The sequence below is a fragment of the Thermobia domestica genome, chromosome 16, assembly GCF_964235325.1.
Source record: "Thermobia domestica chromosome 16, izTheDome1.hap1.1, whole genome shotgun sequence".
In the NCBI taxonomy this organism is placed as follows: Eukaryota; Metazoa; Arthropoda; class Insecta; order Zygentoma; family Lepismatidae; genus Thermobia; species Thermobia domestica.
In genome coordinates this window covers 17,357,526-17,467,164 of record NC_137469.1, presented here as the reverse complement: position 1 = coordinate 17,467,164, position 109,639 = coordinate 17,357,526, and the positions used below count along the sequence as shown (strand labels likewise).

At 36.1% G+C, this 109,639-nt stretch overlaps 1 protein-coding gene across 1 annotated transcript; it reads left to right on the top strand.

The window, feature by feature from the left end:
- Window positions 1-26,639: 26,639 nt before the first annotated feature.
- LOC145672932 (very long chain fatty acid elongase AAEL008004-like) lies at window positions 26,640-100,969 on the top strand. The gene is made up of 7 exons (XM_081742154.1): window positions 26,640-26,721; window positions 35,826-36,016; window positions 38,380-38,460; window positions 40,836-40,892; window positions 56,760-56,865; window positions 81,541-81,677; window positions 100,754-100,969. Exons 1-7 carry the CDS (start codon window positions 26,661-26,663, stop codon window positions 100,928-100,930), a joined length of 810 nt encoding a protein of 269 aa, XP_081598280.1. The 5' UTR covers window positions 26,640-26,660; the 3' UTR covers window positions 100,931-100,969.
- Window positions 100,970-109,639: the final 8,670 nt, after the last annotated feature.

Genomic DNA, 109,639 nt, shown 5'->3' with positions numbered 1-109,639 from the left:
GTTAAGCGTAATGGTCATAACAGTATGTCAGCGGTGTGAGACACTCGTCACTTGCTACCAGAGAAACTTAATCTATAAGCACAGAAAAACGGATCAATGTTAATTCTAGTGAAGACTGAATACTTTTTGTCTTGCTTGTTTATTTCACGCATTGAAATTTTCGTACAGGTTTACTTTAACTTTGCCACAAGAAAATTATTACAAGTATGGTATTACATGGAACAAATTATTTAAGAAGTTGTATTTGATAAAGTGATCTTGCAGAAATGAGATTACTTTGCTTGAAAACCGCATGAAGATAGCTACTATGGATTTGGTATTTCTTAGAACAAACTCAATTTTTCACTTAGTTTAGCTTGGGTTACGTGAGTGAAGTTTACATTAGTTAATTAAAGCTTAGTTTAGCTCATATTTGGTAAATGTAACTTAGATTAGATCAGGCTTGGTTGCCTAAGAGCTGATCAGCTCTAAGCTCCGTTTATAAAGCTGAACCTAAGTTAGTTTCTGTTAAGTTTACCTCAAGTTGGCTTTGTTTTTGTAAGTGTTGAGTAAGTTAGGCTACTTTTTAACATTTCTCGACATCAAGAGAGACTAGTCTCCACGTTTGATGGTTGCAAGGTGACAATCTGAAATGTAGGCTTCATATGGTGTTCGAAACACGTATACCTGTCCCTCAGTGGGGAATAAAGTAAAGATAAATTTATCTCATAACTTGCCATGTTTTCATAGCTCACCTTCCCAATTTCTGTGGCCGTTGTACCAGCATAGTTTCATTCCTGAATTTATTGCTGTCACGAGAGGCTTTCTGAAACGAATACTCATTCTTAGAGTTTCCGCCATACTGTTTTCGTGAAAATAATTTTCTAAAGATAACAATTGAGTTCAGCGGCCTCTGCCCTGGAATTGTTCTTCTGGTGGCTATGACAATCCTCTTCTGTCTATTAAAGAAAATTTAAGCCCATATCCACTATCGTGTTATGCAGAAGAGGTTTTTCCGACTTTGTACTCGTATGACTTGTGACACACTAGCTCGCAATATCCTCAGGACACATACATATACTAGCAATCTACTCTTTTCGAAAGTCTATGAGGGTCATATATGATGATGCCCTAATACAATACCACCGGACTCAGGGTGAACTGATAACGAGGAACAGCAGAGCAGAGTACAAGAACTAAGAGAAATGAGACGATCACAAGCCGCTGCGTATAATGTACAATAATGATGGTGGTTTATTGTTGAGTTTTCACGGCTGTTCACGTTATTTTATTGACTTTTAATATAAATTAGTGATATCACATAAAATCTCACCTAACCGATACCCAGTTAACCAGCAATACCAAAAAATGGGATTTTTGCTTTTTTTGCGGATTCGCCGTGGGCAAACAATCTAGAACGAACACTTGTCACAATAGCTTACTCTAAGGAACTCATTGGCTAAGAGATACCAGTATGCCCGTACCAGGGAGTCTATGGGGGCCGCCCCCCTAAATTTTTGCTGGCCCTCTAAAATTGTGACGGTAGGCTTATAATATGGTTGGATCGCCCCCCCCCCCGTACATTTTTGGGCTGGCTACCGGCCTGGATACCAGGTAGATTATTTTATACGCTATGCGGCTGGAACTCGCGCCACCAAACTTCAATCGCAAATAGTTCACTGTATGCTACTATTCTGAGATTACATAAAGATATTTTAAAATATTTGTTTGCCTGTTCCCGGTATGACTACTCCCGCAAAATGCAAGAGAAATGTTCTCACACCTAAATTCAAACTTGAATTTCTGGAGGAAATAGAGAGCGTAGTTAACAAATCGAAATAGACTGTAGTATTTGTAATTCTGGATAAAAAATGTTTCGATATTGCAACACTGTGTAGCGTGAGACTGGGGATAACGGTCACTGGACTTAGAACCGTTAGTATATGCCAGAGGATGATGGAACGGTTGTCTCTGGAACAGGGAATGCAGTGGTCGACGTGGGTCTGTGGAGTGGCCAACTCGTTCTCCCGATTTATCACAATTCTTATGGGGTGTTTAAATGGACAAATTGTATCAACATCCCATACGCAATTTGGTCGAATTACGAGAAGCTATCAGAGAAGAGTTCCACAGGATACCAGTACGGGTCGGTCAAACTGCTTGAGACAGCGCTGTTCTTCGACTCCTGGCATGGTATCGATTTAGATAGTGCATTACTGAACCACGCCATGGAGAACAGAGATTAAAATTCTTGTGAGAAAAGATATAGGAGTAATGGGTTTATGTTCAATTTTATGTTCTTAGTTTCTTTAGCATAGTCTTTGAAACATCAAGTACATAATTACGGGCCACCCTGTATAAAGTGCGTATCCACAATACCGAAATATAAAGTCTAATACAAATATTTAGAAAAATATTATATCCATAAACGGACAAGTCCTATTGCTGCAAGTTACAAGAGATATTATTATACAGCATATGTAATATAAGGGGGTAAATTGAACCCCAACTTGAAAGTCTCTGCTTATAAGTAGTGTCATAACTAAGCATTTTTTTAATGGTAAGATTTGTACAGATTATTCAATTTAGATGCAATACAGAGTAATTCGGTTTCTTTCAAGCTACGCAATCATCCTCATTTGCATGAATTCGTTCAAGACCAACTTACAATAATATATTTGTAAAAGTATTCAATTTGCGTAAAATAGTGTGTGTGTTTTCTTTGAATTATAAGAATTAGGTGTCTGCTTTGGGTTGAAACTACTCAGAGCCGAAATGCAATGAATTTATTCCATTTTTTAAAAGGAAAAAAATAAAGTATGGGACATCAAACTAAATTTTCTCTCTCCAATTTCTTAAACAAAATCATGTTTTGTTGCAATTATTACAGAAACATTTATTTATGAAGTAGGAACAAAATTATAAGGCATTTTCGAAAAGCACTTGGTCAAAAAAAAAAACTCTCCCTCAAAAGTAAACTATCTCTAGTTATTTTTTCATGAGAAACGACTTAACGCCATAAATTAGGGCTATTATTAAAATATTTGTTTATTAAATACTAACAAAATCACATGAGTCGTATTTGGGTAAATTCAAGCCCAAAAAAAAAAAAAAAAAACTCACTCCCAATACTTTAATAAGAAGTGAACGACGCAGTATCAGGCTGGTAGCCAGCCGAAAAATGTAGGGGTGCCCAGCTGAAATTACGGGGGGGGGGCGATTCAACCATATTATAGTTCATCACCATATTATAGTTCATTTGCAAGCCTACCGTGAAAATTTTAGGGGGACAGAAAAAATTTAGTGGGGGCCCGGCCTCCTAGATTCCTCTGGAAAGGGGCTTGCGCAGTATTATAGGGTTGTTAATGAAATTGTTTTTTTATAAAATACTAGCAGAATGCCCGTCCTTCGCACGGGTAGAATATGTTTCATTTTGCACATAAAGGACGCCAAAACTGTTACCAATCAACTTAGGAACCCCAAAAACTTTGTATTCGACAGTAAAATCAGTCATCTTCAATTATTTTTATATGTCACTACCCCTTTAGGAGTACTAATGGGAACTGAATTTCGATTTTTAAACGGCATCGGAAGTGCCAGTGTTCATCTAAGCGATTCCGAAACTATGGATTCGACACTAATATCGGCCGTTTTCGATCATATTTATGTACGGTATCTCCTCCTCCCACCTCCCTTAAGTTGCACCATCAAAGTGAAATGATAACCACCATCTATGATGAAAATTTGATCGAGATTGGTCCGGTGGTTTAAGAGTTATTAAATCACAAACACACTCACTTTCATCTTTATTTATATAGATAGATAGAAGGACAAAATTCCACTAGTCGTTTTTTTGAAAATAATCGTCAGACAAGAAAAAATAAACTTATCTACAAGAGGAAACGATCTTTCGTATTTTTTTTTTTTAGAACAAATGAATAATGCCAAATTGTCAAGTTATTAACGGAATATTTGTTTATGAAAAATAAACAAAATCGTTTTTGAAAAAAAAAATGTTCGAAAAGAACTCTCCTCTAAGGATGAACTGCATCTTGTACATTTTTTTTTCAGTACAAATGAAGAGTTTATTTTGAAAAAAAGGGAATATTTACACAATTGCTAATTTTGCTATAGAAGAAAATAAAGTTTCATTTCGAAAGAGCTTTCGAAAATGTGTCGTTTTGAAAAAAAAAAAACAGAAATACGACATTCACTTTCCTATGTTCCCTTTCAAATTAAAAATTAACCGTAATGAGTAAACGAGGTAGACGTGCTAAAAACGAACAACTTTACATTATGATTTATTTATTTATTTATTTATTTATTTATTTATTTATTTATTTACCAAAAACGTTCCAATTTGCATATAAACCAGTTCGACAGAGGTAATTCCAAAGATTAAGACATCGTTGTTGAAAAGTGAATTGCAAGAAGTTTAGGAAAACTAAAGAAATGGATCAAAAGATTGCGATTTTGGCCAATAATTAGTTTTTGCATCAGGGGTTACAATATTTTTGAACGGCCCCTGATTCGAGTTTTCGTATTTTTTACAGAATAAGCACATCATACTGAGTTAAGTGATAGTTTGGGTTTGGCTGCACTATATGTAGTTCTCCAAATATAACGTGTATTTTTTTTTATTAAAATATATTGGATCTTGGATCAGGGGCCACAAAATTTTTGAACAGCCCCGAAATTAATTTTCCGTATTTTCTACGGGAATTAGCACATCATATTCAATTAACTGGTAGTTCTCCAGATATACTGTAACGTTTACAAGAAAATGTTTGATTGAAATTTTCAAAAATTGAAGTGGATGTTTCCTTTCTATCTGAGTTAGGCCATATTATCAGCTATTACTGAAACATTTATCTATATATGAAATACGTGTGTACAGGGTCGCGTGAGTCATTTCTTCAGAAAATCATCCGAAAACAAACAAACAATCAAACAAAAACTCACTCCCATGAGTAAAATATATACCCTTTCTTGATTTTTCTCAGTGAAATTACTTATACGAAAGTATAGGAGCCGTTTTAACGAAAATCGTGACTCTCCACTTCCACGCTTCCATAAACTACGTTTAATTTTGGGAATAGCCTCCTGACACCCCGAGTAGAGCCGCCTTTACAAAAAATTACGCCTCTACATTTGCACGTTCGTTCCTACGGACATCTCAAGCTTTGCTGAGTTGAAACCTTTTGTAGGGTAATTTCTACAGTTCAAATTTTGCTTCCGTCAGACGAACAATAGCAGAAGCGCCTTATGTTATGCAATTTGACACCAGTTAAATAAATTCCTTGTGCTTCATGTTGCGATTCCGTCTGGGCGTCAGGACGATAGGACGAAAATTCTAAAAATAAAAATTAGAGAATCGTATAAAAACCTTAATTTTAAAGTTTGCTGTATTTTAATAAATATTTGTAATAACCTCTGTAGGCTTGAATATCGAAGTAGCAATACAAAAATCACTGTATGTATTATCAAGAACTAAACTTTAGTTTTGTCACCAAATGTGTTTATCCATACAGTTAAATCTAATTTTGCTTAATTTAATCTCTAGGAAAGTTAAGAAAAAATAAAAGAAGAGATAATTTTTATCACACCCCCTCCCAAAGATTCGGATCTGTGATATTTATTGGGATTACCGCCTTTCTTATAAGTGATCCTGATGATATGTCTAGACTCAGCGTTGGTTACACATTCAAACATACACAGTTTGTATATACATAATACAGTATCAATTTTGAAATGTATTTGGTAGGTTTCTAAGCACACAAATGACTACGGCGAGTGTTTCGACTCAACTTGAATAAATTTATCTGTGGCTGTAACAGCCGTTAGCGCAGTAATCCGATGATGTGCTTGGGAACCATTTGAATGTATTCTGTTTATAAATATGTATAATGGATTTGATTGTTATAATGTAGTCATCTGGCAACCTTTAGCTTTGGAGTCGATTTTGAATAAATTTTCAGGATTATGATATAAAATAAATGAGCAAGAACAATTTCATGGCAAACAATGCCAAAATCGAGTCGTGGTAAAAAGCACCGTAACCACATGGACGTATATCTTCACTTGGAGAGTAAGCAACGTGAAATATTTTTCTTTGTATACATCTGGTTCACGAGTTATTGGTACACAAATTTGGGATTTATATTTATTAAAAAAAAAAAACTTGAGTTGAGTTGAGTTTGTTAAAAGGCAGGAGTGAAAGGAATTGTTAAAATATCAAAAATACCGAAAAATACGAATAAGCAAAGTTGAGTTGATTTTTGGTTTAACGTCCCTTTTAGCAGCGAGGCTATATGAAACGTGGATCTACTGATTAACCTGGAATCCGAACCACATGAGCCCTCCGGGAATCGAACTCGGATATCCCACACCAAAGGCTCGTACTCTAACCTCTTAGTCACGAAGGAGCTCTAAAAAAATGCTATTTAGAACAAAAATAGGGGAAGATATATGGAACAACCTTTTTAAATGTTAAATCGGTGTTAAAAGTTAAGTAAATTGAATGTTAACTTCTGATAAAAATTTACTAAAATTAATAGGACAGATTTCCGGATTCGGGAACCACATTCTTGGTAGCTTTTCCTCAAGCTTTCAAATATTGTTTTAATCTTCTGTTGAGATTCCGTAATGTAATCACAAAGATATACGTATATGATTTACAAATCATATTTTCCTAATCTTTTTAACTTCCTACAGAACCACCATCTTTCCTAAGCGCTGATTTTAAAACAGGAAGAGACGTGATAAATTCAAGGATAATACGTGATTTTATTTTACCATCGATTTTTCAATCATAACTTTATTGATTTGAGAAATATTTGCTCACGCATAGATTACATGCCAATAACAATAAACAAAAAGCAAAAGAAATCAATGACACTTTTCAAAAACAAGAAGCTAGTTAACCAGAATAAGTTTAGTTGAAGTGACGTCTTCGAGATGGGAACATACTTCATGGTTGGACAGACAAATACTTGATACAAATTAATCGATAGTTTCAGAATTTCGTTCGAAAGGATTTAAGGTTAAGGTAAGTGAACCAAAGATGTTAGTTATGATACTAGTTGAAAGAGTTAATGGGCCTTATGCAGAGTCGTTTTGATGTGTGATTAGCAGGGCCCGGATCTTGTTGACAAGTCAACTTTTTTCTGTTACGCATAGGACAAGGCAAGTTCAGATAAAAACATTATCCATCAACTCTTGGTTCTAAAAATGTATTTTTTTAGGGTCAACTTTTGGTCACTTTTTGCCGTTTTGAAGTTTCAGGTCAATTTTTAATATTTTAAGGTAACTTTTAGGTCACTTATGATCTTTTTATTTTTTTCTTCTACATAAGGAAATCTTAAAAAATGAAAACTGTTTACGGATATAAAAACACGAAGTTAAATGATGTTTTTTCCTGCTTCCTGATTGTTGTGGTGGAAAAACTGCATTCCTAACAAGTTAATGAACACTAAGTTGTAGCTGGATGATGAGGGCTGGGGATTCGTGAGAGGCCAAAGCAAATGGTTGTAAGTTGTTTACCACAAAGGATGTGACTACGTGAATACCTAAAAATAGATTATAAGACGTAGAAAGATTTTAAACAGAGATTTTTATCTATTATTCTGCTGTATACAATCTACACTTGCGAACTTTTATTCTTTAAGTGTGCTTCCTAGTTTCAACTTGAGAGTGAACTGATGTTTTCAGTATGTAGAATGCCGAGGCCTAAACTATCTACAACTTCTCATTTAAGACAAACTGTTTCTGAATTTGGTGTGGATGTTTTTAGTACTGACGGTACAATATTACTTTGCAAGGTATGTGAAGTAAAAGTGGCAGCAGAGAAAAGATACACTGTGCAAAAGCATATCAGAAGCGAAAAACATTTACGCGCAGTTATAAACAAATATAAAACCAAGTGTTCGCAGTTGTTACTTGTGGAGAGTGCTTCGAATAGTAAAGGCAAATCCTCAGTTTTCAAAAAGAGTTGTGTGAAGTTTTTGTGTCTTCAAATATTCCTCTTTGGAAACTCAATAATGTAAAATTGCGGGATTTCCTGGAGCGTCATACAGGTCGTTCCATTCCAGACGAAACGAATCTTAGGAAAAATTACATGCCAAAGTGTAACGAGGACACAATAAGAAAAATAAGAAAGGAACTTTGGACTCAGAAATTTTTTGTTTCTATAGACAGACTAGTGATGTGAAGGAACGCTATATAGTCAATATTATTGTTGGGACAATGAAAACCGACGAGCCTAGCAAAATATTTTTGCTAACTGGTGAAGTGTTGGAATCTGTCAACCATTTTACAATATGCAGACTTTTCGATAAATCGATATCCCTACTTTGGCCTAAATTTGTCCAGCATGACCATGTTTTTATATCAGATGCTGCTCCGTATATAATTAAGGCTGCTAATTCAATAAAATCGTAACAATGTTTACAGTTATCTACTGCAATGCTGAATAAAGTATGGGTTCAATTTTCTGACGATTACGAAGTTCCTGAGTTAGTTTGTTGTATCGCAGCTTATAAGTTTATATGTTGCTTAACTGGATATAGGCCTATATATCTGTAATTCAAATATGAAATGCTTAGCTATTTACTAAATTGGTCAAAGTTTAGTTTTAATATTATTGCTTTTTTTAAAAAAAAACCAAAGACAAATGATCAATTGACTGCAATTAACTGAAACAAAACTTTTGAAAATGAGTGAGAAATGGTAATTAAAATCCAATAGATATTTTTAAAAAATGTCAATGTTTTAATGAAATAAACGTTTTAAAAACTGCAAGTTTTAAGGTCAACTTTTGCGAATTTTAGGGTTATTTTACAGGAATTTTAGTGTCATTTTATAGGTCACTTTTTAGAAAATTTTAGGTCAACAAAATCCGGGCCCTGGTGATTAGTGTCATACTAAAGAGTTCGACTAACATATGTTTCTTGCAGTAGTCGGGCTTTTAGTATGATGCTAACGTCAAAACGACTCTGAATAAGGCGATATAAGTTTCGTCTACAGTTTTCAATGTCTCTTTTCCAAAATATTCTAAAAAATGGACTAATATTCGAAGACTCTTGCGGAATTCCCATGTTATGTATATCTTTCAGCAGTCTTATAGAACATCTGTGTTCGTCCGTTTATCTGTCGACAGATATCTGAGCTAAAGTGGTAAAGGTTATCATGAACCGATTTCTTGGGATCAATTAAGCACTTAAAGAATAAACTCAACCTCCTTCCTTGCATCTCTATCCATACCGGAAGTACTTGAAATAAACTATTTCCGGTTTCAACATTGATCACTACAGAACAAAAAAAAAAAAAAAAAAAACGGTAATAATATGTGTTGGGTTGACTCATCAGTTCTGGCTTATCTTTTTAACTGTTGAACCCTTTTCATAGAGTGAAGGTAACGCTTTATGTTGCTGTGGGAGTATTTCATTATCTCTGCCAATTCCGTCATCGTTTAGCGTGAATCTTCTTGAATAACCTGATTCATTCGATCCTCATCGAATTGAAAGGCGCGTCCGGTGTTATGCATGTATTTGAGGTCAAAATTGACATCTTTGAATCGCTTAAACCAATTTTGAGCCTGGAGCCGTGATAGCTTATCTAGTGGTAGAGCGTTCACCTCTGCTGCAAGTTGGTCCTTGGTTCGATCCCAGCGCGCGTCAAGTGAACTTTGTGGTAGACAAACATCGTATGTGTAGAGTTTCTCGGAGGTCTCCCGTTTCCTCCCACTTTCTTCATTCCACCATTTCATTCATCTCTCATCATCACCGTCTCTTTTAGCCTAGCCGGCATAACCGTCGGATGTAAAAGTTAAAAGACTTCATTTCTAATTTTGAGCTGTCCTTAGAGGCATCGCTTCTTCGCCATGCACTTCACAAATCTCTCGAGCAGCTTCTGTGGCTATGGCACCTCTCGATTAAAAGCAAAAAGCAGAAGATATCGAAAATGCTCCTTTTTGTCGACTTGACACTCCATTTTAATAACCTGAAAAGATCAAAAAGTAGGTATATCAGCGTAAAATAAACTAAACACACTATTCTGTAAGGCACATAATTCTCTATCGAATAACATAAAACGCATTGCAAAACTTTTTATTTTGCACGCAAAATTTTTACTTTAAAAAATGCCAGGACTTATGGGCCAACCTCATAGATTAAGAGAATGGCTTTCTGTAATTAATTCAGCGTTCCAAGAATGAATGTCGTTTAGTAAAACCGAAAGTAGTGAGAAATTCACTACCATTGCCGATTTAAATATTTATCTCCGTAGAGCAGAAATTATAAGAGATAAAGAGAAATGATTTTCTGATCTGGATTTAGTGTCCCAAGAAAAAAAGTTTCATGTCGATCTTGATCCCTCTATTCAAACAGAAAGAGGTGAAAAGATATGATTTTCGATTTCAACACTAACTACATTACAAATTTTCATGAAAATTCTTTTTGAGGAAGTAAATACAACAAATAAATGAGAACAAAATATCGTGACCTCCGTGTTATATTGTGTTTACGATATTGTATAAATTGTTTACAAATCATGTATATACAAATGAAAATAATATGTGAACAAATGCGCACAAATGATAAACAAACAAAAAAAAATCAGCATAGTTTGTTTGCGAAAATTTATTCAGCTACGTCAAATTGGCATAGTCCATTTTGTTGTTGATATAAATTGTTTACAAATAGTAAACAACCGATCTTTTATGTGAACAATCGTGAACAATCAATCTGCATGATTTATATTCGATTTCCGATTTTTTTTTTCAATTGCGTTCACACTGCCCATTTTACTTTGGGTACAAGTTGTTTACAAATCATAAGTAAATTAAACCTTTCTGCGAACCATTTTGAACAAACGATCTGCATGGTTTATTTTCTATTTCCAAAAATATTTCCGCTATGAAGTCGGCAGCACCCATTTTGTTCTTGTTATTAATTAAGGAGTTCTATGTAATAATGGTCCATAACGGGAAACGATGTTTTGAGAAAATTGCGTGTAAACATTTCAAACATAGATATATTTTTTATTTAACGTTTGTAGATGTGTACCCTACAAGAGAATAATGGATTTGTTCTTTTTCTTCTACAAAACACGAAGAAGCTAACAGTTTGTTTCACTACAACATAAATATGAATGTTTCTAAAAGGGCTTACATAGGCCCTTTTAAGGGAGAACGACTTTGCAAAGTAAGCAACACAGATAAAGTAAACAGAACAATATGTATGTAACAATCATGAGTGCCAGAAGGGGAGGTCAGGGAGAGGCCTGAGCCCTCCCCTAACCCACGAAAATGTATTAAATTTCTTAAGATTTTCTTAATACAAATAAAAATACCAAACGTAATATAGCAATCAGCGATTTGAGCCCCCCCCCTTCGCCTAGAAAATTTTCTTCTGGCGCTCATGGTAAGAATAATACATTCAAATAGTCCATGTTATCAAGTAGTCAAGTAGTTCAGAAACTGGACATGTAACAATCCTGGGCACTGGAAATAGTCTATGCACTATGTACAGCTGGTAAATTCTATTCGTGAAGATCATACTCTGTATCCCTGATGTCTGGCCTGATAGAACACTTCCTCCTACCAAAGAATAGCATCTTTATCCAGAAAGCGGACAAACTCCGTACGTCTCGTTCTTTAGCTGGGTTCCGCTGAGGTGGTTCACTTTCAAACATAGTATCTACAAGATTTACATCACAGTCCGATCGACTAAAGTACTTAATCGGCATGTACGCACCAGTATATGCATCAGCAGCTAGAATACCACCTGATTGTTGAGTTGAGTTTGAGTTTAACGTCTCTTTCAGCAACGAGGCTATATGAGACGTGGATCTACTGATTAACGTGGAATCCGAACCACATGAGCTCCCACCGGGAATCGAACCCGGGTCTCCCACACCAAAGGCGCGTACGCTAATCGCTTAGCCACGAAGGGGCTACTACTACCTGATGATTTGAAACAAAGTCCTACACAGAACTGAATCTTGAAAGGACGTGGAGTTGCTGATGGTTTACTTTTTATTATAGTTGTGAATCCATGGTTCCACTATTTTATAACAGGTACCCTATGTTTTACCATAAAAGGACGCGGATGTTTCCGAATTGCTTTCAGCACTCTAAGTACTTGCCAAGGATAAGAACGTTTTCTATTGACTATTGGCTATTTTCAAGAGGTACAAACACATAATTCCTATCACACTAGTTGAAAGAATGATTTCTGACAACAAATATATAGTAAGATTATTCATGGCTTTGGATTAATTGTTTTAACAAAAGAGACACTGACCAAAGCTTAAAACTTTATTTTAAATTATAATTTGTAACTGTTTCTGATATCTAGCATATCCTTCTTCAGACACGATCGAAATTAATGAAAATACAGACATATATATAAAAAAAATAGATAACAACATTTATATATATGTCTGTATTTTCATTAATTTCGATCGTGTCTGAAGAAGGATATGCTAGATATCCGAAACAGTTACAAATTATAATTTAAAATAAAGTTTTAAGCTTTGGTCAGTGTCTCTTTTGTTAAAACAAATATATGTTTCATTGTAACAGCAAATTTCATGGTAATCCAGGAGCAAAATGTTTCCATGAGCATATTTAACTGTCTCTTCTGTTTCTTGGAATTATATCGAATTCGTGCTAGCACATTGCGACATGTTCTAGGCTTTTCAAACAACAATTTCGCCAACATATCTGCAGGAGATACTCGCTTTCGTCCCACGACCGATCTCAATTCCTTTACTATAGCAATATCAAGACTTAGCACTTACCATATCGGAATGAAATCTTGCAGATTTATAGAATTAAAACCAAAGAATTTAAAAATGCAATCTCCCTAAAAAGGGCCTATGCTGGTATGCGCCCCTATTATTCCTCAATTGTTTACAAATGATTAACAAAGGAAAATATAATATGAACGAGTGTGTATAAATATTGAATAGGCGGTCTGCATGGTTCATTTTCGATTTCGAAAATTCATCAGCTTCATTAGATTCGTAGAGCTTATTTTTTAATGTAAATTATTTACGAATTACTATATTTATAAATTACTTACAATTATTTATGAACAAAGAACAAATTTCTATCAGCCATTGTGACTAAAGGATGAACAAAACGATCTGAATGGTTTATTTTCAATTTCCGGCAGCACGTGAAATCGGCAGCACTAATTTTGTTTTAGTACAAATTGTTTACAAATCGTCAACAAGCGAAAATAATATGCAAGACAACGTGAAAAAAGAGTGACCACACGATCTAAATGGGTTGTTTTCGATTTCCCAGCTCTTTTTAGCGATGTCAAGTGGGTTTTACCAGGTTTACTGACATATTGTATGGTACTATACTGTAAGAAGTAAAGGAGAATAAATTAAACATGAAAATTCGAAAAGGACAACAGTGTGGCCAGAAATTTGACAAATTAGGCTTATTACATGGAGATAATACTGCACGAAATAATTTAGTTTTTCTTTGTATTTTTTTAATCTTTCTATAATCAGTTGATTGCATTACCATTTGAATAATAATCTTTGTCAATCTACAGGTGATAAGATATTGATTTTCGAAACTGGAAAGCATTCTAAACTAATATAAATGTACTTCAATCCTTAATTATTAGTTTCAAGGATGTGGTTCTTACAACGAGTAACTTACAAAGAATTTCATTAAGGAGAGAAGGGGGCAATCTTCAAAGCTCATACTGTTTGAGTGTAGTTGTATACGTAACTTAATATACAGTGCCGGACGTAAACAATATGCCACTCCACACAATTACATAATTTATCCCACCCTCTTTTCTCCAGAAAGAACAAAACTTAAAGGCCACGATATTAAGTATGCTACCCCATCATGAACAATGGAGGGGTGGGAAAATGCACTCGCACTCAGAAAGGCCTAAACACTACAAATACAATCTCGTTGTGTCTGTTTATTTTTTTAAACAATAATCTATTATGTTAGTGAAAGATAAAGCAAACACACTTTTGAGTTTTACGTCCCACGGTTATGCCGGTTAGGCTAAAGGAGACGGTGATGATGAGTACTGAATGAAAATGGTGGAATGAAGAAAGTGGGAGGAAACGGGAGAACCCCGAGGAAACCCACGCACGCGGTGTTTGTCCACCACAAAGTTCACTTGGCGGGGGCTGGGATCGAACCCGGGACTCCAAGCACCAGAGGTGAACGCTCTACCACTGAGCCACCGCGGGCCCAAAGCAAACACACTTGTAAAGGAAAGATGATAATCTTTTTTATATATATATATAGAATTCAATATCGTGCTTCAATTTCAATATATCAGTTTGAAATTCCAGTGCAACTAGTTTCACTGTTATTTTTTTTTTTTTTAATGTTTCCGCTTTCAATGATAAGAAATTTGTTTTTGACAAAGGCTAATTTTTATATGAAAACTGTGATAACTAGCGTATGAAACAAAATCAAGCAAAAGAATAACAAATTAAATATTAAATTAGAAACTAAATATATTTTGTATATAAGAAAAAAGATACACCAAACGTTTTTGAGTGTAGTATTGTACTCTGTGAGACTGAAAGAGACACTACGCAAAAAGCGAAGGTAAATTATTAGAGGATTTCGACATGGATTATGGAGGAAGAATTATAAGAAAATAGTTGGGTCAGATAGAAACCAACGAGGAAGTGCTCAGTATACCAGGAGAAGAAAGAACAAAGCATTCAAAAGAGGATGAGCGAAGAAAAACTTCAGCAAAGGTAAGGTCTATGATGCCTACGTTTAGGGGTGCGCTCGAGTCGAGACATGTCTCGAATCTCGACTCGACTCGACTCGAATTCGAGTCGAGACACACTTTGTAAAATTCGAGACGAGTCGAGACAAACGTATTTCTCGACTCGAATTTTCGAGTCGAGACACGAGTCGAGTCGAGACGGGTCTTAAAAATCTCGACTCGACTCGAATGTCTCGAAAATCTTTCTATAATTTTTAATATTATTTTGAAGAAAGTATTCACTCAGAAACAGCCTTGAAACCAATTCCAGCTTTTATTCCTTTAGAAAGGTACAGAACGCATAAAATTAATAGTTAATCTTTAAAGATCAAGATTTAATTTTCAGCTCAATTCAGTTAATTAGAACTAATAGTTAATGTCGTTGTATTTGGTTGTACTGCAAATATAATGATAATAATAATAATAATTGATTATCTAGTTTGTATAAAACTATTATCTGTAGTCTAAATCTAGTTTGTATAAAACTATTGCGATAGAGTAAACTTCATAAATTCTCTGAATGAGCAGTTGGTAGTCTATAGTAATTTAGCATAGTTATAATTAGGGCCCGGATAATTATGTACTAAAAACAATGAAAATATGTACATATATATGCACATAAAATCTCAAAAATATGTAATAAAACTCTTCCAAAAGAACAAAATATGTAAAATGAAAATATCAGCATTTTCTATTACGTTTTCTACATTTAATGTGGTAAATACAATATTTATTCAATTACAATGTTTACTACCTGTTACTTTTCTAGCATGATCTCCACAACACTAAGAAACAGAATGAGTTTCAAATTTTCAGTCAGAAAACTTATCTTGTTATCGCGTATAAAGAGTTTCTATGCACTAAATGGTCGTTTCACTTCACACAAAGTCTTGCTGCATATTTATACTGTTAGAAATCATCCAAAGATCGTTAACTGTACATTACGGGAGAATTCTAGAACACTGGCCCGCCTACCTGTACAACGGATACTAACCTAACCTAACATAGCCTAACCTCTCTAATCTCTAATTAATCTTAATTAACCTTATTTAGGAAGGAATTTTTACGAAAACTTTGTTTATGCCATTGTACTTCTAACGGGCGTCCAGCGTTATAGAACCTTCCCGTACATTACACACTCAAAACATTTTAGTAAAAAATATCGTGAATTACAAAACATTCTCGATTAGTCTTTTCACTATTTCAACAGACGATTTCCGTAACAGTAAGGAACGAAAATGTGTTTCAAATTTTCAAACACAAAACCTCTCCTGTTATCACGCAACAGAGCTTTATATTGACTAAACGATCGTTCAACATCACACGAAGTAATTGGTGCACACTTAAAACTTGCACAAATCAGAAGGTGTGTATTCAATAGCCACGACACCGGATTTAGCTTAACACTCCACTAATAGCACAGATTGTCTTATAGCCTGGATTTTTCTCCAAAACGAAAGCTATCTTCTTATTTACTGCATCCCCAACCGATCCTTTCACACCTACCAGAGAAGCAACTGTTGAGCGAACAATTTCAAGATTGTCTGAAAAGCTAGATGATGATTTCTCCAAGGATTCAATAGTACTACTGAGACACGAAAAATTGCTCTCAATGTAAGCAATATCATGCTTCAACTTCCAGTCATCAAACATTTGTTTCGCTATCTATGGAAGATGCATCTTCAGAATCAAAATGTTGTAACACTTGTTTCACTGCATCAAAGTTCGTAGCATAGTAACACAGCATCAATCCAGCTTCCCCACCTCATTATTACCGGCTGAGGAGGAAAAGGTGGTTCAGGGAACAGTTCTTTAAATTTCTCAACTCTACTGGGAGCCTTCAAAAATACCTTCTTTGTATTTGAAATTAATACATCCACATGTGAAAATCTAGAACGAACAAATTCTGCAATACGATGAAATACGTGGGCAAGACTAGTTAGATGTTCAGCTTCGGATACAATACTTGCAAAGCTTCTGCAGCTTTGCACATGTACGATGCTCCATCATTCACTAGAAGGAAGACATTGCTATGCTTGATATCAGGCCACAAAAGTCCTATAGCTTCATTAAAGAGTTTTGTAATGACTTGGTGGTTACATCGCGGTAACAAGTCCCTAGTTAACGGGATAGGCTTGCTGACTTCATTATCTTTTAACAAACCTATTACAACATTACGAATATGTCGCCCCTCTACATCAGTTGTTTCGTCAATTGACACCCAAATAGGACCATCACCGATTTCGGCATGAATAGAGTTAATTCTTTCCACATATAAATCAGGCACGTAATGCTTTCTGATTGTAGATTCATCTGGAACTGTTTCGTGTGTATATTGTTGAAGAAATTCACGAAGTACTGTATTGTTTAGTTTCCAAATAGTGATATCAGCACATACCATAGCACGGCACAGATCACTTGAAAACTGAGACTTCCGTGGCCCTGGACTACTTTGAACTTGATATTCAGTTACTAGCAACCGCTTTTGTGGTTTAGGTTTTGAAGCTCGGGTCTGATTTCGTGATGTGGATATGTGTTGCACAACTTGGGAACGTTGAGCGCATGAGACACCCTTCTCACAAACCTGGCAATAAAGCACTTTTCAATCGGCGGAAAAAAGCTCAAATTCTTCCGTGAAATACTTAAGTCTTATTGACAACGGGGTTTTGTCCTTTGGCATCTTGGAAACAGGATTTGCTGACAGCACAGGAGATTAAATATTCGATAAAATAGCTCACACTTTCCCTACGTCATGCGTTGTGGCGGCAGGCGCTTCACTTTTGTCAATCAAGAGTTCAGTATTATCAATTGCGTGAATGCAAACTTCTCCATCTGATTTCATATTTTTCGCCGAAGGAAAATATTAGTGGGGTGAGTTTGCGACAACAACACGATAGGCAATCGTAAAACCGAGTCGCGATAGTAACTCGATTGAATTATTAATCTCACGTAAGAATGTGAGCGCTACTACCGCGACCGAAAGTGTACGATTGCTAATCAAATCAGGTTGTGTCTAACTCTCCCTACCAATCCGCCAAACGACGCTTCAATACTATTTTAAAAGGGTGTAACGCAGTGAAACAACAAATAAGTAAATAAATAAATACATAAATAAAAATTAAAAATAAAGCAAGCACTTTAGATTCAAAGAGAGCTGAGTGTTTTCTTCTTTTCAAAGTCTATTGTTGAACAGATTTTGTGTGAAAAATCCCTATAAAACATGAAAATATCAAGAAATATGTAAAATTATGTGCTCATGAGTAAAATATGTAATTATATGTACATAAGTATAAAATATGTAAATATATGTACTTTCAATTGGGTGTTTTTAGGCACTATGGGTCACAAATGACATTATTACACTGATTTGGTATAAAAATATAACCCCTACAAAAATATGTAATTAAGTAATTATCCGGGCCCTAGTTATAATTATTGTGTTTTCGTTCCCATGAACGCAATAGGGTTACGTAACTTCTGGATTATTCGCTTGCCCAACTATTCTGAGGCTTTAATATGTTGCAGCATATCACGAGCTACGGATAATATATAATGTAACATTTGTTGTACATCACATGACTATTTTACATAGTATATCTTATCTAATATAAATAAAATAAAGAGTTTGTTTGTGTGTTTGTCTGTCTGTCTGTGCGACCTGGGGACCAGACGAGTGGACCGAGAGTTCCCAAAATTTGGTCACGGGTACCTTAGTCCAGGTCCCAGATCAAGACGAAGCGTTTTTTTTAAATTTCGAACCAGGGGGGTCTCGGGGGGGGGGGCGTTTACTGGGACCGACCTGGAGACTAGACAAGTTGACCGAGAGTTACCAAATTTTGGTCACGGATACCTTGGTCCAGGTCCCAGTCTAAGGCGAAGCGTTTTTGTCAAAATTGGAACCAGGGGGTCTCAGGGGGGCGTTTAGCGAGACATGTAGTAAAAGTAATCCAAATTGATCGACATTAGTGTCAAATCCATAGTTTTCACGGTCGCTGAGATCAATGGTGACACTTCCATCAGCGATGACTTGCAAATTCAGCTACTACTGTATGCGGGCCGGGTGTCAGCGGGTGAGGAATACCGAGACATGTATAAATAGCCCATATTGATTGATACTAGTGTCAAATCCATAATTTTCGCGGTCACTGAAATGAATGGTGATACTTCCACAGGTGTTGACTTCCAAATACAGCCCCCATGCGAAGAATGGGTATATTAAGCTAGTATTACAATAAATGGACTGCTTGGATGCCAAGAACTAGTACAGATAAGTACCATCCACTTCTATGAATAGGTATTTTTTAAAAGGATTTTTGCAAACACTAAGTTATAAAACAATGAACTACATACAGTAGTTATGGTTTTGGTTCCAACATAAAAGAAATATGGATTGTCCATGAGATATTGAACTTCAACTTTCACTCCTGGAAAATTTCAATTTTGGAGTTAGGCCACTTGGCATCAAAGCAGTTCACTGTAAGATAAATACATTCCGCACATTAGTAACATAGTTGTTCAGGGGCCTTCGATTTCCATCCTCTCAAATGAAAGCTGAATGCTTGCTTGATACATGCTGACTATATAGGAGAAATAGTGTATTAAGTTTTCGAGCTTTGGTGCGTATCCGTATTTACACTCTGATATAACTTGAAGTTCACACTCAAATCGAGCTAATTGTTTAATGCATTTCGAAAACTTTTGTTTTTATGCAGCTCATTAAGGAAAATCTATTTCATAATCGTAACATTTATGTACTAAGAAACTATGAACGTAAAGTGGACTCGACCTAGCCCCGTGGCCGCTGTGACTCAGTGGCACAGCTCTCACCCTTGGTGTGTGAGGACTCTGATTCTGTGTGTGTGTGTGAACTCCGCGGCTAGTGTATGCGTACAGAGTCGGAAGCGGTATGTATTGTTTATACTACTTACAACGTTACCCCCCACATAAAATATAAATTCACCCTTTGCTGAAGAACGATGCTAAAAGAAAATTGAAACATCTGTGTCTAAACTTTCTTTGAAGCGCAGTCTTTTGTATTTGTAAGGTTTTGCGAGTGTTTTCGAGATAGCCAAATTTTTACCATGGACTCCTGCTGCGAACTGACCGTGAGTAAACACCCGATCTCGCTGTGCTCAATTTCTCTTGCACACGTGAAATGGGTTTGTTGTTTCCAAAACAAATAGGAAGTTACCTTGTGCTTTTGCATTTCTGCACGCACACAGGTACCATTGTTGTTTTAATGATCAGAAGAAATATCAAAACCATCCGATATATATGATACAAAACAGCTAACAGAGGGAGGCAAAGATAAAAGTAGGCCTATACCAAGTTTTCCGCGTGGTACCATTATGGAGAATAAATATTTGATAAAGTCGCGTAGATGCGCTTAAACCTATTCCATCTGTCCTTATATTTTTTCTGGTCTCATCAATTTCTCAGGAGAATACGTACAACATATGTCCAAAATCCATATATACTCTTTCTAAACTAATGAGTAAACTCATTAAGAACACCAACTGATATCAATAAACAGGAAAGAAAACAATACTTTATACTTCTATCATTTGGTACACATCTCTATGAAGCACAGCTTGTTTCTTTTTGAAATAGCTCCTTCGTGTCACAGCTGTAGTTAGTTTTGTTTTGTGTTAGGATGAAAGAGAGAAATGCAACATTTGCTTCGAGGTGAAGTTATATATATTATTAAGATGAGCGGTGATAAGCGAGGTTTAACAAAGAGTGCCTTTCGGATGCACAATTTAACGGGTAGTTGCAGTCCGTGTTGAAAATCGAACCAAAGCTATGTAAGACATGTTAATATTGAGCTCTTTTGTGGTAAAAGTGAACTTCAGAAACACACAAAAGACTTGAAACATCAAGCTAATGTAAAGCAATTGAAAAATAGCCTACCTATCGCTGCATCTTTTCTGTGGCTAGAAACATGCAGTGTGTAGCAACAAGAATCGTGTTAAGGACTTTTTTTTTCGAACATAACATTCCCTTCCACACCATAAAAGACAATATAATGTTTGTTAAAAGAAAGTGCACATAATATTTTTAAATTATGTTTGTGATCCTATCATGCATAATTATAAATAAGGCCTTTCATACTACGAGAATGAGTTCAACTATACGTCATGGCCCCTCTAAAGCGGGACCGCGGTGGCTCAGTGGTAGATCGTTCACCTCTGGTGCTTGGGGACCCTGGTTCGATCCCAGCTCGTACCAAGTGAACTTTGTGGTGGACAAACACCGTGTGCGTGGGTTTCCTCGGGATTCTTCCGTTCCTCCCACTTTCTTCATTCCACGATTTCACTAATTTCTCATCATCACCCCTCTCCTTTAGCCTAACCGGCATAACCGTGGGACGTAAAACTCAAAGATTTCACTTCATTTTTTTCCCTCGAAAGCGATATGTTTCAAAATTATTTATTGTTAGATATTGTAAATTTACGGTATCTATTTCAGTGGACGGGAAATTTTGCATCTAATCGGATAATTTCATGGCTTCTAACAGGAATTCGCAGTTACGAAATTTGCATCACTGTCTTTTGAAAAGATGCCTAGAAAAAATACTACTAGAAAATAACTGAAAACACAAAATGGATTTGATAGCCAAATTCACGTCATCTTGGTGCGTCATCATTTTTCTTTAAATATTTGTATTTAGTATTAGATTAGAGTTTAGTGTCCCTTTCAGCATCAAGGCTATATGAGACGTGAACTTACAAATTAACGTGGGTTCAGAACCACAGGAGTTCCCATCGGAAATCGAACCTAGGTCTCCCGCACCAAAGACGCGTACGCTAATCATATGGACAAGGGTGTTCGATATTTAGTAATGTGTACATAAAGTTGTGAAATTGCGCTTGTATAATGGAATGCAATTCCTTCTACTGACATAAACCTTCACAATACTTAGCTGGACAAAGTATCTTTAAAAAGAAAATGTCACTCTTTATGTTTCAGTTCCTGGTTCGACTGAAGGATGGAACAAATTGCAATAAGCGTTTTTGGATCCTACTTTGTGTAGTTGATTCATCATAAACTTGGTATTTGATACGGATATGAACTATTACACTTATTTGGTGTTTATTTTTAAATAATAAGTCCTAATACAATTTCATAAAGTTGTAATTCTTCTTTAGTTTGTATCACTTTACACAATGACAAATCCAAAAGGTGTGTTGTATCGGTGCAGTACCAGTTTTTCACGTTTTTCAAAATGTTCCAAAACCCAAAGAATAATCTTTAATTTCTGATATTTTAGTCGTCATAAATTACAATTTTATAATGTAGTCAATGTTTATAATTACTGGGCAGTTGGGCGTTTAAACTAATGACATCATAAAAAGTCAAAACCCTAATTTTGAGTTGAATTGATTCTGATTTTAACGTCCCGTTCAGCAGCGAGGCTATGTGAAACGTGGACCTACTGATTAACGTGGAATCCGAACCTCATGAACTCCCACCGGGAATCAAGCCCAGGTTTCCCACGCCAAAGGCAAGTATGCTAACCGTTAGCCACGAAGGAGCTCCACCATAATTTTAGTGGGCGATAAGAAATATCTCGCCAGTGCTTTTATAATAAATAAAATTTTATAAGTATTAAAGAATAGTGGTAAGAGATTTTATAATAGCTCTTTTATTTATGAGATATGAGTATTTTGAAAAAAAAAAAAACAACTAAAGAATAGGTTGGCGGAACCACAAAAGACTCGTAAAATAAACTTTCTTATAAATACATACGCACCTTACTCACCTTTTATAATTGCTATGCTTACGTTCTCCATAAAAACAGAAAATCTCTTTTAGTGATACTTTACACAAGATCACGAAGTGGGTTCAAATTTAATTAAAGGCAAAATACAATACAATAATCCACAAATATTGACTCAAGTGAGTTTAAAGATTTCTAAACACTAGTGCGAAACCGGGCTCTGCCGTTGCGATCGATTTACAGGTCTTGAGACGAAAGTAAGAAGGGTCTTACGCACACAGTAAGTAAAAACAATTAATATGCCGGTAACTTTCCCCCAAATGGGTGTATCTTAAAACTAACCTCACCATTATTTTTCTAATTAAATTCTAGCCCGAAATTATGTATCATATTACCCTATTCCCATTTTGAAAACTTGACCTTAATTCAAAATGGCGGATTTCAAGATGGCTGCCATCAAGGTCATATCTACCATACAACTTCCTCCCAGGACTTATATGTATCCACATGGTTTTTCTTCACTTTTCTTCATTAACGCTCCGTTTACAAAGGGTAGTAAGGGACTTCTGTGGTAATCTCTAATAACCATATCACAACTCTTAAAAGTTATTAAAAAAATAGAAAACATGCACCATGGCAAAAAATTGTCATCACAAGTAATGATGCATACATGCCTTCTATCAGCAAAAAAAGTTTCATTGAAATTGGAGCCGGACATTTGAGTGATGTCCCTTGTGGGATGTGATTGAACGTGACGTCAGAACACATCGCCCCCCTTCCCGGAATTTACGGGAATTAGGTGATCTGAGTGAGCACATGTGGTGCCAGCTCTCTCCAGCGACCTATCAAGGATCATTGCGTGTATGCCAAGACGTGTCGCCGTTTTTATCCATGCCAAAAGTCGACATACTGACAATTAGGTAGGTAGTCATGATGGTCTGGCTGATGTGTGCGTATATTTTAACTCGTACATTTTGTCTCGACTCGAATTTCGAGACGTCTAGACTCGAATTCGAGTCGAGTCGAGACAGAGACTGTCGAGTCGAGACACGAGTCGAGACAGAAACATATTTTCGAGTCGAGACACGAGTCGAGACAACATTTTCTCGAGACGAGTCGAGACAGGCTTAAATCTCGACTCGACTCGACTCGAATGCATCCCTACCTACGTTAATTATTGTCACAACTTGGTATTTTATGTCCATACTAAAGGAAACAACTTTAGAAACATCCCTTATATAGAGCCTAAATCGAACGATATTCATACCATAGGATGTGCATCTGCAGAGGACATACCGATCTTTAAAAGTCTCAGCACACCGGCGAGATTACATTGCAGGGTGATTGTAGTTGATGTAATATTAAAGGATATACGATTGTGACCGCAACGACTTGTCAAGGCTGGGCTCTATACGAATGTTAGAACAACTTTGCCTCACCTGTGATACATCGGAAGGATTCGGTACGATTCGTGGAGCTGCCTTCCAAAGCACACTTGAGGAATCGTAAAACATCAAAAGTGCACTAACAATGTTGCCAAACTTAGAACACGTGGCGAACAAGCGACGAAAGTACACTTAAAGAACTGTAACACGAACACTAACAATTATTCAAATTAAAAGATAACAATAATAATAGCAAAAATAAAAAACAAGAACAACAATAAAAACAAATGAAACTTAGTGGCAATCCGGCAACACTGCAGCTTAGAAAATATTCTCCGTATAGCGCAAGAGACGACACTGGCAGAATTTCATGGGTGAGGGTTGACGACCGGGACACACCTTTGGGTGGTGAAATTGATAAATATAGGTCAAGCTTCACGATTCCTTGTGGTTATTATAGTAATTTGAAGATCGTCGGAAAACACAAGTGTACTTGTGTGTATGAATCAGTTGTATGTGGATTACAATTTGTATGTCTGGAATGTCAGGACGACGGCAGCGAACGTATATTGTTCAATTAAATGACTTTATATATATATATATATATATATATATATATATATATATATATATATATATATATATATATATATATATATATATTAATGAAATGTAGCTGAATTTCGTGATAGCCTACAACCTACGAATGCTTTCTTTCCATGCTGGTATTCTGATGTGACTTAGTGATTTAACTTTAGCATTCCCCAACTCATGAGGCGAGAAATAAGTCTTTTCTCGTCAGGACTTGTAAAATTTGTAGAAATATTGTTTCGCCTTGCTTCTCGAAGAATTCTTTCTTGCTTCGATTATTGGAAAAGCTTTTGTTATTTCGTTTTGTAAAATTATGTAAAAAAGAAAAAAAGCATAGACCCTTATTCTGATTTTCCTCTTAGGTTCATTTAGAAGCTTCCAAAATCCTTCCGCGCCACGAGTGGTCCACATACGGTATGATTTTAATCATATTTTAATCATATTTAGTCATATTTTAATCATATTTAATCGTATTTTAATCATATTTAATCATATTTTAATCATATTTAATCACATTTTAATCATATTTTAATCGTATTTAATCATATTTTAATCATATTTAATCATATTTTAATCATATTTATTATTGCAGTATATTGTATACTAACTTGCGTATCTTTAAACGTTTATAAATGTTCTTCATTATGTTTGTACAATCTCTTTATCTATTTATAATTTTTATCTATGAATCATGTAACACTAAAATAGTGCTTGAGATCTAAGTCTAAAGTAAACTAGTGTTGTCCATGACATTCATGAAATTGTTTCGTCTCGTCTCGATTTTTTTGAGAACTATAATGTTTCTAGTCTAGCCTCGTATTAAATCTCGTCTCGTGAACAATATTATTTATTTAGAAGTTTCACCTTACATAACAAAGTGCAGTCTTGTAGATGGTATTTATACAAGGTAACCAAAAAATGTTATTGCCGTTTTTGACGTCCCTTTATTCATGGGCTCACAGAGAGGAAACGAAATGGCTGTCAATCGATCGAAAGTTAGTCTGACTATCGATTTTCAGTAATAAAGCAGATTCGTACACACAGCAATCATAGCTCGTCTAGTATGGAAGAGAAATGGAGGTATCGAAGCACCTTGTTCGCGTCTGTTTGTTGGATGAATTTTCAATGCGCCTTTCAGGTGCCGCATTAAGTGGCTGCATATGCCAGGCGTTTGGGAAGAATGCTGTGAACGAACACATCGCCAGGCATTGTTTCTAGAAACTCTGTTCGGGAGATGTGAGCCTCGCAGTGGACGACCACAGTTGTTGTATTAAGAGGCCGTGAAAGCAGCCATCGAGGAGGAGAGTGGCATAACGTGTGATTAACTTGCAGAACAATTCCATGTTTCCACTGAAACAGTCAGACTGCACCTGTATAGGATAGGGAAAGTCATACAAGTTAAGCAAGCAGTTACACATTGTCGGCAGCCAATAAGGAACAACAAGTGATTGGCTATTTGTCTTTTCTAACTCGGCACCTGAACAACCCATCATTCATCGTATGCTCTCTGACGATAAGATGTCGGTCCTCTATGACACTCCCAAGCATACCAGACATTGGTTGACGCCACGTGACCCTATTTCTCACTCCTCAAGACCATCACCTCACTCACCAAAGGTTATGCTCTGTGTATGATGAAATTGTCAGCAAGTGGTGTATTACGCGCTCCTTCCACTTGATCACATCATAACTGCTGACCTCTACTGTTAATTGTTATAAAGGGTCCAACGTGCATTGCGACAGAAGGAGCCAGCATTTGTGAATCACAAGAGTGTGCTGTTCCTGCACAGCGATGCCAAGCCACATGCGGCAAAGAGGACGCTGGGACCTTTCAGCAACTCGACTGGGAGACACTGTGCTATGCACCATGTTCACCAGATCTTGTGCCACCTGTTTCACTCCCTCTATAACCATCTCTGTGGATGATTCTTAGCAAATTAAGGAGATCTTCAGAACGCACTCACGGTCTTCTTTGCATCCACGACCGCCGAGTTTTATCACCAGGGCATTGTGCAGCTGCAAGAACGTTGGCAAAAGGTGTTGGATGCTAATGGAGACTACTTTGAAACCTAGAGATACGTACCTTCCACTGTATTGCTCTTTGTTTGTCACTACTCTAGAACGGTAAGACCTTTTTTGGTTGCCATGTATTTAAAATTCTGATTTCAATAAGGATATTTTTTATTTTGATTTAGGGGAAAATTTTAATTGGCTATGACGGAGCTTTTCACACATGCGGCAGAGTTTTACAACTGGCTATTCAATGAGTTAGCAGGTGAGTATATTATCTAACAATAATAATTATGTATATATATATTTTATTGTAGATGTTATTTTTATCTTTTACACCTTCATAGAAAGTTATCAATTTATTAAAATACAGAAGTATTTAGTATATTCACGAGATTGGACATTGTTTTAATATACTAGGTGAACAAGAATCATTGTTATTTATTAATCTATTGAATCTGATTGTGCACGTATTTTGCGTGTCACAAATAAAGCAAAATATCTTCACATTCTTCGTTTCTGGTGTGTTATTGCGGAGCGCCGTGTCCATAGTACGTGACCATTTGTAGAATACCTGTTCCTTTATCAGTGTTGGCGCTATCAGCCTTTTCCCGCTAAACTTGGCGGTAAAAAAAACTTTTGGTAGCAAGTTGTTGGAAAATCTAGAAATTTCACAAATTAAATCGCCATAAGAAGATATCAAATCTAAAGAAATAGTGCGTTTTATTGAAAGCAAGTCGTGTTAGTTGAATTAAAAACTAATGTTATTTTCGTTTCGTTTTGAACTGAACTTTAACAAAATAACGTTGCAGTTGGAAAACAATATTTCCAGAAGTTTCTTTTTTCTCTCTCTCTCTATCGTTTTGGTTTCGAATTGGTACTTGATGTTTCTCATTAATGGAATCCATGTTTTAAAGAATTTAGGAACATCGGATTTGGAACTTCTGTTTGCCTTATCTGACTACTAGTGACTCATATTAAAAATTTCAAATTGCATCGGCATATTATACATTCTGCTAAATTTCATAAATGTTAGTACTTCTTGAAAGTTTGTGTGGATTACTATTGTAAAATAATTCATTTTTAATATTAAATAATATTTTCTTAAAGTCTGGTAGATTACTATTTTTAAGAATTTTAATCAGTGATCAGTGTAGAGAATTTTCATCTGGTATCCTACTAGCGGTACTTGAAATCGAGAAAGTCTTATCTATATCTATATCCATCTATCTATCTGTCTGTCAGTCTGTCTGGGGCGCGGTGGCTCAGTGGTAGAGGGTTCACCTCCGGTGCTTGGGGTCCTGGTTCGATCCCAGCTCACGCCGTGTGGACTTTGTGGTGGACAAACACCGTGCACGTGGGCTTTCTCGGGGTTCTCCCGTTTCCTCTCACTTTCTTCATTTCACTCATCTCTCATCATCACCGTCTCCTTTCGCATAACCGTGGGACGTAAAACTTAAAGGTTTCATTTTCTCTCTCTCTCTTTCAATATATATATATATATATATATATATATATATATATATATATATATATATATATATATATATATATATATATATATATATATATATATATATATATATATATTATATACAAGGGTGGATCCAAGAGGCTATAGGGGCTACAGCCCCCCTTGACCTTCAGGTATAGACTGGATAAAATGGACATCAATCCTGTTTTACACTGGATAAAGCGGGCAAACTATGGTTTAGCCCCTTCTTTGATCATATCCTGGATCTGACACTGTATATGAGAGAGAGAGGGGGAGATGGTAGATATAACTCTCTTAGCAAACAAACCATGGAAGACAGACAAAAGCAGATTTTTCAATGGATACCACAAGTGACAGGTAGGAACCTACGCAGCATCCTAATACTCCTAATACAAGGTGGTGTAACGAAATCAGGTAACAATGCGAATATCTTGGAAACGAGTTATCCAACATAGATGGTTGTCAAAGAATATTGGAAAGACATTAATCCAGCGAATACGCGACAAAACGTACTAGCGACAAAACGTACCACCGACAAAACGTACCACTTACCCTGAGGGCTGCTTGTGAAGGGTTTTCTTAAAACACTTTAAATAATGACAAGCGACAAAACGTACCACTTGCCTGCAGGGCTACTTGCGAAGAGTCTTCCAATCAGCCATCAAATAATGTCAGGCGACAAAACGTACCACTTGATAGGACGGTATATAAGTATATATATATATCGGCCAAAATAAGGTTAAAAGTTGAACAGATTGGTGGTGAGAAAAGTACCGATGCAAGACCAAGACTAGGACTAAGGCTAAGACTAAGACCATGCCTGCAAGATTCTCGCAACACCAAGACCATGCCTGCAAGATTCTCGCCAGACCAAGACCAACAAGAATCTTGCATATGCAATATTTGAATATTTGCTGATTTTCATCACACTTTATCCAGGCTTTGGACCAGAGACGGATAGGCATTATTAGAGGGGCGCGGGCGCTTTCTCCCACAAGCACCATCTCAATGTCACAAATCAATTGCACAGTTTTCTTTCTACAGGAAGTCAATAGTATTGACAATTGACAATTAAAACCTGATATTCTTTGAACAGTATATTATTCTGAATTGTTCAAAATATTATATGAAGTTCAAGGAGAACGTATACTATATTACAAAATTTTTTTAGTGTACTAGTTTTTGATGCTACTGTATCTATCACTTTTGCATTCGAAATATTTTTTTAAATAAATCTTTTTCAATAGACATTAACAAAATGTTTTCAAATGTTCCTGAGACATGGTACTCGTTAGCCTATTTTTAATGTATTTCAGTTTATTTCAATTTTGAAAAATTTCTTTCACATGTTACCTGAGTTATGGGCAAAGTCAATAAAAATTTGTATGTTGGAAACCAGGATAAGTATTACTGCACAAATTACAATTCTTCAAAATTAAAAAGCAGCACATTGGACAATTTTGCAACACGTTTTGCATTCGCTTTCCTTGTAAACAAATGTATTTTCTCCTAATTCTGAATCATTTGCACCATCAGCACAGCCATTTTTCCTCGGTTGTGTTCGTCATCAAGACTGACTTTCAAGGATATCCACGTCCCTCAAAAGTCCAAGAAAATACATTTATAGTATCATTGGAAACTTCTTAACTGAAGGTTTTCAGAAAATATGTAAGTTTATCGAAAGGCACGTCTGGAAGTTCTGTTACTTGGTTCAAGTGGCTAGGGTCCAAATAATCCATAAAGTACATTGCTTCTTGAATCTTGAAGAAATACTCAAAACTACCATGTCCAATATTGTGTTGAATGCTTCGATGCAGTACCTGGTCATTGGATAGAAGCAGCTTCATCTTCATATTCACAGGAAAAAATCTTTGTCCATCTCTGAAGGCGAATTGTCGACAGGTCAATAGAAAAAAAAAATCACGTTCTAAGTCTTCAAATTTGTTATTGGCCCATTCTGCAAAGCTTAATGCTGCATTCTTAACGGATTCAAAATCATCTCTCTACTCTTTCAGTTTGAACAGAGTAGTCTGCACCATGCGATAGGGCTACACTAGCAGCGCCCTCTATTTGGAGATAGTTTGACAGAGAGGTAGTCACTTGAAATATCTTAAGGAACTTTTCTGCTGTCCGAATTGTTTTAAACTTGAGAAGATCTTTTATATATCCTTTCGCTTTACACCTAGCTTTTGGTTTGATATTTTCTGTAGAAGCAATTTTCCTAATTGTTATGTTCAACTCTATATACAAAGCACTTTTTGGGTTCGAAAAATGACCAAACTTTTTCTGAACAACAGTGTTTTCTACCATCTTGTCTCCGCAATAACTCTAAGACGCCTTTGTTAACATTTGATCTTCCAAATGTACATTCGCTGATAAGACTCACGCATAAATATCGCACAGTCATTCAGCAGAACAATGACACAGAATCAATGCAATTTTTTGTCAGGTCACATATGACATGATTGAGTATATGAGCGTAACACCACACGTGTAACTGAGTTTCTTAATAGTTAAGCAGTTAGCGTATGCGACTTTGTGGTGGGAGACCTGGGTTCGATTACCGGCGGGAGCTCATGTGCTTCGGATTTCCCGTAAATCAGTATGCCCCGTCTCATATGGCCTCGCTGCTAAAAGGGCCGTTAAACTCAAAATCAACTGAATCACACGTGTAACTGATCATAGGTGAATTGAAAAAATCCGAATATTGTCCTTGCATGTTACTTGAGCCATCGGTTGAATTTCAAATACACTTCTTAATATCAAGGTTCAACTTCTGCAGAATTTCCAGCAGTAAACCGCAAAGACACTGGTCTGTGGTAGATATGCATTTTACAATGACAACAATACTTTGTTTAACAACCATTTTAACAACATACCGTAAAACAACAGAGCACTGGCCTGAAACTACTATATCTTGAGTAGTGTCTAATAGAACAGAAAATATTGAAGCTTGAGAGACTTCTTTCGAAATATCTTCTCTGATAAGTGTGGTGATAGCATTCAAAACATAATTCACCGTGTTTAGTAGAAGTTATGCGACCACAATCCTGCTTACTTCCTCGTATATGACTCTTCTCGGTGACTTTATCTAAATTACTTTTAAGCAGAAGATCAAATTTGCTTAAGAGAGGAATAATATCCAAAAAGCTTCCATGATCTATAGCTGTGTCTTTCAGTTTATAGGCTGCTACATTTCCTCTGTAAATGAGCCCTCTTTTACCAATGAGTTTCTGCACTTTGACAACTCGATACATTACCTGTCTGTTCTTCTCAACCTTATACTGCCGTTGTTTTACCTGTTCATGGGGAAGTAGTTTCTTAACATGAAGTGGTACGTTTTGTCGCGGATTAAATATCCGAAATGTTTTAATTAGTCCATGACAGGTTGTAATTTATGTAAGTGGTACGTTTTGTCGTGGAATAAATATCAGAAATGCTTTAGTTAATCCATGTTAGGTTGTCATTTATGACAGGTCGTCAAAAGTGGTACGTTTTGTCGCGAAAATTCAAGTGGTACGTTTTGTCGCTGGTACGTTTTGTCGGGACACCAATCCAGCAATAGGTCGACAATTTTTGATAATGATATATATGGATTTCAAATATAAATAATCCTCACTACTACACTCATGTGATCCAATTTCTCATTCTTGATATCTGGGCATTTGAGATTAAGAAATAAACGCTTATACCTTGTTCTGAGAGATCATATGTTTAACCCTGTAACGGCATTGCACGAAACGGCTTTGCGAACTCGAAATATTCTATCAACCTGTTCTGGCGAACCGGTTGAATAGTACCACTGCTCTTAGGCATTCAAAATGAAAGTTAAATGGTTTTAAAGGCAAATTAAACTCTTGGGGGTAGCTGCTTTATGTATATGGTTAGACCACGAAGTAATGAATGCTGTGTTGTTTGGGTAGGGAGGGAAACTACAATCAGCTCTGCGTGACTACACTTGTATATTTGATATTACAGTGTGTTCATATGAAATAATAAGTGACCTGTAGGAGGGATGATCAGAAAGTAAGGTTACCAAGCCTACAGTGAAACGTGTATATATATCATTTCATACATCCAAAACAGCCAACAGACAGTACATACATTAGGTTATTTTTCGACATAATTTCCACATCGGTTGAGACATTTGTCGCATCGTGGGATGAGTTTGAAGATTCCCTCCTGGTAAAAGTCCTGCCTTGCGTGTTTAGCCACGTTGTCACGAAGTATTTCACCTCCTCGTCTGAAGCGAAGCGATGGCCTTCTAGGTGCTCCTTCAAGTGCGGGAATAGGTGAAAATCGCTTGGAGCGAGGCCTGGGCTGTAGGGAGAGTGGTCGATGATGTCCCAGCGAAACTGCATCGACAGCTTGGTAGTCTTCTGGACTGCGCTTATCATACGTGACGTTTTCTCTACCAGCCGCAAAACTTTCCGCGCCATTGTGCGACATGCTGACGAGATGTTACGATCTCTCCGTAAACCTCTACCAGCTGCCGGCGAATTTCAACCACGGTACATGTTTCGCCCACAGAAATTGAATAACTGAGTAGAATTCTTTGCGAGAAAAGTTTTCCAAAAGAGTTTCCATTTTTGTGTGCATATAACTAGCCGTAGATGGCGGCTGGCTGAAACTGCACAGTTACCAAGTCCATGTAGTAAAATTATCGCAGGGGCGCGGTGGCTAAGTGGTAGAGCGTTCACCTCCGATGTTTGGGGTCCTTGGTTCGATCCCAGGTCGCGCCGTGTGGACTTTGTGGTGGACAAACACCGTGCTCGTGGGTTTTCTCGGGGTTCTCCCGTTTTCTCCCACTTTATTCATTCCACCATTTCATTCATTTCTCCTCATCATCACCGTCTCCTTTAGCCTAACCGGCATAAACGTGGGACGTAAAACTAAAGATTTCATTTTTTTCTTGGGGGGCGCGGTGGCTCAGTGGTAGAGCGTTCACCTCTGGTGCTTGGGGTCCCGGGTTCGATCCCAGCCCCCGCCAAGTGAACTTTGTGGTGGACAAACACCGTGCTCGTGGGTTTTCTCGGGGTACTCCCGTTTCCTCCCACTTTCTTCATTCCACCATTTCACTCATCTCTCATTATCACCGTCTCCTTTAGCCTAACCGGCATAACCGTGGGACGTAAAACTCAAAGATTTCATTTCATTTTTTTCTTTTCAAAATTATCGCACACTGCTTATTCCTCTATAACAGACGAAACTCCAGAAATATCGGCCTTGTAACCTTAGTTTCTGAACCTAGTATATTAAACTATTATGTTGAAATACTTTGAGAGTATTCGATGTAATAGTGGGAACAATGAGATAAATATAATGAGGTCACTGAAAGAATGGCTATTGATTTAAGCCAAATAATATCTACTCATAAAGAAGTAGTTATTAGGTATTGTTTTAGCAAGAGTTACCCCAGTCTAGCATTCAAACAGAATATAACATGCACAGAGTAACCACAGAAAAGTACAACTTGGTTTGAAATAAGAAAATACTCTCTTCCCTATCCTACTTGGTTATCAGTTCCAAGAATTCCACAGATTCTATGTTATCTGTATTACGGTACATAATAGTAGTCAATAAAAAATGTCAATGTCATTCGGGATTATCCAATCTACGAGCTTTGATAATAGTTTTTTTTTTTTAAATATTAGTGAGAACTTTCGAAGTCTTACACGTGCTACCAAAACAATTTATTAAGATAAAACATGACAAATTTGGGGTGGTAAAAAAGAACAATGAAGGTGATAAATAGGTGAAGGCGATGAATGAAAAGGTGAAGGCAAATGAATAGGTCAGGAATTTAAAAGAACGCAATGAATAGGTCAGCAGTCCTTAAAAAGGAAGGTAAAACGTTTTGAGCGAGGCTTTTATACCAAGATTACATTGTTTTGAAAGGAGGTGGAAATATTTTAAACGAAGCTACTATATTAAGGCTGCATTTCTTTGTAAGAAAGTGCAAATGTGAAGAGCTAATACACAAAGGTTGTATACCTTCCAAAGAAAGTGGAAACGTTATGAGAAAGCCTGGTATACCAAGGCTAGATACGTTTGAAAGAAAGTTGAAAATGTTCTAAGCAAAGATACTATACAAAGGCTACATACCTTCGAGAAAAGATGGGAACGTCTTCAGTAAACCGAGGCACCAATCCTTTCAAAGAAAGTGGAAACGATTCATACGAGGCTATTGTATTCAAGGCTGCGGGCTTTTTTTTTTTAATGGAAACGTTTTGAGCTACTGTGCAAAGGCTACATTCCTTTAAAAGGAAATGAAATTGTTTTGAACGAGTCCACCGTGCCAAAGCTACACCCTTTTGAAAGAAATTGAAAAATTTTCAAGTAAGTCTACCATCAACCAAGGTGTTGAGCTGTTCCTGTTCACTAATCGTATACAATAACATGTAGTTTTCTCGATACTCTTTATTTCACACTTCTAAAATAACATATTCTCTGAATACCTTCACATCTCTTGACTAGTTATATACTCTTTCTCTCACCTAACTCTGTTTCTCACTTTACAACATTATTCTGCAACAAAATCCAGACTAACGACAACTAACTAAATTCCATAAACAACTAACTTGATATCTTCATAACTACATAGCAACCATTCTCACTTCTTTTTCTGTTTTCCGCTTTTTCTAGTACAGTTCTAACCAAGGATGTTATAAACTAGAGGATCTGCCCATACAACAAAATCGTAAAGCCATACGTCACAACTTCGCCACACCTACTCTGCCCACTCCGCGCCAATTAGATCGCAATGTTTCGAGCCAACAATCATGGCAGAAACGAGAGCAGCCAATCAGACGTGCCGGTTTAGACGATGCTCGGTTGTTTTTTTGGCTTCATTGAGTTCATATGATGAAGATACGTCTGGACAGATCCTGTATTTTATAACATCCTTGGTTCTAACACTAAAATACTTTCCAGCCCTAAAGTATTACTCAAGCCTCATTCCACACACCAAGCCTCATTATAACTCATACCACTAACCCAAGGATGCATTCTTTTGAAAGCAAGTGAAAATGTTTTGATCGGGAATAATATACTAAGGCTGCATTTCTATGAAAAAAGTGGAAATGTTTTGACTGAGACCACTATACCAAAGCTGCATTCCTTTGGAAAAAAAAGTTAAAATGTTTTGAGAGAAGCTACTGTAAAACGCTACTTATACCTTTGAGAAAAAGTGGAAACGTTCTGAGCAATTCTATTATACCAAGACGGTCTTTCTTTGCCAAGAACTGATAGTGTTATGAGTAATGCTACTATAAAAAGTTACTTAGCTCTGAAAAATTGAACACGCTCTGAGCAAACTCTATTATATCAAATCTGGATTTGTTTACAAGGAACTGAAAATGTTTTTAGTGAAGCTAATACATAAAGTTACATAACTTTGAAAAAGGGAAGACGTTCTAAGCAATTCTATTATATTAAGGTTGCATTTCTTTGAAAGAAAATGGGAATTTTTGGCAAAGATTGAATTACTTTAAAATAAAGTGGAATCAAGTTTTAAACGAAGCTAGAAACGAAACCTGCATTCTTCCTAAGACAGTAGAATTGTTTTGAGCTAGACTATCAGTTTTTCCTAAGTGGAAATAATCTAATTGGTTAATGTTGCTAGCTTGTAATTCTAAGCAATAGTATTTTCTATTTTGTGACGCTTGGGCATAATTTACTATCTTTTGTCTCTACTGTTACAGTAACTATTGCTTTAGTCACTTACATTGTTTTCTACAACGAGTCTTGAATTATGATCTAACAATCTAACAATAGACCTTTATAAATTCGTTAGTTCTTGGATACACATATCACATAGTGTTTTATTGTATTCATGTCTTTTATGACATGTGTAATGTATTTATTTCTTTCAGATCCAAGAACAAATGATTGGTTCCTTATTAAATCACCGTGGCCAGGGCTTGCAATTATTTATTTCTATTTAAACTTTGTTATAAAATGGGGACCCAAATGGATGGGAAGTCGAAGGCCCTTTGAATTACAAAAAATCATCAGCGTTTATAACATCTTACAAGTTATAGCGAATGCATGGCTTTTCTATGAGGTAAGATTATCCTAAACACAATTAACACGTTATTCAATTTATAGTGTTAATGTAATAGTGGTTATTTTTATTTTCATTTATTTATTTATTTATTTTTGTGAAATTGAAGGTAACAAAAATAGAAAGGGTAGTTAATAAATCGAACAGGGTTCAGTTGAACATGATCAGTTTCGAAATGGTTCGAATTAAATGACTCTGTCAGTTGTGAATGTTATGCTAAAAACAATTTGTTGATTTAGTCTTCAGAATAGCCCTCGCTTCTTGATGACAACCCTAGCCGAGTCAAAAACTTTTAGGTCATCAGACGCGGAAAAAAAGGGAAAAAAGTTGTAGCGAGCTAAGTCAAACCTGTATAAAGAATTGAGGATTCATCGTGATAAAGGTTGTTTAATTTACTGAAGAAAATAATATAATATTCGGTAATGATACACGGGATTTCTCTCATATTTTTTTTTTAAATATAAAGTACAGACTATACACAAGATTACAAATTAGTTAGTCCCTAAAAATTCCTTTATCTACAATTGGACCTCCTGCCTGTTGCAGCTCCAGAGGTTTAAGATTTGCTGGATAAGGAAGACCCTGCTCGTTGCAGTAGGGTCTAAAGGAACCTCTTGCCCGTTGCAACTCAGAGGTAAGGTTAGAGGAGTCTCTCCTGCCCGATGCAGCTCGGAGTGATAGGTAGGATATGACTAGTTAACGATTGATGTCTTTTGCCTTGAGGTGTCCGTTATTATAACCAGTCTGAGCTACTACAAAGCCACCGTCCCCTTATGTTTTTTAGAGGTACTAAACTCCCAATGGGATTCACGTTTTGACAGTCAGCCTCACATCTCAAACACTTCTATCTACTAGACCATTCAGCTACCTTGAAGCACAGTGTATCCATTCTGTTTATAAGACGGACTTGAACCTCGAATGGGTTTCACCTCACGATTGTCAGTCTAATGCTTCAAACAGCTCGACCACACCACCTGGATTCCACTGAGTCACAGTGGCTTCATTCTGTTCTCAAGACGGACTAGAACCCCGAATAGGTTTCGCCTCACGATTGTCAGTCTAATTGCTCAAACAGCACGACTACACCTCCTGGATTCCACTGACCTATCATGGCCTCATTCTGTTTTTCAAAGGGACTAGAACTCCAATGGGTTTCGCCTCACGATTGTCAGCCTCTAATGGATCAAACAGCTTGACTACACCACCGGCTACCACGAGCCACAGTGTCTCCGTTCTGTTCTTCAGAGGAACCAGAATCCCCAATGGATTTCGTCTCATGCTCGTCAGCCAAACACCTCAAACAACTCGACTACACCATCTGGCTACCGCAGTGGCCCAATTATGTTCTTAAGAGAGAATAGAATACACAATGGGTTTTACCTTACGTAAATCAGCCTAATACTTCCTACAGATCAACTACACCACCGGCTAACACTGAACCACCGTGACCCCATTATGTTGTTCAGAGAATTCAAAATCCAGAATGGATTTCCCCTTAAGATAGTCAACCTAATCCCTCATACAGCTCGACTCATCACTTAGCTTTTACTGAGCCACCGCTGCCCCTTTCTGTTTTTCAGAGGCCGTGTACTAACCCCCAATGGCATTCAACTTATGATAGTCAGCCTCATTCCTCAAACAGCTGGACTACACCACCTGGCTACCCCTGAGCCACAGTGGCCCAATTCTCTTCTTAAGAGGGACTAGAACCCACAATGCGTTTCTTCTCATGATAGTCAGCCTAATGCCTGAAACAACTCGACTACTATTGAGTCACAGTGTCCCCATTCTGTTCTTCAGAGGTATTAGAACCCCGAATGAGTTTCGCCTCGTGATAGCCTAACGCTTCAAACGTCTCGACTACACAACACCGGCTACCCCTGAGCCTCTGAGGTACCATTTAGTTCTTCAGATAAACCAGAAGCCCCAATAGGTTTCTCGTCACGATCGTCAGACCGCAAGACTGACTACACACGGCTACACTAAGTCACGGTGTTCCCTTGATTGGTTGGAGTTCAACGTTCAACACCAATGATGCATGAATAATGGATTTAGAGCTTAACTTGGAATCTGATCCATTGTGCTCGCACTAAGAATTGAACCCGGGTTTGCTGCAAAGTGAAAGTTCTTTAGAAAATATGAAATATGATTTGAGACGTAGATTGCAGTAATCTTGACGATTTTCTTTTAAATATACGGTAGGATGCAGTAAGTAGCTATTGTTTCTGTGGCGGTGTATCTCCAGCTTCAATAAACTATAGATATAGAAATAGTAATAGAATAACTTAATTTGATAACCTGTGTGAAAATTCTGACCGTAACTCTAAATTAATGTTGATGTGAGTTATTTTTCGTACTTTTAGGCAATGCAAGGAGGCTGGCTTAGGAACTATAGTTTCATCTGTCAACCAGTTGATTACTCAAACAACCCGCAATCTCTCAGGGTAAGTATTTATGTAATACTTCCTGTGTGAGTTCATGCACTAGACTATGTTTAAGAATAATTAATCTCGATCTCCCCTCGTCTACAAATAGAATGCTTAATCTAATCTTGGATTTCGTTCTTACTGTAAGAGGTTTGACTTACGAAACCTCATTTACCTATATATCTTTCATGAGTGTATGTGTGAGTGTGTGTAGGTTACTTCCTGTTTCGCAGAATCCTGGTACGCATAATGTGTTATCAGTGTACAATGTTGCCAAGTTTACCCATTCCTGTTTCGCAGACTCGTTTGAAGTGTTTTGTTAACTCTTCAATACTAGAAATGTTTGGCGAAAGGATACAAAAACACTAACATAAATCTAAAGAGAGTCTAAAGAGGTACAGCTCGCAGTAGAGCTTTGTTGCACAAGTCTAATCTTGATTTACTGCAACAAGAACAAACTATTTCTCAACACATAATACAAACATCGGCGTACTTCGGGTGGAGTACAAATTTTCCACAAGATTATGTGAAAAATAAAATTTCTCATTTTGCGTTTAAGGAACACACTCATTGGGTTATTTTTCTGTTCTTCGAAACGTGGCAACGCTTAGCGTGAAAATCCAACTTTATCTCTTAACTCTCTAGTCAAAGCGAAAGTGGTAATAATTAACCACTTCCGGTTTTAACCTTAATCGGTATAGAGCGAAAGTGGCAATGGATAGCGAGAAGCGGTTTTCTGCAAATAATTAAGCGTCCGAAGAAGATACTCCATCTTTACTGTAATCCGCTACTAAAACCTACTTCCGTTTCCGGTTTCAATATTAACCGAGACAATATAATGCCATATAAACTAAACTTCTTAACGTGGTGTACACATGACACTACTGCTCGCTTAAAAGAACACAAAAGAAAGTAACATTTTGCTAAAATAGTATAATTAGCATATTTTATTACTTTTTTTCAGATAACACTACAAGTAGATTTGATTACACGAAATTTAATTATTCTTTTGATCATGAAGTCATATGACACGAAACTTAGTGGTTTGAATGGTATTCGAACTATTGCTTGGAGCTAAATACGCGACAAGCAGCCATACGAGAATCGAATCTAGGATATAATACGCTATAATATTGTTCCTCCTTGTTTTTTGTAGTACTTTTAAAATGTGTTATATTTTCAAGCTGGTTGCCATTTTTTTAAGACTGCAAATATAAGTGATCCTTAAATCGTAAGGTTCTGAACAGAAACTGTGACAAACTGAAAATAAAACATATTATTTACGGGGGATGATTCCATATCGGGACCAAGTACCTGGGGAGAAAATATATATCGTCTGAAAGCTCTTGCTATGAGAAGTACGAAACCGTTTTCAAATTATGGGCAAACCCGCAACTTGACCCTATAAGGGGCCGGTTTCTGGTGTTTGTGACCCTATATATGGCATATTCGACAGAATAAAAATGAATGTTATGGATAAATGCCTGAGGCTATCATGTTCCTTTTTGGCTCATTGCTAGAACGTGACTTGAGCAAGTGTTTGATAATATCACTTTGCCCCCACACATACCCATTTTGTCAGTGTTGCCAACGAACTATAAATGCTACAATGTGCAAGATGGTTTCTGCACCACTGGATGTACAGTATATCCATGAAACGTGTGATAAACATCATTCGTCATTAGAGAAAATATACTGTGGACATATTCCTCTCCCACGTACCCCAGTTTTTCAGTGTTGCCAACCAATTCTAAAATGAGAAATTGTAAAGCAGGTTCCGTACGATGAGATGTTTATACACCAAACTTGGCAGAAACATCACACGACATTATAGCAAAAAGGCGTTGAGTGTTACCGTCTCCCAACCATTCTAGGTTGTCAGTGTTATATACATCCAGTGTTACAGAAACCATCTACCACATTGTATTTATAATTCGTTGGCAACGCTGACCAAATGGATATGTCTGGGTGCAAAGTGATATCATCAAACCCTTGCTCGAGTCACGTTCTAGCAATGAGTCGAAAAGGAACATGATGGCTTCAGGCGCTTATGCGTAACATTCATTTTTATTCTGTCGAATATGCCATACATAAGGTCAAAAACACCAACAAACCGGCCCCTTATAGGGTCAAGTTGCGGGTTTGCCCGTGATTTGAAAACGGTTTCGTACTTCTCACAGTAAGAGCTTTCAGACGATATATATATTTTCCCCCAGGTACTTGGTTGCGATATGGAATCATCCCTAGTTAGTGCTGCTTTATGGACATTTTTGCATTTAGGTATGTATAAGTTTTATTTCGTATTTGAAAAAAAAACACCCTGTACACTGTATATAAGAAATTAATATTTCAACGTATGCAAAATAATTCTATTTGTTCCCTTTCAATTCTAGATGGCCAGAACATGTTGGTACTATTTTATGTTGAAATTATTAGATCTTATGGATACGGTAAGTAATTATCTCTTTTCTAGATTACTTATTTTAATCTGAACTGTGTGTGTGTAGACTAAACTATTTAAATTACGGATGACCAATTCCCGAATATTTACTTTCCGAAATCCTAAAACTAAAATCGAAAAAAATCCGGAATACGGAAAAATCCTGATTTCGAAAAAAAATCCAGAATTCGAAATAAAATCGGAATTTCGAAATTCGGAAACCCGGAAAGTGAAATTTCGGATTCCAGAAAATTTTGGTCATCCCTATTTTAAATGAGTCTAAGGTAGAAGACCTGCTAATACCAAGAAAAGAAAGGAAAAGTAAATTGATATGAAAGGGTTTTTAAAAACACTAGAAAGCAAAAACTAACTGAAAGAGCACTAAAAAACCAAAAATATTTTTAAATAAGCTCTAAAAAGCAAATATAATTTTAAAAGAAAACGCTACAAAAAGTTTACTATTATCATAAAGATTTCCTTACTCAAGTACACCATTTTATTCAGCTGGGGACACGGTGGCTCAGTGGTAGAGCGCTTACCTCTGGTACATGGTGTCCCTGGTTCGATTCCAAATCAAATAAGTTTGTTGTGCACAACATCGTGTTCGTGGGTTTTTCCTCTGGAGTATTCCCGTGTCCTTCCACATTCTCATTCCACCAATCTATTTTCTTTAATCATCCGTCTTCCTTAGTTTAGAAAATATAAAAGCAGGGACCGACTTCTGGGGGTGCGGTGGGTTGTCATACTGCTACTTTTAAGGGCTCCAAACTTTGAGATGGGTTATATATATATATATATATATATATATATATATATATATATATATATATATATATATATATATAATAAGAAAGTTTCCTCTTCTGGGGGGGGCGATCGCCCCCCTGGATCCGCCCCTGCTTAAAAGGGTATAAACATGGGATGATAAACAAAGGTTCCATTTCATTTTTCTTATCTCATTAATCATACTGTGCAAGGGCGCCGATTTCTCTGTAAATTTGGTGGGGGCCCCACTCAGACAACAGAAGGTATATATATATATACATATGAGGATGTTAAGACAAATTGCATTCAAATTATGCCAAATATTGTATATTCATAAATACACTAGGGGACCCACATGAGCTTTGGGGGCCCGGGCCCTTCAGGATCGGCGCCCTTGATATTGTGTACTCTAATCTTGCTAGCATGTCATAATGAAGAGGATAAGTATATACTTCAGCACCAGCTTTGCCTTAATAAGTGGTGTGGGTTTTGTACACCAGCATTTTTTACTTTTACGAAAAACATACCTTTTTCTCGAATTCTTTCGAAAACTACTTATGAGCTTACGTACTGATATGTATCATTTTTGTTTAGCTCACTGATAGCAATCGGTTGGTATATGTCCCGCCTATATATATATATATATATATATATATATATATATATATAGGGTGCAACAAAAAGGTACGGCAAAGTTTCAGGGGTGGATTCCTCATAGGTAAAATGTTCATATGATTATGTGTCAGGAAATGCATCGTTACAGAGTTACGGCCATTAAGCCGTCTGATGCTGTGAAATAGTCACATTCTGGTCGCTCCTTAATGTGACTCAATTTAAACATCAATAACTTATCCCCTAATTAAAGTAGGAAGATGATTTTGGTATCTGTGTGTTGCTGAAGAATGAAGCTTTCCGCCGATATTTATTTCATGTATGTGGAAGGTGCCACGGTGAACAGGAAAGGAATACTACTTGTTTTTTTTGGTTTGTTTTTTGCATTACGTAGTTACCCTCCCCCGTCCCCCGTTATACCCTCCATATATATGAAATACACATCAATCGAAAGCTTCACCCTTCCGAAACACATTGATACCAAAATCATCTTCCTACTTTAATTAGGGGATAAGTTATTGATGTTTAAATTGAGTCACATTAAGGAGCGACCAGAATGTGACTATTTCACAGCATCAGACGGCTTAATGGTCGTAACTCTGTAACGATGCATTTCCTAACATATGGTCATATAAACGTTTTTGCTTGTCTACCTACGGTGTATAAGGAATCCACCCCTGAAATTTTGTCGTACCTTTTTGTTACACCCTATATATATATATATATATATATATATATATATATATATACGAATTGTTTGGCTTGAAAGAAACTTGAAACAATTTTACGTTTGCTCTCTAGCGCTTGTTAGAAGGCGTTTAATTTTTTCCCTGTTTTTTCGCTTTTTCCTTAAAGGAGACAGTGATGATGAGAAATGAATGGAATGGTAGAATGAAAAAAGTGGGAGGAAACGGGAGAACCCCAAGTAAACCAACGCACAAGGTGTTTGTCCACCACAAAACTCACGTGGCGCGAGCTGTGATCGAACCAAGGACCCCAAGCACCAGAGTTGAACACTCTACCACTGAGCCACCGCGGCCCCAAAATTTTGTTATGAGGCTGTCTCTACAGGTTAAAATGGAATCTGTACACATGAGCTCCCACCGGAAACCGAACCCAGGTCTCGATATTTATTATTAGTGATATTAATTAAAACGTATTTCCAGGTGAAATGTCTATATGATTGCACGCCGATAGGTCTGGCATCGAGAAACATTAATAATTTTTTTTATCTAAATAAATTAATTATTAAATTTCTGAAGTCCCCTAAACCTTAAACATCACACCTAATTTGCACTTGCTACTACACCACTGTCTGAAATCAAACCATATGAATTCTCCATCATGCTTATTTATTTGTATTTCCTGTTAACAGATGGCGAGAGTATACAACTGGTTTCACTCTACTATCAGTTGTTTCAAGTAACTAACTCCATCTTCCGCAGAAAGATGTTTATACTAAGTAAATATCCAGCTGGGCTTTCATTAAGTAATTCATGGGAATCGCGGAACTTTCTTTCACGAAATCAATCCTACAAGAGCTTTTTAGAAAAATCTAGGCGAAGTTAAATCTTGGGATTGTCAACCTGTCCTCCAAATAAAAGATTCATCTCAATTTTATGAAATTGGTCAGAGATTTTATGTTAGGTATCACAAATTAGTTTTCCCGAAGTCTCCGTTGAATAACTCATCCCAAAGTCAATAGCTAGTTAGATTGTTTTCCAGCAAACGGGAAGAGTGGATATATTCCATTTTAAGAGGTGATTAGGTAACCAAAGAAAAGAAATAGAAATAGCATTGCCAACGAAATCAGGATTAAGGTTTTCTCATTTGTCGTCGTGTCTCGTGTCACCTTGAATCTCTAAGGCCTACCGCTCACTGGCAACATTTTGTCGGGCAACTATCTTGTTGCTCTGGCTAAATGCATTGAGTCTTATGGGAGTCCGCTCACTGAGGCGACAGCGACAGAAAAGTTGCCGAGGTGTCGCCAAGCAGGGCGACAGCAGGGCAACAGCTCGGCGACGGAACAGTTGCGCAACATCTAAAAATGCATTGAGTCTTATGGGAGTCCGCTCACTGAGGCGACGGCGACAAAAAAGTTGCCGAGGTACCTCCAAATAGAAAGGTAAAAAATAAATGTTTTCTACAAGTTTTTTCACGTAACAGTTCGTTCCGTGTGTAGCACGTGAAAAGAAGTGTTCCCAATGGAAACTAACACATTCTTTGATTAGTGACTAGCATGTCTTTAGTGATAAAGAATATGAAAATGAGGATATAGAGAAACACTCAGCGTTAAAGAAGAAATATATATAAAGAAGAAATTATGGAAGGAAGTGTGTTTCGCTGTTATAAGAAACTAGAATGAGCTTTCCAGCTAAGAAAAAACAACATAGACAGGTGCATTTTTCGATAATGACATATCGCTGTCATACTACTTTCATTAATTTCCCACAACTAGAAAAAAATACAGATAAAATTATCATTTTCAAGTTTCTTTCCATTTCAAATAGCTATAAAGAAGAAAAAAACTGTAGTGTATAAAAATGGCCGATTTTAAAACGTGAAGAATACGCGGGAAGAACGAAGAAAGCCAATTTTTATTTTATGGCTATACGTAGAACATTGAGAGTACAGTTACTGTACAGTGTTGTCGGATTGCCGCTTTTGTTAGTTTCGTTCTGTTAGTTATTTCCAGTCGTTTTATATTTTCGTTATTCTTGTTATCTTTTGATTCGAATAATTGTTCCTGTTCGTATTAGCTTACACAATGCTGTTATTTTTGTCACTTATTGACGTTCAGGGACGTCATTTAGGGGGGCAGGAGGTGCAATTGCTCCCCAAGAGTTTGAGGAATACATGTACTTTAATCAATTGTCTACTAATATACTAGTACAAAACGTGAAAGTCTTATGTCGGTGGTGCTCTTGCCCTCCTCAAGTGAAGTCTGAAATAACGCCCCTGTTGACGCTACCTTCGCAAGTTTATTTAAATTTATTTATTTAACCATTGGAATGGGCGGTAGTTTTTTCATGTCCGAAACCAGCGATTATGTGAACTGTTCCGGTTGCCGATTATGTAAATTGTGATATCAAATGCTCGGCAACTTTTCTGTTGCCGTCGCCAGCGAGCGAGGGTATGGCAACAAAACTGTTTTGTCGCCGTGAAGTTGCTGACTGCAGGCGACAGCGACGAGATAGTTGCGCAACTGTTTTGTCGCCAGTGAGCGGTAGGCCTAAAGGTACCTTTCCGCTTCGTCTCGAAAATGTCTTGCCTTGTTTTGTAAATTTATATATTTTATTTTTGCCGGTAGCCTTGGTAGAATTTTGCACTTTGTAACACCATTGTTTAATATCTGTTCTAGAAGGTGATAAAACTGGGCGAAGTTACAATTAGGGCTGGCTGTAGGTAATCTGTTGCCCCGTTCAATGGCATTGTTTGACGCCCCTCCCCTTTCTCCAGAAAGAACAAATTTTAGAAGCCACGATTTCAAGTATGCTACCCCATTATGAAAAACGTAGCCACTCGCACTCAGAAAAGAACACTACGAATACAATCTCGTTTTGTGTCTGTTTTTCCTTTTATATAATATAAAAATCTATTATGTTAGTGAACGATAAAACAAACACACCTACAGAGGAAAGATGGTAATCCTTTTTATAGAATTCAATATCGAGCTTCAATCTCAATATATCAATTTGCAATTCCAGTGCAACTAACTCTTTTATCTGTATTTCTTGATTTTCATTCTACGTCTGTTAAAAAAAATTTAAAAAACTGGTTTTCACCTTCAAAGATAAGGAACTTGTTTGTGACAATGGCAAGATTTGTTATCAAGTCAAAATTGTAACTAAATGGAACAGGTGTTCGCTACTGTTTGAGAATTAAGTTCTTGTATTTGACAGCAATCAAGCAATTCATGCTCGGATTTGTTTGACCATTCGCTTTAGCACTGTCCATGTGACCTTAAACTAATACATGACCTAAAAACATGATTTATAGTATTCAAATAGAAGATTAGATTAGTAAATTTAACTACATCATCATCATGAATTGATTCCAACAAGAAAAATTTATTTTAAATAATATAATTATGACAGATTTTTACCGCCCCTCGAAACTTTTCGTCCCGTGTAAATGTACGTGTTGCGTATATAGTAGCTCTGGTCCTGGTTACAATTCTTATAATTGGATGGCCATATCTCGAAATTTGTTAAGTTTAGAGACGTGAAACTTGGTATTTAGATCTGTCTTTAAAAATAATCAAAGACGGTGTCCCTTAGAAAGAAAGAAAGAGGCGGGAAGCTGAAAGGGTTGGAGTTGCAATTGTTAAAATAAAATGAGCATATCTCGAAATTCCTTAAGAGAGAGACATGTTAATCAAAGACATGTTTCAGCGTTTTTTTTTTTGTTTCATTTAGAAGGGAAAAAAGACTTGAAGAGAAAAAGGTGGGGGTTGCAATTGTTATAATAAGATAAACATATCTCGAAATCCCTTAAGAGACTTTATCACGGCGAAATTAAAATGCCGCTAATTTTACAATAATTATGTGATATCTTCAAATAGATAGAAGATAATCGAAATGTGGAACAAGAGCGCCCTAGACAATATAATTTTACATGAGATACCGTTATCACGACTCACTTATCTGCTTTCGATTTCGAGCCATTTTGAAAATCGGCATTTATTTTCGCGTTTCTAAACGACTGAAAACGAAAAACCACAAAACCACTAAGTGACTTGTGATACCGGTACTTTACGCAGAATAATATTGTCTAGGGAGGTCTTGTTCCACTTTTCGATTATCTTTTATCTATTTGAAGATATCACATAATTACTGTAAAATTAGCGGTATTTTAATTTCACCGGGATGAGGCCTCTTAAGAATAGAGATAGAGAAGCATTGAGGTCTGGTGGCGAATTCCCTAGATAGGCGAAGGCTAGTTATATTTCGCATGGTCTATAAGGTGGCTGTTCACTAACCGGTTCCACCATCCTAATGCTGCTCAGTACTTCACTCACCCTGTGCAAAATAGAGAATCCTGAAATGTAACACCCTGTCCCTGCTGAAATCGAGTTTGTCATCTGTAGAACAGTTGTGGACTTGATTGACATGTTCCAAATTGGATCCTACACTTACCAGAATGGTTTGATATGAAAGAAAACTATTTGAGTTTTTCAATGTACATTCATGTCCAAAATTATTGTCGCATGTCTATAAATGTGTTGTTGTAGGATTATAATTAGATAACAAATTCACCCAGTATTTCTTATAACGTTAATATGTGTATAATCGTCAAAGACATGTATATGACAAACTTGAAGTCAAAAGAGCAGTAAATAATAATAATAAAACGAAAATAAAACTTTCTTGTCTATTTAGCAACATTTTGTTTTACTTATTCTAATTTTCGTATTTATAATTCTTTTCCTATGAAATTTACCACAAATATACATTTCTCAATTATACACATAGTATCAGTATTAAAAATACCCTGCATAATCATTATCAAATTATATTCTTACAAGAAGACAGTTATCGATATATGCGACTATCATTTCGGACATGAGTGTACTTTATTTGGGATATAGTCATCTCAGAGTTCAACGCATTTGCCCCAATATTTGTCCAGCTTTACGATGTCTTCGCAGATATTAGTTTTTTCGATGCTTTCGAAATACTTCTTTTGTTCCTATTTGACTCCTTAATTTAACGCAAATTTTCGGTCTGCCAAGAAAGTTTTGTTTCCAGAATAAATGGTAATCCGAGGAAACTAGATCTGGTCAATAAGTAGGATGTAGAAGCAGCTCAAATCGCAGCTTGTCAATTTTTGCCCAAGGACACGGATTTCTTTAAGAGTCTTCATCTCGGCGAAATTAAAATACCGCTAATTTTACAGTAATTATGTGATATCTTCAAATAGATAAAAGATAATTGAAATATGGAACAAGAGCGCCCTAGACAATATTATTTTGCGTGAGGTACCGTTATCACAAGTCATCTAGTGGCTTTCCGTTTTCAGCTGTTTAGAAACGCGAAAATAAATGCCGATTTTCAAAATGGATCGAAATCGAAAGCAGATAAGTGAGTCGTGATAACGGTTTCTCATGTAAAATATTATTGTCTAGGGCGCTCTTGTTCCACATTTCGATTATCTTTTATCTATTTGAAGATATCACATAATTACTGTAAAATTAGCGGTATTTTAATTTCGCCGGCATGAAGACTCTTAATGCTCTGGAAACAGTAAGCGCAATGTAAAATAAAATGAGCCCTCTAAGTTGAGATGCTTGTGGCTTCTGCTAACCAGTACAGTTTCACTCTCTGCGGACTGAAAGCAAATGAACTTTGCTGATGATTGTGGGTGTCACCAGACACGTAGTCAAGGGGGGGAGTCCAGGGGGTCCGATTCCCCCTTCGAAACGAGAAATTAAAAAATTAAGGAAGAATGAAACAAAAAGAAACACAGAAATCAGCGTTGAAAATAAGAAGCCACAGCAAGCATTTGGTTACTAGCCAGGGAAATTTCAAGCGTTCGAAAACATAGAGCCGTTCTGTAATGGTGTGGACATTTTTTTTTAATCATAAATTTTCCCTCATCACTTCTCTGCAGTATAAAACATGTTATTTCAGAAACAGTTTTGTACTGCTCCTTTTACCTGTCATTTGGAGCAGACGGAATAATAAAAACAAAAAGTTATGTGGAAAGAAAGTTCTGTTAACATTTGATTCAACAGAGAAAGGAACGCAGATATTATAAAATATTTTACAAGACATTGTTGCGATGCAACGACATTGCGCAAATTTTTCTAAAGATTAGATCGTTGATAATCTAAGTAATTTATGTCTTATTAACGAGGAGCAGAAAGTGCTGAAATTGCGCAAATTTCCGCCGCGACGTTGCCAACAACAGGATTTAAGGAATTGTGTGAAATTTTGCATCGAAATGAAATGTATAAAGCTATTCCTTTATGAGATATATTTTATTGCATTCTAATATTTACAAAGCAACATACTTATTTACAGAAAATTTCATTTTACAGTTTGAATGCTTGAAATTTAAATCCTACAGCTTTTAAAAATGTCATACGTGCCTTCTCATAGTTTCTCTGCGAATTCCTGAACTCAGCATACTTCCTCATGACAAACTCGCTCCTTTTGACTTCTGCTGGTCTTTGGGCCTTTGAAATTCCTTTTAATATGGACGTTATTTTCATGGCAGTTTCCGTTTGGATCTCTAACAAAGCAGAAATCACCGTATGAATATCAGGAGCAGGGAAGTAAAATTGACTATTATAATGTCTGTGAAAAGCTTCTGGTCCATTTGTCGTCCGACGCATCGTGGATGGTATAGACGCCCACATGACAGGTGGATACCTAAAATTAATAAAATAAAAAGATCCTTAGTTCATGCACACAATTATTGACAATTTATATAAAACACTAAAACATTTATAACACTAGATTCAAGAAATATTTATAGTCTTGGTCCGTAATTTGTTTACAACTATCAAAACCTGCATTTTAATCTACGTCTTACATGAAGACAGAAGAAAATTTCACTATAATTAAGTTGCATTGAGAGAAAATACCATATCAGCACAACCATTAATGTTGTGTTCAAACTAGGACAACAGTTTTTGCAGTATTAAGAGTTATTGAAGCATGTGCTACTATAGATGAAATTCAAAAGGAAGCTACTTACTTGCAACCGTCTTCTATGTAGTTTTCTAGGACGTAATCGGAAAATTTATGCCCTGTATCATCCGGCGTCATTGATATTAGTTGAGTAAAGGCATCTGATACTTCTGTTGGATGTAAATATGGCAACCCAAAAAATGCCTTTATCCATGAACCTGTAAGAAAAGCAATAATAATAATAATAATAATAATAATAATAATAATAATAATAATAATAATAATTTGTTAGAATAAGCAAGCATTGGGAAAGTAGTGAAATTGATGGATCTTACTGTTGGCTTTATAATTTCTTCATTTCGTACATTATTAGAACAGCAGTTTATTTGCTTTTAAGAATGGTGACTGAATTAAGATTCTTCAGTCAAACAGAATAAGATTCTATTTTCAACTGTATTCTGTATTAATATATAACAAAACAAAGTCCACATGGTATTATTAAATTAATAATAAAGAATAATAGACCATAATAATATCAATAATACCTAGTTCAGATTTTGGATCCATATATGCTTGTCGCAGATCATTGTCGGCTTGAATCCTCCGCCACCATGTTTGTCCCAAATGGAATCTGCAGCCACGAATGTCACAATTTGGAAACACATTCTTGATGGCTTCGTGAGCAGCTGTTTCAAAATCAACGTAAATGATTTTCAAGTCGAATCTACTGTCTAAGTTTCTTATCATCTTCCACATGGCCACATACGTATTCTTGTCTTTCTTCGGCAAAAATGCAAAACATAGAGGTAGATAATATCCATTTTTATATGCATGTATTGTATATAACTGTGTGAAATGCTTAGGAGCATAAGTGAAAGTTCCATCTGCAAATACTTCTAACCCGCTGAACTCACACAGAAAACTGAAAAGAAAATAAGATTAGTGTCAGAAAAGAAAATAGTAAACAAGACTGTAGTGTCATATCGTTAGGTGAAATGCTATGTTACGATATATTTTGTGAGAATCAAAAAAAAAAAAACTATTTTACTATAATTTGGAAATAAGACGGAAAAAGGAACTTTTCTGTTCAAGCAACTACTTCCTATTCTACTTCTTGATGCTGTAAATGAAACTCATTTCAAAGTTAATGGTTATAAATGAAATTATACTTACTCGATATTTTTCTTACACGTGAAAAGAATTATATTAGCTTCATCATCAACAAAGATGAATCTTTCTCCGTCAATTGCTATATCATCCTGCTTCTGAACCATTTGCTGTATAGCCTCTACGGTGTTTCTGGGTAGACGAGGAGTCACCTTTCTTCGATTTTTATAAATAACGTCTCGGCATCTTTTAATTTCTTTATGATCAAGTGTGTCATGATGTTCCAATTTTGAAACTTCCTGCCTTATAATTTTATTTGGCTTCTCGTTCAATTGTTCAGTGGCTCGTCGCTTACAATTCTCTCTAAGAAAATGCCGTTGAACACCATCTTCATCTTCACAATGATTATGAATATCTTTCCTTTCTAAAACTTCACTTGTATTTTCATCCATTGTTATACTAGCATTACAGCTTTTCTTAGTACATCTGAAAGAAAGGAAATAATAATTAAATCGTATCACGTGTTCTAAACTTACTATTTAAAGAAAAATGTATTCACTATTTCACTGGCAAAAATGTTATATCTTCCATCACCTTTTAACAAAGTATAGGTCCAATTGACTGACATAAATACTAATGCAGGCTTACTTATTCACTTACGAAAGTATAGGACAAATTGCCTGGCATAAATATTAAAATAGGGACTAGACACATATTTTAACAAAATATAGACCCAACTGACTGACATGGATATTAATGTAACTTTCCATTACTTAACAAAGTATAGAAGCAACTGAATGGCATAAATATTAATATAGGTTACATCACTTAACAAAATATAGATCCAACTTCCCGACATTAATACTAATAGTGTGTTACATCTTTTAACAAAGTATATATGGATCCTATTGACTAGCATAAATACTAATATAGGCTTACAGAACTTACTAAAATATAGGTCAAGCTGACTACTGAAAATACTAATGTAGGCTTTGCATAACTTAGCAAGCTATAGGCTTATATACATGCAAAAATTATGTACTACATTAACTTACCTCCAATTTGAGCCTTTTTTTCCTTGGCGAAAGAAACGATACTTAAAGCCTCCCATTAATACACAAGGTACACCTTTTTCTGTTTTCGTCAATGTAAACTCCATTCTGAAAGTTTCACTTATGTTTCTCCAGTTTATTGCACTTATGTTTATTTATATATGTTTGTTTTCCTTACAGTATTTCAAAACTATTTGCTTTCAATAACTATATTCTTACAGTTTTAATCTTACAGTTAGATATGATACGGAAAATGAATGACTGGGACACATTCCCCAGTCACCCTCTCTAACGACGCCATTGCACACATATAATATAGATGACTGAAAATGCTATTGTTATCCATTACTTTGTATTTTTTTTTTTTTTTTTTTGTTAAAACGACTTGCATTTTGGTGACTGTTTTTATTAGTCGATATACTTATGGTAATGATGGCAACGTTGCACAAGATTTTTTTCGCAATTTCCAATTTTGTTGCCTGCTCATTAAGGCTTTATCTGTGTCAACAGATAAGCGTGGGAAAATTTGCGCAATGTCGGTGCACCCCATTGTTGAATAGGTACTTTTTATAATAGTGGAAATGTATATACATTTTATAATAATTGAGGTCATAATGAAAGGACAATTGTTACATTTGGATGAACATAGGAAGGAACGTAAATATTGTAGAATAATTTTCAATCTTTTCAATCTTTTTCTTTTTCTTTTTTCTTTTTCTTTTTTTTTTTAAACTCTTACTCGATATTTCTTCATAGTTGTCATTAAAATAGAGATGCAACAAAGCCGGCTTTTTTGAATCGATGGTTTTTTTCACATAAAAAGCCGGTTTTTTTGGAAAAAAAACGAGAATTTTGGAAATTTTGGCTTTTTTCAACTTCATGATTTTTCTATCTAAATAGCTTTCTTATAGTATATTCTATAGTTAGATAAGAATTCCATGACCTGAATGTCATATTTCGCTCTGAAATTCACCATCTAGGTGGATGGAGCACATGTTTTACGAATGAAAGCTAACATGAAGAATGTAGTATTTGAGGGTAATTTTAGAGGCTATTTAACTTTATTTTAACTTTTGAGTTATCGACATCTTTTTTCTTCTCTAGTTTGTCATCCGTGTTTCATTTCTAAGAGCTTTTAGTACTCTAGCTTCTAGCGCAAAAGTTAAACTTGCCCGTTTTTCTATTTATCCGTCAAAGCGTACGTTTTTCAATATATCCGTCAAACCGTACTTCCACATTTCTGTTATACTGTAGCTGTGAAGTGATTTAGCATTAATTTTCCGGACACAACCTTGAATACCAATTTATACAAATAATCAGGAGCGGATTTAGAAAAGCACTTTAGGAGGGGTTTTTCTGATTGTTTCGTTTCCTAAAAGGTCCTAATTTTATTTGGGAAGTGCTTGAAGTTTATGAGTACAGGCATAACTAATATTTCGCTTCGTTTATATGTTTAGCTATAATCTTCCGGATACAACTTTAAAAATAATTTTATACTGAGAATCAGTGGCGGATTTAGAAAAGTATTTTGGGAAGGGTTTCTTACTAATGTTTAGTTTTTTTAAACATTCGTAATTTGTATTTGACGGGAGCTTTAAGTTTATGAGTAAAGGCATAAATAATAGATATTTCGTTTGTTGCAGACATTCCGTAACTTTGGGGAGCGGGCTTCAGTCCGAAAGACCGCCCCCTAACCTTCGCAAAACCGTCACTGCTGGTAATTAGTAATAATAACGATTTAAAAACAATAAAAAAGGAAGTCGCCCAACTCACAGTACACGCACTATTTCTACATTCACAGATGGAATGAAGAAAAGCTTTGTCAGAATGGTCGAATGCTGGTTGAATCCCGGACTTCCCGATAGAAGCGGGAAAGTTAATCACTCAGTCATGTTTGTTGTGCAGTTGTATTTAGCTTAACTTAAATATATTCCGTAGTCTTTTTTTTTTTGGGGGGGGAGTTCCGTAATGATATGTTGAATCCCTCTTGTTAAAAATTCAGAAAACTTCAGGATTGGGTAAACTGTGATGGTGGTTCTATAAAACTTAACTGTAGAATTTCAAGAATATACAGAACCAAAAGCTCTAGATGTTCAGCCTTTAAGTGTATCATATAAATCTAAGTATTTCTCTTATGTTTTATTTTAATTTTATTTTGTTTCAAAAAGATGGTATGGAATATTTTGAAGTAAAAATACTACATACTATTTTGTTAGTTATTTGTGTATTCTTTAAAAAGAAGTGTTTACTTTTAGGGTTGGCTGGTTAACACCAACTTTTTTTTTAATAACTGGTTTAAACCACAAAAATAAAAAGAATGAAAAATGCGAATCGTGTGAACTTCATGGTGACGTTTCCAGATATCAAACCACTTGCAATAGTTTTATTTCCCTTTCACCTTTTAATCAAGGTGTCCCATGTTCAATTCTCGGTCGAACCACAACCCTTCTTTCATGCGTAAACCAAGTAGCGGTTCGGATGTCAGTTTAAGCGAAAGTCTTCTCCTTGATAACCTCGGTATTTCGTAAGGATGTTAAGCCTAAATATACGAAACAAACCAAATTGTATATTTCTGCATGCCTAAATGCGTGTTGTTTTAAAAAGAAGCCAATATTGCTTAAATATATTGATAGAAATTGGCAAAATTTATCGATTGCCTACGTAGCTTCCAACATTAGCTTGGATTGGACTTTCAATTATATCTACGTACCGGTACTAAATTTGTAATTTAATACCTCAGTTTTAGCGTACTGATTATGGTACGTTGACCTTTAAATTTTACATGCAAAGCAATAACAGGATTTTCCCGTTATTGTCTTACATTTCAAGTAATGACGGGATTTTCCCAATGGCTAGGGCGGGAGATTCTCAACTTAAGAAATTTACTGACCGCACTTCTTTAAGCTTATGGGAGTTCTTCCGGCATAGCCCCGCTGTTGCATAATAACATCAAGGCGAAACAAACTTATTTCTGTGAATATGTAATATAAATACATAAAGCAAAAAATCTAAGTCAAAAAAGCCTGGTTTAAACCAAAAAAGCCTGGTTTAAAATATCCCCCAAAAAACGGGTTTTCGGCATTTTCAAAAACAACCACGGTTCTTGCCAACTCTGCTTACTTTTGTATATAGGAGGTTAAAAAATTCTTATTATATACATTGGTTAATCCTGTGGAATTCATAATGTAAATATGTTGAAGAAAAATTGTTTGAAATATTTTTTCGAAATTCATAGTTTATTTTCGATGTTTTATATTACTATCAGCATCAACCACTAATTAAATGATTTTTTGTGTTATAGAGAAGCGATACAAAGTCTGTTTTATCAATTTAAAGCAGTATTTTGAAAAAAGCCCAAAATTTCCCAAGCAAAAAAGCAAAGCAGAAAAAACCGAATTTTTTTTCCAAAAAAGCCTGTTTTTTTCCGAGCCCTTGCATCTCTACATTAAAATATTACTAACACATCCCCATTTTATTGTGCTAACAAACTAATACATGTTGCCAGTAAGTAGTTTAGATTGATTGAGCTCCTGGGCCTTCAGTATTTCATGTCACTCCAGGCCCGTATCCAGGGGGGTCTAGGGGGGTGCCCCATCTAAATTTTCGCCGGCCCCCCTAAAATGTTCAGGGTAGGCTTGCAAATGAACTATAATATGGTGATGAACTATGATATGGTTGGATCGGGCCCCCCTAACTTCGGCCGGGCCCCCCTACATTTTTGGGCTGGCTACCGGCCTGTGTCAGTCCCCTCCCGCATTACGAAATCCTGTCTCAATGAACCAACATATGTTCCAGTAAAATAGTATAGAATGATCGAACCCTGGTGTGATGGACCATATTTCATGTCACGGACCCCCACCCCCACTTCTATGAAATCCTGGTTACGTGCCTGGGTGTCACAGGTAATTTTGAAATTGCAGGGCGTGCTGCATGTTAAATATCTTTTTTTCTGCCATGCTTAAATTTATTTATCAAAATTCGAATAATTTCATAAGAAAAACTCGAGTTATCCAATCTAGATCAAATCCTCAGATAAATTGTCTTCATTGTTTTCCCTTTCAGAAAAAGAAATTGAATCACACCACAAATTCCAATTTTATCCAATTTTCATTATTACTCAAAGGACTTATGTTTAAGCAACTGTCAAACAACCAATCACTGTTAGAATGACTTCAGTCCAAAGATTATTTGGCTGGTTCCAGTGAATAACCGGCTAAGTCAGGAAAAGTAAATTTTACAGGAGAGCAATTTAAAGGTAAATTTTACAATTATTACCTGGTTAATTTTGACATAACCAAATGCTGTAACCGCCTCCATTTTATGGATTCGCCTTAGCCGCTTCTACACAATGTTGAACTCACCAAAAGAAGCTTATAAATGGAAAAATCTCAACTTTTTTTTTAAAAAAAAAAAAGGTCAACTTAGCCGGTTATTCACTGGAACCGGCCATTTATTCATAGAAATGAAACTTTATGACTACATATAGAGATGATAGTAGCGCCATCTATTATATGCAAACCAATTTATTTATCAAATATCCCTCGCAGCTATACACATTTATGATGATGTAATGTGTAATGTATAAGATACATTTTCAAGTAGGATGATATAAAAGAAAAAAAAACTTTTATATATTAAGAAATGATAATTGAAATTATAATCTAAGAGAAAACTGATTAAATAAAGCTTTCTTTATACTTTCAGGTATTCTTTGTGTTAAGGAAGAAACGGAATCAAATATCATTTCTTCATGTAATCCATCATACTGGTATCCTGGCCCTTGCATGGGGCGGAACCAAGTATTTTCCAGGTAATGTGACACAAAAAATCGAAAATACCGTTACTTTGTATAGTTTATATTTTTTTGTTTCTCAAAAATTATGAAGAAATGTGCACGATGTCTATTAATATTTTATTAGTCCTTTGGTGCACAGTGATTCAGTGACAAAATGCTTTATTCTGATTCGACCCTAGGATATATGGCTGACTTTGTGGTAGACAACATTGTGCCCGCAAGTTTTCTCGCAGTTTTCCCGTTATTTTTTTTATTACAACACCACCAATTCTTTTAATAATCATTCACTTTTAGGGATGCGTACAAGACGAGAGGAGACAAAAGTTTCCTCACAAAATTCGAGTCGAGACACAGCTCATCCAATAGTGAAATATACATTTTTCGAGTCGAGACATCACTTTTACAACACATTTTCGAGACGAAATAGCTTCAAATCTTGTCTCTTGTACATCTCTAGCACTTTCGTTAATCATGTAACTCCTTCAACCTAACGGGCATAACGTAGCACATAAAACTAAAAATGTCATTCTATTAATTGGTTCTGATTACGTTACTCTGGGGAAAAGCAAGCAGAGACCTTTCGTAAAGCGTAAAGTGAAATAAAATAATCTCTTTGTCTTATATTGTTAGACAGGCCAATTAAACTAATAGAAAAGGAACGAGGCGGCCAGTTTCTTTCCCGTCATCACTGTTCGTATGACTTGAGACAACTGACTTTTGTTTATGGTGAGTTATTATACGGATGATAGTAGCGCCTCTATTAATATGCGAACTAAGTTATTTATCCAATAGCCCTCGTAGATTTAAACATTTATAACGATATAATGTATAAGTTACACATTTTCAAGTAAGATGACATAAAACACTTTTATATACTTAACTTAGGTATTGAAATTATTATTATTATTATTATTATTATTATTATTATTATTATTATTATTATTATTATTATTATTATTATTATTATTATTATAAGAATAATAGGGGCGCGGTGGCTCAGTGGTAGAGCGTTCACTTCTAGTGCATGGGGGTCCTTCGTTCGATCCCAGATCGCGCCAAGTGAACTTGTGGTATACAAACACCGAGTGCGTGGGTTTCCTCGGGATTCTCCCGTTTCCTCTCACTTTCTTCATTCCACCATTTCATTCATTTTTCATCATCATAGCCTTTAGCCTGGCCGACATAACCGTGGGTCGTAAAACTCAAAGATTTTTTCCCTCCCTCAGGCACTCTTAAAAATTGGTATGTGAAGCAACGAAGTAGTCCACTACATTTTAATAATATCCTGTATGTGTACTTGTTGCTTATGTGGGAGGAGAAAGGGAGCAAAGTTGGCCAACTTTTTGAGTCTCAAATTTTTGACGTAAATAAAAATTTTAGTTTTTTTCTTGTTCTTATTTTATGAATAGGGCGGGGATTGCGCAAATATTACCTCCTTGGAATCTGTGTTCCATAAGATTACCAAAGATGTATAAATCATGATTGTGTGATAATTAGGGGGGTGTTACCAGGGCGACCAACGTGAGAGTCTACGATTTTGTTCAAATCCCTGGTGGGTAGAAAGGTAAAGAATGGAATTTTCGAAAAATGCTAAAACCCGTGTTCCGCTATTTTTAATGGAAAGCTTAAATGCCGAGTTTCGTGTTCCTAACGTAAAATACTTTATTTAAAAAAAAAAGATTTTGAACACTAGCTTAATTTCCTTTAGAATACTATTTCACTTAAAATATATAGAACGATGATCATCAATATTGTTCTGTAGGGTTGCGAAACATGGTCGCTTACTCTGAGGGAAGAACGTAGACTGAAAGTATTTGAGAACAAGATCCTGAGACAAATATTCTGTCCTAAGAGGAACGGGAATGCGGAATCGCGGAAACTTTATAACGAGAAACTACATAATTTATACCGTTTACTAAACATTGTTTGGATCATCAAACCTAAGAGGCTCAGGTTAGTAGGTCATGTAGCCAGAATGGAAGAAAATAGGAACGCTTTTAAAGTTTTAACTGGAAGTTCAATCGGAAAACGACCATTAGGAAGACCTAGGCGCAGATGGGAGGACAATATTAAGATGGATCTCGTAGAAAGAGGAATACAAAGCAGAAAGTGGATCAAGTTGGCCAAGGATAGAAGTCAGTGGAGAGCTCTTGTGAACGTGGCACTGAACCTCCCAGTTCCATAGACCATAGACTAAGGTAGTTAGAATACTATTTCAAAAAAATCCTTTCTTATTTCTTGTATTATGATAAAAGAAGATTCCTGTCAATATCTTATGTTTCTAAGCATAGTACTATAGCCTTTATTTTGATGAGTGGGTCACTTTTACTTTTTCACACTATCGATATGAAAGAAAATAACTGAACCATGTCAACACATTATAATAATTATGAAGTTTTTAAATGCAATAATTAGTGCAATACGGAACAGTGCCACAGCCAGGAACACATCAATGGAGGACGCTAATAATTGCCATTACGAAGAATCACGTTTTTGCACACACATGTGTGTGTATACAAGCATCAAACATTGTGCGGCGTCACCGGCTGAAATGTGGGCCATACGGTCGGCCAGAGTACTTCATGTGTCTCTTGCGACACTAAGTGCGTTTGCACACGGCAACGATAATATCGGTGGAACCACCGATAATGTCGGCAGTGAAATCGACTTCAATGTATTCAAATCATAGCTTGCACACGCCACCGATATTATCGGCCGATCCTCCGACACACAGATGCTGTCGGCCAAGCCCCCGATACTGTCGGCGGTACCGCCGACACCGATTTTGTCGGGGGCAATGTTTTCTTATGATTGGATGCACACGCCACCGATAATGTCGGCCGGTCAGCGGGTTAGATGAAGAGAGTGAGTGACAAGGCGCTGTGTATTTTTGTTTCTTTTCTTGTCTTTGGAATTTTGTTGTTTCCATTTTCTCAATTACAATTGTATAATATTATTATTATTATCTTGTCCTATAAACAACTTCGGAACAGCTTATTATTTTTTTTTTACAGTCTCTGTTTTGGAGTAGCTAATTCCCTTTATTAAATAAATATAAAATGTGGGAAGTCTGAAGAGTACTGGTTTCCCTCTAAATAGCTATTACCAAATAGAATATAGGAAATTTAGATAACCAATTTCTTGATTATTTTCCACTCCTTTTTTATTTTTGTTCTTTGTCTCTCTCACACACACACTCTTTGATGGTATATTTTTAAATCTATTAATGCTTTTAAATTTTAATACATTCTGGGAATTAATTTAAGCGTAATTTTCAAAGTTTGATACACTGTGAATGGAAAAAATCCTGATTACTATTACTTTCTTTTATTTTCATCAGAATTGTGTGCTAATCGCTTTTTCCGGTTCCACTCAATAAGCAATGATTGAATAGAATATTTGTTGACGAGACGAAACCAGCACAATCAAACACTCTTTCCAAAGCTCCAAGGACAAGTTACTCATTTGGCATTTTCTTGATTGTGATCTCAACAATAGGGATGTGACTTCATGCTTCACTTGTTGCAGATTTTTTCTCTCATTTCCAAAACTATCCCAAATCCCCCTTTATAAAATAATTTGTGGAATGGCAATTGAAAACAAAGAGCAAAGCTATGTATCCAAGTTTTCCCTCTCCCCTTTGTACCGGGATCGACCCCCTCATAAAGTTCTGCAGTTTAGCTATAGTGACTGAATGAAAAGATTGTGTATTATTGCATTCGTATCTTTCTAGTTTTGCTTAGATTTTTAGAGATGGCAGGAATTTTTCCATTCGATATTTTAACCCTTATTGAACTTATGGAATGTAGACCTTGCACATGGGATAAGATAACAGACTCTTTCAAGGACAAAATTGAAAAGCAAAAAGCATAGCGAAAAGTTTATGCAAGCCTTGCCCAGGATTTTGAGTTCATGGACAAAAAGAAACGAGAAACGACAGGTATGTATGCAACAGCGCAAATCTGTCTTCAACATTGGAAGGGGGGGCGGGGTAAGATCGTTCCCATATTATATATATAGCGATGTTCAAACTATTTCTGTAGTCGAGAAACAATGCTGTGGAGGATCAGGGGAGCAGAGTTGTCTTCAACATTGGGAGGCGGACAGATTTGAGGCTTATTCTGAGTGGACATTAATTTCATCTCACTTTCCTTTCTGGCGATCGGACACAATCAAATTTCTCTCCCAAAAAACACATTTCAAATCGGATTATTGGGGGGGGGGGGGACAATCTCCCCAGTTCCAAGATTGGAGGGGACATGTCCCCTTCATCCCCCCGGGATTTGCGCCAGTGTATGTATGGAGCAATGTAAAACAGAATTACTAATTCGAATCTTATCATTTAATCTACTATCACATTAATGTTAATTGCATGGAAAACAAAATAATATACATACAATATGTAACAGTGTTCCAACAAAAATTAAAACTAATATAGTTTGCAATGTACAGCAGCATCCATTATCATCGAAACGAAAATAATATGTTTACAGCATCTATTTAAAACGGCACTGTTAAATCTAAACATGTTTAGGCATAGGACTATTTTTTCTAAGTTTTGTACCGTCCTCCACACCTCTTCACAACAGTTTTTGTAGTCCTTGTTTTAAAAAATAATTTTCCCAATTATTATTTTTTTTATTTGTTTTCATATATGGAGAAGATTTTTTGCGTGTGTCGCTTACTTCGCTCATCACCGGCAACGATAATGTCGGGGCTTCCACCGATATTGTCGGCGACGTGTGCAAAGTACGGCGACACCGACACCGATATTATCGGGACTTCCACCGATATTATCGTTGCCGTGTGCAAACGCACTAAGTTTAGTATTTTTTTTTTTTTTTTAGTATACAGACGTGATACAAATTGCAGAAGAGACAAATAAAACAGTAATTATTATGTTTTCTTTAGTTACATAGCACTGAAACACTGACGACTAGGGGCGTACCCACGCGGGGTTCACCGGGTCCGGACCCCTCTTAAACTTCCTAAGTCAACATACATTTGTACACTTTCTCAATAAGACTATATTTATTTCCCACGGAAATGATCTGTACTCTTTCTCTTACAAAAACAATTTAGTTCTATCATTTTTTTCTGAAAATATAAGTGGAAGTATTTTTACAATTACTTATCGGGTACAAATTAATACCTGTTCTATACTACATAGATGTATTGGCTTATAGTATTGGAACCTCATAAAGCTTGTTCCCCTCCTAACAAAAATTTCTGGGTGCGCGCCCGCTGATGACATTTGCTAACTAGTACGGTAGTAAGTTAAACTTCGTGGTGCTATAGCTAACGAAAGGCTATGGGGATAGCCAGATGACTCACGTTAAAAACAGGGTGATGTGTGGTCAGCGCACCGTTTCCCAGGGACATAACTATTTCTGGCTACCTGAATTTGAGTTTGCTACCTCTTAATTAAAGCAGCTCCCAATTGAATCATGATGCTGGGTCAATATCGGAAGATTTTAGTGTTCTCACTGAGAATAAGGGTCGCGGTGGCTCAGTGGTACAACTTTCACCTCTGGTGCATGCAAGCTCTTGGTTCGATACCAGCTCGCGCCAAGTAAACTGTGTAGTGGACAAACACCGTGTGCGTGGGTTTTCTGGGGGTTCCCCTGTTTTTCCCACTTTCTTCATTCTACCATTTCCTTCATTCCTCATCATTACGGTATCCTTTAACCTAGTCGGCATAATGAGGGCATAGTCGGCATAATGAGGGCATAGTCGGCATAATGTCGACATAGTCGGCATAATGAGGGCATAGTCGGCATAATGTCGGCATAGTCGGCATAATGTCGGCATAACTTAAAGACTTCATTTATTTGTAATGTCCCACGATTATGCCTTTAGGTTAAGGAAAATGATGATTAAAGCAAGTGAATGATGATGGAAGAATTGGTGCAATGAGAAAGTGGAAGGAAACGGGAGTACCCCGAGAAATCCCACAGACACGATGTTGTCTACAACAAACTTACTTGGCTGGGGATTAAACCAAGAACCCCACACACTAGAAGTAAATGCTCTACCTCCGAGCCACCATGCACCTTTCTGGATTTGGAATTGATATCTCTTAATTCAGGCAGCTCCCAATGGCCTCATGATGCTGGGTCAATACCGGAAAATTTTAGTGATCAAACCGGGAATAGTACCAGATATCATGCATACTAAGGTCACGAACACTAATAATTCGGCTAATCAAGAACTAAATAATAATAATAATAATAATAATAATAATAATAATAATAATAATAATAATAATAATAATAATAATAATAATAATAATAATAATAATATGCATGAATGTATGTATGTGTACGTATGTAATCTATGTATGGTGAGTTATTAATGCCTTCACATATTAAAACAAGACTGTCAGTACGCTTTTAAATCTAAAAAAAAAAAAAAATCCGGCCCCTGAAAAGTCACACCCTCCAAGAAAAAACTTGCTGAATACACTCCTAAGTTACGAAGAGAAAGGGCATTATGTATCAGGCAAGCTCATTTCTTCACGTTTGAAACTTTGGCCAATATGTAGAGTCTTGTTCAAAAAATCTTGGCCAATCTTCTTGCTTTAAAAAGTCGTATTTTAGCAACTGTATGAAGGAAATTCTAATACGAGGAAGGATCAGAAACTTAGGTTACAGGACCCATATTTCTTGAGTTTCGTCTGTTACAGAGGAATAAGAAGTGTGTAGTAATTTTAATACATGAAGTTAGAACTGTGTAGAGTTTCAGCCACCTACGGCACTAGTTCTAGATAAACACAAATGGTAACTAGTTTAGAAAGCTGGTCTCGCGGAGAAGCCTGCTCAGTTACTCCATTTCTGTGGGCGAAACGTGAACCGTGGCTGAAATTCACCGACAGCTGGTAGAGATTTACGGACAGGTTGTAATATCCCATCAGCACTTGTCACCGAGGGCGTCATCTTTCTTCACGACAACACTCTCCCACATACAGCCCAGAAGACCACCACAATGATGGAGCAGTTTCGCTGGGACATAATCGACTACCCTCCCTACAGCCCAGATCTCTCTCCAAGCAACTTTCACAAGTTCCCGCACTTGAAGGAGCCTCTAGGAGGCTTCAGACGAGGAGGTGAAACACTTTATGACAGCGTGGCTGAACACACAACGACAGGATTTTTTTTTATCAGGAAGGAATCTTCCAACTCATCCCACGATGCGACAAGTGCCTCAACCAATATGGAGGCTATCTCGATAAATAGTCTAACGTATGTACTATCTGTTGGCTGTATGGGTTGTATGTAATAATATACACATGTTTCACTGCAGGCTTGGTGACCTTACTTTCTGAATAGTCCTAATACTTTGGTTCTAAATTAAGATCTCAACAGTCAAAAGAAAATTCACATTTGTTTAATTCGAACTGTACGTAAGAGTGCGGTAGGGAGGGTGGCCAGTTTTTTTTTTAAAACAAGACTGTAGCTAGATACAGGGCCAGCATGGACCATTGCTCAGGGCGGCAAAATTTCTCAGGTCAATCTTTATTCATACTTTTGTTCTGAACGCTTGAGAAGTAATCATGCATGCATACATGAGCACGACACAGAACAGTTACGTTTGTAAATATTCAAGCAACAAGGGCACTTACTATATATATATATATATATATCCGTGTGTTTATATACCATAATTTTCCATTTGTTTCTATGTACCCCTGTATCCAACAGTTCAGCAAACCGTTCATTTTCGTTACTACGAAGAATCAAGACATTTTTCGTTCTTCTCCATCTACAGAACGTTTAACTAACTCTATGACCTGGGAAACCCGAAGATTCAACGCCATATTCATAAAAGTTATCCATTGACTTCTGTCCTGAACCAACTGAATAAGTATACCTTTGTACTACTAAGTTTGCGAGATTTCCTAATATTCTCCTTTCATCTACACTAAGGCACGCGCGCACGCAGAAATTTTCGTTGGGGGCGGTCTAAGCTTCGAAAGGGGGATTCCAATACTGCAATCCACTATGTCTATGTAGTATTGAAGGGTATTATTCTGGATCCGAAAAGACGATAAGCAATTGTAAAATACTTCCAACTATATTTTTAGAAAAAAATGATAGATTGTTTCTATAAGAGAGAGAGTTGAGTTGAGTTAATTTTGAGTTTAACGTCCTTTTCAGCAGCGAGGCTATATGAGATGGGGCCTACTGATTAACGTCGAATCGGAACCACACGAGCTTCTGCCAGGAATCGAACCCGGGTCCCTCACGCTAAAGTCGCGTACCCTAACCGCTTAGCCACCGAATGAGCTTTTTTTTCTATGCTACCTCAATCATTTTGCTGTTAAACAAGTACAGTTTTATTGGGAAAGTACAAATATATGTTGAATTAGGAAATTCTATTTTGGGGGTGTTCGGACCCAGTAAATTCCTGTGGGTGCGACCCTAAATTCAGGTCTTCCTAATTGTCTTTTTTTCCTATAGGGTTTCCAGTTAAAATTTTGAGAGTGTTCCTATTTTCCTCTATTCTGGCTACATGAAATGAATGAATGAAATGAAATGAAATTGTCTTTATTGAAGCGGGCGAGGTTTAGCCAAGGCTGCTCTACCACCTAACCCTTGTCAAAAGAATACAATATTAAACATTACACATCAAAAGGAACAGAAAAAAACTAAAAAAAATACAAGTAAAAGAATAAATCAGAAAATAAACAAGTGACATATGCAATAAAAAGTATCGATATTGTTGGATTTAGCTAAGCTCTCACATAAAACTGTACGTGTCGTAAGTGCCAGAGGCCAGTCGCTGGGATTTCATCAAATGTGATTTTAATGAATTTCGAAATGAATTAAATGACTTTATTTCCGTGAGAGCTTTTGGTATCGCATTCCATACTCTCGGACCTGCTCTAGAAAATGATCCTTGCACTATCTTCAGTTTAAGTCTTTGTACATTGAATTTCTCACTGTTACGGGTAACGTGTGAGTGAATTTGTGACCGCTCTGTAAATTTTCAATATAAATATTGTGGGGATTGAGTTTTAAGGATTTTATACATCAGACAACTATAGCGTAGGTATCTTCTTCTCGACATTGTTAAAATGTCGTTTCTATTTAGCACTGGTAGGATATATGACTTCTCCACTTGAGCCTCCTACACTTGTTGACCCTGATAATGTTAGGTAAACGGTACAATTTAAGGACTAACTCGGGAGAGTAATACTCCCGGAAGTAGAAACTAAATACACGGTTCTGATTTTTTGGCGTTATCCTTGCCTTGCCACGTAGCACATATATAGCAGAAATCAAACGCGTGCAGCTGAAAGTTTCCGACATTCTTCATTCCCGTCCCTCTTGAGTCTGAATATTTGCCTCAGGATTCCATTCTCATTTTTTTGTTTGTATCCAAAGTGCTAATTAAAAAAACCATAGGTTATGATGATGTGATCTAATACCGTTTCCTAAGAGAAAGTGCGAACGAAACTTTCTCAGAAGTGACCACACATTGAAAAAAATTAAATGAACAATAATGTTGTTAACTGAATCAGTGGCGTCTTTTAGAGGGGCAATTGGCGCCCCTGAGTTTAAATATATCAATAGTATAATAATATACTAATGGAAAACGTGAGTCTCTGCTTATATTGAGGCCGGGGGGACACCGTGGCTCAATGGTAGAGTGCTTGCGTTTGGTGTGTGAGATTTCTGGTTCGATTCCCGGACAAGTAAGCATGTGGTGGACATCTTGTCCGTGAGTTCTCTTCAGGTACTCCCATTTCTTCCCACATTCGCATTGTAACGGAATAATTTATCGTTACATTAAATTTCTAGTTTGCTTTGCGTTGCATAATTTTAAGGTGAAGAAGTGATTAAAGTAGACTTGCACAAACATGTGAGTTGTTAGTTTGTTATTCTACTAGGTTTTGTTGCTTTCGTGTTCTCGTTTGTTTCGTGTTCTCGTTTCTTTTCGATGTGTAATTAACTTAATGCATAACGGTGTACAATTACTTGATCTGTGCCTACGCATATTTTACAATTATATAAATAATTTTTAGGAACCTCAGAAATACCATATGCTTTAATATTTATAAAATAATTCCTCAAAAGAAAATTTTGTTATTTGTTTAATTAAATTTTAGTATAAGTGTGGCTATTTTCATTTTGTACGTGCTTTCGCATGCTTTTAAAAACCGTGTCGGAAGCCTTACATTTCGTAGATTCTGCCCACAAAAGAAGACGTTATTGATAACGTCTGAAAAGAGGAAACGCGGACGAATAAACATTATGTAAGTGGCGTGTTGTTTTATAAAATTGTAAGGCAATATTTTGAGAATTCATACTTCATTGTTTGTATAAGTAAATCGTTATTACAATGGTACATTCTGTCTTAAATTTTTCATTTGATAAAATGACCATTGAAATATCAGGTGTGTAAAATTATCGCGAATTATGTTTTTAAGCGGATTCTGATTAACGTGTTTAGTGCACCTTTGTAGAAAAAAAAAACATTGCAATAATGACTATGAATGCAGTGCTTAGAATTTTGAAATGTTCCAGAAAATAAAAGTTAGTGAAAAGGAACCATTCAGTTTTGGGTTATAAGCACAGACTGCTTTAAAAGTTGGTTCATCCAGGTAACAAATAATTAGAACGTTTTCTGCAGTGCATGGTGCGAAGCATAAATGCTGTTATAGTATTCTCGTTACTTAGTTAAAATTTGGTTCTCAAGATTCGCTTTCATATCTATGGTAATTTTATTAAGACTGCATGATATAATGAGATCTATAATGTATCATTAATTCGTGCCGCCTTTCGTCCCGCTCTATTAATCAACAATGACCACAAAACACTAAATGATCAGAATAGTATGCACTTTTCTTGCATAAATGAAAATTAGATATGTTTGGCAAGATACCTGATTCAAAATAATAAGTTTGTACGTTATTAATTGAATAAATTTCCGAATTCCATGTAGAAAGTAGTCACGATAATTGCCTTAGTCACGATATTTCGGTATTGTTTTCCAATATTCAGGAAATCAGCAGTGACAAATTAATTAAAAACTGGTCTTATATATCTTTAGCAAAATTTCGTTTTATGTATATTATATTTTCTCTTGTGTAGTACTAACCTATGTGAATTGTAGAATAAATTAAGATGTAAAAAAAAATAGTAGCCAAGTATCCATAGGAGCATTGATCAATACAAATTTGAATTCAGACAGTAATGTCAATCTTAAAGAGGATTGATGTCCATTCCTTGTTTTTTTTTAATCTCGACGAGATGCATGGGTTCATCTTCATAACTTCATCTGTAGATATGCATTATTTCATAATAATATGAAGGAACATTCTCATTGTTGTTTTCAAAGTATACGTTAGGTTAAATGTATTAAAAGAGAATCCCCATCAGTTACGTGCTAGAAGTTCACGTGATGGCGGAGTTGCTTAAAATATTATTTGTCGTTGGATCATCATCATCATCATCTCTGCTACAGTTGGGCATTGAAGGAATGGTTGAACGTAAATATGTTACTCCTACGGTATTGTAGTCGTTATGTAAGAAGGTTTTCTTTTCTTCCTATGGAATTACTAAATATCAACTATCATTAACTATCATGAAATACAAGATTTGTTTCATTGCATCCGAGGATACTTGCTAACATTATTGAGATAAAATGTTTTATGAAATATTAGTTATCATAAGATACCAGCTTTGTTTGATTGTATCTGTGGCTACTTACTAACATAAAAAAAATAACTGGAGTAAGACTCATTATAGATTAATATACAATCTGCTGAAATTTAACAATTCACTTGTAAATACAGGATGTTTAAATACAACTTCCTAAAAAGTTTTGTGCTATTAATTGATGTAAATCTGTATAATTTAAATCAGAAAAAAATGGAAATGACATATTGATCAAGTGTGTAGTTTCCAAGTAACTCGTTATGCAATATGCTGAGCAAAGATTTGAAAATTTGTTATTTCTTTATTTTGTTGACTACTTGAGAAAGAGATAGCCAATAAACAGATAACGTAATCAAACGATAGTTTGCGTTAATTTATTCACAAGAATACATTTTTATGAAGTAAATATTTTTTTTTTAGAATTTTAAATTAATTGCTAATTTATTTAGTTCCATGAATAGAGGTTACCCGTCAAAACTCAAGAACCTGATTTCTGATACGTAGTTATGAGAAATATACTTTCAGTTTATTTGCAGTTTCTTTGTTTCTCTTTTGTTTTAGGCAAGCTATAATAAGTGAATTATATACACCGAAAAGGTTATTTTATCTATTTTCTATTAAATTATAAAGTTTTTTTTTCTTCTGTTAAAATTAATTATAAGGTACACGCGGCGTGCGTAAAGTCAAATTGATATTAGGCGCGGAGCGGTACCGTTACAGCATTCCACCAATTCTTCCGTCATCATTCACTTGCCTTAGTCATGGCCTTTCTTAACTTAAAGAGCAAAAACGTGGGGCGTTAAACTGAAAGATTTCATTACATTTTTTCTATTTATATGGATGAATGACTTCGACCTCCTCCCCTTCCAATAAAACCTGAAATGACACTAATGAATGAAACTGAAATTTATATACGTATTATACGGTTTATTGTTTATAATTTAGGTTTTGCTACTTTTAATTTTTTTTTCCATTTGACTGTCTAAAATTTTCTACACCGGCAATATTGGTATTGAGGTCCGGGTAGGCAAAAATATTAAACATGGCTCAGCCTAGGTATCGTAGAATCACACACTACCTTACATCCTAAAAGGATACGACGTTCTCATGTTTCTGAAACTGAATGAACATTGGTAAAACCATCGTCTTATCGTCTCACTTAGCTACATCGTCTACTCTGGTTCAATCTCAGGTACTCAATTTCTAATTTGTTCATAGGAATGCCCACAAAACAAGATTTTGAGGCTGTCTCGTCTTGACAATGTGCTGTAAAAGTGATGTCTCGACTCGAAAAATGTATATTTCGTTATTGGAACAACTGTGTCTCGATTCGAATTTGGTCAGGAAAAGATCTGTCTCGTTTCGATCTCGTGCGCATACCTATTGTACTACCATGAGCAAAATAAATGACGCGTCTCTTTATTTTGAATTTTTTTGAAAATATCTCTGTTTTCTTTATATGTTCAAAATTTCGGAAGGTTTCCCCAGCAGGACAGGTTAATAACAAACCCGTTTTTAACATTTGTGTTAGATATTAGCTTAAAATAAATAAATTAGAAGCAAAAAACATTAAATCGACAGAAATCTCGAAAATTACCAACTCTGCTAAAGTGGGAAATTTTCAAGAACGCGAGGGAATTCTGCAGTTCAACACGAAGCAGCGACATCTATGTCACTGAGAGAAATGTGGATAAAATCTACAAACGAAACTTTTAACGAAATATTTCTAATATGTCTTATTTCGTGCATTATCTGCAAACTCCAAATATATGAATATATGCCAATTATTAACGTAAAGATAGAGCAAAAAGTGGAAATTGTCTATGGAAAAGGACGAATTGGTAGCGCGACCGTAATGAAAAATCGTCTTTACCGTAGAACAGGGTCAGTTCACGTAAGGAAGCAAATAGCTCAGTTAGTTAAAGTAACTAGTCTGTTTACCGAAGGTAGCGGGTTCGAATCCAGATGGAAGTGACGTTGTCATTTTTATTATTATGGTTATTTTATTTATTTTTTTATGTGGGAAAGAATCAAATTGTAACATATGTGTAAAATTCATGACGATACCAAAAAGGAAAAAATGTCGTTGTCGCACTTGCATTAGCATCCCTAATTTTGTTTGCAAAAAGTTTAGTAATTATTTCCCCTGTGCTCACTGCTCACTATACGTAATGCTCGCTGGCCCGTTGTTTCCCAGTAAATGTTAATCCTAATTTGGAGAATTTTATAAAGTTTCACAATATTTCTCACTAGATAGTCTTCTATCTACTTGTTTGGATATTTTGATAACAGATTTCCCTATTAAATGTTTAATTACGGAAAAGTTTTACAATGTATTTGTATTAAATTGAAATTGTTTTGAATTTACCACATGAGATAAGTAGCTCGAAGGAGGAAAACTCAAGTAATTGATATTCTACGTAAAAACTACCTATTGTAGAATGATGATACTTCTTGCCATCAGCACATAATCTTCACGTTAGAGAGTCAGACAGAAAACAATTCTGGTTTTTCCTCCCTATGACCACCCATCTTAAACCTCTACATTCCATTGTTCGTCTCACAAAATTTCGGTGCTCCAAAAATATTCATATAATAATAATAATAACAATAATAATAATAATAATAATAATAATAATAATAATAATAATAATCCTGAATATGCCATCCTTACATAATGTAAGGATATCTTAGTTTCTTAGTTTAAATCTTAGATATCTTAGTCTAAAGTGCTTTCTTTAGTAATTATTTGAACAACCATGTAGGAGGGGGTACGACGTTTTATTTTGCCCCTCTTATTTCAGTACCCTTCCAACAGAAAGTCATTTCTGATAAGCAGGGTAGACAAAATGAATAAGAAATATATTTACAGCATCCTCTCCCCTTTCATGATTGGAATATCACGTAGCATTTTTTTATTCTACCAAAGATGGCCCTGTGCGGTTAGGGGTAGGTAACTAAAGAAATACCTAATATATAGCGCCCCTTGATTGTAATATTACCGCTTCTTTATTTGTACGAGGGAGCCAAAACAAGGTGATAAAAAGAATAGGAAAAATGTCTATTGAATCCAGTGGCGGATCCAGCACAAACTTCTGGGGGGGGGGGAGTGAAAGATTCTTTTGATGATGTGAAGCTGTCACAAATTACCACTTAACTAAACTAAACATAATAGTGGGGTGAACTGGAACCCAGTCAGTTTAAATTGATGTAAAAGTTTAATTTTTGGCTTCATATTAAAGTTTTGGTTTCAAATGAGAATTTCAGTCCCAGTGGTCAAGGATCAAATCTCGTGGGGCTCTTCAGTGTAGGCTAATACGGGCCCCTTATGAGAAAAGGCAAAAATATTAAAATGTTTATAACGTTCGAATTTTTCGTCTATTTTAAAGAAATGTTGGGCTTCGTATTAAAGTGTTGGTTCCAAATGGCAATTTCAGTCCGATGGAGAATTATCAAATCCTGGAGTCGGGGGGGCTCATCAGTATAGTGTGCTACGGCTCCATTATGGGAAAAGGCAAAAATATGAAAATGCTTATAACTTTCGAATTTTTCGTCTATTTTAAAGAAATTATTGGCTTCATATTAAAGTCTTGGCTTCAAATGACAATTTCAGTCCTTGTGGACAATTATCAAATCTCGGAGGGCTCTTCGGTGTAGGAGTTTCGGCTTCTTTATGGGACAAGATTCACGTAATTGATATTGCAAAATTGTTTTGTATACAATAGTGTAAACTTGCACCATTTGGTTAATTTTACCTCTTATATTTTGCAGATTTCAAATTCCAAGCAATAGTTACTTCTGAAAGGTAAAAGGCACTTACTAGTTTCATTAAAAGGAAATGTCTTTTATGAAAAGTTGTCATGGAGTAGACGAACGAACAGGCACCCAAACATTGGTTGAGTCGGACGGTTGAAACTCGTTATGCTCACTTCAATAATAATAATAATAATAATAATAATAATAATAATAATAATAATAATAATAATAATAATAATAATAATAATAATAATAATAATAATAATAATAATAGAGCATTCATGGGGTCCGTGGCTCGACTCCACTTCGCGCCAAGTGAAATTCGAGGTAGACAAATACCGTGTGCATGGGTATGGGTTTTCTTGGAATTTTCCATTTTCCTCTCACTTTCTTCATTTCATCATTTCATTCATCATCATTCTTCCTTAGCGTAGGTGCATAATCGTGCAACGTTAAACTAGATATTCCATTTAATTTTAATTTCAATAATATTAATAAACAATTAATTCAACTGAAAGAACTGTAATTTATGTTGACGGCAATTATCATAAATATGCAACCATTATAAAAACAATGCTTTGAGTAGAAAGATAATCCTTCCCAAGTGTTAACGAATGCGCACGAGATAAGACATGTCTCGAGAAAGAGACGAGACGCGCTTTGTGACATCCAAAAGAAGACGTAACAAATGTTTTGGACACGAGATAGCTTTTAAAATGTCTCGTCTTGTCTGGAATGTCTCGAAAACAAAAGTCTAAGTTTTAAAATTATTTTTAAAGACCTATTCTCTCAAAAGTAGCTCTCTGCCTTAAAATTAATAACGGCATTTGTGATTTTTAAAAAAAATAAACAATGTCTAAAGTTAATAGTTAACTTTTCGAAAAGAAGCTTCATTAATGGTGAACCTGAAAGATGTCCACAAACTGTGGGAGATGATTCGTGACATCAAAAGGAGACAAATAGCCCTCTTGCAGTTTTCGATTTCAGCTTCGTTGTCGAGATACATGGTTGCCAACTGGTCGTGTTTGAGAAACTCACTGGAAATAAATTCAACTCCAAGAATAAGCTACTACAGGTTAATTGACTTATACCATGCTGCAAGGTTAAATATTTGTTTATGAAGTGTGTACAAAATTTGCCAGTGTCCTTTCTGAGAACATCGTCGAGAAAAAGTCACCTCCAAGAATAAACTACCCCTCGTAAATTTTTCTAAGAGAAATATCTGATACTGCAATATAGGGTTGTTAATTAAATATTGATTAATGAAAAATAAACAAAATTGTTAAAACCATTTTGGAGAAAATAGCTTTTTTCGATTTTCGGCTGTTAGTAAACCACACTTATTTTAGGCGGTAGGAAAAAATGGGAAAATCTCCTGTAGGAATACTATGTAAACCCTAAGTTTAAAATTTGGTGTAGATACGTTGAACGGTATGGCCTCTAGGCGAGTGCACAGAAAAGTGTACCGAACGGACGGGTATCGAAAATCACATTTTCGGTATGTAGACGCCATGAAGTATGTAAATCCGTTGAAATCTGAATTTGATATACTATTTTCACAATCACCATATTTTCTTCTCTCTTTTGTCGCTCGAAAAAGAAAAGCCTGAGTTTACCACAAAAAGCTAGGGTGTTTACCAAAAAATGTTCAATTACAGGGCCACCGCACTAAACTTTTTCAATTCAATTTCTTAACTGTGTTAGGCCGCAGTTGTTACTGAAGTGTGTATTTGGATAATACGAAAAAAAATATCGTATTATTCAAATACATCGAATGTCAGATTATCGAATAAAAAACTTCGATTGAAGAAAATCCACACCACAAAACTAACTCACACTTTGAGCACATTTTCATTAGACATATAATAGAGCAATTAATGCAATAATTGTTTATGAAATATCAAAAAATCAAATGAGTCATTTTCGAGAAAGTCGTTCAAAAAGAACACGTCAGAAGTAACCTACCTCTTGTGAATTGTTTCGAACAATGAGTTAAATATACTTTTGCTTATTAATGAAATATTTATTTGCGAAATTTGAACAACATCGCCTGTCGTTCGAGAAAATTGTTGGGGAAAACCTTGACCCCCAAAATAATCAATCCGTCGTAATTGTTTTTCATAGAAATGACTTATACTAAAATATAGGATTATTAATGAAATATTTATTTATGAATTATCAATAAAATTGTCCACGTAAGTTTTGAGAAAATCGTGAGGGAAAAATAACTCCCCGAGTAAACTATCTCTTGAGGATTCTTTCAGGGCAAGCGAGTGATTCCATATTATTAGGATTTTAATGAAATATTTATTTCTGAGTTCGAACAAAATTGCTTGATTCATTTTAGAGAAAACCGTGGAGGAAAAACACCCCCAAGAGTAAACTACCCCTTGTATATTTTTTCAGGACAAACGAGTTTTGCCATATTGTTCGGTTATTAACGAAATATGTATTTTTGAAATACGAATAAACTCTTTTGAGTCATTTTTGAGAAAATCGCCCAGACAACACACTCCACCAAGAATAAACTACCCCTCGCATTTTTTTTTAGGACAAACGAGTTATTTATGCCATATTGTTAAGTTATTAATGAAATATTTATTTATGAAATATGAACGAAAACATTTGAGTCCATTTTGAGAAAATCACTGAGAAAAAACTCACCCCTAAGTATAAATTATCCCTTGTAGATTTTTCTCAGATAAATGCCTTATACCACAAAATAGGGTTGCTAATTAAATATTGATTTATAAAAAAAGAAAGAAAACAAGATCGTTAGAGCCAGTTGAGAAAATATATTTTTTCTATTTTCATCGTACAGGAAACTACCCTTTTTTTGGGAGTAGGAGGGAAATAAAAGAAACTATTGGAAATACTATGAAAATCTTAAACTAAAATTTGGTGCAGATAAGTTGAACGGTTGGCCTCTAGGCGAGTGCACAGAAAAGTGTAGCGAACGGACGGACGAACAGATGGACATGTATCAAAAAATAACTTTTTCGGTATTAGGGGCTATAATACGTGTAAATTCGTTGAAATCTCAAATTTGATTTTTTTTTCGATCACCATACTTTCTTCTCTCATTTGTCACTTCAAAGTAAAAGGAACTCAGAACTACAGATAAGAGACACCTACTTTTACACATAGACATTTATTGATTTAAAACTGTTTTAGTTTGTCATTTCACTTCCAATTGAAAGGTTTTACCATGACTAACGGCATACCAATGACGAGACGGAAGTTTTGAGGAAGTAAATGCATTCAGAAGTCTAGACTACATTACGCCTATCAGCCTGTTTTTACTTCTGCAATTGTTGGCAGTTGTAATTTCGTCCAAACGCTACATGAAATAATTCTTGGTTGACGTCAGTGTGTTACTATTTTAGTATTGTTCTCTTCAGACTTGGTTGAAGTTTTGTCTTAACGGTTATACATTTTTTCTTTCTTATTTCATCGTTACACATAAGAATAAAATGTTCTGGTGAGTGGATAGATTCGAACCTACGAACATTGAGTTTTCATTCTTGCAACACTTTACCAATGGACCAAGCTTTGTCTTCACGTTAACGCACGGTTACAGGATTTATTACGATTTAAATAAAATGGCTGGCTGTTAGAGTTTCCTGCCCAAATATTTCGATAAAAAATTTTCATTGCTTCGTAGATACGTAGAGCAATGTTTAGATACACATTTTAGGATAGTGCATTTTGGTGTATATAATAATTTCATGCCAGATAAAAGCTAGATAAGTTTTGATAAAATGTTTCATATGTAGTTCTCAATAATAGGCTTGCTGTTCGGGGTGAAGTTTCAAGGTTCAGCATTGACTAGCAGTTTTTGCTATTAATATCCCTTCTAACAATATTGGCAGTGGACAAAAGTTAGCCCGTGTTGAAGCTTTTTGCTCCTAATTTAATTATTTTACTTTATTATTTAACGAATATATTGAAAATTGTCAGCAGGCACGTATACAGTAATTTATTTCGGAAGGGGCCCGACTTCAATATTAGGATAAATTATAATAAAATTTTAAAAGATAATCCCAAAAATTAGGCTAAATTTACAGAAAAATTGGGATTTCAGAGGGGGTCCGGACCCCCTTGTACCCACCCCTAAATGCGTCCTTGTTTGTCAGTAACGTTACCTCATTTTGAAACCCTCAAAAACTTCGGATATATAAAGGAAAAAGAGTTATTTTCGATAAAATATCACTTCAAGGAGACGCGACAGTTTTATTGCACATGGTGGTATCCAACGTTCACAAGGGCAAGAATTCCTTCCCTTTTATTCTTTTGCTATTGTGCTCTATCGAAAGGTTAGGTTTGTAAAATATTACTCTTACAAACAAGCGTGACTGGCAGATAGGAATACTGAACAGAACTCCACAGAAATGCATGCTGAACTTACGTTTATAGCTACCCTTTGGTGATTTGGCCTCGAGGTCAATCGAGTGGTAATTCAGTTCCGTCTCTGTTCTTGAGCCATGTTCGTATTACTTCGAACAGTTTTGCTAATGAAAAGCATGCCTCGTAATATAACAGACTTCTTTCGCGTAAGAAATCGAAACTCAGTTGGTCAGAGCAACTAGTCTGTACGAATTAGGTTGTTAGTTAGAGCCCAGTACGAGTAAGGGTTTTTATTACTATTGATTGTTTTTATCTTTTTTAGGAGAGGAAAAATCAAATTGTGACATCGCCATATCAAATGTATTTGGTTAGGTAACTTTGTCTCAGCTAAACTTTAAACATCAGTAACCGTCGAAATTATTTCACTAACCGATCAGTCACTGAACATTTCAAACACGTCAAACCAGTGGCATAATATGAAGGTTAACCTCTCCTCCGCAGTCCTTATTTATGCGTCCGTACTTTCAGGTGCGTGCCAAGGGCCGGGCGACTGCCCGGGGCGCCAGAGAAAGAGGGGCGCCAAAACGAGCCTCAAAAAGTAAATTTTAGAACGTGTTTTCTACTGACGTTTTTGGTTTATATTCTTGTAAAGTAGTGGCAATTACATATCCATGGAAGAAGAGAGTTTCATAGTAATAAGGAGGCTGTATCGAAAAATGGAAAGATGGCATACAGAATAAAGAGTGGCGGGGGTGTAAGTATTGTTTGTTTGTTTGCTTGAGTTTAGCGTTCCACGGTTATGCCTTAATGGCCAAAGGAGATGTGGATACTAATTATAGTGGAATCTGAACCACTTTTATCGTTCAACAGTAATCCACCGGGAATTGGATCCGGTACCATAGAAGGCAGGCGTGCTAGCCACAAGACCAAGCGGGGGGCGGGGAGTTCGTATTGTTTATAGCGGGCCATATTTGTGAAGTTTTCCTAGGTAATGAATGTCTTTTTGAAAAATGGGTTTAAAATATTAAAAACACTATGATAAAATGTAAAATATAGGCTAGTACTAGGGGGAGGGGACCAAAAAGTCACTTTGCCCGGGTGAAAATTTGGCCTGGTCCGCCCCTGCGTACTTTCTGTATATTTTTGGCCTTGCAGCTTGTGCGGTCCCCACGCCAAAGGGTTGCGGGGGCGCTATTTACGCGTATATTTCGAACGTAATTCAGTAACTGCTTAAGAAATTCTACCATCAGCGTGGAAACGGGAATATATATTTTTCTAATAGTCCCATAGAACTTTCATTCAGAATGCCAGATGCAATTAAGTAGAAAGAGGATCTGATGTTTCCTAAGTAAGTTCCTTTCAGAAAGTTTGCTATTTCTTTAACGGTGATGTAAATAATTATACTCATCGTTATTAGCCCGACACAAAACCATCCTGAACAAATCCCTCTAGAAAACTTTATTCTGCCTAATTTTATAAGCGACTCAACGGTGAAACACTTGTTAACGAAAGCAATGCTGTGTATACACTGCCTTGTTTCTGACAAAATATAAAGTGTTTTGTAATCTTTAGACACTTTTCCTATTCTTTTTGTCACCCTTGGTTATGTAGGGTGGCCTCGAACAAATAAAGAAGAGGTAATATTACAGTGAAGGGGCGCAATAAATATATTAGGTATTTCTTTTGTTACCTAACCATAACGGCCTAGGATCGTCTTCAGTAGAATAAAAAATGTTACGTGATATTCCATTCACGAAGGAGGAAAGGTTACTTTAAATATATTTCTTATTCATTTTGTCTACTCTGCTTGTCAGAAATTATATACTTTCTGTTGGGACGGTGCTGAAAAGGGAGGGGGGGATAAAACTTCGTGCTCCCTCATACATTTTAAATTTTGTTACATGGTTGCTCAAATTATTACTAAAGAAAGCACTTTAAACCAAGATATCTAAAGTTATATTATGAAAGAAAGAAGAGGTAATATTACAGTGAAGGGGCGCAATAAATATATTAGGTATTTCTTTTGTTACCTAACCATAACGGCCTAGGATCGTCTTCAGTAGAATAAAAAATCTTACGTGATATTCCATTCACGAAGGAGGAAAGGTTACTTTAAATATATTTCTTATTCATTTTGTCTACTCTGCTTGTCAGAAATTATATACTTTCTGTTGGGACGGTGCTGAAAAGAGAGGGGGGGAATAAAACTTCGTGCTCCCTCATACATTTTAAATTTTGTTACATGGTTGCTCAAATTATTACTAAAGAAAGCACTTTAAACCAAGATATCTAAAGTTATATTATGTAAGGGTGACATATTCAGGAATAATAATAATAATAATCATAATAATAATAATAATAATAATAATAATAATAATAATAATAATAATAATAAATGTCTTTGGAGAGCCGAAATTATGTGACACGAATCATTACATGTAGAGCTTTAAGATGAGTGGTCATAGGAGAGGAAAAAACATGTTTTTTCTCTGTCTGACCAACGTAAAGATTATGTGCTGAAATTAAGAAGCATAATCATTCTACAATAGGTTGCTTTTACGTAGAATATCAGTTACTTCAGTTCTCCTCCTTCGGGCTACTTACCTCATGTGGTAAATTCAAAACAATTTCAACTTAAGACAAATACATGTAAAACTTTTCTGTAATTAAATATATATAGGGGAAATTAAACATTTAATAGGGAAATCTGTTATCAAAGTGTCCAAAAAAGTAGATAGAAGACTATCAAGCGAGAAACATTGTGAAACTTTATAAAATTCTCCAAATTAGAATTAACATTTACTGGAAAACATTCGTTATGCACCAGTGAGCATGTAGTGAGTAGTGAGCACAGGGGAAATTATTACGAAACTGTTTGCAAACAAAAATTAGAGACACTAATGCAAGTGCGAGAACGGCATTTTTTTTGTATCGTCATGAGTTTTACACATATGTTACAATTTGATTTTTTCTCACATAAAAAATAAATAAAATAACCACAGTAAGAAAAATTACAATGGCACTTCCATAGGGTTCGAACCCAATACCTTTGGCATACAAACTAATTGCTTTGACTAACTGAGCTACTTGTTTTCTTACGTGAATTGAACCTGTTCTACGGTAAAGACGATTTTTCGTTACGATTGTGCTAAGAATTCGTCTTTTTCCATAGGTAATTTCCACTATTTGCTCTATCTATACGTTAATACTTAGCATAGATTCATATATTTGGAGTTCGCTAATAATGCATGTAATAAGACACATTAGAAATGTTTCGTTAAAAGTTTCGTTTGTAGATCTAATCCACGTCTCTCTCAATGACATAGATGTCGCTGCTTCGTGTTGAACTGCAGAATTCCCTCGCGTTCTTGAAAATTTCCCACTTTAGCAGAGTTGGTAATTCTCGAGATTTCTGTCGATTTAATGTTTTTTGCTTCTAATTTATTTATTTTAAGCTAATATCTAACCCAAATATTAAAAACGGGTTTGTTATTAACCTGTCCTGCTGGGGAAACCTTCCGAAATTTCGAACATATAAAGAAAATGGAGATATTTTCAAAAAACTTCAAAATAAAGAGACGCGTCATTTATTTTGCTCATGGTAGTACATTTCGGTCAGGAAAATACGGGTTCGATTCCCGGCAGGAGCTCTTATAGCTCTGATCCCACGTTAAGCTGCAGGTTAGCGCCTCATATAGCCTCGCTGATGAAAGAGATGCTAAACCCAAAATCAACCTATAAATCCTTATTTAACCTACAACGAAACACGACTTTCTTACTTAAAATAACCTTTCACCATTCTAGGTATTGGAATGGAACATTTCTGGTATTCCTGAATACCTTTGTGTATGTGATTATATACACCTCCATAAAACATATTCTAACTCAATTTTGTTCCGTTCAAAGGTCTTTCTCAGTCTGCAAAACTTTATTTGAAAGAGTTTCGCTAAAACTAACTAACTAATTCTATGGCCTACGTAACCTGAAGGTTCAATGCCACATTCACAAAAGCTCTTTATTGACTTCTATCCTTAGCCAACTGGATCCAGTTTCTACTTTGTGTTCCTATTTCTGCAAGATCCATAAGTCTTTCTAATTGTATTTTCACGATTGGGTTCCCAGTTAAAATTTTGAAACCGTTTCTACTTTCTCATATTCTGACTACATACTCCGGCCACCTAAGCCTCCTGGATTTAGGTAAACCATATAAATTATGCAGTTCCTTGTTTCCGCCATTTCCCATTCCTGTCTCTCTTAGGTCCGAATATTCGGCATGCAGTCTGCGTTCGTTCCTCAAAATAAGCGACCATGTTTCGCAACCGTACAGTACAACAGGTACAATATTGTTTTATATGTTAAGCTTCAAATTCTTCGATCGGATTCGCGAAGACAAAAGATTAAGAATTACAAAATAACAAAAAGTCCCTGCTTTCAGTCGACATTTAATTTCTTCGTAGATATAGTTAGGGATGAACACGAGACGAGTCGAGACAGGATTTTTCTGACAAAATTCGAGTCGAGACACGGCTCTTCCAATAGAAAAATATACATTTTTCGAGTCGAGCTATCGCTTTTACAGCACATTTTCGAGACGAGACAACTACAAATCTTGCCTCGTGCGCATCCCTAGATATAGTTCTGGTCTCTTAATATTGATCCTAGGTATTTGAAAGTATGCACTTTGTCGAAAACATTATTTGATATTTTAACGTATCCATACTTTGCAGCTTTACGGTCACGGCGAACTTCCATGTATTTAGATTCGTCTACAGTTACTGCACACCAGAAGATTTAGAAATATGTCTGTTTGTGTATAGAAAACATTTGTGAAATGTGAACTCTTTGTGGTGGTCTGTTATTTCTTTTGATCAGTGAAACCTAAAACATACTTTTCCTCTTTCTTACTAATTTCTTTCCATTCCAGGTGGACATGTAACAATGATCGGATTACTCAATACCTTTGTGCACGTTATAATGTACACCTACTATTTAATCACATCCATGTGGCCGATGTACAAGAAACACATTTGGTGGAAGAAATACATCACTCAGCTACAAATGGTGAGTAGAGGACAGAAGTTAAACACATTCGGGATACAAAATTAAGTTAAGCGAGCGAACCCCTCTAACTTCTATCAAATTAAATTCACACATAGTATACCGTTCCCATGCCGTGCCCCGACAGGCTGACTCGAAGAGAAACCACCCCGGTCGTGGCTCATCGGCCGCTATCCTTCGGTTTTTTCCGGAGCATACGAAGCGATACGAAGTTGACCAGAAGCAAGAGAAATGGTGTAGAAAACAATAACAGTAAGGCACGGCATAGTACGTGAAAGTGGTCGCGGCAGTTGTACGGACGAAGCATGGCAGGGAATGACATGGGCACGACATATTATGTGTAAATTAACTTTCATTTCGCAAGATTTGCTTATGGTAGCTAAACCATCCCTTCTATTGATCAAGAAGTGGGTATTAATTCAATCTTGTAATCCTTCATATATGAGACAGTGTCTTGTTTCTCATAAATGATTATAACTGTCTTGCTTCGAAAATCATTTACAACAGAACGATTATTATTATATGCAAATTTTGCTTTACTGTAATCAGACTGGGTAATTTGACCCAGGAAATATGTAAATTGTTTTAATCTGTTAATGTTAAGGTTACGTGCGACTTCGACCACATCCTTGAAAAATATGACTGATGTTTCTTCCAGACATACTTCCAGGAGTGGCTTCCCCCCGGCGTTGTTAGGTCACCTGGATCTGAGATAAATAGAAATGCTGTGCAGCCCAATGCCCGGAATTTTATTTTGCCCTCTTCGGATAAAATATTCTGGATGAGAGCCGGGGCATGACTATTTATCACATTTTTCTTTAAAGTTTTCTGTATTATAACCAGTGGATACGTGCAAATTTGGTTAATGTACTTTCAATCCTTTTGGACTAATTCGATGAATGAGGAGCAGCCACTATAAATATACCACATTGACTTGACACCTAGTCTTCCGTTTCAAGCGCTGCTATCGACTGAAGGAATGCCACTGCCAGGTTCTCTCGCTTAGCAACAGCTGAACCCTCACTGGCTAAACGTGTGGGTGTGTCGAGGTGTGAGCTTTAGTTCGCATTTTTGCCAAGGATCAAGACATTTTGGCAGGACTATAATTGAAAACATATTTGGAACAGTTTTCTGACCATCATTCGTCAACAATTTCGAAGCCGTCTACGTAATAACCACTATTAACTTGTAGAATTACTCATTACTTCACTCTTAGAGAAATTAATGCTTGTAAGTGTGGCAGTTTTTCTACCAGTATTCTTTAAAGATTTACGGATCATACTATATTCTAGTACCATCTATACCTTAACAATTATTAACATGTAAAATTTCGTCACTATCACAAGCAACCTTGAAGAAGTCGAAAATGTGTAGAGTAATTTTCCTGTCACTCAAGAATGTGATGAAACCAATCACAACCACTTTACTTTAAAATCGTATTCATCAAGACCAGTATTAACCTGCAATGTTCGTTCATTACTTGCTTGATACACTCTTTTAAAATTAATGCTAATATGTCGAACAGTTTTTTGGCTAATATTCCTCAAGAATATGGCTGATCATAAACATATTGCTTCGGAACTCTCTTCTCGATAACTACATTAGCGTACTCGCCCTTGGCGTGAGAGAGCTGGGTTCGATTTCCGACAGGAGCTCATGTGGTTGGGATTCCATGTTAACCAGTAGGTCCCGTCTCATAAAACCTCGCTGCTGAAAGGGACGTTAAACTCAAAAGCAGCTCAGCTCGATATATCATCATACATTTTTGGTCAATGTAGTTCAAATTATCTTGAAGAAAACAGTACAGAAAAAGAAAATACATACTGAATACATATAGCTTCAACTCGCTCAATTCAATAATAACAATATTTAAGCTGTGGAAAAATATTTATTATATCATTGTCTTACATTGCTTATTACTTCTCAGGTTCCAATTCATAATAAGACTAATAACACTCTTACATAACACTGTTATGGAATAGTATTACTATCTGTTTCTTCAAAAATTATTAAACATATAATAGATATTCAGTTCTAGTGCTGAATTATTGGTGTTACTTTCTAGCGGTCGGAATACTCTTACTGTGACTCGGACATGTAATTAAAACTACACTGTAAAAAATGAGGTGTTGAAACAACACAAAATGACTACCACTTTACCGTGTTACTTGTGTGTTAAAATTCAGCACCAATTTTTTTTTTTTTTTTTTTTTTTTTAGAGGGAAGTGGTTGGAGCTGACACTTTATTTCTGTATACGGAAGTATGAGGGCATCTTATTATGGGTGGAACAAACTTTATTTTTGGGAAATTTGAATAAACATTAGTTGTATATAATCTGCCACTAGAGGGTTTCGCCCTCTCTCTTGGCCTGGGGCTTGAGATCATCAATTATTCTTTATTCATATTATGGTCGGTCAAGGAGCTGTGAAAGAAATATTTATTTTATTCATAAACAAAATCAAAATACAAAGATTATATCAAAAAGATTAATTTTATATATCAATATCATAAACAAAACGATATATGAGAACAAAATGTTATTAAACAAAACAATATTAAACAAAGTATGAAACTATTAAACAAAGGTGCGAGTGCAGAAAAATAACATAACTGTAAAAAGAAAGTGATAATAGAAGTAAAGCAGAATAAAATTTTGTGAAATGTATAGAAGGTACTGTTGAAAGAGATTATAGTACAAATTTATGACAAATGAATGTTGTTGAGTGAGGTGCTCTGGACGTCACAACACAGTAGATGGATGTTAGAACAGACAAATGCATGTTAATCTTCTGTCCTGGGGCGGCTCAGGACTGATGAAAGACACATGGATAGCCCTTATTAGTGGTGTGGAGAAACAGTGCTATGATGGGAAAAGATGAGGAATATGCTGCTGGATAAGTTGGTGACGAAAGAATGCTGTGTGATGATGATCTGCTGGAATATTGCGGAGATATATTGTAACCAGGACGCTGAGTGGTGTATAACAGTATTTATATGCGGATTCTTGCTGTAAGTCTGTAAATATTGTATCAAGAAATATATCCTTACGATTCTGGAGATTCTTGGCTATAAATTTCTCACGCAAGTTGGCAATGTGGTGAACGAGCGGAGGAAAGTCAATTTTATTATATAGGTCAGTATTGTGATAAGGAAGTTTGATCCGATATGCTAAACGAATGGCGTGTCGCTCTAGAATCTCAAGTCTGTTGTAGAATTTTTGTGGGGCTGAACACCAAACTACGTGACCAAAAGTAAGGACACTCCTCATGAATGCTTTGTAAGTGTTAAGTAATAATTTAGAGTTCAGTCCCCAGTTCTGACCAACAAGGCGACGAAGAAGTTGTAATCTGTTTTTAGCCTTCGTAACAATTTTTTGTAACTGAGGTGTCCATCGCAACTTATCATCAAAGATGATACCTAAGTATGTAACAGTTTTAGAGGGGTGAAGAAGGTGATCGCCTACTCGTATCTGTAACAAATTAGGATTACGCCTAACTTTACTACGACACTTTGTTGGTAGAATAACTAGTGTCTGAGTTTTGTCTGCGTTTACTGATAGTCGTCATTTACGACACCATTGCAGAAAAGCTGTAATCGTAGTCTGCAAGTGTACGTTAATATGTTGTATTGTTTTGCCTAGTGTTAGAAAGGCTGTATCGTCAGCATATTGGAACAGGTAAGTATTCGGCGCTGGAGATGGCAAATCTGAAGCATACAAGATGTACAAAAGAGGCGATAAGCTAGACCCTTGCGGTACCCCCGTGTGTGGAAATACTGGATGGGATAGAGAGTTATTGACGCTGACATAGGCAATACGGTTAAGTATGAACGAATAAATAACTCTGAGGTATGAGAGAGGAAGACTCAATTTAAGCAATTTATAAAATAATCCGTAGTGCCAAATCCGATCGAATGCCTTTTCAAGGTCCATCAGTATGAGACAAGACGGAAGAGATTTATTGTAGTGGTTGGTTATGATGGTAGTTAGGCGAAGTAACTGATCATTTATACTGTAATAGGGTCTAAATCCAGCCTGATGAAGTGGTAAAAGTTGATGATCAATGATATAGGGGTGTAAACGTAAGACCAGTATTTTTTCAAAGACTTTCCCAAGTGTGGACGTTAGTTGGATGGGACGATATGATTGCACAGAATGTGCTGGTTTGTTCGGTTTCAAAAACATACAGACTTTGGATACCTTCCAATCGGAAGGATAGTAACCTGTTCGAAGTATAAATGTATATATTGTAGCCAGAAAAATGAAAAAGTTGGCCGAACATTCTTTCAGAAGTCTGTACGATATTTGGTCAAAGCCGGGGGCAGTGCTACGTTTCCGTTTAATGACCGATAGAATATCTCCAGAAGTGATTTCCTGAGTTAAAGGATTAGTGCTGTCTAACTTGTGATGGATGGAAGGCTGTAATAGCTGGTTTATTGTTCCTTCGGAAACTTTGGGACTGCTGCGGTGAATACAGGTAGGAGGTGTAAAGACAGATTGGAGATGGCCGGCGAAAGCATCTGCTTTCTCATTGTCCGTATGTAAAGGTTGATCATTCTGTATAAGGGGATAAGATGAACTTACTTTTTGCCCAGTTAGAAGGTGAAATTTTTTCCAATATTTCGTTGGATGTGACTCTGTGTTCAGTTGATTACAGGTTTTGCTCCAGCTAATCCGCTTGTGAGCAACAATATAATTATGCACCGCCCTTTGCCATCTACGAGCTTGCGTTAGGTATTCCGGGTTTCGCGTTTTTTCGTATTCTCGAAAGTAATAGCGAGATTTGCGTACGAGAGCCAAATATTGAGGAGGTAACATTGGCTGATATGTTTTACCTCGATACTGAGGTATATGTTGGTCAGCGCTATTTCTTATAGCCTCTACAATGCTTTGTACGGTACCTTCAAGCTCTGATTCAGTAGTAGGTGGTTCTAAAGGAGCAAGAGCGACATCTATATCAGAGCGATATTGATCCCAGTTCGCTTTTTCGTACAGCTTGATAGATCTTAAAACTGGTTCTGATTGTTGTCTTTTATGGTTAACAATCACTTTTATTGGAAGGTGGTCGCTGCCAATACAATCCAGAATCTGTATGATGCATTTATCGACAATTGAAACAGTACTAATAACGTCAGGTGTCGTCTGACTGCTTGGTCGCGTATGTTTAGGTAGTTGATAAACATGTCCATGCAAATTAAGTGATATATGATCGTGAAACTGTTCTTGATCTCGAACAGAGCGACTATGAATATTAATGTCGGCTAATATTATGAGATGTCTAAATTGATGAAACAAGTAAGTGAAAAATGCAAGAGGGATGACGTTGCCGGGACGAACGTAGATTGTAGCCACTGTTAGTGCAAGATTTGGAAGGTAAATTGTTGTCACTAGGTGCTCTGGTAACTGATAATGCAGTGCAATAGAGTGGTTTCTATGAGTGATTTTATTACGTATTCCGATTGCAGCTCCGCCTTGAGCTCTTGCATTGTGGTCTGGGTAATCACAGCGAAGAAAGTTATATCGAGGAAAACGAATATATGTAGTTGGTTTGAGCGCTGTTTCATTCAGAAGAAAGATGTCTATTTTCTCCTCAAGTAGTAATTGCTCAAACAGTATGCGATGTGACGATAGGGAGCGAATGTTCATGAAAAGAAGTGCAAGAGCCATAATCGCATATAACATTATGAACTTAGACTGCGGTGTCTCTCGGTACAATGTGGAAATGAACATAGGGCCCAGAATATGTAGCATACAGATTAACTTGAAAGATAGCTGAGGCTGCTGCAATAACGTGATCCAGAATAAGTTGGCGTTGGAAAGGAAATATATTTTGAAGGATAAGCGTAATGTAACGGAGAAAGTTTTCAACAATTAATGGAGTTGTAATGGATTGTGACACTGGTACTGTTGAGTCTGTAGTCCGTAGTGGGACAGTCATCTCAGGATGTTCTGGATTTGCTGCTGGTTTAGCTTTACATTTATAGCTATAGGTCGGATGAGTGTCACTGGAACAAGTAGAACAGTGCGGGGCCTTTCCCGTATTTGGACAATCTTTAGTTTCGTGAGTGCCAGTACAATATCCGCATTTCGCAACATTTGGACATTTTGCAGTTATATGTTGATTATAAACTTGGCACCGTTCACACCGAATTGGCAGAGGGTGATTGGTACGAGATGGTTCTACCCTGTGACGCTTTTTGTATATAAATGCGCCCTCTTGCAACAGAATATCAATGGCTGATTGAGAAGTGGTCAAAACTCGTACCATATATGTTGCGCCGTTATTGTTTCTAATTCGGATACATTTTGAAACTTCAATTCCCTCAGCTTTTAATTCTTCAAGCACTTCCTCATCAGTTATTTCCGGTAAGACACCTCGAATAACTACTGACATCATAGGAGTTCTAGGAGGTGGAGGATTTTGTTTGACTCTATCCGGCAGTTTAGATAACTGGGCAGCTTTACCGAAAATTTCATAACTCGCCTTATTACGAAGTGTTGTACCGAAATTTTCATCTTCAGACTTAATAATAACACCACCCCTGGTGAAAACAATTTGGTGAATACTGGCTCGTGGTAGGTATTTAATGATTTGATTAAATATGTGACGAGTATTACTGTATTTAGGATCGAAATTGGTTAGAAGAAATGAGTGAAGTTTCGGTCGTGCAAGTGTGGCTGCATATGACTGTTGCATAGCAACAGTGGACGTAGTAGGATTGGATGCGGTAGTCTGCATCGGTTCCGGATCTTCTGGACGTTTGACAAAAGTAGGAGAACGAGACCGGGATCTCTTCTCAACAGACTCTAAACTACCCTCCGAGAGCTGTCGGCTACGCCGATTACTTCGGGGATCTCGTTTGGCATCCGCCACTGGTTTAGGTGTAGGTCCTTGAACTAATCCCGGTAGCTTATGCATGGTGCGATAAAGAATATGCACCGCATAAGTTAGGGTTTATACGAGTAAAGAACAGCAAGTTCGGATGTGTGGTACGATCCACGGAGAGCAAGAAGAGTTAGTCAGGATATGAATATCACAATGACCTTCAAAAATCTAAGTATAACCCTCCAGAAGATGAGAATCTTCTGTCAGTCTCCTATGTAGAGTATCTGTACTGTCCTCCCAAGTACGTCTGCAATACTTGTTCACTGCTTAGTACAGTAACTAACTACAAGAGGAGTTAGGTTTGAAGTATGTGTGCGTTCAGCACCAAGCACATCGCCTTCCGAGCATATCAGAAATAACACGTTACTAAATGAGAGAATTTGTATTGGTATTTATCGTTTAATATGAGCAAAGATTTGCGAAATATATTTGGCACCTATGCCAAGTAACGAATAATATTCTATGTTTTCTGTAATAGTCACAATAATATCGTTGTAAACCTGTGAATCATCTGACAAAAGTTACATAGGCAACAGTTCTGCCATCTTCTGTTCATATATGCTAAGACACAAGAATAACAGATAAAGAAAACAAATGGAAGCACTGCTCTCTGTGTAACTGTTGTCAGATGATTCACAGGTTTACAACAATATTATTGCGACCGATTACAGAAAACATAGAATGTTATTAGTTACTTGCCATAAATGCGAAATATGTTTCGCAAAACTTTGCTCATACCAAACAATAAAAAACAATGCAAATACTCACAGCCAGTAACGAGGTATTTCTGATATGCTCGGAAGGCGATGTGCTTGCTGTTGAATTGGCGCACAAGTAACACGCTAAAGTGGTAGTCATTTTGTGTTGTTTCAACACCTAATTTTTTGCTGTGTAGTAGTATTTATTGAAACTAATAGTATTTACTATTTTTAGTAGTATTTGTTGAAAGGAGTACTTTTACTAGGATACAAGTCACTGAAAGAAGCAACGTTTATTATTTAAAAAAGAATAACAGTGTACACAGTAAAAAATGGTTGTGTTAATTCAACTCAAATTTAACACAGGGCAGTGGTTCCAGCGTGTCTACCACTATACGGTGTTAATTCAACACAGACCCCGCGGTGTTAGCGTTTAACACAAGGGGTGTGTTACGTTTTTAACACACAATTGGTGTTGAGCGGTGTTAAATTCGGATCTGTGTTAGTATTTTTGACGTTGATTCGACACCATGTCAGGGTCAGTAGTGTGGGGAAAAGTTGTGTGTTACTTGTGGCGGTGTTGTACCAACACATAGAAAGTAACACAGTGTGTAGTGTGTTAATTATTTTGTGTTAATATTACACCATCTCAAGTATCAATATATTGTTATTGTCCCTGTGTTATTTCAACATCATTTTCGTATTATTTCAACACACAATTTGTGTCATAATTCAAGGTCAAAGCCGTATAAGTCACACAGTTTTGGCATTAATTCAACACTCCCTGTGTTAAAATTCAAGGTCAGACCACCAGATTAACACCGTTTTTGGTGTTAGTTCGACTCCAGTTCTGTGTTACTACGACACCTATTTCGGTGTTGAAATAACTCCGTGTGCGGTGTTGATGTAACCATTTTTCTGTCTTGGAAAACCATGTGGTGTGCATGCTTACGATTACCGAAGGTTCTAATTTTAAAATAAGAATAGTAAACTACAGAACACTTCATTTAGAAAATCTTCATAAACTTTTTTGTCGTCCTCCCCAACATTTATTGTGAAGTATTTCTTGATGGTTTGAAACACAACCAACAACTTGTTCAAGAATGATAGGAAACTCTTACCTATATCCTTATAGTATGTTTGCCTCTTAACCGTGTTTCTACTTGTTTTCCGCCTTTTTTGAAGCACAGTCCCCGCTGTTGACTGGCGAGCTCTAGTGCAGTTTAGAAGTGACAGTAATACGGTGTTGTTTCTCGCTGTTGGCATATTTCTTCAGAAACATTATGTAAAACAATTGAGAACACATCGCGAGGTTTGCATGTTAAAATTTTATGAATACCTGGATTTGTTTAAGTATTTCTTTCTACTGTGTTTGTGAGTAGCTGCAGTACATAAACTTTTATAATTAGATGCCCAACATATTTGGCAATCACGCAGGAAACAACACCGAAGATTCTACACTTGTATTAATTTAACATACAGGGTGCGTGTCATTTCAACTACCGGCATTTGACACACAACTCCAAATGAAGAGTGAGTTCTTCTAACCACCTGTTTGTGTTATATTTTAACACAATCGTGTTAACACATAGGCATGTCGTTGAAATAACACAAGGATTTTTTACAGTGACAGTTTCGCAAACTAACTGAACATATTAGCTTCATCACTTGTTTGGCGAAACTATTACGCTTTTATTATTTTTAAAAATAAATATTGCTTTTTACAGTGATTTGTTTTCTAGTTTAAGTTATTTAGAATAGCAAAGCTAATATGAACCAGATAGTGAGAGGAGTAGTATTTACTAATGGAAATTAGTAGTATTAGCAAGACCGCAGGATACTATTGTTGTCTGAACGATTGAATCTTTATAATATTAATCTCCCTTTCCCCTAAATTGGTAGTTTTTATAATTACCACTTTTCTCCCACCCCTAAGTTTTAAAGTCAAAGTGAATAGCTAAAATCACTCCCAGGCTAGAACTGCATCTACATCAAAAATTTGATCGAGATCGGTCGGGTGGTTCAAAAGATTAAGAGTCACAAACATAGTCACTTTCAATTTGGATCTGAAGTTTTTTGTTCACAGGCACCGCTATTAATTAGTAGTATTTATTAAAGTAAGTAGAATTTACTAGCAGAAACTATTAGTGTTTATCAAAAGGACAAATTTGCATCAATTTAATAATGGAATATCTTTGTCATAATTTGCATTTATAATCATACTATAAGATTGTGCTCCTAGAAACATCTAAATATAGTGTTGTCCTAGAGGTATTTACAAATTATTTTTATTCGTGTATTACTGGTTTCTTGTTTCATAACAGTTTCATTCAAAATGAATGATAAAAATGTTACTTATCAAAGCATAACGAATTTATTGTAGAGCTCCTTCTTGGCTAAGCGGTTAGCGTACGCGACTTTGACGTGGGACATCCGGGGTTTGATTTCCGACCGGAGTTCATATGGTTCGGATTCCATGTTAATCACCACGTCTTATATAACCTCGCTACTGACCGGGATGTTAAAATCAACTCAATTTATTGTGGAGAAAAAAACTAAAATAGCACGAAAGGTAAACTATCCAAGTTTCATTTGGCAAAATGAAGAGCTTGCCAGACGAAAAAATGACCTAGGTACAGTGTTCGTAGTTTGAGGGAAATTTTCCTATCATAGGGAAATTTTGTAGGTAAATTTAGCAAAAAGGAAAACAAGGTATTTTTTTTAAAATAAAACATTGAAAATCCAGTGAAATTCTTGTACTGACTGATTAACCAATAGGGTGATTGTGCCAGTCTTCGATCACCCCCTAGTTGCCGACCACTTTTCACTTTAAAACCATATATTACGCTTATTTTCCGATAAAAAAAGCATGCTTTTCCGTTATAATTGAATTGCAGCTTATTCTGAACCAATCACAAAGATCCTGTCAAAATATATTGCATATGCATTCGGTAATAGCCAATCAAATGTATGCCTACGGAAGACGCACTGAGTTTTCGACAACTTTAATCTGTTGCAGATGGGAACGACAGCGCCCTGTTTTTCGTGCTTTTCCATAATTTTATCTCATCAGGTAAGAAATGCACATATTATTCTGTTACATGGAACTGTGGAGCACATTTTAGTAATTAAAATTTAGTGATAACTATAAGGTATGAACAATAAATCAATAAAATGTAGTGGTCGGACAATGACTTATGAAATATTCTTTGTTAACTAGTGTTCGACCACAGGGTGGTCGAGTACTGAAAAATTGTAGAAATATCAATAACGACTAACTTTCGATTCATCTGCATGAAATGAGTGATTAGTTACCAATTCTGAAGTTATAATGGAATATGAAAACATTTACTAGTGTTCGACCACTACTTTTCGTAATACATTTGTGCCGGTCGAAGATTAGCTGTTTCTTTCTCAGTGTCCGACCATGCTTTGCGTTTGTATTTTCTCGCAGAATTTCTTGATTCAAGCACTAATTCAGTGAACAATTTACATTTGTATAATCATCTGCTGAGTCTTACCGTTAATACGTGAATATTCACTGAATGGCCGTTGCTCAGTGGTAATGGTGAAGAGGCAATCCACTGAGGGTTCGAATCCCTCTCAAGAGCAAGGGTATTTTTAATTGTCCTCGATATTTCTGTGTTCGTGTCCCTGTCAGGATTGGATTACCTCCAATTGGCTCGAGGAGCATTCAGGCTTAATGTCTCGGCTGAGGCGAACTTTGAAAAAAATAGTAAAGCGTTGGCTTATCATTCGGAAGGTCCTCGTTTCGATCCCAGCGGTCGACCATCTTAACTGAGTTCTTTCGGGTTTTTCCTCAGTCACACCAGGCAAATGCTGGGATGGTATCTTCAAAATAGACCCTGGCCGTCTAACTTCCAACATCCTCTCCCCCACCCTATCCCGGTCGGAGTCGTAGATGCCTAAAGTCCATAAAATAAATTCAAATTCAAGTAACTGAATATTCATGTAGTTTCCCAACATTTTCATGGAAAATTAACGGCACTGTTAGGGTATAACATTTAATTTGAATAATAAATTTATTATATTTGGTCTAATTCGTTTAATACTGAACTACACTATTCTCGCTTCGTCGTGTAACACATTCAAATATTGTTAGGGGAATAGCTACTATCAGCTTACGTCTGGAATACATCTGTTTTCCTTGCATGTCCTTAAGAATTTTTGTTTCAAAGATAATGAGTGAGTAGGCCTAAGCTTAAACTTCCAGCTTATTCAAACGAGGATCTACAAAAAGCTCTGGAGACTTGTCGCTATATATATATATTTAAAAAAAAAAAAAAAAAGCTCCATACGAAAGGCATCAGTAATCTATGAAATTCCTCGGGTAACGCTGATGGATAAATTTCATGGTCACAGTCCCAAAGAGCGAAAAATAGATACAGAACCATACCTAACAGAAAGAAGAAGAGGGATTAGCAAACTGGCTCCTTAATGTGAGCAAAAGGGCTTTCTACAGAAGAAATATGATCTTCTGAACAGTGTTAAAAAATTGTCGATTCAGAAAAACGCAAAACGCCGTTCAAAGACAATCGAGCTGGTGAAACCTGGTACTACACTTACTTGAGGAGACACTCACAAATCGTGTCTCTAAACCTTGAACAAGGCGCGATACGCTGTAACCGAGGGAAACATTCGCTTGTGGTTTTAGGGCCTTGAGAAATACTTGAAACAAACGGGACAGTCTGATATTCTAAATGATTCTGAACGAATATTTAATGCTGATGAATCCAGCTTTCAACTGTGTCACAAATCAGGAAAGACGTTGGGGTCCAAAGCGTGGAAAATATGTACGAGAGAAAGGACAACGAGAAAGAAACATTAACACTGCTTTGCACTTTTTCCGCAGCAGGAGAAATTGTATCCCCGATGGTCGTATATCTGTATTTAAGACATCTTCCAAAGAACGTCTCAGTGCAGTCTCTTCAGAAATTTTCATAGGCAGGTCAGGTCAGATAGCGGCTGGATGCAAAGTGAAACACTACGAATGGATAGCAAACGGCTTCCTAAAATGGGTGAATGATCCCTCTATTAAGAAACCAGTCCTTCTGCTAATCGACGGCCACAAGGCTCACTTGGCAATGGAAGTCAGCGAATTTTGTTCCAGCCATGCTATAGTACTCTAGTGCCTTTCATCAAACAGCACATATATTCTTCAACTCTGCGACGTATCTGTGTTCAAATCGTTTTCGAGATTTCTACATGGAAACTGAGTAAAATGTTACATATGTTATTTCTGCACCACTAATTAAAAGAATGATATACAAGGTAGCAACACAATTAGTAATTAAAAACGAATTTAGAAGATGGGGTTTATACCCCTTCAACCCAGAGAAGACGAAGCATGTTTGGTGCTGCATTCCACTGAACCTTAAATGAATTTGGTGGTCCCTTTCTTGACAAAACTATCACAAAATTACTTATTCTCAGCGACTATTGTGCGAAACTGCGAAGTGATACCTGAAAAACTAATGATGTAACATCTACAGATGCTATTAGTTTGGTAAAGTTATGCTTTAGCCTTCATACTGTAATTAAAAGCACATTAACCGAGTAGTGGTCGATGACTAAACAGTAGGCGGTCAAACATTGACGAAAAATGGTCGAACACTAAAAGAAATCATTTACTGGTGTTTCTCCGACTAATATTACATAAATGGTATAAGCTATCTCAGTTTTGGATAAAGTATAGATAAAATATAGTTTTAGGAACACACATGAGCTACTTGCATCCTCCTAAGTTCTTCCATTGAGTGAAAAACGATTAAGGACCATAAGAAAATGAGTTAGGTGGTCGAGGACTGGCACGTTTACCCTATAAATCTTTAATTTTTCTCTGTTCTTCAGAAATAAACCAATACAATAACCAGTGGCGTATTTACGATTTTCTTTCGGGGGGGGCTTTGCTAACTTTCGGGGAGGGCTTTGCCTGAAAATGTGAAAATTCTGCAAGATATTTCATATACTTTACTATAGTAAGTAAGATTTCGGGGGGGCTTAAGCCCGGAAGCCCCCCTAAATACGCCACTGACAATAACAATAGTATGTGTGTGTTCAAAGTAGCATCATTTGGGTGTCTTCCCACTTGCGACAGTCCTATTAGCGGCAGGAACTGTTAACTGTCCTATGAGCGACCGATTCGACCTGTTAACTGCGCTATGAGTCACCGATTCGTTCATACTAAGATAATGGAAGAAGATAAGGTTCTCTCTTCTTTAACTTGTTTCATGCTAATGTGATTTAGAACCTAACAAAATGTACTATGAAAAATTTCGCTTTACCTGAATTTAATACCTGAGAATGCTCTCATTATATTAACAAACTTTCATAAGTTTTTCGTAATATTACATTTTTGAATTAATTTTTATGAATACATTGACTCTCCGCCTTTGTCTATGATTCTAATATAATTAAAAATTTCATGTTAAAATGTCACGGAGTATAAGTTTAGATTGAATATGTTTATGGCATAAGAAAGAAATCAGAAAGAGGTAGGGGCGCCCGAAGAAAATTTTCTAGGGAGAGTCATCTCCATGGTTGCTGTATCACATCTGGTATATCTGGTATTTAATATACGTGGTTTGCTATATTATGTCAGTGTTGGGTAAGTTACTTGTAAAAATGTAACGCGTTACAAGTTACTTTACTTTCTCTTAAAATGTAACGCGTTAGTAACGCGTTACTTACCCCCAAAAAGTAACTGTTACTTTACTTCGAAAGTAACGCGTTACTAACGCGTTACGTTTAGGTCCGAAACTTTAAGAAGGTGAAAAAATTTATGACTTAAATTTTCCGTACTACTATTACTACCGCTATTATTATTATTATTATTATTATTATTATTATTATTATTATTATTATTATTATTATTATTATTGCACGTTCTGAATCGCTTTATGTAAATGCAAGGACAAATTTTTACTTGATATATGAACATTTTCATATAATGTAACATTGATAAAATGCCATAGTGCGTTACTCGTAGGGATGGACACGAGTGAGTTCAAGCGAGTTTTCTTTGACACTCGATTCGACTAGACACAGACATCTTTGAACTCGACTCGAAAAATTTCTCCAACTCGGCTCAAATTGGGGTCAAGTTTCGAGTCGACTCGAGCCAAATCCGGTGTGTAGTTTCGAGTACATTCTTCAAGTATATTACATAGACAGTATAATTATTATCAATGACACTACTACTACTACAACTTTTATTATTATTATTATTATTATTATTATTATTATTATTATTATTATTATTATTATTATTATTATTTTAACAACACTGTAAATAAAACGAAAGATAGGAGGTTTGTATTTGAATACTAAAAAACTAGTTGATTGCCAACCTCGGTAGTCGTGAAGTCCAGGAGTCAAAGACATTCTTCACGAGCTTCTGAATTTGGGTTAAGGGTCTAGGTTCAGTATTCGAGCTCGAGCCAAACACTGTTAAAAGTTAGAGAGCACTGGCCAAATATCTTCAAAACTGCTCGGTCCGGGCTTAGAATTGTCAACGACTCGAGCAGCTCGGCTCACAGCTCATTCACCATCATCCCGAAGCGAGAAGTAAGCCGAGCCAACAGCTGACCCAACCGACTCGGTTAGAGCCCTCTGCTCAGTTGAGCCGAACCGAGCAAATGGCTCATCCCTACCAAGCCAGCTCGAACCGATGGTTCACCCCAAGTGAGCCGGCTCGAGCCATCTTCTCAGTTGAGCCGAGCCGGGCTGAGCTTGTTATAAAAAATCTCTTGTGATCTCGCTATCGAGACGAGACGAGATGCAAGCCGTGTCCCTTCTCGTGAGCAACTCTAAAAGTATTCCATATTACTGTTTAGCTTACATTTCTCATGGCTTTCGTTTTTCCAGTGTAATCAGGCCATGATTTTAAGACGACTTAGAACGAACGAGCCATTTATAAACTCGACTGGACTCGACTCGAGGATATTTCCCTTGACTTGACTCGAAACTCGACTTGAATTCGAGTCGAGTTTTAGCTTGACTCGTGCTCATCCCTATACGTTAGAAAAAATGGTTGCTTATTATTATTCTGTTAAACTAATTACATAATAATAACAATGTTGTTATGTAAAATTAAAAATAAAGAAGGTAGAGAAACATTAGACTACTCTATAATCAACGGGACTAGGATAAGCAAACTGATCTGAAAAAACTCCAATATTACATACCATCAGCAAACTATTTTCTAGTAATAAAGCAGGCCTGCTCATCAGACCATAGTTTATTCATATTAACACCTTACTGTAAATCGTTAATTATGGCACCCTAGTTGTTGATAAATATTTTCCGCCGGGGCACTTCAGATACTTTACTTCTAAATTCTGTCCACCATCATCCTCAGCTCTTAAGAGAAAAGTATTCTTTCAAATGTTCGAACGGTAAAATATTTTCGTTCTCCATCTTTATAAAAACAACACCAATCAAAGTAAAATAGACTACCGGTATTATTGCACTCCTAGTTCACTCACTGAATGTATTGATTTGGAGCTGTCAAAATTTACGACAAAATCTTCCGGGTGCTTGCAATCAGTACACGTGATTTCCCTAAGGCTGTCCTCATCTTCAAAAAACAGCAAGTGGCACTACGAACTTATATGTTTCTCTCTGTGTCTGTGACTGTCGGTCACTGACATACGTAGCTCATGCTCGATTGTTTCATTCTGAGAAATTCTCTTACAGGAAAGAAATATTTGTTTCCGAAAAAAATATACATATATTGTAGTTACTCATCCGAAATGTAACGCGAAAAAAGTAACGCAAACTAGGTTCGTTACTTAAAAATTTGTAACGCGTTACCGTTACAATTACTTTGGGAAAAATGTAACGCGTTACTAGGAAACGTTACTTAAAAAGTAACGCGTTACAAGTAACGCGTTACTTGCGTTACGTTACTTCCCAACACTGTATTATGTATACATTTTTGTGAGTCATGGCGGCGACCCTTGCCTTTCCATCGGGCGCCCATGGAAAAAAGGTGTTCACCACTTGAGGATATCAAAGAAATCTAAAAACACTGTGTATTCGAAGAAATTATTACACAAGTTACAAATCTCTCGCAGAACTTAACAGTTCGTCTAGTTATAAGGGATTATATTAGATTGCTACACGACAAGCTTTTATATATAAGTCAAAAAAGGGAGGAAGGCAAAAGCAATTAGTTTACGTTTTAGTAGCTTAGAATAAGGGGGAAGGTAGTTTAAGCAGTTTGTTTACCGTTTGGATTGTTTAGAGTGAACTGCATTGTAATTGGTGGGATTGGTTGAGAATAGTTAATGAAATGTAAGGGATCTCAAAAGCTGTCTTTTATCATTGACATTTTTTTTTTTTAATTCATAGAGTCTTAGGAAGTCTAAAAAGTAAATAGTTGGCGAAACTTTTACACGTTTAAGTTTTTGAAAATAAAATATATTACTGTGCTTAGTGAGTAATTAGATTTGAATCAAATTAAGTACAGAAAACAGAGCTTTTGAAGAAAGGAGATATTGCAACTGGATTTTCAATAATTACATAGGAATATTCTTTTCTTGGAAATATCCCTTTATCTCGTTAAGTTATTTGATATATTTTATGTCAAATCTAACTCAAAATTAAAATAAGTTTTATTTGCACTCATAGTAGAGGAAAAATATATTTGACGAACAGTATCACTGGCACGTACATATTTCATACCAAGGTTGTTCGGGCGCTAATAACGCCAGAGACAAACATATTTTACGAGATGGAATCATATCATCTTCCATAATCTCAATGTAAATGAATCGGTCGCTCATAGGACAGATAACAGTTCCTGTCGCTAGTAGGACTGTCGCTTCTGGGACTAATTCGATAATTTGCACCCTTGTTGGTTGGATGTATTTGGGTATTATTATTATTATTATTATTATTATTATTATTATTATTATTATTATTATTATTATTATTATTATTATTATTATTATTTGTAGAAAAAAGTGAAGGCAAAAGTGAAAAAATAGAAGCAAATGAATAGCTTAGCTCACAAACCTCTGCCGCGATTGACACCAACGAAGAATTAGAATTGCGGCAAAGATTCGTGAGCTAAGCTCTAAAACAAATATGGTTGCCAATTCCTTTAATACGAGCGAGCTAAATTGATCTTATCACATAATTTCTGTCATAGGAATTGGACATTCAACAAATATTAGGGAAAATTTGATAAGAAAAGGGAATTTTTGAGTAATTTGAGGGAAATTTTCTCACGAAAACCTACAAACACTGGCCTGGTATGCAATATGGCGGCATCAGGATAGAGAAGACTTCCTGTGCGCTGGAATATGTAAAAATTTCATCAGCAATCGTTGTTGAGTCACTTCTACATCAGATTTGGTCTCCTTACTCTCACCTGGCTTGAACCAATCACGCAACGAAATCTAGGGATAACACTGTGCTGTTGCAGGTGTGGTAAGAACTTGATTATCGTTTATACATCTACCCACATCAAACATCTATGAACACTTGTTATTAGGAGTGAGTGTCCCGTGGACAAAATAAATAAACAATTAAATTTAAAGAGCTTATCTTTCGTGCTACACCGGAATTTCCACAAGAAGTTCATTACAGCAGGTACAGATTAGCTTTTCTTTTTGCATCATTCATTTTGAATTGGCCTGTGGTTTAAGATTTGAAGTTTTAAATTTTATGAAACGGATATCTGTGGTTACAAACTATATCTACTGTAAATTTACAAGGAAGGGTATTTGTAAAAGTTTCCGGACTGACTAAAATATCGCGTCACTGACAATAAGCCATTCATGACATATGGTGCCATCTGTGGAAGAAATAGTGTATTAATTTCAACTGCCTAGCTGCGTCAGCTTGTCGGTGAAAGTCATTTGAATCAATCATTGTTCGATTGAGATCGCATACTGTATGATAATGCTCCAGTACACACAGCTATTGTTGTGAAGACTGTGGTACTAAATCTGCGCTATAAGGTGTATGCTGAATTTCCTCGAAACCACAGTTGTGCACTGCAGCCTTGACAACAACAGCCGTGTGGGCTGGAGTATTGTCATGCAGTATGCGAGCTCAAACAGTGACTGATTCAAATCATTGACGCAGCTAAATAGTTATACTGCTACTACTACTACTACTATAATACTGTTACTATTACTATTATAAGATGTAGGGTGAATGCTGAATCTTCTTGAAACCACAGTTGTACACTGCAGCCTTGATAATAACAACCGTATGGGCTGGAGCATTATCATGCAGTAAGACAGCTAACGCACAGCAGCTGATTCAAATTACTCTCTTCAACGAACTGAAGTAGCTAGGCAATTGAAATTGATACATTGTGTCGTGTATAGATGAAACCATATGCTATGAGCGGCGTATTAGTAATAGGATGATGTTTCAGTGTTAAGCTGAAAATTTTTGGAAATATCCTCGCAGAACTTAATTGTCTTTTTCTTTCTTTCTTTTTTTTTCCTTTTACAGGCACAGTTTCTCATTATAGCCGGCCATAATCTTCAAGTAATGATTGTTGGCTGCGCCTTTCCAAAGGGCATCTTAGTGCTTATTGTTATCCTCGAGATTATAATGTTTATCCTTTTTTATGATTTCTACAAGAAGGCTTATGGCATCAGCAGTAAGAAGGTAAAGAATGGCAAATGACAGCAGCGACTACAACTACAAAATTTATGTAAATTTCGATCCTACATGTAACAATTAAAGAAACTTATGTATTACTATTTATAATTGTTTGTTATGTGTTATTTTAACATCTAACTACGTCTTGTAAATTTATAGTTCTTTCAATTTGCAAAAAAATGACTAAATGTAAATCTGTGCAACGATTTAATAAATATATTTCAAATAATTCTAAACATCCAGAGACTTATTAAATTTCAAATCCTTATTGATATCTGTTACTTCTATAAACTCTCGTAGGGTAAAAGACAGATAGATGTTACTATTTCTTGCCTCTTGTAGGGTAAAAGACAGACAGCAAGAGATACTTACTTATATAGATAGATAGAAATAGATATAGACAGGCGCTGATCTAAGGGGGGTTATAGCCCTCCCTTGACGCTCAGGTATACACTGGATAAAATGGGCTTCAATCCTGCTTAACACTGGATAAAGCGGCAAACTATGGTTTAGCCCCTCCCTTGATCATATCCTGGATCCGCCACTGGATATAGGTATGTATAGATATATAGATACGTTAATAACTTTTGAGTTATAAACTCATCTGTAATACTTCATAATCTTAATATTAAGATTTTATGTTCTTTCAACGAATGTAGAACAAAATCTCTCTGTAGAAAATTTCCTGGACGAAAGCCCCCTCCCCCCCAAAGACACATGGTAGGACATTATCCCCTTGTGAAAAAATGCGTTTAGGACAAAATCTCCCTAGACAAATTCCCCGGAAAAGTAACTTTTAATGAATATTATTATTATTATTATTATTATTATTATTATTATTATTAATAATAATAATAATAATAATAATAATAATAATAATAATAAAGTATTAATATAACGTACGTAAGTTGACATTGCACAGCAATTACCATCATATCTCTCCTATCATTCTAGGAAAGTATTTTCCTTATTACCTATATTTTTTCGCGTCCGAAGAAAATGATTAGCACGCCGAAAAATTCGTAAAACATGCTGACCGGTGTCTTCCCGTTGTGCCTACTTCCCGTTATGCCTACAGGCCCTCCAGCACTTTGTAGAAAATATTTTTAATGATCTTATCTGTAGGCAGAACGGTAATTCCCGTTGTGCCTACTTCCCGTTCTGCCTACTCTTTCGAGACGGGGAATTCTGTGCAGGGAGGGATCTTTTCTAGGGATTTTTTCTTTAGTAATTTTAGAAACCCAAATAAAATTTTGTTCTGAAATTGCTTGATATTAGATCTTTTTTTTTTTTTTAATGTTTGTTTCACATACAATGTCTAACATTCTTGCAACTGAGTCAACCAATTTTCCATGTATGATGAAACTTGTAGAGGTGGTGGTTGTTTTTACAGAAGCTTTTAGAAATACTAAAGAAATATTCCCTACAAAAATTCCTCCCTGCACATAATTCCCCGTCTCGAAAGAGTAGGCACAACGGGAATTACCGTTCTGCCTAGAGATAAGATAATTAAAAATATTTTCTTTAAAGTGCTGGAGGGTCTGTAGGCAGAACGGGAAGTAGGCACAACGGGAATGAACCTGCTGACCTAGCATTCAGAGCAAGTCCAACGAATACTCAAGCGTTTTCTTCAAATGGCTTTAATATGAAGCGCCATTATACACTTATACAAAATGATCGAACAAATCAAGGTATACAATATAGTGAATAAAGGCGAAAATTTACATCTAATTTAAAAAGCAAACGTACGCTAATAAAAAATATAAAAATTAACATGCATATACTCAGTATACTACAACCAATCAGTAATAGGGTCATTCATTAAGTTTAATTTTGCCTCACTGAGATCTCTTAACGATTTCTTACAAGTTGACTGATACTTCTAAGAAAGTTTTCTAGAGACATTTCTCGTCCTTGGTATCTTTCACACAATCTTTTCAAACACCTCTGGTACCTGCGTTCTTCTTTTCGCCCATTCTACCAGAGTGGTATTGGTGATAAACTACTGAGGCAGAAGCAGTGTCACACCGCAAAATGTCAAAGTTTTTCCAGCCTTAGAACAAAGTAGACGTAAACAAAGCGAAATGTATTACTCCGCGGCTCACACGTGCTTCGGCAGCGAGAGACGTGAACAGCAAGCTCGTCTGCTTACTTACTGTCGTTGCATAATTTCCAAAGTTTAAGGTTCTGTTGGTTGGTATATAGTTAATGCACTGACACTGACTACTGCTATGTTGGAAATAGGATTTTCTTAAATCGTTATATAAAAGAGATTGTCTCTGTTCCTGTTGTTCTCTTTTGTGTTTTATAACACGAGAGGAAGGTGGATTATTGTAACACTTTTTCGCCATGGAATACTCTGCATTCTACAATTTCAAATGACTGGGGTCGGCGCACGAACGCATACGCGTGCACAATAAATACTATATGTTCAAGAACGGGTGAGGTTGAAATAAAGCTACAGCTGTTGTTAAATATTATATATATTGCGTTTACTATCACAAAATACAGGATAAATTCGGATATTTTCATTTGAAATCATTATTTTAGTAGGGATTATATTGCGGTAGGATATTAGTGCAGTGAGATCAACAACCAATCACTGGTCATCGATCCACTGGTAGTCAGGTGGGTTTGTTTACGTCCACTTTTTTCTAAGGCTGGAAAGAGATTAGTCTATAAACATTTGGCTGTGAGTGTCCCACTAGTTTTCTTAAACTTAGTATTCCAGCCCTCACAGATATAAATACGACTATTACCCTTCAAGGTCTGTTTGTGCACGTTCCATACAGTTATTGGAAACCGGTTTAATTCGTCGCAGCCTAAATCCAACCTTTGTGGACACCTGCTTGAAGAAACCCGTCATGTAAGTTGAATCGAAGTAACCTAAAAGCTCTTCTGGACTTTCTGGCATGATTTCCTGTAAGTATTCCATACCGTGAGGAACATCTTTTTCGGACAGAAAAGCGAGAGAATCAATTTGACCAACAAACGATCTGAACTTACAATCTATTTACAAAGTCCCAAATTTTGCACTTTCCGCCGCGTTGATTGATACAAATGAAAGAAAAATACCCTTGTATTTCCGTTGCGTTTCAAAATACCCCTTTCACTGCTCATAGCTGGTATCTTAAAATCCACTGTCACTCTCTTTGGTGCAAGATAATGTTTTCTGAAGAACAATAATTGTATAGTTCCTGAAACAGCTCGACATAAGTATCGTGATTCTTCCTTTCGAGCAAGGCATATATAATTGGAATTGACTTTCCATTAACTTTCTTGTGCATAGTATAAAGTTGACGGAAACTTCTAGGAGCAACCTGAAATGCCCCATTAATATACCATCTGTCTTGTTCTTGCAACAGTCACAGAAGCACGTCTTGCCAAAAATCAATATTCTGTTCGCACTTTCTGGTTCATTATCATAAATGAGAAATCCTTCTGCATTTTCCGTTCCCGTCGTGGTCCACTTTGGGTCAGTCACTAAGAAATCAGGTGGATGTGGGTACTTGACAGAACGCTGTCGCCTAAGTGACCGTTTCACACTTTCCTCTTTAGGCAACAATGCCATGGCTTCTTCACAGGGGAGTAAATAAGACCCCCGCAGACCCCGCATTGCGGGGGGCCTCAAGCCATCAGGGGCACCCAAATCGTGAAGTTGGACGTGGGAAAGGGGCCCCACTCCACGCTGTCTGCGGGGAGGCCCCCAAACCTGTAGTTCTGCTTCTGCAGACATTCTTCTTGAAATACGGTATTACAGCAGGGGCTTCACGAGACGAACCGGCACACTACTTTGATGTTTTTTGGAGACCTGAGATGAAAAGGAAACCTTTACTTGTAGTTAAAGCAAACAGAATTCACATATTATCTTCAATCAAATTACCATATTCAATCAAACGATTATACCAAATGCCAAATGATAAACAAAAGTAAAAAAACATTTTGTCTATTATGCTAAGGGAGACGATGATAAAGCAAGTGAATGATAATGGAAGAATTGGTGGAATGGGAATGATGGAGGAAACGGGAATCCTCCTTAGAATACCCACGAACACGATGTTGCCCATAACAAACTTACTTGGCAGGGGATCGAACCAGAGGATCACACGCACCAAAGGTAAGCGCTTTACCACTGAGCCACCGTGGCCCCCTATTCCTTTATTGGAGGTGAAATTATTGTTGGTAAAAAAAAAAAAAAAAAAAACTGATTTGCCTCGTATAGATAGAGACACACACATCGTGGTCTATCTTTGACGTGAGTAAACGAGAACTTGGCTGGGTGCACTGCTGTGTGCTTAGATGTTAATGCTAGTGTATTAACAATTACATTTCGTAGCTTAATATTTTAATTTGGAAAACAAGATATCAACTATTTTTAACGTTATAAAGTAGCAATTAATTACCAGCGTACGAAAAATATGATTTGTATTCAATTTTAAAAAAAAAAAATATTACAATAGATTTGTAAAAATAAATAAATTCAGTTTCTAGGAATGACAGAACAGCATGCTACAATCTCTGAATGACATACTCATAAATCATGCTGCTCGCACAAACACTTTCGTTAAAGAAATAATGTATGGTTTTCAATAAGCAATGCAATACGTAACTTACAAGTATGAAGGCAAGTCGTAACCATCTCCAACAAATTTGTCTCAATTTGCCCCGAGGGCGCCATGTTACAGGATTTCTTTGTCTAGAGAAAGTGCTGTTAACAGGAAGTTACTAAGGCTACATAATGACAGTTTTAAACTAATTACTGAGAGTTTAAAGATATGTAACGTCCAGACTTGTATATTTCATTGTTTTGGAGCAAGTAGGTGAATATTGGATCATTAGTATACTTACGATTCGCAAGCAAAAAAAAAAAAAAAAAAAAAAATTCTTCGTCAATATTGATTTGCGTGTTTCAAATTCGGACATCGCACAGATAGTTACACATATAAAGTAGGTACAACAGGAAATTAAGAACACCAACATAGAATTTTCGTGCTGGCAAAGAATATTAACTTCAACTAATTAACCAACCAATAAAGTTCCCTTCCATAAATCCTAATATACCTTCTGCCTTACCTTACCTTCTGATGCGGTGGCTCAGTGGTAAAGCTTGTGCACTGTTTTCGCCTTAAATTTACTGACAGATTACCGTCAACTCTCGCTGCCAACCGATTACCCTAAAATTTACGGAACACTTTATACATATATATATAAACGGCAGACCGTATATTTAGAAGCAAAATAATATTGACCGTGTTTAGAAACAAATTTGGTAACGTATATTTCACGGTAATTTACCGTAATATTTAGGGGTCTTTTTTTTAAAAAAAAAAAAAACACAGGTGTGTTATTACTGCACAAGATTTACGGTAATTATCACACCGATTCCCTATCTAGTGGTCCTTGCCGGTCCAGCATTTGCTCTTGTTAGATCGAGTAAGAATATTTGCTGGGCAATATATATTGACTCAATTTTCATCGAATTGCTGGAAACTATATCAGTACACACATTGACAAAGCAATATTTTTTGCTGGATGGATCCAATTAGAATGCATACTGGTTCAGCAAGGATTTTAACCTATCCCGTGTATAGCGCAATGAATCTGTATTGTGACCGGGTTTGATTCCCTGATAGGGCCATTCGAGTAATGTGTAAAAATTTTTCTAAAGTGGCCTTAAGATTTTTCCTGGGTTTTCGTAACCCAGACTAAACAAATCCCAGATGATACCTTCAGTATTACTAGACTCTGTTCTTTTCCGGATACTGTGGGCTGGATTTTTGTTAACAAGGCCTTGGAAATCTGAGTGTTTGTTACGAGACTATCCTGAAAATTCACCTGGATAACCAAGGATATATTCTGCATAAAGCTCAATCAAAATTATTAACTAGCCTGGCAAATAATAATAATAATAATAATGATAATAAAATAATAATAATAATAATAATAATAATAATAATAATAATAATAATAATAATAATAATAATAATAATAATAATAAAGATTTTAAAATTTCGACCGTTGTTTATGAATTTTTATAATAAACTTACTTCTATATGACTACAAAACACCCAATTCTGACTTTTCTCTCCAGTTATTCATTAAGGTGTTAATGATATTCAACTGAAAACTTTTGAACAATGAGTGATACAACGTGCACATTCGAATACTTCAGATTTTAGGAAGCTACTTCTCATCGTATAGAAAGGATGTAATGAAAATGAGTAATTACTGCTCGTTGGTACTCGTACACCCATACGTGGCAACTAACAACTAAAGGGTAATTGTATTTGATTCACTACATGGGAAGAGAAACAATATGTACAATAAAAAAGTTCCAAATATGCAGAAAACTGCAAAAGGTACTTACGTTACACGACAGACAATACATTATATCGAAAAGGTAGTAAGTGAACCTAATTCCAAGAGACACTTCTTCCCCTTAGTTTTTTTTCCCCCAGTTGTATGGAGTCGACGTTTATGACGAATCTTCTTCATAAAGCACTGTCCCGCAATTCTTTGCCTGTTAAACCTTTCTCTCTGATGTTAATGTTTACTGTAATCACCTATTTCCTTCTTGGTCTCCGCCTATCTCTCTTCCCATCCATTTCCATCATTCATCTAACTTATAGTCGTTTCATATTCTCGTAAGATGTCCATACCACTGCAATCTTCTTCCTTGGATCATCTTAAATATTTCTACGACCTCGGTTTTACCCTTACTCGCTTATTTCTCACTCTGTCTCTTCTTGCTAGACCACACATTTAGCACAGCAATCGCATTTCAGTAACAGCCAATCTTCTTTCCTTAGACCTATTAATCATATCTCTAATTTGCAACTAGCTACACTCAGACTTCCTCCGTGAACAAACTATTTATTTCTCCAAGAGAAATAAATAATTCCTTATTAATATTATTATTTCTTTGGAAATGAAATGAAATCTTTTAGTATTACGTCCCACGCTTATGGCGGCTAGGCTAAAGGAGATGGTGATGATAAATGAATGGAATGGTGGAATGAATAAAATGGGAAGAAACGGAGAAACTCCGAGAAAACCCACGCATACGATGTTTATCCACCACAAAGTTCATTTGGCGCGAGCTGGGATCAAACCAGGAACCCCAGGCGAAAGAGGTGAGCGTTCTATCACTGAGGTACCGCGTATTATTTCTTTGGATTACGACGTTATGGAGAATCACAACACAGTAAAAGAGCCATTCTACGCTTTCATACGTACGTAATTTTACGGTAATAATAATTACCATGTGTTCTTAACATCATATTGTTCAGTTGAAAATTTTCAACAAAATGTCTTGATTTCACTTTATGAAAATATGATAGTCTTTTATCTAAGGCCCTTCCTTCAAGACAAAATTTGTTCACCTGTCATTCTGGGCAAAATGAGAGCTGCTTTTTCTAAATAAAAATTGAATTCTTACACTGATGATACTCCACGCATGACGTCACAAATATATATCTGTCTCGTAGCTATACAATTACATTCTGTCCTATACTGTACAGCCAACGACAAAATTTCTTTCCGTTTTGTAAAATTTATTTTGGGAATAACGGTGGAACGTACACAGTTTCACCGAGTTTCAAGGCTGGAATGTATAGAAAATTACATTTAAAAAAAAAAATTACTGGAAACTATACCCAAATCAGTAGCGTAGCCAGGATGTGTGTTTGGAGGGGAGGGGCAAGTGCTGTTATAGGTACATATAAAAAAAATACAAACAAAAATATATAAACATAAAAATATATAAAAAATTACAAACATCAAAGTACCAAAGTACATTGTCAGACCTCTTTGGGGGGGCTCTGGACCTCCCTTCCCTACGCCACTGACTCAAATATTCTTTTTTGTTCTGAAGTTATTTACGAAACTAATTTCATCAAATGGAAATAAATTCCGTCGCTGACTGTACAAACAATTTCCCAGTCATCACGTTTTTTAAAAATGAAGTAACGTTATTTCTGAAATGACGAAAGCGCAAGAATCAGATTTTAGACGTGATTGCAAATGAAGGGTAAGGGGAAAAAAGAAGGAATGTCACAAAATTACATTTTTGAGAAAACGGCATTTTAATATTGAAAACCGCGTACAAAGAATAGGGTTATTAAATCTTTCGATACTTTTTACATGGATATTTCTACATCTACGCGTGCATGGCATATACAATCAAATAGTGCCAAGAGTCACCAACAGGTAGGACAAAGCACCCGGTAAAGCACATGCATGGACATTCCTTATTTTTTCCCCTTACCCTTCAAATGTATATATCGTGGAAGAAGGATCGTGGAAATCGTAAAGAAGGATATAAGTCAGATGTTATTTATATTTTATTCAGAGAATATCCGTATCTCGGAATGAATAATATTCCAGAACATTTCTACACAGATGAAATAACTTTGTTTACAATAACTTAAGATCAAACAACAAGACAATATAAATCATAAAAGGGCGTGTTGGAACTTGTTAACCTTGAAATATTTTATACAAGTTATTTGGATATTATTTTTATTTACACCTAAGAAAACAGAATATTCCTAAATTCTTTAGATAAGGTCAGCTGCTCACTCCGTTGAAATAAAATATTATACTACACTATGACCAGCAGTGTTTCTTCCAGACATGTTTTTTTGGAGGGCACTGCCTCCCGGAGCTCTGAGAGTGCCCCCCGGAGGAGACCAAAATAACACGTTTATAATATAATAATAAGGATAATAGTGC

What these genes read in the sequence shown, in the direction of transcription:
- LOC145672932 (XM_081742154.1), top strand. Translation starts at nt 26,661, where the DNA reads ATGACGGAGCTTTTCACACATGCGGCAGAGTTTTACAACTGGCTATTC. An exon ending in TATTAGATCTTATGGATACG is followed by an intron (nt 40,893 to 56,759) that starts GTAAGTAATTAT and finishes TTATACTTTCAG; the next exon opens with GTATTCTTTGTGTTAAGGAA. An exon ending in ACATCACTCAGCTACAAATG is followed by an intron (nt 81,678 to 100,753) that starts GTGAGTAGAGGA and finishes TTCCTTTTACAG; the next exon opens with GCACAGTTTCTCATTATAGC.